The sequence below is a fragment of the Bolinopsis microptera genome, chromosome 8 (assembly GCF_026151205.1).
Source record: "Bolinopsis microptera isolate Bmic1 chromosome 8, MBARI_Bmic_1.0, whole genome shotgun sequence".
NCBI classification, from domain to species: domain Eukaryota; kingdom Metazoa; phylum Ctenophora; class Tentaculata; order Lobata; family Bolinopsidae; genus Bolinopsis; species Bolinopsis microptera.
The window spans coordinates 1,683,369-1,812,978 of NC_087079.1; the positions used below are offsets into that span (position 1 = coordinate 1,683,369).

The window sequence follows — 129,610 nt, forward strand, 5'->3', positions numbered from 1 at the left end:
CGAGGTATGATCGTCATCTTCTTAGAGCGTTTGATGTCTGTGTGAAGGTAAAATGGTGACATCCCATAACTTTAGTATTGCTATACAACTACTACAGATTTATTAAATTGATTAAATGTAAACCATGCAGGCTCTCAACTAGGTGGTTGGTCAGGAAGTCAGGAATTTGATTTAAAATATTGATCAACCAAAACTAATATATAATATGGTCAGTGCACAGTTGGTGCATAATATCGAGCGAGTGTACTTAATGTTGAACCTTGAATGTTATTGGCTAGTTCCATGAAACTATCGACCACCAAAGGGAGGAAAACACCAGAAAACTCCTGTGACTGAGTGAAGCCCATGCAGCACTTAGCTAGGAGAGTGCAGAGTTTAGTAGCCGTGCTCCAGGGCACCCTCAACCCCTCAAAATCTTGTTTTATCACATCTGTCATGGTGCTGGGGTGATGGAGAGAGATGTAAGATTTATGTGCAATATCCTGCTTTTCATGGTATTGATAATATTGTTGAAACACTAATCACTATTTAATTACGGATATAAAACTTCTTGTCAGATTATGGTCTGACAAAACCACAATTATCAGTTACTTAATAACCCTGAAGGTATCATGTCTCAAACGTACCTCATGATCTCGTTCTCCCAGAGCAGTGATCTGATCTCCCTGTTATCATGCTGTTCCAGCAGCTGTTCTATCTGGTAGATTGGAACAGTAACAACTTCATTATCGATCATGATTTTAGGGGAGTTATTCACTTTACTTGTTAGTGATGTAGGATTCATCGCGGATATCATTGGATTTCAACAATATTCCCAGAACAAATAATAATTTATAACAAAATTGTAGATTTTAAGCTAATTGAAAATTATGTTAAAGCAAGCAATAAGTTAAACAAACCTGTAAAAGTAGAGTTGGTATGTTGCTATCTCCCGCTTTAGACAGCTTGTACAAGAGAACATCAACCTCTTGTTTCGCAGCCATTTTACAAACCGACTTCACAGGCTTTTTTTTCAGTTACAAACTTGCTTTGCTCTTGTCTTACACCTAAAGCTGTGCTTTTGTTAGTCAGTTGATTGTTTTTTTGATATTCACAAAATTTGAATGATGAAATTTTTCGAATAACTAGTGAACATATAATAATGCTTTTGGACAAGGCTTGAAAAAAAAAATCTTCGTAAAACTACATCATTAGAGCCTGGAAAAACATTTAACTTTAAGATTAAGCACTCTATCAAGTAAAATTCATATATAATCATCATAATTTATTAACTCAAACGTAAACTAGTGAACATAATTGGAAAAATCAAAACATACAATAAAACTTATAAAAAAATCACATAATCAAAACTTGCAATAAAATTTATATTATAAAAACTTGTATTATAAAAACTTACAATCAATAAGAATTTAATCATCGTTGAATTCTATACAATAGAAAATTAACAACTTAAAAAATGCAATCAAAAACATAAATACGTGATTTAAAAACCCAGAAGAATAATTTTGTTTGCATATGCATAGTTTACCCATAATTGGCATATTATTCATTTACTATTCATCTCCTCACAGTCTAGTTCCTCACACATTCTAACAAAATACATAGTATGACACAGCTCCTCCAGCGCCAGCAACTGCAAAAACCGGAGCTGCAGCAGTACCAAGAATTGAGGTGGCTCCCAGACTTTGTAAGAACGCGAAAGCAGAACCGGCAGCGACATTCCCAAAGTAAGCTTGTATTGCAGCAGCGATTGACCCACCGGCTATACCATTTGCAGTAAATCCTGCCATCCAGGGTATACTGAGGCTGGAGAAAAGGCCGGTAAGAGCGCCGACTCCTTCCGCCCCTATTTCACATAGATTGAAACTGAAAAGAAATGAAAAAGGTTACAGGATAGAACATATAATAATTATAATTAACCATATTCTATCTTTCTATCTAATCAATACTCAATAGTAAACATTTCTAGATCGTGATAGAGTTAGTTTTCAAAATAAAGGCATCCGGAAAAAGCAAAACGTTTTAATAATTACTCATTCGCAGATTCTCCTTCAAGTACATCTTCCATAATCCTATAATATTATCAAAATTCACTTGAAATTATTCGAATAGCTAAATGAGATAAAGAACCTCCCTAATGTAATGCTATTATCACAATAATGAATGATACTTAACAAACATTGCTTATATTCATTATCCCCATCTTGGGAAAACCAACGCAGAAAACGAAGTTTTACTCAATAACGAATCAATAACAAAGCGGAATTGAATGATCTACATTGTTTAATATCTCAAATACTCAAATAGCCTGAGTTATATCAATATAATAGTTTCTACTACTCTATATCAATAGTCATTAAATAAGTGAAACAATCGTTAGTTCTTTAATTCTATATAGCAACATGAAACTGTATCCTCTAAACTTATTAGTACAAAAATATAGCACTACGAAAATGAACAATACGAAATACTCTAGAGATAAAATAAAACATTATACTGTAATATATTCTCTGAAATGAAATGAAATACACAATTTGCAAAATTGAATGCAAAATCACACATTTTCTAAGGTAAAAAAGTGTAAAAAAAGGCATGATTCGGCTGCTGGCCAAACCAAGCGAATTATAATAAAGTATGGTTTTGTCTAAAAAGTCATACAGTTCTCTCTCTACAAGTACAAGTAATTTCCCTCACATCAGTAAAACAGCAGGATTCCTTTTAAAGCAACTTCTTGACGAGAACTGCTGCACCCCCTACGATGGCAACCCCTCCTACAATAGCAGCTGCAGGAGTTCCAAGTGCTGTTGTGGCAGCAACACTCTGCATGAAAGCGAACCAACCCCCTGCAGCCACGTTTCCAGCTGCAGCCTGTGCAGTTGCCGCTATTGATCCTGCTACGACTCCAACATAAGTAAAGCCCGTTACATATGTAGCGCTAGCCGCAACCCCTGTCAAAATGCTGGTAACAGCGCCCACTGTTGATTTGTCCCTGCGATAAAAAATACCCTTAGATAGTTGTTTTATTGCTCAAGCAGGGTTATTTGGTGAATTAAATGATGAAATTGTTATTGCACAAGCTTTTGGAATTGAGGTTACTTAACACGTTTGTTTATTTAACAAATAATGCATTCGTTTGGTTATGGTAGTTACAATTATAAAAAATTGAAAAAAAAAAAAATCAAAATCAAATACTCACGGCATATTTGAAATGTCTTATATTCCTACGAAAAGTATGAATTATTGATAATATACAGGGTGTTCACGATACATACACACTTTTAAAAACGGTTAAAATTTTATTACAACCATGACCAGTCCATGTCCCAAAAATTTAACTCAGTTCTCAAACAATTTTATTTTCATAGATTTAGTTTAAGCGTTGCATGGAGGATGAAATAAAACGAGGAGATTGATTTAAATCAACAACTTAACATTGTTATTACATAACCAATAATGTTGTTAAACAGCATTTAAAGATAACGTGAGGTTAATATTTTATCAAGATAGCAACACATGTTGATATAATAACAATAACATATTATTATTAACGAGTAAGATAACAAAACATCAATTAGGATACAAATTATACCAGCATTATTAAGGTTATTATAAATTTATAAGTTTATAAAAACGTGTTGTTTTATAAGTTTATAAGTTCAATGGCGTTCAACCCAAGAATAAGATCTAAATTTAAATTAAAGACTCGAAGGATTATTAAACAACTAATGATGATAATTTTAGGTATCGTTCGACTCGTCAAACCGATTTACGGTACCCTATACCTTCAAATTTTAGTTCAACATAATATTATAAGCATACCTACAGGTTATTCGACATTCTGCAAAATAAATTCAGAAGATTATTTCGTTTAAAATGTTGTCTTAACTATTCATCAGAATACAAAAAAAGAGATTCTATTGTTTAAAAACCAAGTAGATATATTCCATCATTAAGGCTTGATTATCACAAAAATTTCAAAAACGAATACTGCATGAACGGGGACAGCCCATAAACTGCATTTAAACAGGACATGCAAAAAAAAGATTAATAACAAATAATTCAGCAATTTCAAAGTATTAAAGCATTTAGTAAATTCCGTTATGCATCATGAGTTAACCAGGTGTTATCGAGTTTTCAAACTGAGTTTCTAACCAGCAAAATTTACAAAATTTTATAAACCCACAACAAATTAAACTTTATAACCAAACTAGCAACTGCATCAAACCAATTAAACACTAGCTATGATTTCATATCCAGATAAACCGATATAAATGTTGAATAATATTAATGCTATCAAAAATGATCAGAGTAGATATGATTAAGGATGTTGCTCTTATCTTGAAAGAAGTTTTATAATTATAAACCTATCAGTTACACCTACCAAAAGTTTAATTGCCATAATAATTATTATATGTTAATAAGAAAAATAATCGATACAAAACGCAAGTTAATTGAGCAATTTAAAAGTAAATTATTTTGAATTTCATAGCACGAGACCATGACACATATTACATAATATCCTGAAATTTCGGCTTGCTCAAAAAATTTCAGGAGAGAAGCTCCAAAAGATTTTATCCCAATGATTTAACGATTTTTGTCAAATTTTGCAAGGCCTTGCAGTGTTTATTTCTTAATCTTTTAACGAGTAAATGAAATGATCCAGATTCACGAATTTAGTACTGATTAATAACAATTCGACAATTATTACAGACAGCGAATTGTTGAACCAAAAATAAACGCGTGTTTAGTCCCGTATCTAGCTCCCGCACTAAATTCTGGTTAGAAAAAGTAGCAAAAAATTAAATACAGATTAGTTAACAGCAGTAGAGATTGTTAAAGCTAATCGGTGAGGGTTCATAGGAAATGAGTTCCGTTATTATCCCATCTCTCTTATCAGATAATGTGCTGTTTCTGCCAACAGATTCTTACGGAAGTGTAATGTGTATACTCTACTCACAGAAACGTTTCAACCTACCATTCTAGGTATTCTAGATCCTTATTAGGAGATAAGAAACTGAGCACTGTTTCTACTGCATGTACTTCATACAACAACACCAACAACAACAACAACACCAATAATACGGAACACTGTTTCTACTGCATGTACTTCATACAACAACAACAACACCAATAATACGGAACACTGTTACTACTGCATGTACTTCATACAACAACACCAATAATACGGAACACTGTTTCTACTGCATGTACTTCATACAACAACACCAACAACAACAACAACACCAATAATACGGAACACTGTTTCTACTGCATGTACTTCATACAACAACAACAACACCAATAATACGGAACACTGTTACTACTGCATGTACTTCATACAACAACAACAACAACAACACCAATAATACGGAACACTGTTTCTACTGCATGTACTTCATACAACAACACCAATAATACGGAACGCTGTTTGAAGCACCACGTGTTACGTCAGTTTTTTCATTTCATATTTCATAGATAAGACTTTAGACAGGCTAGGTGTTGCAATAAAGTTTGAATTTCTAGATTATATGAATTGAGCTAGTACAGTGAACTGAGATGCTAAGTGTATTATAATCTCACAAATAATGTGAAGCTGTGAGGACTGTAACAGCTGGTACAAGGAGTGGTTTGCTAGTTCATGTCAAAGACAAGGAGAGAAAGGAGAGAGAAGAAAGAAAAAGAGAGAAAGCTGTGTATTTAAAAATATAATGTAAGTTATGTCATTACTTATATAAATAAAGGCTAAAGAGTTAGGGACTTGAAGAAGAGGGAGTATATACATTGTCCACATATTATGAGACAGAGAAACGCTATCTTAGGCGAGAAGGAGTAGGACTCCTCGAACTACATTAAATCCTACTGTAAAGTCCTCAATAAATGTAAAGATTTGAAGTGTTGAAATAAGTTAAAAACATATATAACTGGACCAGACGTTTATAGCCATAAAACAATATACACTAATGACTTAGGTGGTACTACTTTGAATTTTAGTTATTTAACTCCTGTGGTGTCTGATGTTATCATCGTAAGTATTATTAATCAGTAATTTAAATCTAAGATGATCATGAATCTATGCACATTTTCATGTTTAAATTCGTTGAAACTTAGGTCAGGTTGCGGTGGATTGAATTTTTAAAACAGCTGAAGTTTTCTTCAACATATTAAGTGGAATTCAATTTATGGGTAACTTACGAAAAATGTTTTCTCTAGAGTGAAAAATTCCTTTCTAGTGACTTTATTGAGGCTTATTCAGCTCTTTAGTATTTGTATTGGTGTGGAGCTCCCATTTTATACCATAATTTAATAAACAGCACAAATCGCTGAACAGCAGCGTTTCAACATATTTCAAAAGTCTTGCAACCAGTTACAAACTCCCATTAACTCAGCAAAACATAATACGCCTAGAGTCTATTAATGAGCAAATAAAAAAGCGAAGATATATAAATTATATTTAACATTCAGAGCTGTGGTTGTTACTTCGAACACGCTTTAACAGGATGTCTAGCTTTAGGGTGAGCTCCTGGTTGGCCCGCCTCAACTCCGATATAGAGTGCTCCTGAAAATTCAGAGATGTAATTTGGACATAATTCGATCTCCGCAAGCAGTTAGCTAAGTCTGGTATCTAAGTGTAAAAGCAAATTTACAAGCAAGGTGGTAATGTGTTTCTTAGATTGTAACAAATTCTTACAGGTAGTCGACTTTAAATAATAATTAACAGTTCAAAATAAAATCGTGAATTATATTAAGTTAAGTAATATTAAGTTATATTAAGTTAAGAGTACTATATACCTGTTTTTCGAGGTTGCAAGACATCCTCTCCAGGGCGAGTGCTGGGTCCAGAAGACCAGTGGGGGACGAGGTCATGGACTGAGCGTCTTCTTCGTCTTTAGCTCCAGGGTTCTTCTGAAGCTCTGAACAAGCAAATTATATGTAAAATATGTAAAATATGTAATAATATGCAAATATGGAAGACAAAAACAACTTTCTACTTTTGTAAGATGTAAACGTACGGCAGTATCCAAGAAGCTCGACCCAGTCCGCGGACAACATATGATATGATTGTATTATTGTAAGCAGATCATATAATATGTCCGCATAGTAGTTGAATGATATGTATGAATGGTATGTACATATGAATGGTATCATGGTATCTTGGATGCAATTAGTTACGACTAACATTAATTGTAATTACGTAGTAAATTGCTCAATGAAATTAACGATTTTTATCAAAGTGTGGTGTATAAATCATTTGATTCCTATGGAGTATTATAAATTACCGTTATCATCAACAACAACTATTCCTCTGGAGTCTGGAGACGACTAGGGATTTACCGACTTGATTAGACTTGTCAAGAGAAGCGGTAGTTTTACAAATGGGATCACAGGATAGGAGTTAGGACCATGGAGAATTGATTAGGAAATTGTTGTGGAGGTAGGAGCCGGTGTTGTTGTAGGTGAAAATGAGTGATGTGGTCTGATAATATTGAGTGTTTATATATTGCATGATGTAAAGGCTAGGTAGTTTAAACGAGCCTATTGCCTAACAAGCTTGACACCATTGAAATTGGCGTGCGATGATGTGAACTATCGACTAACCCTACTTGCGATGATGTGAAACTTGCTTTAGTCACTAGTAAGTGGACGGCTATGTGTACATACATGTTTGTATGATCTGCTTATCATCATGTCATAAGTAGTCTGCGGACTGGATAGGGCTTCTTAGGTACTGCCAAACTTACAAATTCAAGCTATGGCATAATTATGGCGACAGAATATAGTCCGAAAAAAAAGACGGTGTTCTTAACTTCTTTCAATACTGCAGCCACTAAAACTAACAAATATTCGTAATATGAAACCCATCATCTAAAGTAGTAGTACTTACTATTAATAGAGATTCCGGGCCATGATTTGCGTGTGAGATGAGAAGTAGCAAGGGACTGGATGAGAGCTGTCTTTCCTCTTCACAATCAGGGTTAAGGATCACTTTGCTCTGAATGTAGTACACGAGGTGTGGCTCCACAACCTGAACACAATGTTAATGTCAACTCTATATTCAGCTTATATCATTATTTTATTTGGTGATTTCATAAATTATTCGTCAAACACATCGACTTTTTGGTTTTAATTCTCCTCAAGAAATCTCCGCAGTTTTGATATTGTACATTAGAAACGATTTGAATTTCTCATCTTACTATCTTGTCATGTATTATCGGCAATATTACCGTATTGCACGGATATCATGTACGGAAAACAAAAATAGGCCAATATAACAATACATTAATGAAGTCATGCATATCAAACTCAGTAGTATGCAAAATCATGTAAAAGTTAGAGTAACTGTGTAATATGTACACTGTGCATGGTAACAATTGTAAGATTTACCTGATCCTTGCCTCCAAACAAAGTTAGCTTGTTTGAGTCACCAAACATCCTGACCAGCGCCTGAGCAGTCAGGCTGATAGGCAGGGAGATCAGGTTGAAGGGTATGATGGAGGGGTGGAGAAGGGAGAACTCGTGGGTGAGCTTGACTGATAGAAACTTCCACTCTGTCTCGAACCTCTTCTTAGCTTTGGTGTACTGATAATTAATCATGGCAAAGAGCAGCATTGCCAGCAGCCCCGATGAGAGGATTATGTAGCAAGCTATCAGGAGCAGAGCCATTATATGGGCACTGTACTCCTCGAAATCATTGAGGTCAACCAAGGAGAAGCTAGCCCAGAATAGGGTGGTACTGATGGTGATGTAGTGGGAGAAGTTGGCGGTTAGGGAGGGGTTCGATGTTGTGTTATCATTTGCATACACATCATAAGCATTAAATATTTTAGTAATAGCAATACTGAATGAAATGTTCATGATCATCAGGATTGCAAGGAACCTGAGTAATTCCCAGAAGAAGTGTCTCATGGACACGAGGATGGGTCCCAAGAACTTGGTGACTTGCAGCACATAGACTATCTGGAGTATGTGCAGAATTGTTCCTACTGCATAAAGCACATCTGCCACAAACACTAGCAGAGATATATTTGAACTTTGAGCACTGCTTGCTGTATAAATTCTGATACCAAACAGCACTGCAAAGAAAAGTGTATAGAAACAGTCAAATACTCCCCTCAGTGCAGATACTTTGAACGAAGTCAACCTTATGACTTTATAATATTTGATACAGTCTGATAAAAGTTTTCCTAACAGCCAACAGTAGGCTATTTTTTCTGCATACGTCAAATGTTGTCGCGTTTTGTCTGTGCAAATAAACATGAGTATTACAAAGAAGATGATGTGTGAGGTAACAAAGGAGAAGAAGCAAAGGCAAGGTGATCCAATAAGTTGTATTAGCTTGTTAAGATGCTGCAGGTTTCCAGCGACCAGTCCATACAGCAACCAAGTAGGTACCAGGACAGGTGCCAGCAGCACTTTGATAATAGCACTGACACAGGACCACCAGCTATTCTGAACTCCATCAAGTTCACCAAACCACTGTTTCTCACACACAACTTGTATCCAGGGCTGGGTCAGGAACTCCTTCTCATTGTACATCAGAGCCCTCCCAAAGGTGTTGTCAGCATTCTTCATGGACAGCAGCAGCTCTGCATCACTCGGTACCTGACAACAAGCAAGGAAATCCTTAGCAAACGTCTGACATTGCTTAGCTAGCTGTTGATACATATCTGCATGTTCGGTACAGATACGTGCAGCAACAAGGCTAGCCTCTTCCAGATCTAGAGCCATGTCTATCGGACTGAGACACGAGCAAAACACTTCTGATTCAACAAGCTCCTGTAGTGCTTCAAAGTTTGGAGGTGTTTCTTGAAGCTCTAAGATGCTTATCTCGCTCAGCTCCATGTCAACTTTAACATTGAGTGTTTTGTACAGCTCAACATCATTGACATTAGAAAGAACAGCAAATGCTAACTTCATATCTGCTCCCTTGGAAACAATATGTTTGATCACATCTTGATTCCTGCTCTCCAAAGCACAAACTAAAGGATGTTTTCTTGCTTGTTTGTCCAAGTGTCTTGATGGGTTGAGCTCTGCTCCATACTCCAGCAAGAGGTCAATACAAGGAATGCTCCCATTTTTTACTGCACAACTGGGATATTGTTCATGTTAGTGATATATTATGCTAAGTCAAAATATATAAAGATACCACACATTTCTGTTTTTATCAGCACCATTTACCGAGCAAGTTCAATTGATATTAAACTACACACCTGAGTGGAGTCAAGGGATCTAATCCCTCCGTCCTGCACAGAGAGTTGACATCTACAGTTCCAGAATCCAAAATGGTTCTCAAACCTGATGGTAATTGATCAGTACAAATCTAAACTCAAAATATATGACATTATGTTCAAGCAGAGATTAAAACATAAAGTGAACCATCACAAAGTACAAATTTGTAAGATTACCACAGAAAATACATTATAATGTTTATTTAAACATATTGCGGAATTCCCATGAATTTGAAATCAGTACAATATTACCTTCTAGTTGACCATTCCTTGCTAGCTCATGCAATGATCTCGTATGCAAGTAAGCTTCAATGGCAATAGAGTCATCTTTAGTTATAGTTGAATCTTCGATCATCAGATCTAGGGAGGAAACAATTGTTTGAAGATCGAAAGTTGTATCAAAAGCTATAGTAGACATAATAAAGCATCGATAATGAACAACAATTAGTATTCATTCGCACAACTTCAAACAACTTTAAGAAAATTGTAATTCAAAAGGTAGCACTATGAATCGAGTTATAGAAGGTTAAAAATGGAATGAGAATCAAAATATAAAACATCTCACACCAAACCAGAGATAACTTTTAAAACGGAATTTCTGTTACAATTCAGAGTTGTCTTTCTGTTTTGAGTCTGTCCACTTGCAAATTGGGTGGGCAAAAATGAGAAGGTTGCTTAGTAACAAGTATGGAAATGCATATGCAAAACTTATTGAAGCAGCATTACGCTGGTTTGTTGTGATTGCTTTGTGCTTAGGGCACGTCACATTTAAATCGGTTGGGATGGATATTTTTCGTTGCCATAAATACTGTCTGTCACAAAGATTTCTATCCATTACCACGGGCATCCTAGTTATTATACTGCAAGGATGTGCCAAGACAAAGGGATACTTGTCATAAACTGCAACAGCCAGGCTACTTTAATGGCAACAAGCAGTACTGTAAACTCTAATAGTATCAGCATAACAATTTTTGAGCTAAACCAGCTCAGGATGGATAGCTAAGTTCACCTTACAACACAGCATGCTCACTGCTCAGGACTCTCTAGCCAAAAAATCTAAAACTTCATAATTTGTATTCCTTAAGAAGTATGGCTGGAAAAAGTTAGGTAAGTCTAACTTGGAAAAGAGAGCTCGAAATCAGCAGCAAATCTGTAAACTGGACATTGAGAAATCAAGCACTAGTCACTAGTCACTCAAGTACTAGTCCCTAACTTCAAGAAGCTCAAAAACATCAAACATATCCACATTTTCTCATAATTATAGGGGAGGAGACATTAAACCACGTCGGTGGATAGAGCCTCATTAAGTGAATTCCTCAATAAGGAAGCTTCTGTAACTCCTTTAAGTGTGTCGGATTGACTGGACGAATTTTCAAGATTCTCAGCCCTTCACACTTTGTTTCTGCCTGGTTCTAATGTACCGTCACAATAATGGAAAATTATTCAAACAATATACACATAATATAACAATAACCCTATATAAAAATTCTATATAAAAATTCAATACAAAATCTTAGAAAATTTCATAGAAACCCTTTGTTGTAGTAGTTAAAGTAGCCGTCACAAAAGTGACTTTAATATTAATCAAGAAAAGTTTAAAAACTGTTAAAAAAATATATAAATATTTAGATTAATATTTTCCGGCTATAAGGTTAGACAACCCAACAATGTACACACCAGTTAAATATAAAATAGAAATTTTTAAAAATTGGAGTATAAATTGTGAAAAACATATGTTGTGACTTGTGTAATCAGTAATATACCCAGCCAATCAAAAATAGATTTACATTTTTTTGATGCAGATTTACTGAGCTTATTTTAAATTTCCGCTGCAACGATCAGTTGAGACTTTTACTCAACAAAATTCCTTGTAAGAATTATGATGATCAATTGATCCTTAAATCAAATAACTTTTTGTATACTTTAACAAATAGTGATTTTAACTTTGAGATAAACTGCTAGATTATTATATTTTTGTACCAATGTTCACCTAACTTAACGTCTCTCACTGACACCATCACCCGGCAACCAATTTTAAAGTATAATTTATTAACGATCTGACTACAGACTGGCGGTCAACGTTCCCCGTATAGCAGCTCAACGGAGAGGGTAATCAGGGCACGTGTTAATGAAAAATGTACGTGTCCTTCCACAATCCCCTCTGTTGGGTCACACGTTATTGGGAACTGAGATCGCTATCGTGTAACTAGAAGCAGTATATGCAAAGTAACTTAGGTGATAGGTGATAGGCAATATGAAATAACACATCTTACTTTAACTTTATCCCGTCACCCATGGACTTATCAATTAACGGCTGGTGGTGGTGTCATCGTTTGTCGTACTCAAAACGTTTCGCGGTTGCGAATGCCGGCCCATCGAGGAAAATCTTTTTACTTTGTATTTTAACCATTATAAAGTGTGATTAGTCGGATTTGTATCACGTTGCGACCCCCACGGTCGTTTCACTATGTGGGTGTCAAGTAATTTGCGAGCCGCACGAGAAATCTCAGGTGCAACTGTACGAGAAGAACTCGCGTGCGCGAAGCGATAATCTCAGTGCTAAATAGTTACTGCGTGCACTGTAAAGTCACATTTAGAAAGTTCCAGACTATTTGATGTTGTGTGTTAACTTTTTTGATGATGTGATCGCTATGTTGACAAAAAGCTTATCTCTGGCTTTGGGCTCTGGCTTTTTAAATTTTTGACTTGCAACACATTCTTAATCAATTATTCTTACTTGCTTACATGGGGACCCTGGGCTTTACTGTATAAATACTTAAGTCTTGGTATTGAGACTATTAAATCAGTTAAAGCCATAATTTCAGTCACAATATTTACAGAATGGAGCTTCCAAACTAACCACATAATTCAAAATTGTATTATTGGTATCCTAAGAATAATACATAATATTTAACAGAACTAAAATTCATCTGTATAATAAACTATCAATATTACATACGTCAGTGCTTCAATGAACTATGTTTTTGAAGAAGTTTCAAAGTTAATATTCGGTTCCATATCGGGTAAAACTATTAAAGGGCATGATAACAGGAAAATAGACTGATATCATACTGTTTCCGGTCCAGTAGCCAAATCTCTAGACGGGTACTCTGTTACTTGTCGTTTGTGATAACATAAAAAGGTGGTATGTGGTAGAACTAGATATTTATATAGCATACTCTACAATCTAGATCTTTAAAACGAAGTAAGAGTTATCACGCCTATATTAGTCGTTTATCTCTCCGTTAAATCTACAATTCTAACATCATTGGGCAGCATGAGACAAGCAAAAAAAAAAGACATACGAATAGATTTCAAGCTCATAAAGGATCGTTGTTGGAGACCGGAGATTTCAAAACTAAAGTTTGATAGTCGAAGTTCTCTTGTAGAATTTGAGTCCAGGTAGAGCACTTTCGTTCGACAAAGTCCAACCTTAGGGTTTGTCGAACTACAGTTGTACGTGTCGAACTTGAGTATGTGTACCGAATTTACCGTGGTAAAAAACATCGTCACACCGTGAAATGTGCAAAAAACTACAAAAGGTTCGCCTTAAGATCGTGTATCAATAATTTAAGGAGGCTTTGCCGAGACAACCTATACGCCCGGTTAATTTTTACAGGACAGCCCAGAAGTAATAGGTTCTGAAACAATTCAAGATTTAAATCTAATCCCTTTAAAGTAGGCGGCTCAGTTACTTACACATTATTACCAAAACAATTAAAATATACCCAACTACCATCTATAGCCTATTTTCTAATAATAGAACAATCTTCAGCTAACATGGCAATTAGAACAGTTTGGGTTCTGCTGGAGGTTGAGGTTCAGACGAAGCGAAGGTTTAGGTTCTGCTGGAAGTTGAGGTTCTGCTGTAGGTTGAGGTTCTGCTGTAGGTTCGGATGGGGATATTTTTATGAAGTAAGGTCCAGGAAACGAGCTGCGGAGCAATATCTGTTCATCCAGCTCGGCCTTTTTCTGTTAAGGTTCATAAAATTGGTAATTGGTCCTCTGACTGTCTTTATTGGCTCTATCTTTGGATTTCTTCAGTCTCCTGAAATATATTAAGCCACATTAGATGATACGTAAAGATTTGTTTAAGCATACCCAAAAGGATTTCTTTTATATTTATAGCTTAATAAAAATCCAACATTAAGATGTATTTGAAAAGTAACTTAAAAGGACATGCAGAGCAACCAATATCGACTGAATCAATGCTTGGTAGCACAAACCGGAGGTTAGAAATGAATAGAAACCACATGGTTGTTGCATGGGTCACTTGCAACATATATCACATACCTTGGTTTTACATTTCCTTTTCAATAACTAAATTGGAGCGACCTCCAATCTCTATAGTTTTTCAAACGCATGGTCCAACCATATCGACGAGAATTTTCAAATGATTTCGGCATTACAATTCCGGCCGCGGTTGCTGAGTTTCTGAAAAATAAATCATTATAAAACATTATTGGGATTTAATATTGTCTGAAATATTCGAATTTTCGAATGTTGACGACGGACTTCTCGAATGAATAGTTACATAATAATGCCATCTGCAAAATTACAGGTCTCAAAATATTGAACACGTGTGTAACGGCGTTACGGCACTTTTGGCCCCCTCTATTACTCCTAGTATATCTATAATATTAGAGCTATTCTGGTGTATCTGAACAGTGAACAACGTTAGAGCTGCTAAAGTCTGGTGTATCGTAACAATATAAATACTAGTGAAGTATAGTGTATCTTAACAATATAAGAACTAGTGACGTCTACGTCTGGTGTAACTCAACAATAGTGTATCTGAATAGTGAACAACGTTACACTTACAGCTATTAAATTCTGGTGTATCGTACATAGAAAAGCACCAGCTATCGAGCATCTGCGTGACCAATCTAAGGTGCAGGAGTATTGCATCGCACTGCATAACCGATTCAGTGGTCTGCCGGTGGAAGAGAGTCTGGATGGAGAGTTGGAGTTGGTCAAGGAGGGCATCAGGGAGGTTTCTTTGGAGGTTTTGGGTCAACGCCCGCGCCGGAGGAAGAAGCAGCACTTGTCACAAGAGACAAAGGATCTTATCTCGGAGCGGAGTAAGGTCAAGCAGAAATGCCCAAGTGATGGATTCAATAGATCTGAGTATTCTCTTGCTAATAAGCGTGTTGAGAAGAGCTGCAAGAAGGACGATGAGAACTGGGCTTTACGGGTTGCAGCCGATCTGGAAACAGCTTCTTCACACGGTCAGCAGAGGGAGGTCTGGCAGATGATCAAGTCCTTGTCAGGCAAGAAGAGTCGGAAGTCAACTGCTGTCAGAGATAAAACCGAGAAGTTGATTTCTGACCCAGCTGCTCAACGAAAACGATGGGGTGAGCACTTTGCTGAACTACTAAACCCGCAGATAGGAGACGTGGACCTTTCAGACCTAGAGGTCGCACCATGTTTTCCGTATCTGAGTGATAGTGATTTACCCCCTAGCAGAACAGAGATCTCTGAGGCTTTAAAGAGTCTGAAGAATCACAAGAGCCCTGGAATTGATGAAATTTCCAACGAACAGCTGAAGTATGGGGCTCCTGGTCTTTTAGACAGGCTTGAGAAACTGTTTGCACGTGTTTGGGAGACGGAGAATGTGCCAGAGGATTGGGTTAAGGGTATCATTGTTATTGTCCCGAAAAAGGGTGATACATCATTCTGCTCGAACAACAGGGGCATAACCCTACTATAGTACTAATATAAACATGCATCTTAGGCACATTTTGGTTTATGTCTGAGGTCTGTATCTCAATCAGAAGCTGAGATAATCAATGGTGGGGGTCGCGATGTGGGCGCGGTCAGAAAGGGCGTGATTCCGGAAAATGCCCCACTCGTGAAAAAGTGTACCCGAGTCAATTGTGTTATTTAGGGTCATATAAGGCGGATTACATCGAGAAACTTAGCGCCAGTTCTTAGGTGAGCAGGACTTTTGCCTGGTACAGGATTATAATGCGCACTCAAATTTTATAACAAATGCTGAAGGAAGTGTGATTTATATGAAACTTTGCCACATTTTGGACTATAATTCGGTGTGTCTCTAATATGATATTTGCCAAATAATTGTGGCGTGTTCAGAGCCGCGCACACGTGCGAGTTAAGCGAGTATCTATCAACCAATGGAATGTACAAATGTGTGTCATGGTGTGTGCGAAGCAAATTTCAGCGTAGCCGATGTAATCTATCAAAACATATGCTATGATTCCGTTTTATTACAGGATCTGGCATCTGCCGTAAATATTACTGATTTTATCATTGACACACACTAACTGTGCAATGTTACCTGTTTCTCTGATAAACTGCTCGGACAAGTATACGGCTATAGGGACTGCGAGTCTATCAGCTAAACCAATATCAATAAGGAGTACTCCTCTTAACGGAATTAAATAATGAAAGTAGAAAGTGATCGATGGAGCGGATTTTTAGAAGAACAGGAGAGTAAAAACTCAACGGTTGCCATCGTGTCTTCCGAGACTAGTGATAAAGGCGCAGATCAGCTGGATACTGGAGAACAGAACCATCAATTAATGATCAAGAGAAACAGGAACCAGAACTTAACCACGATATGGGTTGAGTAACAGAGCAAGTTTGCGACCTCCGGACTATTACAGTGATAAGTGATAACCATGTCATCTACAATTAGACGGGTGACTGATTAACAATCACAAGCAATATTTCAGTAATGCCAGATAATCAAAAATGGGATTGGATGTTACTTAGGCCCAACCGAGCACAGTTCATCTATCAATTATAGTTGGCATAGTTCTAGCCACACTGCTAGATTACATCAGTATGAGTCAGGATGTTTATAGTATTTGTCTTTGCGAGGGGTGTCCAGGGTGGGGGGTCGTGAACTTGATTCTGACAGCAGCAGACCAACAAACTATGAAAAATCTGATATAAAGCTGATAAACTCAAGCAGGACTGGTACTGTCTTATTGGAAAGTCTTTGTGGCCGTGTAAACTGACTTGTTCTGATATTTGGACCTATGTGGGTATGGTGGTATCATTTCGAACCCGTTATATGTGCATAATAGGACCTCATAATAAAATTAAACCCTACAATTTTATTTCATTATTGCTAATTGCTTTGGTTGTACATTCCGCAGCTCTCTTATCTCTATTGATAAAACGGTATTACTGTGCTAACCTTGTGTACAACGTGTGTAACTGTACAAGAAGTGTACAATGTCAGGCGATAACTCTAATGAACTGGCTATTGGGAACCTGCTTCTCCGTACAGGAAGTAACGAAATTGTGAAACGTGTCATTTCATTTTTTGACCACTCTGCAAAGAGTTTAGCAAATGTCAAGTCAATATCTGCTTTTAATCTTGATATGTTGTGTGAGGGCCGCCTTTTATGCCTTGGGCTATCGGTTAGAGAAATACTATGATGGTCATTCACATTGATTGGGATATCTAGTTTGCTTAAAAACATTATCTAAGAGCTAATTAGACGTTGATTATAAAATAAAGAAAGGGTACATAACCTGATGTGAAGTTGAGTCGATGAGAAGGGAGAGGTCAGGATTGGATCATGATGAATCAGCACCAAGACGGTTAAAAGGTTCCAGCTAGGGATTGGCTGAGTTACCAAAACTGTAACGAGGAAGCGTTACAATAATCTTAAATTAAGTTGCACTATAATATTAGTAATGAAATATTTATAATAAGTAAATGAAAATGTTCATTAACTCCATGACTTTTTAATAAAGTTATCATCCTAGAATGTCATGACCATAATCAATCACGAGTTACAATGTATAACTTAGCTTTGTTGAGTGTTCAATCTTCAAATTTTCAACCGCTATAGAGTCCTCATGTTATAGGAGGGCACCGCTCTAGAGTCCTCATGTTATGGGATCTATAAGGGAGGGCCGCTCTACAGTCCTACTTCCGACCTTCACCGGCCTACAGTCCACCGCTCAACAGTCCACCGCTCAATAGTCCTACATGACAGCCGTTCTACGGCCATGGTGAGGTGAATAATCTCCTCTCAAACTAAAATTGTCCGGGAGGCTACCGAATCAAAAATCTCTTATCCCGTGGAGCTCAGGAATTCATTGATCCCAGACTTCCGAAGCCTTATAATTGTGTTGAAATCTTTTAGTGGATTTGTGCTCGGAAATGGCAACAGGGGCTCGCCCTGTTGTCCAGGAAATTTCTTTATAAAATCTTTTTAATCAAAATTTCTGTCAACGTGTTTTGTCGGTCAGTTTTACATTTCTAAGAGGGCTGTTAGCGTATCTGATTGGTTAGGATAAATTAGTATCGGGCTCGAGTCGGCTTCCCTAATACCGCTCGTAATTGGGGCTTGCACTGGGGATGATTTAAGAAGCTTCATGGCACTCCGCTGGACTGGTGCAATATGTAATATCATAGCGTACCGTGCGGGGTTGCCAAAACATTAATTGTATGAGAGTGGGGCTTAAATGTAACTTTAAGTTCCATCTGGATTATTGTGGCTTAATACTATAAAGTGACGTGATTTAATATAGATTTTCACTTGGCATAGCCGGGCCTGGGATACTTACATGTTGGAACCGTGTGCATAGTTTTTGAACATTGATTGAGCTGACTCAGACGGGAACAAACTGTATACAAAGGACAGTCTTATCAACAGAATTTAATTTGAGCTCCGTGCGTTGCTGCCATCAGAATGCTTGGAATGTAACGAAACGTACATTCCAAGCCGATCAGAAATCTGTTTTTCACTGTCATATGTGTTTTCGGGGATCACACAACTGTTCTGCTGTTACGAGTTTCCACGATGTTTTGACTAGTGCTACTGTTCTTTCTAGTTATGTTTGGTTGAGTAAACCATGCAAGGAATCAAGTATTCCTATTAAACCACGGAAATCGAAGGGCCGGCATGATAGTACTGTGAACAAATCAGATCCCGAATCTCAGCAACCCAAGGAGGACTTGGTTGCGTCACAGATGTCCTCATCCGAGGAAATCACGGACCACTCCACTTTTCAATCCTGGACCCCACACGTCAACAGGATAGCTGAACGTGCAGGAAATGTTGCTTCTTGGGTGCTAAGTGCGTTAAAAACGAGAGAAAAAGCCACCATGATGACTTTATACAAGTCTCTCGTTAGAAGTCATTTAGAGTATTGCTGTCCTCTGTAGAATTGCTCTAAGACCAAGGAAATCCAACAGCTAGAAGGGATTCATATGGCACCCAGCACCTCAACTACTGGCAGAGATTAAAGGCCCTAGATCTGATGTCATTGCAAAGAAGAAGAGAACGGTATTTAATCATCAACATGTGGAAAGTTCTGCATTGCAAGTGCCCTAATGATATTGGTATCCAGTTCTCGGTCACTCTCAGACATGGTCAAAAAGCAGTTGTGCCCAGTGTAGCTAAGTCCAGCAGTCAACGTAATCAAGCACTACATGACAACTTTGCAGTCACTGGACCTCGATTATGGAATGTAATCCCAACACATATGCACACCATCGAGGATCCTATGGAATTCAAAGCAACTTTAACGAACTTTCCCAACTTTGTCAAATCATTTCCGGACGAGCCTCCAGCTCCAGGATACTTACTGGATTGGAGTGGTGAACAAAACAGTTTCTATACTGTCCGGGGGGTCGACTTTTTCGATGGCCCGATAGACGATTCTATGAAGCCCAACAAAGTAACAAAGTAAGTACAAATTCGATATATTTAAAATTAATTCTCACCTCTTATTCAAAGATCAACAGATGTATCGATCAATATCGGCATATCCCAAGATATGATTTTTTCTCTGTTCGTCAACTGCAAAGTGGGCGTAATGTGTTAAGGGTTACAAGAATTTTTATTATAACTAATTATTGTAATCATGGTATTCACCAGGCAAACCATGTACAGTAACACCACGATTTACTGCACAGTTTGCTGTTTGAGGGAAAGACAACTTGTGCGAATAATCGTCGTGTATGATAAATCAGGGTTTTGATGTGGTTCACAAGCACTCAGCTCAAGTTGGGGGTAATTAGGGAAGCAGTGAGATATTACGAGAATATTAGAATAAGTCTACAACTCACCTTCGGGTTTCATGCTTTGAACATGTACAAATAGGTTCCAAGAGAGGTATTATACGTGTCGACCGTCATGGAGCTTCAGCAGAAAATATAAGGTCGAACAACAATCCAGCATTATTTTTGACTGCAAGACATCTAATATAGATACTGGTTTTTTCGTTTGAAAATTCAATTGATTAGTATATATAAATCAAGCGTTACATTTCAGCCATGCAAAATTAAAATGACATATTTTGATATACTAATTGATGAATGGTGCTGTAATACTAATATAAGTTGCTTATAATTGTGTGGCCGGATGACAACTAATTAAAAAAGAAAAATAAACTTATTATATACTAATTAACGTTGGGGCCGTCTACCAAATTAGAATGAGAAACAATAACAAGAAATGAAACATATCAAAGAAAATCATAATTATTTTGTTCATTACAATTCTGTCCCAACGAGCTGAGAACAAGAAAAAAGTTAAAAATTAGTAGAAATTAAAATAACAATTATCCTTCGTACCGTGGACGGTAGTTGTTTCAAATATGAAGAAGGCAAAATCTCAAGAACCGACAAAGTTATTAATATTAATACAATAGTCACGTTAACAGTTTTGACCGACACTCTATAATAAATAAATAATGATGTTTTTGTGGCAAAGAAAAGAAACGCCACGCAGGGATTTACAAAGTAATCGTGTGTTAAACGCTATTATAATGTGACTAATATTTGACAGTTTAAGCCAAAACGAGGATGAGAATGCCAGATTGAAGAAGGGCCGAAGTTGCAGAATTTATTAAAATTAAATGAAATGATGATGAGGGTCACGAATCACGACGCAAACAACAAGCAATGACAAGGCAGACGGGCATAAATGTTAACTTTATATAGCAATCTGACGTTCATTACGTAATATACTCTGCAAGCATTTTAAAATATATTGTATATCGATATGTCTCCAAATAATTTAATATTTAAAACGCTTAGCAACCCTCCGCAAATATTTCGTATAATAAGCAACACACAGATACTCACTACAAATACGGACGGCGCGGCGCTTTATTATGGAGGGAGAATTTTTTTCTCCCTCTGGTTTGTTATTGTTTGCAAATTGACTATGACCCCCTTTATCGTTCTGACGATACAGGGGGAGCCGCGCACTTCGTGCGCGGCGGGTCATACAACGTATGACAAAGTCGGATATAGTACTCAGTACTGAGTTCAAACAGTCCCCGAAACGAAAAAGCAGACATTTGATTTTTGTTTCGGCGACTGAATCGTTGATGGGCCGGCAAATATTTGTTGTCGAGAAGTGTTGAATACTCATATTAACATGATTATTGATTTAATTTAGGAATTGTATATAAATATCTTTGACCAAGTTTAATAGTTAATGAGAATGCACCCCAGCACTGGGCGCGCGCGGCGGCTTTGATGTTAGCGGCTACAATGTACAAGCTTGAAGCTAGGCAGCTGCAGAAAAAATGCCGCGCACGTTCAGCGTAGGGCTTTTCGTTTTTGATTTTACAAATGACAAAGCAACTTTTAATGATTATTAATGGAATTATCGGATATTTATAATTTCAATATGTATTGATTCTTCTGTGGAAAATAAAAGTTGTATTTTACTACTTAAATTGTATTTTACTACTTAAAACAGATAAAAAATAAAATAGGAGAATGTTCAATGATTTATACTTCGCTCCTACTAAATCACTCGCCCAAATTTTAAAAAAATTCTTGTGAAAAGGCCCTTTGGGTATAAAATTGATCTAAATCGGTGTATTTTTGGACGCTATACACAAAAAGGCACATACTTGGAGGACTTCGCGCGCCGCTTCGACGCGCCGCGCAAACTACTTGCATTCTTGCTTCGCAGAGCAACGATCTGGAATGATTGACACCTTCAATCAAAGTACATACCAACATTTAATGTTTTACACACTTAACATATCAATTTTTAACTGTCTAAAATTTTTTAACTGCATCTGAAAAGAAATAAAATTAATTTTATTGTTTATAAAAACATTAAATTTTTTAATGTACTAAAATGTGAAACAAAAAATAAATTTACATTTTTATTAAATTCGATCCATAGCGAGCTCAAACTGAATCAGTAATTTTATTGTTTATACTCACTTAAAATATTGTTTAAAATAAAACCTTATACCTTTTTATAGCAAAAATATTTTACCTATTATGTAACAGGCATATGGGTATTGATTGCAGCCGCGCGCTTTTGAAAGTGTGCGGGCTTTGGTAAGGGGGACAAAAAGGAAATAGCAAAAGTTGTTTATTTATTCACAATAAAATTGAAAATCGTTTGTAGCGCGATCAGCGATGCACTGTTGGGACAGTCGCGCCGCGAATCAAATATTACCTGGTATGGGGACCCAGGCTATTATGTTCATAAACATATAAAAAATAAAGATTCGGCGGAATGACAGGCTGAGCGCCGCTCAGTAAATCAATTAATATAATTTTTCTCGTAACCACACTTCAGTAAATCGGCAAAATGCTGCACGCCGAGCTGCGAAGGATTGACATCGTGAATCAGAAAAATCATACACTCCCTTTTTGATTGACATACGTTGCATGCCACTTTTCGCGCGCGATGAATAAACTCGAAGCTATGCTTCGTATCTCGGCCATCTGAGAAGCTACAATTCTAATTTGTTCAGGACAGACGGGGGACGAACGTAATTCGAATGGCCAAGCACGATACAATAAAATTTAGCTCGATCCGACTATCCAAACTATCAAATGAATACAAAAATTAACCTTCATTTGAAGAAAATGAACTCTAATATTTTCCGATTTGACAAATTTCTCGAACCAGTGGTGCCGGTGGTAAGTCGTACCAGAAAGAATCATTTCGATTGGTCACTCAGAGACTAATTAAGGCCAACGTATGTCCAGTGACGTTTGGCCCACCCTGTATCTTTATCATCTACGTGCAACTGATGCTAGAAACAATTATAAAATAGTTTATAAGGTTTTCGAAAAAAAAATTTGGTTACCTCGAGGAATTGTCTTCACACAACAAGCAAACTTTGTTAGACCTCGGCATTCCCGGTGAATAGATGCAAACAGTATAAATTCAAATTGGGATGATTTGATTGACGATGTCAATCCTTCGCATCTCGCCGAGAAGCATTATTTGATGCGCGCGCGACCCAGTAGTGCATCGCGCTACAATGGGATGATATAATCGGAAAACGAACAGAATATGTATGACAGAAAATGAAGACAATTTTAAGATAAGTGGCATGCATCGTAGTGATTCACTCCCGGCGCGAGAAAAAAGCGCCAGGACAACAAGACAATTTTTCGCGCGAACTTTAAAATTTACTGACGCCGCGCGTTAATTGGTTGACGCCGCGCAGAGATGGCCCTTCCTGGTGTATCCATATATATCTCTGATATTTGGGATACGTAACATGTATCAACTTTTTGATAGTATGTTTGAAGAATCAGACAAATGTTTAAAGAATCAGACAAATAAACAAAGTTACATTTTTATTTCTTATTATTGCAACACAAGTAATCTGAACTGCCTGTTTTACAAAATAACTGTATAACGAATGCTATCCGTACAATATTTGTTTGAATTATTCATCTCGTCAAGGAGTTGCAATGGTACTTGGCACATACGTTAGTAGGTTATAATACAAACTTACAATGTTAGTTATAGAATTTGTTTGTTTTTTAATGACGAAGGCTGTGAAATGTTCACAGTTCTGATAATGAGGAAATCAGAAAGAATATTTAAAACTGGTGATGATGTTTATGTCATTATTCTTAATCTAATCTAATCTAATCTAATCTAATCTATACTATCATCTTAACTTGATTTTGTGTGATAATCTGTAAAATCCTCTGGTGTTGAGATTACTCCATCAGATCCCGAATTTGGGTCCACTACTGTTAAGGAGACCCGTATCCAGTAGGGACTGACAGCGGTAAGCTTCAGTTTCTGCTGGTAACCGACTCGGCAACAGTAGTGGTACCTGTTTTTGGGTTGGAATGCCGGACACTAGAAAAATGGACACTAGGTCCAGAGTAGTAAAGCGAATTGAAAATATAGCTGATATCTGTGGATATTGTTCAAAGGAAGTCATGTACGACTGTATTTTATGTGAGGGGATGTGTGGTCGATGGTTCCATAGCGCTTGTAGTGGACTGTCGGAGTTGGAGTTTAAAGACCTATCGGAAAATGAAGATTCTGAGTGGTCATGTCAAAGATGTAGCAAAGAGAAGAAGAGCAACGAAGAGGAAGACGAAGACAATCCCATCACCGAAGCTATTCGAGTTCTGAGGAGACAGGTCGAAGAAAGGATACTGGTCGAAGAAAGTATACAACCATCTATTCCAACTCCAGCAACACCTACTAGTAACATCGAAAACTGTCGTTGGGGTAATTCGTTGAAGGGAGATGATATAATAAAGGCTGTAAATGATGCCTATTCGGAGACAATCAAGTGGAAAATAAATCTCTTTAAAATTCCATCTGGGAAGTCGGGAAAACGTTTAATTGAAGAGATGTCAAAGATTGTAGGATACTACATCAATGGTACAGGAATGGAAGAAGTTGCTATAAAGTTGCTCATGGTTATGCCCCCACTTCTATTGCAAAAGCCATCAAAGAAATCTAAAACAAAGAAGCATGTTGAGTACTTGGAGAAGAGGCTGAAATGGTGGACAGATGGGGACCTACAATCACTTCTTAGGGAAGGAATAGAAATTCAGAAGAGACTCACTAAGGGAAAGAAGACAGAAGAGAACAAAGAAAAAGTATTTGTCAGACTAATGCTTCAAGGGAAAGTATCAAATGCTATGAGATGGATAGGATCTCAGGCAACATCAGTCTTAGATGTGACCCCCGACGTAATGAAAACTCTTAAAGACAAACATCCACCTCCAACACCAGCGGGAAAGGGTTCCTTACTTCTTGGTGCGAAGCAAAATGTTGAGGATGTCATTTATGAAAACATCGATGGAGATCTGATTGAGTTGTGTGCCAGGAAAATGAGTGGTTCTGCTGGACCATCGGGTCTCGATGCAGATGGCTGGAAGCGTATTCTTTGCTCAAAACAGTTCTCCTCAAAATCAAAACAGTTGGCAGAGAACATTGCAGCTATGGCCAGGAAACTGTGCACCAAACATGTTATCCCAGAGCATTTGGAAGCTTACACAGCTTGCCGATTAATACCCCTTGATAAGAAACCTGGAGTGAGACCTGTGGGGATAGGGGAGGTGCTAAGACGCATTATTGGCAAAGCAATATCAAGAGTCCTTCAATCTGATATGGTTGGAGCAACGGCTCCCATCCAAGTATGCGCTGGGCTATCAGGTGGAGTAGAGGCTGCTGTTCATGGCCTAAGGAGAATATTCAATGATGATGAAACTGAAGCAATTATCTTAGTAGATGCAGATAATGCATTCAACAGACTTAACCGAACCGCAGCCCTACACAACATACAATTTATCTGCCCAGAGATTGCTACTTACCTCATAAACACATACAGGAATCCAGCAAGACTCTTTATCTCCAACTCAGACAAGGAACTGCTAAGTGAAGAAGGGGTAACCCAGGGAGATAATTGTGCAATGGGAAAATACTCTTGCTCCCTTATGCCTCTAGTTCAAACTGTTGCACAATCAACTTCTGATGCAAGCAAAGTGAAACAGGTATGGTATGCAGACGATGCAGCTGGAGGGGGAAAACTAGAAGAGGTTCTGAGATGGTGGGAAAAACTTAATGAAACCGGGCCACTGTTTGGCTATTATCCCAAGCCAGCCAAAACATGGCTCATTGTTAAACCACACTGTAAAGAAAAAGCAGAAAAAATGTTTCCAGATTTACAAATATCAGAGGTTGGACACAGATATCTTGGATCATTCATTGGAACTGAGGAGGGGACAAAAACGTTTTTAGATAGTAAAGTTGATGAATGGATTAACGATATCGAAGATCTGGCAGATATTGCCAAGAGGGAACCTCAGGCAGCTTATTCTGCGTTCAACTATGGGCTATCTAAAAGATGGAATTATGTATGTCGAACAACACCTGGTATCAGTCAACACCTCAGGAGACTAGAATACAAAATTCAAGAATCCTTTATACCAGCAATATTGGACAGGTCGTTTGGAACCGACCAAACCAGTAGAAAACTCTTTGCATTACCAGTCAAAGAAGGGGGTCTTGGTATATACGATCTCAGTTTGATGTCTGATCTAGAGTACGAGTATTCCTGCAAAGTAACATTAGATCTTACAGAAGCAATATACAACCAGCACCAAGATTTTTTTGATGATCAGGAAAAACTAGAAGAGATCAAGACTGAAATCCGAAAATCAAGGGAAGAGTTTTTCAAGGAGAGAAAAGAAGAGGTTACAAATGACCTGAATGAATCCCAGAAATTGCAATTAGATCTTACATCAGAGAAAGGGGCAAGTTCCTGGCTTTCGTCACTCCCGCTCAAATCATTCGGATTCTGTCTCAACAAGCAAGAATTCAATGATGCCCTAGCCCTAAGGTACAACTTTGGGATAAAAGATGCTGCAAGAAAATGTGTATGTGGAGGTGACAACTCAATTAACCACTCATTAATATGCAAAAGGGGTGGATATGTATCTCTTCGCCACAACTCATTGAGGGATGTGATAGCAGAGCTATTAGAAACTGCTGGCTGTAAAGATGTTACCACTGAACCTCTCCTCATTCCTGTCAACGGGAGAGAACTTCCTGCAGGGGCCAACAAAGCAGATGGAGCTAGATTAGATGTTAGTGCTAGGAGTGTATGGAACCCATTGGAAAGGGCATTTTTAGATGTAAGTGTTCTAACCAATCTTTCCCCTTTAGCAAGATCACCCTGAACTCTACTGTGGTGAGTAGAGTGTTACACTTTGTAACTGTGCTTAGCTTTTCCTAGTATAGTTTTCAGTTAATCTTTCTAGTAAGATAGGAACTGTTATTGATATTTCTAATTGCATTTATTCCATAATGTATTGCATTACAAATTATATACGTTTTCAGATAGATTGATAACAACCATCGTGATTTCATTGCATACATCAGAGCAATAAACAGTGGTAGCAGCAAGCGCAAGCTCAAACTACAACGACGTCAACTAAAACTCAAACTACATCAACTACAACTACGTCAACTACTGTGAGGATGTCAAAGGACACACCATCATTTGATGGGACTGGTTATAAACGGTACCGCCAGCTTGCTAAGATATGGGCAACTGTATCAACGGTGTCAGAGGAACACAAAGCAATGATACTGATCATGTTTCTCAAAGACAAAGCATTAAACATCGCTCTAACCATAGATGAAGAACTTCTTAAGACCAAGAAGGCTGATGCTGAGCCACCTGAGACTAAAGTCGGTGTTGAGCTACTTATAGCCCAGTTAGATGAGATTTACCTAGAGAGTGATGATACTCTTGGAAAATATGAAAGATTTGAAAATTTAAAAAGAAACTCAGAACAGAGAATGACTGAGTTTATCCTGATTTTCGAGAGTCTAGAACGAGAACTGAAGACAGAAGGAGTGACACTTCCTGAACTAGTGCTGGCCTATAAATTACTAAAAGCTGCCAATCTGTCCAATGCAGATGAGAAGTTAGCTAGAGCCACCTGCACAGCTATGACAATGGAAGATATGAAGAAATCACTCATGAGATTGGCTGATTCCCAACTCAATAAATCCAAAGTAGAAGAATCTGACAGTCTTCCTATTAAAGTGAAAGCAGAGCCATGCTATCTAGCTTTAGACAATAGAAAACTTCCAACAGAAGCTGGTAAAAAAGAGACAACAGACTCAAATACTCTCCCAGAAGAGCAAATAATGTTCAATAGGAACAGAACTGGAAACAATGTTAGAGGAAAACAGAGACCTTTTGGTCAGAGGAATGACAACAGACAGGTTTGCTACGGGTGCTACTCTCCAGGACACTGGATCAGAGACTGCCCTCTTAGAGCTCCTTTCAGACAGCCGATGAACTTCCAAAGGCCGCCTTACCAGCAACACACCATGCCTAATAACCAACACTCAGGCTACAGACAAGGACCGCCCAACCCAGCCAATTACAACCAGCAGATTCCTTATTATCTGTCAGACATGATTCCCAACAATAAGGAGTTTTACGGATACAACCAAGAATACTATGAAGAACCTATGCCTACAGTGAAACCCATATTCTTCCAATGGAACGTCCGTCAAGAAGAAGAAGCTGCTTTTCTAGCCGGAGAAACTGTCAATAAAGCTTTGTTAGACTCAGGAGCAAGTAGAACAGTAGCCGGGGAAAACTGGTATTCATGCTTTCTAGATTCTCTAGATGACGAGACAAGAAGCACTGTTAAAGAATTCCCAGCAGAAATCATCTTTAGATTTGGAGTAGGAACCCTAGAATCTTCTAAGAAAGTGATCATCCCAGTCACAATTTGTACCCACAAAATTCGGCTTGAAGTACACATCGTTAACAGTGACATACCTCTTCTATTATCTTTGAAGTCAATGAAGTGCATGGGAGTACAACTTAATTTCGAGACAGACACCATTACCATCCGTGGAGAAGATTACAAGCTAGAGTTGACTAAATCAGGTCACTATGCGATCCCAATCCAGGAAGAAAACGTGATGGTTCCAAAACAAGAAGCAGATAAGCAGATGAATAGTAAAGAGAGATCTCAAGCCAGAGCTCAAGAAACAAACTCTGATCATAATTCTACTCTAAGAGACTTCAACATTCCAAATCTTGATCCTGAAGAGATAAGTGCTCAAGTAAAACCTGAGATCCAAACCATTACTAGAACGACAGATCAAGAAGAACCACAGGAAACAACAAACAACCTACCTGGTGGAACTGCAGAGCCTACAATAGTTGAAGTTAAAGACACTCCAGAAACAACTATTGAGAGAACTACTGAAGAAGTGGAACAAACAAAGAAACCTCCAAAGGCAAGGAAACCTATGAAGAAAAATGAAGGCTTGATAACTGCAGTAATTGAAGGAGACACAGTGGTATTCCAAGAACCTGATTCGGATACATGGCACAAAGTTCAGCTTAAGTCTAGAGGATACACTGTCAACAGCATGAACAAGAACTACTGGAATGTCATTTCAGAAGACGGAAGTTTTTCCGGGGTCAATTTAGACAAAGTAGACTGGCTACTTGAGAAAGACCCTCCTGAACCTCCTCCCATAGCTGAACCCAATGGAAATGAAGAGAGTATCAAGTTTGCCGAGATGATGTCTGAAGAAGTTTTTGTCCTGAGAACAGTGCCAAGCACATACTACAACTAGACTGGTATTTCTGAATGTGTTAAGTTCTACCTATCTTGAGTGTTTCTCTATATTTTTGTCTGGGCAGTCTGTTTAGAGAGAAGTATAGGATTAAGGATGAAAGCATCCTTTGTGAGGACTGAGGATTGAGAAATTAGGCTACAGATATTAAAGGTTTGCAGTTTACTACAAACTGACCTGGACCCGACGGAGTAGGCTCTTGAGACTTGAGAACTCACCATACTTCAGAATGCCTTTTAACATTGTAATGAACAAAATTTTATAACATTTTAATGGACATTGTTAAATTATTAATTTATTCAATATTTAGCTTATTCTTCTAAGTTGTTTTTTTTAACAAGCCTTTTATACTTTTGAATCGATGTTGTTGTTGTTTTAGACTTTTGAATTGATTTATCTATCACAGTTAGTAGTTCCATACCTCTGGGGTTTTAACTTTTATATTTTAGACTTAGATAGGGTGGAGATTGTTCTAACCAATCTTTCCCCTTTAGCAAGATCACCCTGAACTCTACTGTGGTGAGTAGAGTGTTACACTTTGTAACTGTGCTTAGCTTTTCCTAGTATAGTTTTCAGTTAATCTTTCTAGTAAGATAGGAACTGTTATTGATATTTCTAATTGCATTTATTCCATAATGTATTGCATTACAAATTATATACGTTTTCAGATAGATTGATAACAACCATCGTGATTTCATTGCATACATCAGAGCAATAAACAGTAAGAGTATTTCATGCTCAAGCTCCTTCCAATAAGGCTCTAGGATCTCCAACCACTATGTACAATAGCCACGAGAGACAGAAAAAGAATTTATACAATAAAAGGATTGTAGAAGTGGAACATGGGACGTTTACACCGATAGTCCTATCAACCACTGGGGGTATGGGAAGGGAAGCTAATAAGTTCTTCAAGAAATTAGCGGAAAAACTTTCTAGGAAATCAGGCCAACGATATAGTGAGGCAATGACATTTATTAGGAAGAGAGTAAGATTTGACCTTTTGAGAACAACAGTCATAGCTCTTAGAGGAGAGAGAGGGTTAAAAAGTAGTAGTGCAGTAAAAATAGAAGAATTAGATATAAATTTGGAGCCAGTTCTTTAAACTGGCTTACTTAAAGGGTGTTTATAAATTTTATGTAGTTTTCTATTGCATTTATATTGAATTTTTATATAGGGTAATTGTTATATTATGTGTATATTGTTTGAATTTCTTCTTTCTCTAACTTACAACTTTCAAATTAACCAGTGGTCTGACAAATTATGAATCAGATATGTTTGAGCTGCAGATCCGGTCTCAATCTTGTTTCAAGCTACAAAATATGTAGTTAGACTGTAATTCAGATTAAAAATCTTTAGAAGTAGTTTCTTCCAGAGCGAGTTATTCCTCACTGGAACAAACTTCCTTCTAAGGTCGCGAATTCAGAAAATGTTGCGAGTTCTAAAATTAAGCTGGAGGAGTTTATGAAAACATTTATTGTTGATTTGTTAAACAACAATAATTATTCCTGGAAAGTATGATCAGGAGAAGTTAATCCTAAAAGGAAGTGATGGCCTTAAAAATGAAAATAAACAACAATTATCTTGTGTTTTATTTTTTGCACATAGCGTGATGATACTTTGTAGAGATGTGTAATGATGTGATGTCACAATTTTCACTTTAATTTACTTCACCTGAATCATTGAATGTGTGTTGATGGACCAACGTAGGACTGGACTCAAAACTGCATCTGTAGTCCTTTGTCATATTTCATTTCTAAATATCGATACCCCTGATTAATCTTGGTCACACCCATCTTTCCAAGGCCTTAGTTGCAAAGCTAAATTAGCTCCTTTCTCCAGGCACAGTTATTTCTACCTCGATGTAAAACATTCTTAATGGTTATGGAGTTCAACACCACTTGAAGCATAAAAATAGAGAAGTAGAACTAAAATTCAATTCAATTCATCCAATTAATTAATTCAATTAATCTTGGGGGGGGGGGGGGGGGGGTCCAACTACATTTTTGTAATGGCCACCAGATTTTTTGCCAAATGTACATGTACTAAAATGTACAAAATATGTTTTTTTCCTGTTTGGCCACCAGATTTTTGCCAAATGTACATGTACAAAAATGTACAAAATATGTTTTTTCCTGTTTTTCCTGTTCTGTTTCCAGGGATTTTTTGTACATTTTTTATGACCAAAAATGTACTTGGACCCCCCCCCCCTAATCTTATGAGTCTAAACTGAAACGATCTGGAACTCAGTGGTGTAACAGTGCATGTTAACGCCCCCAACTTCTCCCCTCCATTCCGCTTCAGCATCCCACTCTTAAAGTGCAAAATTTAAATTGGACAAATTAGGAGATTTTAGAGGATAAAATGTCTGTACTAGAAAAATGTGTTTCTAGTGCAAAGCGTGAAATTTTGCTAGTACTTTAGTTAAGTTTTTGTAAATTGTCCCACATTCAAACAACGATTTGGCGCCCCTGGCCCCCAAGGTGGCACCTAGTCTAGGGAATAGCTATGGATCCATTGGATCTATGCGATCTCCTCGACTCAGCCGAATGATAGGAAGCTTGATTGAGGGTTAAATGAGGAGGGGTACCTGTTAAAAGTTCAGGAGGCCACCCTTTGTTGGCCACTGGCGCCACTGCTAGAACTACTGGAGAAAAATGAAGGAAAGAATATTTAGATTGAAAGGAACAAAAGCAATCCATATCTGCTGATCATTGATCTTGCTTTGTTTATCTTTTTTTTAATTACGGGCACAAAGAAGCATTAGTAGCAATTGTGTCCTTTACCCTCCTACACAATTTGAACATTTTCGTGGCTGATTCGTGTGATAATTGAACCACGTCAGACTTAATATGTATTTAGTACAACAATTCAGTAAGTTATCTTTTCCATTTTCGTGTACACTGTACAGTGTATTAAATTTTGTTTTATTAAATTCAAACAATTTTTAATAGGTTGTCAAGTTTTCAATGTGAGCTGCTTAAAGAAGATAACTTCAATAAGACACGACGGTGCAACTGAATTATATCTAAAGATAACATGGGAGTTTCTTTGTAAGTGAATTATACGATGTTGTTAGAATTTTATCTTAAAAGTATTCACTGTACTGGGACAAGGACCAGAGTGCAATTAACTTTGAACATGATGTGTAAAATTTAGTTTTCTATTTTAACTCTGTATACATGTTTAATGTTATAAGTTATGTTTGGTCCTAAACAGTATTTAAAGTGCAGTATCCAAGAAACTGTTCAATTTAATAGTCCCCTCTTTATATTGTGTTAATCAGATCATGTTAAGAAGGCTGTGCTCTTGTCTCAGACTAGACCTTTCATCCTGAATAATTTCTATCATGATACGAAATTATAGTTCATTATTAGGTATGCCTGACAAGATTGCTCAGTTAAGATAATAAATTATGATCGTTTTAATAATTACACCTCTTGTCTTCAGTGTGTTACATTGGTATCCTCCCTCGACTCAGACATCAAGCCAAGCAGAGGAGGCCCTTCAAAACCATCTAACAAACATTGGAGCCAGCGCCAAACCACTCTTACCATGGAGAATGGACTGTGAACAGTACACTGCTTTGCCAAACCTGTCAGGTAGCTCTCAACACTACATATTACTGCTTTGTGTCACTTTATCTTGTCTACCTTTTAAATACAGACTGTTACAGGAATTACTAGAGTTGCAAACTTAGATGGTAGAATAACGCAGAGCACAATAGATGTTGTAATGACTAACTGTTACTCTAATTTCATAGAGTGTAAAGTACTTGATGATAGAATAGGAGATCACCAAGCTCTCAAATGTGTTCTCGACTTTAAAGTAAATAAAGCTAGTAAATTCCAGAAGGTCCTTATCAGAGACCACTCCTTAAACAATCTAAAAGCCTTAAGCTATTTTCTGGGATCCTGCAGTAACTACAGTAATATTCTAAGCTGTACTAATGTAGACCATGCGCTAGATGGACTTAATCATCACATCCAGGAATCGTATGATAATTACTGTCCACCTAAACAGATTAAATGTAATAGTAACTTTCTTTGTAATCCCTCTAAAGTACTGTTGGCAGAAATACGGAAGAAGAAGATGCTTTTCAGAAAGTATAAAAAGCGTTTAGGACAATTAAACAAATTCAAGTGTAAGTGTATTAATGGAATATGTAACTGCAGAAAAAGTGAACTACATAAGAAATGCTCTACTTCGTGGGATAACTATCGTCCCCAAAGAAACTATGTGACAAAATTATCCAAAGAAAACAGACGTACAAATATTGTTCAGGACCTTACTGTGAAAAGTGCAAAAAACGATTTGAAAGGTATTTGGAAAACTATCAAACATGCTTCAAACTTACCTGGAAAAATAAGTAGTTCTTCCCCAAGCAACTTAAATGTTAACGGAGTTAACCTGCATTTTGCCACAGTTGGTACAATATTACAAGAATCAATTAAGGAAAAGGATTCAGACGACTTTCTAGAATATATGCCGCCTCCACCAGAGTGTAAACTCTCTGTATTCGAAGAGGTGACTGTTGAACAAGTAAAAGAATATATACTCAGTATACCATCAGATAAATCTATTAACGATATCATGCCTATTAAAGTATATAAGTATATTATTCCCCAAATCATCGATCCAGTAGCTCATATTATAAACCTTAGTATGAAAAGTGGAACAATGCCGTTGGCATGTAAAATTGCATCAGTCACTCCAATTCTTAAAACTGGTGACCCTAATGATCCAAATAACTACCGGCCAATATCCATACTCCCCCTACTTGGAAAATGCATAGAATATTTTGTTAACCAACAGCTCACAGAGTATGTTGAAACAAATAAACTGCTTACCAACAATCAGTATGGATTTAGAAAAGATCATTCCACCACTTTTCTAATGCTTAATCTATTTGATAAAATATTTACGTCTAAGGAATCACAGAAGAAACCTGCAATTGTATTCTTAGATATTAAAAAGGCCTTTGACACAGTAAGCCATAATATTTTATTGAAAAAACTTAAGTATTATGGAGTTGATGGCTTTTTCATAAAGTGGTTCCAAAGCTACCTTGGGGACAGAAAGCAGCACACCAAAATACGTGGTAATGTAAGCACATCACTCCCTGTTAAAACAGGTGTGCCACAGGGTAGCATATTAGGACCAATTCTATTTAGTTTATTCATAAATGATCTCAGTAGAAATTGCACACAATCTACTGTTTACTTATTTGCAGATGACAGTGCACTATATTTTGATAACATTTCCCGAAGCATATATATGAAAATGTAATCAGGGATATGAAAATTGTGTATGAATGGCTTAGAATCAACAAGCTGAGACTAAATGCTGCAAAATCTTCATTCATTGTATTTGATAGATATCCTAATCTGGACACGTTGTCAATCCCTCTGGATTTGGAAAAAGAATGCCTTTTTATAGAAGAAACTAAATCTCAAAAATATTTAGGTCTCATGATAGACAATTTATTGAACTTTCAAGACCATATTGATTATGTGAAATCAAAAATTGCTAAAAGAATAGGGGCATTATACAGGTCGAAAAATCTTCTTCCACTGAAATATAGAAAAATGTTTGTAAATGCTCTTATGCTCCCCCAATTTGACTACCTGGATATAATATGGTCTAGGGCTGCCAAAACCAAACTTAATTCTCTTGATATATTATACAAGAAAGTAGCAAAAATTGCACTGGATGTTCATTGGCAGGAACCATCAGTAAATGTATATCGAAATATGAAGTGGTTACCCTTACACTTAAGACGACAACTCCATCTATCAACGTATATGTATAAAATTCTTAATGAGGCTGCACCATCATCATTCACCGGTAAATTTTCTTATGTATCCGGAGGATCACGTGATGCTGAGAGGTGCAACCTTTATATTCACAAATCCAGGACACACAAAACCTTTACATATTTAGGTGCAAAATGTTGGAATACAATTCCAGAGAACATAAGGACTATAGAATGTAGTGTAAATTTCTCACAATGTATGAAATCTAAATTTATGTCAGATGTAATTCAAGGAGTCTCATCCTATGAAATAAACAATAGTTTCGACTATTTCTACACTCTAGCTATGTGACAACTGAAACAATTTTTAAGGTGCTGGAGTTTTTGTCGGGTGGAAAGGCCCCCTGCGTTATATGACCTATTTTCAGAAGTATAGAACTTTAAACATCTCCTTTATTCGTTCCCATTTGTTATCATTGCCATTCTAATGTTGTTCTATACTTCTCTGTGTATAACTGTAAATAATATTACTTACGAAATTCCAAAGTGGGCATCTATGTAATTTTCAACATTAGTTGTTACCTTCATGCCCACAGTTCACTGTTAAATCATATCTTATTTTACCACTCATTAATTTATTACTTATTTTGTTTTACAATTTACATGCTATATCCTTATGTCCCTAGAAGGGTGTTCTGCTAACAGTTTTTGACTGACTTGAATGTCCTGCACAGCAGATTGAAGCTTCTTAAATTATTTTTTATTCTTATTGTATTGCTGTGTAAATTTGATTATAATTCTAATTCTAATTCTAATTCTAATTCTATCGTAGTGTCGCTTTAATATTTACTAAATGCCTTACATAGGCATATATTTGCTTTGGTTCAACCTGTGATTTATTTAAGATGCTTGACTTGAAGCCAGTTTTATGATAATTATTAAGTGTGTGTAATTCTACACCAAATATTTCAGCACTGTCAGGAAGAAGCTTCCAGGTAATACACACATCAGAGAACGAATCACTAAGTTTCACAATTACTGAACAAATGAATGTGCTAGTCTCAGAGAGGTCTTTTGACACAATCCTCACGAAAATGAGCGATTGTTATCAGCCAAACAAGCTCACTAGAATCGAGGCTAAGGGAAAGAAATATGAAATAGGAGATTTTGCAATCAAAGTTGGGAGTGTTTTCCTAGGACCTAACTTCAAATGCCTCGTTATAGAGGTAAATAATATATCTTATGTGCGTTCTCATATTATGAACAGTGAAACTGACAATAGACTAAATATATATTGTACACTGTAGCTGTACAAGGTGTGTTATCGAAAAGTCTCGTAACTTCATCTCCTGACTCTAAACAATATTGAGAACATATTTTAAACTCAAACTTTGTTTTCAGGTTGAATATAAACCGAGCAGTTACACTAAAGACACATTACCTCTTCTTCACGAGTTCCTATCAATAGTGTGCAGCAACCTAATACCCATACCAGAGAACTTGAATCAGATCACAACCCCTATAAACACAACTTTCTACCAACTTTCAGATACCATTATTCAGTATAAGCGTGTTTTTGATGAATGTAGAAGGGTTAACCCTAACCTTGCTATGTCGTGAGATTTCATATTCATTTATCAGCTATTCCTTGACCTGTTTTGCTTATCAATAACTTATTTTTATGTATTTATTTTATTATTTCTATTACAGGAAACACTTTTCATAGCGAGTTTATTATAAAATTAAAGATTCTGAAAAAACATACGTGTAAAAAATCCAAAATGATCCCTACTTGATGAAAGTCCTTGTACTAGTTGCAGAGATCCTATTAACAATACCCTCGTCCCAAAGGTAGGATGTTTGGAAGCATTCTAAGGCAGGTGACGAGGGTGAACCCCTCTAATCTGTTGATGAAACGAAGTATCATCACTCAGACTGGAGCTATAGAGAAGATGCCCAGTGGTGTTGGCAAGATATCCCCTCTCATGGTGAGATTTTAATAGTCTGCAGGGTTTTTAGGAGAGGGTGTAGAATGTGCTTAGTACTAATTATATAAGTTGTATGAAACGTAAGACTAATTGATTCATAACAAACTAAATCATAATTGTGGACCCTGAGGGGCCGGGGGTGCCAAGTGTGAGAAGATGATTTTGGGGAAGGTAGTAAACAAACTATTAATAGGGAATAATACAATACAATATGATTTCATTATCACATTATCACAATCACATGGAGAAATCATTGTGGCAACATGTACACTGTATAATCTATTTCCTGTCAGGTACCTGTTGTTGTTGCTGTTGGCTGCTACTGTGGTGCTAAAGCTAGCGAGTACGGTGCTTGGCTCCTCAAAGAGTTCTCCCTCTTCGAGTATGACGATGACGATGATGATGATGACTAAGTTAAGAAGTGCACTTGTTTGGGAGGAGGGTGACAAGAACTAGTGGAAGAGGCGTGATATTGTGCATTGTGGTGTGTACTTGGTACTGTGTAAGTGTTGTCGTGTGTACTATACATGCGATGATACTGTACAATATGTAGTACTAAGTTACATAATATCATTGTGCACGTGATACACATATAATCTCGGCGGTTTTGTCGATCTAAGTTCAGTAAGGCTGGTCTGAACGACACCTGATAATTTTAGATACTGTTTACTGAACGTATCGTGTTTAAGACGTTTAGCTGTAGCTGTATTATACGGGAATACGGATATTGTATAAGGTAGTTCAGGACATGTATAGTTGTACATTGTACACTGCACTGTACAGGAATATTGTATTGTACACTGTACAGGGATATTGTATAGTACATTGTACACTGTACAGGGATATTGTATAGTACATTGTACACTGTACAGGGATATTGTATAGTACATTGTACACTGTACAGGGATATTGTATAGTACATTGTACACTGTACAGGGATATTGTATTGTACATACACCTTGAACATTTCAAGTGAATTACGCTTAAAAACTTAGTGTGTATTTAACGCATGGAACATTAACTACTTTATGGGCGCTTCTTTTGCTTTATATTTACCCATTATCATATTATTTAATGTTTTCATTTAAGAACGATACTTTACTTTAGGAACGCAGTTTGAAAAGAATATCGGTTATTGTGAGAAGACATTGCAGGATTACAAATATGATTACTCGGCATGGAATGCGCTAGAAAGTATTTATATAATGATTATGTTTATGACAGGTCAAGTATTTCTGAATCTACTCAGCTCTGACTAGTAATGTGGTGATTATTATAACGTTAACAGTACAGGAAGCAAGGCTGTGTGCGAATAGTTATGTCTGGTGTTAAAATGTACAAATTTCTAATGTTGAAATGTACATTTTCCAAACCATTCAGCTGAATTGAAAAACAAGTATTGTATTGCGCATTGCACAACACTCCACTATTTGAAGTGTAGAATGTGGTAATTTCTGAACCTGATTTAAGGTTAATGTATATTGGAGTATCCTCCATGGTTAAATATATACTGACTCTGATTAAATTATCAATGACTGGAATTACACATCTTGCAGAGTTGCAGCTGAAGACGAAATTTGTATCACTCTTAAGCTTCTTGAAATTATTTTAATCATTTCATGCCTCAAGACCATCATAACATAACATGACGTTTCGATATTATAGTTATTTGTAAGATATCCTATAGAAATGTTTGTGATAAAGCACGTTATATGTCATCTGTTTCTGTAATCTGTATATAATATCATAATTAGATATCGTAATTTGTGGAAAGTTTACGAGTTTCATTCTTAACTTCAGTGAGAATTTAAAATTTGTAAATTAGGTGGAATAAAGTATAAACTAAGCGAAATTTATTACATTAGATCCACCAGTTATATTGGCGATAAGAACAGGAAGTCGGTATCCTGGTTTTCGGAATTCGTTCATCCATTTATAGTCAACTTCCAATCGTACTGTCATTTGCCGCACAGAACCATATTGAAACGTTAATATTTGGTTCAAGGTAACATGTAACATGTTTTCAGCTGAGGCTGACCAGTCACTGTTTAAACCAGTGACCACTGGTTGCGAAAATATCTAAAGGATCTAAAATACTAAGATAAGACCTCTAACTATTACCTAAAATTCTAGTTTTAGAACTGATGTCAATCCTAATCTGGATAACACTCTCAAAGTACTCTCTTCTCCACCTCACCACAAAGTACACAATGTACAGGAAAGGGCTTGCAGCGCTGCCCAATGTAGAGGTTCTATCACCGCTTGTCACCAGGGTACTGGGTCAGAATCCTGGTCCTAAAACCCTGCAAGGGACTAATACGTACCTGGTGGGGAAGTACCCTAATGTTGTGCTTATTGATACTGGTAAGAATATCTCAGTAAAAGAATTATTTGCTGGTTTCTTCTTTTAAAATATTATGCTGGTATGATTGATTTGAGGCAGTTATTTGGGCTTTAAAACTGAAACCGAGTTTGTAACTCAAATATTATTATTTCTGTGGAGTAATGACTTGCAGAGCACACAGCTACAGTGCCGAAATAAGCTGTCGTGAGGCAAGTCTCACACGTACCTAACTCAGGACACTACTATTATATATAGATTTTATTCTATACTTTTTTATCGTTTAATTAAATTGTATTTATTTGAGTAAACATTGTCTTGTCTCGTGGATGAACCAAAATAAGATAACCACCCAAATTGTCGTGACATGACTTTGAAGCCTCCCATTTCATGACAAGTTCCTCTTGCTAAACCCTGGATGTTATCAGGGGAGCCGGACAAGAAGAGCTACACTGATCTACTCCGGGACACAGTGAGATCCTCCAACCTCACTGTCAAAGGAATCATCATCACACACTGGCATCCCGACCATTTAGGAGGGTGTGGTACTGTGAGGACACTTCTAGATGAGATGTGGACTTCAGGAAATAAAACCATGTGTTCTAACCATGGAGGAGATTGCGCGATACTTGGAGATAGCAAGGTACCTGAACAGTGTAATGTTCCTGTGTTTAAGATGCCTCATGCGTTTGATTCAGAGATTGCACCTGGTCAGAACATGCACCATCTTCATGATAAACAGGTAGGTCCAAGTATAATGTAAAATCCGGATTGGAGTATTGTTTATGAGTCGCATTGTTGTAATGTATTCTGTGTAAAATTATCTTTATCCCGGTTACTGCGACAAGTAAAAATGCTCTTATTAGAGTATTAGGGAAAGGAGTTTATTTTAAAAAATACTTTCAACACTACTCTATAACAAATAATTTGAGATCATGAATACGATGTAGTTACATTGAAACGTCGAGTAAACTCCTTTCCCTAATAAGAGCATTTTTACTTGTCGCAGTAACCGGGATAAAGATAATTTTACACAGAATACATCCAAGTATAATGTTGTACATATAATACCTAAATAAGACCTTAGACTAGAAATAAACCGATATCTTCTTGATTTTAAACTTCTTACGCTATTACAATCTATATCTTTAGGAAACAATAAATAATATCATGGGCAATTATGTGGTTATACATATTTCTGATCACTAACAGACCATTCTCATCCCCAGCTAGTAGAAGTATCGGAAGGCTGCACACTACGTGTCCTCCACACCCCTGGACACACAGATGACAGTATCTGTCTCCACCTCCTCCAGGAGAACTCCCTCTTCTCCGCTGACACCGTCCTAGGAGGTTCCAGCGGAGAGTTCTCCAACTACACACACTACATCAAGTCTCTGAACAGACTGAGAGAGCTAGCTCCGGTCAGGGTGTATCCTGGACATGGGCAGGTGGAGGATGGTGGGGTAGTTGACCGGTATCTCTCTCATAGACAGGACAGAGAGGGACAGGTGCTAGCAGCCCTCAGGGGTGAGGAGAGTCACGTGGGAGTGGGCAAGTTAACGGAGATTGTGTATCAGAATGAGAACTTACACCCAGGGTTAGTTGTTGCAGCACAAGGGATCGTGGGGCTGATGTTGGAGAAGTTGAGGGCTGATGGGACAGCTAGGGAGGTGGAGGATGGTTTTTGGGTTGCCACTTGAAGTGGTTAAATCTTTAAACAAAATAAACATCGACTTTAAGTTTATTGATTTTGATAACTTTTCTGATCTGTTGCTGTTCTGATTTTCGTATATTTTAATACAGTGGCTAAAAATTTTAGATAATTTATTCAAACATTTTTATGTTCAGAGAGGGTTTTTCGATATTTTTAAAACTAAATAGTTTTCAAATTTTACAGAGTACATCAATAAAGGATCATATTGTTAATGTAATGTTAATTGCTATGAATTATGAAAGTTAAGTTTCTATTATTACGGTACATGTACTTTCTTTGTTGAGCAGAGAATTAGTCTCGACTAAATTGAACAATTCCTTTTCAAATCCCCAAGTTAGTGTCAATACAATGAACTAACGAACTTGTACGTGTCAACACTGTTCTTATTGTCTCTACATTCCATCTTAATCAAAGAGTTCTCAAAAACTAAAACACATACATGCCTTCTATTTGTTCAATACGTTTACAATCACACTGCTCTGTAGCTCAGTCTCCAGCCATGTGTGTCAGACTAGCACCCCTACTCCTCCTCTCCATCCTACATCCTACACCGTCCTACACGGAGGAAGCCTCGTCCCACCCCACCGTCCTGCTGGCTATACTCGCACGGTCACGTGCCCACATCCTGCCCACGTGGTTGGGATTCATTGAGAACCTGAACTACCCTAAATCTTCTCTAGCAGTTTACATTCAGACAGGTTATATTATTTAAATACTTCGTGTTTACTCTTGTAATAGGTTATAAGGTTATTTGGTAGGTACAGAAGCAACTTTCTACACTGATAAGCTTAAGTGCTTGAGTAATATTATCTACGGCCTATCATATAATGGTTATAGTAAGCTTTATATTATGATATATTAACCCCCCGTTAATGCTTTAATTAATTAAATTTATAGCCGCTCTGCTAACCCCTTTAGTAATAACCTACATGACAATAACTCAGTGTTTCCCAGATCACAACCAAGACAACACTCCTCTAATGTTATCAGAGTGGAGCGACAGTGCGCGCAGTGTGTACCACGACATTACACTCAACACACTAGCTCAGATAGCTTACACACAGTCCCTGGGTCCTACTTCCTGGGACGATGAGAGGTTTGTGTGTTTCTGATTCGTTCCTGGTCCCTACTTTGGTGCTGCTCTTAAATTGAAACATAATTAGATCTAATCACGATCAGGATACTTAACTTTATTAATAAATTTAAAGGTTAAAATCTCGCCTTAATTTACAGTTAATTCTCACAGCGACCCCTCCACGCCCAGGTATATTCACATGATGAAGATCCGGCAGAATGTTCTAGATCACGCCAGAAAGAACTCTCTACGATACGTGTTCTTCGTGGACACGGACAACTTCATCACAAACCCGGAAACTCTGAACGTGCTGCTGAGTAGGGAGAAGACTATTGTGGGGCCTATGTTGAGGGTTACCAACGAGGTGGCTTATTCTAACTACTGGGCTGGTGGGTGGTGATTGTGTTCTTTTTCTGATAAGTGCTGTGTATTTGTTATGTATTAAATCAGTTTCACTTTGAAGATGGGCTGGAACACATGTAACCGGGAATGTTATAATTTTGTTATGATTCTTTTTAGAGCTGTTAAATTTTCTACAACTCTTAAATATAATTATAACTCTCCCAGGAATGACAATGGGAGGATATTACAAGAGCATTCCTGAATACAAAGAAATACTAAGACAAACTAAACTTGGCGCCCACCCTGTTCCCATGGTACACTCTACTCTTCTAATCGATCTACACGGAGAAAACGCAGACAAACTCAAATACTACCCCATAGACAAATCCTACTCCGGTCCAATAGACGACATCATCCACTTCGCTCTAAACGCTAAAGCAGCGGGAGTACCCATGTTTATAGATAACGAGCACACGTACGGGTACATGCTAACGCGCGGGGAATACAACACAGTGAGCGAGGAGATAGTGGGGTGGCAGGAGTACTACGCAGACACGCTCCTCCTGCGCATGGGCGTGGAACACTTTCCTAAATCAGTGCACTTACAGAATAAGAGACCTGCTCCTTCTAAGTTAGGGTTTGATGAGGTGTACATGATTAACTTGGAGAGGAGACCGGAGAGGAGGAAGAGGATGTTGGCTCTGTTTGATATGATGGGGATTGATGCGAGAGTGTTCAATGCTGTAGATGGGAAAAAACTGGACGATGAGAAGCTTAAGGAAATGAAAGTGGGTGGATTTAGTTAAGGAGCTGGTTTTTATCGTGGGAAAATTTTAAAAAGGAAATCGGAGAAGGTCAATTGATGAATTCTCTATAACATTGTAAATTATCAGCTTATATTAAAATTTAAAATTTGTTACAATTAATGTTTGATTACTATTATAATTTCAGGTTAAGCAACTAGACGGTTACCAAGACCCCTACCTAATGCGTCCACTCAAGCTAGGAGAAATCGGCTGCTTCCTCAGCCACTACTACATCTGGGAGGAAGTGGTCGCTAAAAACTACAAACAAGTGGTCGTGCTAGAAGACGATGTCCGATTTAAACCCAACTTCAAATCTAACTTAGCTGCTATGATGAGGGAGGTAGATGATCTGGGACTGGACTGGGATCTCATATATCTGGCTAGGAAGATCCTGTACCACTCAAAAGAGAAGTGGGTACCGTTGTCCTCGAGGCTGGTGCTGCCTGATTACAGTTACTGGACAGCGGGGTATCTGGTGTCGCAGAGCGGCGCTAAGAAACTGTTGAGGCAGGAGCCTCTGACTAAGATGATGGCTGTTGATGAGTATCTTCCTCTTATGTTTAATAAGCATCCAAAGTAAGTTGAATAATCCAAATTTTGCTTTTTTCACGCTTCTGTTTTTGTACAGTTACAGTATCTTAACATTCGATTTTTCCAATTATAATCGTCAAAAGTTAGATCAACGCCCTAGTTTCATTAAAAAGCAGCTGACAGAAGCGACCTGACTGTATTAATCTCTTAACCTCAACATGTTTCAGTAAAGAGTGGTCCTCAAACTTTGTACCACGTGACCTGAAGGCCTACTCCGCCTCCCCTCTGCTAGCGGAACCTCAATTCTACATCGGACAGACGGGCTATCTTAGTGATACCGAAACCAGTGAGATCATCGACCCTGAAGTGCTGGCACAACAGGAGAAAGATGCGGCTGCAGCTAAGCAGGAACTATAATGTAGATTAAAATACATCTGGAATGTATGGCACAATAGGTAGAATACTGAGATTTGTTATTAGCCATTAGGTTTTAATTAACTTTTGACATTATTGTTAACATGACAGGCTTGGTAGCGATGTAATCCATAATTGCGATATCAAGTTTCAACAAGCAGTGTTGCTGGGTAATTTAAAACCTTTTAATAATTTTTATTTTTAACGGGGATTAAGTTTTTATCGAAAAAATGCTTCTTCTTTTATGCTTTCTTAAAGCATATCGTCGAAAAAGCAATTGTTTCTAATTGGAAAATAATCTAAATTTAAAGTTTAAACCTTATAATTATAATTGTCAGAACTGTGAAGTAAGGTTCTACTGCGATGGTATAACAGCAACATATAGTGCTAAATGGGCGACACTGTAATATAAGCGATAGGTGGCTGACATTATCGCTGTTTAGCGACATATATCGACACACGACCGACTTCGTCATTCACGCCTGGGCGCGCCCGCTAGCGTGTGTTATTGAGGCAGCGGGTATGTCAATTAGCTACACAATTTTAGCATACATTTTACTTTGATTCACTAGCATTCGCTAGATTTTGCTTACGCTTGTGCCGCCATCTAGCGCTAGCTATATGGCGTGAATGACAAAGTCGGTCATATGTCGATATTTGTCTCTAAACTGCGATAATTTCGGCTACCTACCGCCACCTATGGCTATTACAGTGGCGCTATTTGGGCGACAATGCCGGCTACCTAGCCGACATTGTCGCCCATATTGCGCTATATGTTGCTGTTACACTATCGCAGTAGAACCAGTAATATTAACCATGCATGTGACTGTTCCTAAGTTGATTGTTTCAGTTATTTTATCTGTTATCTTTTATTGGTATTAAGTTTTCTACCATGTTCTACAATTTGTATCAAAACAACAAAAATGTTTCACATTATCTTATCTTTATATACAAATGTAATTTAACATTATACTATGGGGTATTTAATCAATGCGTTTTATAATTTTATGAGTAATAAAAATATCATTTTACGTTTAATTCCTGGTTTGAACTTTTCTTAGTCTTTACTAGTTGCACAGTTTATTTTTTAAGTAAGTATTACACTTGGATTGTGAATATGTACTTGTTTTATAATCCGCTGTATCAATTTTTACCTTTTTATGGAAAAAGCTAGTAAATGATTATTCGGTCGTATGAAAGGAGACTGATGTCCCCTGTGCATTCCTAAAATGTGCACATCAATATTAAAATGGGTCTCAGTTAACATTTTAGATATGACTACAAAAGATTCCAATCTCTTTAAAAACAGTGAACCACTTTTACAATAATAGCACAATTCACTATTGTAAGAATCCTCAAAATGTCCAATTTTCTATACAAAGTGTCATAATAGCATTCTATTAAATTTAATTAAAATGTGCCCTAGCAAAAATGGAAGAAGATATCGAACTGTTGAGGTCGATGTACATTGAAGGAAAAGAACTAACAATCAATCATCAGAGTCATATTACTCGGATAACTTTCTGCCTCTCAAATCTTATTTCTATTCAACAAGAAGAAGAATTGTATCTCATTATTGATATCTTATCTGATCACGAGGTGGTCAGTGATGTAAAGTTGAAATCTGGAGATAAGTCTGCTTCTTTGTTAAACTCAGATTTACCTGATATCAACTTATCAGATACCGTGCCATCTGACATTTTAACTCAGGTCTCTGAAAATATTGAAACAATGAAAGAGATCATGTTTAAAAATTACCCTGAACAAACATCCAATGTAGATTCGGATCTGAATTTGCGGAGAATTATCTATAAACTGGATCACATGAGAAATGAAAACAAGTACAAGAAATGTTTGGCCAAGTTTGCTAAACAAACTGGTTGTAATTGTTTGCTCTATTCTGGTAAACATGGTATAAGGATTGTTGTGGAGGGAGAACATTCGTCAGCAAAAGAGTTTGTTAAGCTCAATAAAACTACTTCTGTTGATGTGGATAGTACAGGTGAGTGTGACATGATAATAACGTGTTAGATTACGTCTTGTGTATTAACCTCGCTCCTGGCATTTAATTCAATTGTAATATTATCATAGTAATATTATAATAATATTATTGTAATATAGTTTTAGATGACGGATTTGAAGTAAGCCTCGCTCTAAAATTGATTTGGTTCACTTGTTAAGCCAGCAGCCTAGAGGGTTAGGAATTTCTTATACTAGTGTAAGTTCTACATAATAGCTAGTGTTAGTTCTACATAATAGCTATTAGCTATGTGTAAAAGTGATTAGGGGGGGGGGGGGAGGGGTCTACAATAACCTGCCTCTACAGACTCTTCAGCGCACTTTTACATCCCAAATGTAAGCTGTAAATGGGTTTACAAATCACTGTACATATTTTATAAGACAACTCGAATATTTGAATAATTTAATTACGTAATTGTTTGTAACTTCAGGCAGACCCTGCAAAGAGAGGCTGATCGAGATAATATCCGAAACACCGATAAAAGAAATGTGCTTGGAAGATCAGTTCACCTCAATAACAGACCCAAACGAGATTCATTCCATATTCCTCCGGCAGCAGCTCTCTCTGTGAAACTTAAGACGAATGTTCATTGTTCACGTGTGAAATGAAGATTTAGCTTTGGATTGAACCCTCGACTGTTGACAAGGTATTTATCGTAGTTAAACCGCGATCAAGTATCACTGTTTTTGTGACTGTTGAAAAAGTGGCTTAAACTCGAAATCGTAATCGATACATTCAGATTATTAATAGATCCTTTCTGAGCTTTTCCCGCGTATCGCATCACAAAATTGCGCGCGTTCTGTCACACAAATTCATGTCAGGAAGACGCTTAAACAATTTGCTATGGTAGTTGAATTGTGGTATTTTGATAATCACGTACATTTACACTTATAAACTTATAGATTTCAACATTTCAGAGTGATTTGACTGGCTAAGAAAGGCGGATGCGTGACACGATTTTGACCACGTGTACATAATATGAATCACCCTTTCTTGCGTCTGCTGCTGCAGAGGCTGTGCATGCTATTATGCTACGGAATCGTACATTTGAATGTTATGATTACAGCAGACACAGTTGACAGTATTAACATTCGAATCTGTAATGATAGCGTTAGCTGACGTTGAGTATAAAAACGACAAGTCTGTAATAATGGCATTAAGCTGCAGTCGCCCCAATATAATCCAGTGTAGAATCTTAATATATATGGTCATCATGAAGACATGAAGACGACGCAACGTCTCTCAATATTACTGACTTGTCGTTTTCATACTACACGTCATCTAACACTCATCATTACAGATTCGAATGTTAATACTGTGCCTGTTTCAATATCTAACGGCATTTCGGTTACAAACCTATATTATTCTACACACTCTGCTGTGAATCAATTTTATATCACATTGAACTGATTCGTTCCATAATCGTTCTCTGTTCTTCCGAACATTACACCCGATCTCTGTGTTCGGAGAACGAACCATATTTCATGTTTTCGTATTGTTTCTCCCTAATTAAGTGATCAAATAGGTTGCCAAACGTATTGTTTCTCCCTAATTAAGTGACCAAATATGTTGCCAAACGTGTTGTTTCTCCCTAATTAAGTGACCAAATAGGTTGCCAAACGTATTGTTTCTCCCTAATTAAGTGACCAAATAGGTTGCCAAACGTATTTTTCTCCCTAATTAAGTGACCAAATGCCTCTATTAGTCATGACAACAGTTGAAAGTAAAGACTCGAGCAGCAGCGGCAGCAGTGGGAGCGAGTACAGCAGCAGTGGAAGTAGTGGCAGTGAATACTCTGGAGACTCTTCTGCTGATGACACTGACTCTGAGGTGAGATTAAAAGTTTGGTATTGGCGGCATCTCAGGAATTTGTCATGTTTTTGTTGGTCTATTAGCTGGTGTGTGAGGTTGCAATTGTTGGTAGATTTGTGTAAGACTGCTGTTCCTCAAGTTTGAAGTCTCCTCTGTTCTGCAATAATTCAACAAGGGCAAGCAGAAACAATAGCGGTTGCCATTAAATTTGCAGTTTATTAATGTTCTCTCATGGTCCATTGAGACTTAATAAGTAACGATTGAGCTTCTCAAACAAAAAGGGACAGCAATTAAATTTTGAAGCTTTCCCGGAAAGTGCTGAACAAAAAGCTCTGCTTAGCCGAGCTACTCAAGCGAATATTGCATACCTTACGAGACATAGACAATATTTATGGTATTAGCGAGAGCTTCAGTAAGACTGAACTGTAGCCCAAAATAGACAATAAATGAATCAATACATTTACACTTAACAAAAAGGTCTGTAATTTTATACAAACTAACCGATTGTTTACCAAACGTGCAACTGCAATCAATGCGAGCGCAATTATCGCTGTCTTTAAAAAATACATTGAACCTGTTTGAATAGTGTTATTTTAATTATATCGAATTGTCTGCAAAATGGTACATTCAATAGGATATTCTGGCAAAGATGCAAACAAGATGATTTTATCTAATTTTAAAATACATGGCTGTTATTCTAACATTTTTTGTGTTATAATAATCATATTATGATAATAGTATAGTACACATCAGACGAAATATAAGACGAAATAAATAATCCTCAGAAAATGTTTTCAAATCAACATAATAAATATCGCTTCAGTAAGAGTGAATTGTAGCCCAAAATAGACAGTAAAAGAATCAATACATACATGAATTCAAATAACATGAATTCAAATAACTTGTATTCTATAGAATTTTCTACCCAAAAATGATAACAATGTCAAAATTCCAAACACTGTAGCTCCTGACTTCCTGTTTCTCGATTACTGTGGATTATTCTCATACCATTCTGGAGTCCTACACTTTCTCTTGAGCCAACTCCATTGTTTATAACTTGGACATTTGCCAGGCCTCGATACCATGACAAACGAGTTGTCTCCACAGCACCTACCCTGATTGAACAAGTCTCCTCCTGCCGGAGCACATGGCGTCTTCTGACCTGAAGAGGAAAAGAGAGTGAGCACGTGACCCACACTTTTTGTCACGTGGTATTAACTCAAACATCTGATCACCTTTTATTGGCTCCAAGACACATTCGAAAAACCTAGGTCCAGTCCTTGAATATGTAATAAATGTAAGGTGACTTAAACCGAGTGCAAAAAGTAAAAATACTCATTAAATAAAGGAAAAAGTGCAAAATTTAAACATATTTACAATTAATAAAAAGGTCTGTAATTTTATACAGACTAACCGATTGTATACCAGACGTATTTGTCATTTATCTCTTGGTAACACAACTTTGACATTTCAGCCAAGTTCTTCTTGTCTTCTTCTGTCGCTTCAATGGTGGACGCAACTGCAATCAATGCGAGCACAATTATCGCTGTCTTTAAAAAACACATTGAACCTGTTTGAATAGTGTTATTTTAATTATATCGAATTGTCTGCAAAATTGTTTAATATAAAACAGACGAAATATAAGACGAAATAAATAATCATCAGAAAATGTTTTCAAATCAACATGATAAATATCGCTTCAGTAAGAGTGAACTGTAGCCCAAAATAGACAATAAAAGAATCAATACATACATGAATACACAGTACACACAATATCAATAATAAATAAATCAGTGGAAGCTTGAGAAGGTCTCAAGTGCTGAAAGCCACTGCTTAATGCTTATCTTTGGATTTGAGAGTGACATGTGCTACGTTAATATACTTCTATTAAATTGTCTACCCAGAAATGATAATAATGTCTAACTTCCAAACACTACAGCTTCAGTCTTCTTGTTTCTTGATTACACTGGATTATTCTGGATTTTTCTCATACCACTCTGGAGGTCTACACGTTCTCTTGAGCATCTGCCAATCAGCGTAGCATGGACATCTTTTGATCGTTGCTATTATCCAAAACTCCCTGTTTCCACAGCACCTGCCCTGCTGGCACATGTCGCCATCACGAATCATTGGCGTCTTCTCACCTGAAGTCCGAGAAAGGAGAGTGAGCACGTGATCCACACTTTGTGTCGCGTGGTATTAACTCAAACACATTTTTTAAAACTAGGTCCAGTCCTTGGTATGTAATAAATGTAAGGTGACTTAATCCGAGTGTAAAAAGTAAAAATACTCATTAAATAAAGGAAAAAGTGCAAAATTTAAACATGTTTACACTTAATAAAAAGGTCTGTAATTTTATACAAACTAACCGATTGTAAACCAAAGGTATTTTTTATTATGCTCGTCCTCGATGTAACACCACTTTTCGATCTCAGCAAACTTCTTCTTGTCTTGTCTTGTCTTTTTAAAAGTGGACGCAACTGCAATCAATGCGAGCACAATTATCGCAGTCATTTCTCTCTTCGAAAATACAGGCCTTCTTTCCAGCAGGCGGAAAAGTCACCTGAACGAGAAAAAATCAACACAAAACTTATCTCAAAAATTAGTAAGCCTTAACTACATCATGATACAGAGAATTGGTATTCCATGAAGTCAATTTTACCTTTTTTAAACCAGTCGAATTTATTTTCATCGCGATCGACGTCATAAATTGGGCACCAATTTTCCAGTTCGGGATATTTAAATCTTAAGCTTTCCTCGGGAGTTATGATGAACCCGTGTCTCTTCATATCAGTCCTTTCCTCTCTCCTCTGTTTCTTTTTTGCCTTTCTTTGTTCATCATCCTTCTTATCTATGGTTAAGACGTCGCCCACTAGAAGTACGATTATCAGTAGAATCAACAATGACAGTCTCCAACCGCCTTCAGCCATTTTAGCTTCATAATTAATTTTATTATACATCCATTATTGGGGCGTTTTCGCTAGAATATAAATTAGTTTGCAATTGCACTACTACTTTTTCAGTTTTGAGATAATGTTTAATGACATAAAATCTACACTAATTAAACCATATAATATATTATATGACCGCTCAAGATACTGCCGTTGGCAATAACAGATAACCGAGTCAACGTATTAATCAGTTTAAGACTGTGAAAGATCTATAATAACAAACTCAGCGTGACAATATTTACAAAACACGAAGAGAAATGTATTCATTATTAATACTCTGCCTTTTTAAAGCCCCGTGTCATTTCAAAGCATTCTAAACAATAAAGTGGTTCAGTACAACAGAGAAATAGTAAAACTTATTTTTAACTATTCGGCTGATGAGTTGCTATGAGGCTACGGAGCTTTTCCACAAGCTTTGATCGTTTCATTTGTAATAATACAATTAATATTGAAATGTTTTCGACTTGTTGGCGCTGCCCTATTGAAAAACCAAAGTCTTTTATTCAAATTTCTGATTGTTTCTGAATAGACTCAGTGAAGACAGATTCTAATGGAAATAAATAGCTGAATAACGTATCGACATTTCTACGTCATACTCATATTCTGAAATAGTATTAATTCAATTATAACGATCAATATTCACATTAAAAATTTGACGACGAAATTTATTTCAAACAAAATATATAACTGTAAAATAGTTATCAACCGTAAATAGTTTTTAACGAAATCGGAGCAAATATGAACATAAAACTGACAACATTTATCAAATAGGGCTCATCTGAAAATTAACGAATAGCGTGACTTTATACAGGAGATAAAAGATTAAAAGAGTAAAAGAGATAAAAGAATTAAACGAGAATATTACTATTTACACGTCACTCAACTAAAAACTGTGTTAGATTGTTCAACTCTGTTTTATCGTTGAGTGTTGGTTTATTTTCAACTAAAAATCGGGCTTCTTTAATCTTTCTGTTGATGAGTGATGTTCCTCTATCTACGATTTGAAGTTTAAGTTTTGGGGGGCCTTTGTGCTGAGGGTGACTTTCCCTGTAGTGCTTTGCTAGTGGCTTATCTTCGTAAGATTTTGCTGTTGGATTTGCCGCACTACGGTAATGCTCGTCGAACCTGCACTTGATCGGTCTGTATGTTTCCCCACCATAGTTCTCGGTACAATTGTCTACTTCGCAAGTGATGTGGTAGACGGTATTAGTTGTGGTGCATTCTCCATCGGTTAAAGCTGCGCATGTTCTGCAGTTTGATGTTGTACAGGATTTCTTGTCAAGGGGTCTGGAGTCTGTAAGGAGATCCTTCAGTTTCCGTCCAGGTTTCTCGACAATTTTGATGGGGAGTCCACTATGTCTGACAGCATCTCTGTATTTGCGACTAGTAGCTTCGTTGACATAGGGTAGTTTGAGAATCGCTCCGTCTTGGTCTTTGTTCTGTACGTTCTGATTAATTCTCTTTCTACGTTTTCTCTTGTTCTTTATGGTTTCTAAGACTCTATCAGTGTAGCCGTTGTTGATGAGAAGTTTATCTATCATCTTTTCTGAGTACTTCTCGTTTTCTCTGTTGTTAGAGACTGCCTCTGCGGTGTTGTACATACTCTCAACAGTAGCATTCTTTGTACGTGTTGTATGATGAGAGTTGTAGTGGAGGGTGAGTGGCTTTTTCTGTGGTTTTCTGTAGAGTCTAGAATGTACTATTCCATCTGAGTCGATCTTTATTTCCGTGTTGAGGAAGGGAACAAAGTCGTTCTGATTGTCAGGGTAGTCTACAGTTAGTTTGATAAGTTTGTCAGGATCTTGTTGTTCGATGAGGTTGCACAGTTGCTGAGCTTTTCGTCTGTTGGTGGTGGCTCCGTTTAGATCGTCGTAAAACCTGCTGTACAACATCAAACTGCAGAACATGCGCAGCTTTAACCGATGGAGAATGCACCACAACTAATACCGTCTACCACATCACTTGCGAAGTAGACAATTGTACCGAGAACTATGGTGGGGAAACATACAGACCGATCAAGTGCAGGTTCGACGAGCATTACCGTAGTGCGGCAAATCCAACAGCAAAATCTTACGAAGATAAGCCACTAGCAAAGCACTACAGGGAAAGTCACCCTCAGCACAAAGGCCCCCCAAAACTTAAACTTCAAATCGTAGATAGAGGAACATCACTCATCAACAGAAAGATTAAAGAAGCCCGATTTTTAGTTGAAAATAAACCAACACTCAACGATAAAACAGAGTTGAACAATCTAACACAGTTTTTAGTTGAGTGACGTGTAAATAGTAATATTCTCGTTTAATTCTTTTATCTCTTTTACTCTTTTAATCTTTTATCTCCTGTATAAAGTCACGCTATTCGTTAATTTTCAGATGAGCCCTATTTGATAAATGTTGTCAGTTTTATGTTCATATTTGCTCCGATTTCGTTAAAAACTATTTACGGTTGATAACTATTTTACAGTTATATATTTTGTTTGAAATAAATTTCGTCGTCAAATTTTTAATGTGAATATTGATCGTTATAATTGAATTAATACTATTTCAGAATATGAGTATGACGTAGAAATGTCGATACGTTATTCAGCTATTTATTTCCATTAGAATCTGTCTTCACTGAGTCTATTCAGAAACAATCAGAAATTTGAATAAAAGAACTATCAAATCATGAGACTCAAAAACACTACACGAATCCACCAGATTAAACCAAAGTCTGTATTAAAAGATTCATCAGGACTCAATAGATGAAAATATAAAAAGTTTCTGTAACGTTTTATACGGTTATATTACCGGAGCATTGTCTTTAATGTGCCTTATGGTTATTGGTTACATTTACTATGTTTTTACTAGTTCTTGATCGACTGTCCGGCGCGCTTCGTTTAGCTATAATTTTGTTCAGTAAGTTACAATATTGGCAAGTTTATTTGTTTCTTGTCCTACCTGTTCACCATAATATAATATATAATGGAAATATTCGTGCTGTCCGCATTTACAATAAACTTAACACCTTTCAGGAGTCTGATTCAGAAAGCCTATCTGATGACAATGTAAAGGAGAAGACGTGTCTATCTGTAAAACTCGCAACGAACGGAGATAACCTAGTTCCTCCTTGGCAGATTAACTGTGAACCTACCCAATCTTCTGAAATAGATAAAAATAGTCAAGGCGGCAAGAAGATTCTGATCCAAGCAACCCGAGATCAGACGATGGTTAAATCAAGCTTACAGAAGTCAGTCACATTTCAAGGTTTGTCTCTACCTTTGTGGAAAAATTTTAGGACAAAATTAATACAAAAATGTAACTTTTATCTAGCTTCCTGTTGCATGCCTGAATAAACATTCCAGATTTTCCCCATTAATTTAGATTACTTTGATGATAATTATTATTTGTGAATCACTTACAGATCGTGATAAAATCACAGAAACACGCAAAGAGTGTTTGGTTGGTGTTAACAAAAATATTGTGGCTTCCACCAACAAGTCCAACAAGACCAAGAGAGCACCTGTTGTTGCAACCACAATCTTGTCACCTGATGTAGATAACTGTAGCTCTGATGTTTCAATGGAAGTTGATAAAGGAAAGGTTTGTGTACTATTCTTTTTATTTTCTTATTCCTGTCATCAAGTTTTGTTTTTCTTGAGATGAATCACAAATGGACTGTTCTGTTATGTGCTAAATTTAACGTGGACAAATTAATTGATTTCCTATACTATCTGATAAAGTTTTACAAATGCTTCAGCTTAAAAACAGAAGTTTGGCAAAAGATTTTGATGACTTTGTTGAAACGAATACAAAATTCTCCGAGACTCCAGACACGATAAAAAAGCAGACCAATAAACCAACTTCCATCACAAAACACCCATCCTTGTCTGAAGACTTACTTGCGAAAGCATCTTCTGATATTCCAGACCACCCTATGGACCATCCTAGCAACAAGGAAGTTACTGATCTTTCGACTAAAACTACAGATAAATCGTCACGTAAAACGAGAGATGTCACTCGCACTAAAACGAAGGTTGCTGTAACATCTTCAGGAATTTCAAAGGATGTCTCGGAGGATGTCTCGGAGGATGTCTCGGGTGTGGGAACATCTGGTGCTGCTGAAGATGCTGCTGAAGATACTGCGGAAGAGTTTTGTTCCTGTAGAGGAGAGGAGTATGGACTGATGGTTCAGTGCGAGAAATGCTCTGAGTGGTAAGATCCACTTTTTAATTGACAGCAGTGCTAATTAGCTATATTTTAGGGAACCTTCCCAACGTTTGGGAATTTTTCCCAACTTTCTCAACGTTTGGTTGTACCATTTAAAACCGATCGAGATTTGGACGAAGTGTCTCAACTTCCCATTTTTAGAGCACTTAATTTTGTCCTCACAGGTATCACAACGGGTGTTTGGATCTGACTAAGCTTCAGATTGAAAATATTGAGGTTTTCTACTGCACAACTTGTCATTCTGTTGACTATCAGCTCGTTACTATTACCAAAACAAATATACAGCCTGCAAATATACTCGAGGTTTGTATTTTTGATTCGATATTAAATTAATATCTAAGAATACTGTCCACTTTTTGTAAAACGTCATTTTGAAAGATATCGGTTGTGTTATGAGATTTAATTTTTAAATTTTGTATTAACTAATACACAACTAATGTTAATAATTTTCAGCGTTCGAACGAATTTCCATTAACAAAGATTGATCAGATGGTGAAGAATGCCATCTCATCACAAAATGAAGATATTCAACCGGCTACGTCACCTGAGTTGTTTCCGGAACTCCCTTCCGATAATATCCAGGTGCAACCATTTCCTACGGAAACTAAAATACATCAATCAGAAACAAGTGTCTCTGAAGGCAAAGTTGCTGAGGGTGATGACAAGGGGTCCTCTGACGAAGAATGGGTAGATATTGCAGTGGAAAACGATTCTGACTTAAAGTCCTCTTCGACAGAACCTTCTGTTAATTTCATTGCTCGAACGAAGGAGATGCTAGCCAAGAAACCACTTGCATCGGAGGGGAATACTGTAGTTCTTCCGGTTACCAGTCCCATGGATTTGAAAAGAAACGAATTTTGGGATGAAAACTTTTACAAGCCCCACATAAACGAAGATCTCTCAAGTTGTTTTAGTCAGATGTCCATTGACTGGGAAAGTGCAAGAAAGATTTTCTGTCAGTCTACAATTTCGCCTTTGAAAGATGGAAAAACCGATGGAAAATCCTATAGTCAAGCCCCCAAAACTCCTCTCAGAGGCTCTGCACAAAACACTAGAAGAGAGCTGCTGAATGATCCAACAACTCCAACACGTGCACAGTTTGTACCCACTCCTGCAGATCCTGAGGTAATGAAGATATTTGAGAGGAGTCTACTCGTGAGCCCATGCAAAAAGATGGTCCGGCCAATAGACCATCCCTCCCGCCGGTTAAGTCTTATCAAAATAGACGACCAAGTCACCATGAACTTCGGGAAAAGTCCCTCTCCTGTTACCGCGAGAGAAATGGGGAGGAAACTTTTCTCTGGAAAACTTGATTGGAATTCTCATAACACGAATGAAAAAGAGAATTCCACTCCAAAAACACCCACGAAAGTACAAAAAACAAAGGCAGCAAGAAACCCTTTGTTTTCTGACAAACCTCTCGATAAAGCTTGGGCAAAAGGGTTGGATGAAATAAAGGGTGACTATCCTTTTTACTCTTTAAAGAAGAATCAACAAACTGAAGTAGAAACGAACAAGAACACAGCAAAAGTTGACCATACCAAAAATATCAGAGAAAGTTCACCAGAAATAGATGCAGCAAAACAAAGTACACCAGAGCTTTCGACGACTCCTAAGAAAAGCAAAGTGGATGACTCACATCTTTTCAAAACTCCCACCAAGTCAGTTAGGAGAATGAGGAAGAAATCCGTGTCTAGTGACCGTCAGAGTGGAGGTTGGTCCCCTGGTGCCAGGTTGCTAGAGCACAGCTGTCCCTACGATCCTACTGAATCTGGTTGCTATTCACAAACCATCGACTCTCAGACCCCTATTAAAGTTCCTTTAGCGCCAACGTTGGATTCAATTACCAAATATTCGCCTGGAGCTAAGAAAACTCCAAACAGTCAAAATAGCTCAATAAACTTTTGTGATTCACGGTCATTTGAAATCGAATTTGAAGATTTAGAGCCCAGTATCAAGTCAAATAAATCCCCACCCATATCAAGTGAATCCAATGTGACCGTTAAAACAATTCTACCAAAGCTCTTTGGCCATCTCGAAAAAACGTCACATTTCACGAGCAGGAAATGGTCTGGTAATAACGAAAAGTCTTCTGTAGAAATTGCGAAGGATCCTGAAATGGATGAGTCAGCTGAACCATGTTTGTTACAGAAATATCCTGAGACTGACAAATCTGCTAGTGTTCACTTGAGCGAAAAGAAATCTCCGTCGAAAAGCATGAAAGATGTGCCGAGCTTTATTGAGGGACCTGTCGAGGATACTTTAGATTTTGAAGAAAACGAAACTTCGCCAGACACTTCCGCTAAGAATGTTCTGATTGGATATGGAAGTGAGTTTTGTGATGAAGGAGAGGTTTTTTCATCTGACGATGACGAAAATATGTTTAGTGACTTAAGAGCAGCTCAAAGGAATGCTCTGCGTGACAGCCCCGAGACTTCTAAAACTCACAAAACTAACTCTTCGTCCTATCAGAAGGCAAAAGAATTGAGAAACGCTCATTTGAATCAAATAGGCAGTGATCTTTCAAAAAATAATACCTCAAATAAAACTAAAAGCAACAGTCAAACGGATGATACCAAGTTGTTGGCTGACAAAGAATTTTTGGAAAGAAACAAGGTTAAGTACACCTCTGAAAATTCTGTAATGACGACTAAACCAGATGAACCAAAAGGACAAGAGTCTTCTAGCAGCGATTTTAAAAAGTCCTTACCATTTACATTCCAACCAATAGCTGTTCATTCCTTGCCAACAGCTCCAAATGCAGAGGCCTCCACTACTGTTAAAAAACCTTTTGCTTCGACTCCGAGAAAATCTTTAGAGGAAAGATGTGATACACCCTTGTCAGCTTTGCATGAGCAAGACAATGAAGACCTGCCTATGAATCCAGTTTCTCCTGATTCTTACGCCCATAGCCCAGCATCCGACAGTAATCCGATAACTGAGAACTCTGTTTCTAATAATAAAAATCCCGGAAAATCCACTTTAAATGTAATTCTGAAAAAGTCTCAGACTTTTCAGAACGATTCTTCCGATCTGAAATCAGGACTGGTTGACCATGAAACAAAAACGCAGGATTGCACAACTGATATTAATCAGATTCTGATAAGCTGTGAGACTCTATCCAACCCCTCGGTTACCCGACCCTTGCCCATAACACCAGACGAGGATGAGGACGCTACTTTAAGAAAAGAAGAACCGTCATTATCAGTCAATTATAATAGCAAAGCTGAAACTCCTCAGATGAGCAAATTCTTATCGAGTGATGAAATACTACCTTATACCCCCAAAGGACCGATTCAGTCCATCCAACAAACAGAAACTCCACTCTCTGCTGCTTTTGTTTATAAGCATGTCGCGAAAACAAACGTCGGAAAGATACAATCTGACGTTGAACCGCTATCTCATTCCCATCATGAAGAAGTCAGACCACAAGAAAGCACTCCCACTGTAAACTTTTTGTTGAGCTCTGAAGAAACCATGTCCAATTGGACTCCCGAGCCCAGTCCTACAGATTCTCCTTCGTCTGACCCCATGGATTCCATGCCAGCTAGAAGGAGAATCTCCTTACACGATTATGTTATCCGAAAAGAAACTGTCTGTAACACTCCTGCTTTGCCGGACTGCTCATTTTCCACCCCCGAATTTGCTAAAAGTAATGATCTTGTTGCCGAATCCCCCTTGGCTGTCGAGCACGACTCTCGTGATCTTGAATGCACTCAATCTCCTATCTCAATGGAACATGAACTGATATCTCAAACTCCGGAAACTTCTTCAAAACGTGGAGAGCTGGTGGCGAAGTTAAAGTACCATCATCTCATACCTATATATATACCACCTCGGGAGTTTCTGTACTGTAGAAGAGTGAAGATGATCCAAAACATGCTGATCAATGAGCTGATTGGTGGAGCTGAGTTTAAGAGTTGCCAGCCAATAACACAACCTCTGTATGGTACCCGAGCTGAGTCCGGGGAGCAACCCGACAGACCAGCAGCTAGATCAGAGATAGTGCAGATGATCCAACCTTCTGATACCAACCAAAGTGACCAGATAGTCTCCCAACCTCCCACTATTCTCCAGCAACAGTTCGCTCCTGTTAGCACCAGAACACCTGAATCCTCTATTTTATCCTCTAGTGTATCTAAACATGCTGCTCCTGCTGAACAAACTGCTCCCGCTAAACCTGTGCTCAGTTCAAAACCAATGCTGCCCAGTGTTGTGCAACCTGGTGATCCTCGTACTTCAAAAACAAAAGATGTTACTGATAATTCAGGTATGGGTAATGCTAAGCTTCACGATGATGAATCTCACGATTACTTCAAGAATGTCAAGATTCCCAAAGTCAAGCGAGTAACCGATACGTTCATGTCAGATTCTAGCGTTCTGAACAGCTATGATTGCGGTCCTGATACTATTGCGGTTGGGAATATGATTCAACAGTCAATGGCTAATGATGCCTCCTCAGTGAGTCTAGATTCCATTGATAGACCATCGACATCTCTCAACAGTTCCACTGCTCCAAGTAGTGGAGTTGTTAGCAGGATTACCTCTAACTTGGGAACCTCAGATCAAGCCGTCATACCGTCTGTTGTTCCATACTCTACTCAAAATACAACGTCTAGAAGTTCAAATGATTTAGAAATGATCAGTAGTTACGTGAAGCAATGTCTATTTTCTGATGAAGGAATTTCGAAAAGCCCGATCATGCCCAGTTCAAGCCAACAGAGTGGGGAAGAATGTGGTTCCAGCTTTCCTGCAAGTGACAGCCCATACAATACTACCTCCAATCAAAGCCGGGGGAAATCTTCATTTATTATCACTCACCCGTCAGGTTCTGCTGCTAAAGATTTAAACGTATCCCATAGCTCCCCAACATCTCTTGATAGGAACCCTCAATCAGTTCTTGAGGAACCTTACATCGCAGCACTGAGTCCGTCTTCCGAGGTTCACTCAGATAATCTTACGTCTGGTTTAGTTGATCCTTTTCCAGTGATGCACAAGGAAGAGGATGTCGTGGATGAAAATGCACGAGGTGAAACGACTGAGATATATGTTGAACCTGTTTTAAAAGTTCTTGTCAAAAAACCTCCCAAATTCAAAATACCAAAAAAGAAAACCCCTGCACCCTGCACCTCCCCTTCTCCAGACCCTCTCCTTACATCACCCAGGAAGATCAAACAGTTCATTTCTTCATCCACCTCAGCCGAACAACCATCAGCATCTACATTGTTCACACAAAGAAAGAAGAAGCAGCTCGATGTGATCATAACAAAGGAGCGTGCTCAACGTGAACAAGTTTTACAGGAATACTTGGGAAATGAGCAAGGAAATAAACCTGCTGAACTCCTAGACGAATCACTTAATTCTTCCCAGACACGCAAGAGAAGGAAGACAGATTCTCCAGAGCCACCGCACAAATTTGATTTAAGACACGTTCTCTCTTCTTCGAAAGTCTCCGCAAAGCCAGAGTGTAAGAGGACCAAACATAGGAGTACCGAGAGGAACAAAAGTAATGACTCCGAGATCGAGAAACGAAAATCTGAAAGAACCTCGAGAGAGTCCGATGAAAATACCAAGAAAAAATCCAAAGAAAAACGAGAGAAGGATCCTCAACTTGGCTTCAAAAGCAAGTTGTTTGACGCCCTTGCGGTTCTGAACACGAAAGAGCGAGCACTTAGAATTCCGGATAAAATGGCAGGGAGGCACGCCTCGTTAACTCACTGGTTGGACAGTTGGAAAGATGACGAGGTAAGATTGAAGGAGTTGAGAACAACTCGACTTAAAATCAGAGACCCGAACTATCAACCCAGAGATTTGAGCAGGTTAAAGTTGAGCAACGTTCCCAAGACAGTCAAATTAAAACCCCAACCTGCCAAAAAGAAGGAGAGACGGGAGTTAACTTTGAATAAGGAGGATCCAGAGATTGTGTTCGGATGGAAGAATGCCAAACCAGACTCATGTCATATAAACATGTTTCCAGATCAGCAATCAGATACCACAAATACCCCAAATACCAGCAAACCAGCCTCCATGAACCCTCTTCTTAATAAAGCTAATCCACGGATCAAAAAGAGCAATCCTCTCCTAAAAAAGAAGTCAGGAGGTGGTTACGGATCTAAGATACAAGCTCCGAAGATATGGATAGAGTGTATAAAGAGAGCGGACGAGGCTCACTGTAATCCTAAACAGATCAGAAAGAAAACTGTGATAGACATCATGACAAGTTAGTTTTTATCTGAACCAGTTTCACTGTCGGGTTTAAATTTAATTTTCTAATAAATCATTTTTATGAATTCTCTTTTTCGTAATAACCATTGTCTATTTGTTATCTCAACTATATCCGTTATATTTTGTCGCTGAATAAAGCGAATAATTTGACACCAATCTTCTCTTTTCAGCCAAAACCTCTGGTCCCCTGAGCACCCTACAAAGAGCACTGACTGCGAACGTTAAAGTTACAGTCATTACTAGGACCTTCAAAGGAATAAGGGGGGAATGTACCGGTTATCTTGTTGCTTATGACAGATTCATGAACCTGGTAAGCAGAACCAACTCCTGAAACTCACTTTATCCACTTTATCCACTTCACCTTTCTTTTATAGCCTTAGCAATGATGACTGTACACATTTTCGTTTGAAATTCTCTTCAGCAACGTCACGATTTGAAATATTTTAATTTGAAACAACAATTATTTTAACTTAACCACCATCTCCAGGCGTTGTCGGATGTAACAGAGCACTATAGAAGCTTGTACCACAACATGCCCGATGAAGACAAGGAGAAACAGCAATCTACCTCCCCAACCTTCTCCTCTGACGAGAAGTTCCAGTCTGATCCAACCTTTGTGGACTTCAAACGTTCCGTCACAGTTTCATTTGACCGGGATATGTTACAGGAGATCAAATCACCCTCCCAGTCTCCGGAGAGGACTGACACTAGCAAACAGGAGACAGTACTTGATAGAGGAGGTGTTAGGTCACCTGGTGATGTCGAGATGTCACCCGGTGCTAGCATAAGATCACCCTCATTGTCTCCACCTTCATCAGAAAACAATTCACCTGGTGAGCACTCTCAGTATTTTTTAATTAAGCCTGGCTGTGAGTGTTTGTTGTACTATTAGCCTGGCATTTACATATTATGTATATAATTATTATTTTTTACTTTTGTTATCTTGACGCCACGTTTTTCGTACCAAGAGCATTGAAACCACATATTATTGCCTTTTAGTAATTTTTCTCCGATTTCAGCGAAACAACATATCACTAAAAAGAAGGGCAGGACTTTGCCTGGACTACTTGGATGGTCACGTATGACTCCCGAGCACAGAAAATTCAAGTGAGTATTTGGAACTTTAAGTTTATCCTTAATTTTATGGACTGTTTAGGACTTCATTTTGTGGCGACTGCATAAATAACACCAGCAGTCCCTTGGTTTTATTTAGATCTTACTCTTTAAAGTTTCGTTCAACTTCAAGTAACTTCAATATTTTAGAAACATCTTGATGTGCGACTATTACAAACCATCTGATATAACTCTTAATTTGCAGGTACACGAAGAACTGTATAACGACCCGATACTGTAAACAAGTCTTCCTTCGCGGAGACAACATCGTCCTAGTCAGATTAGTCGAATAGGAGGAGCTTCTTAAATTGGAAACTCTAAAACTAAAACCCCCTGGAACAGTTATAGTGTGTACTGTGTTGGGATAGACTGAAAGAAGAGTCGTATTTATTACATCCCAAGTCTGAAGTCAATGATTCGCTGCTCAGAAGTTGAACCTAAATTCAAAGAGTTCTATTAGTCTCCCAGTTTGTACAATTCGTCAGGATCTAGTATTGGTGATGTGTACAAGATACTGTTCGTTTTAAAATTAAACATCATCAACGCATTATATTATTAGTCTATTCACAGATGCTCAAGGAGTTGATAGACGTAAAGTTTTAGAGTTTAAAAATGAAATCTTTTTTGCTATTATCAGACAAACATAATGATTTGTTTTTCAAGTAAATGGCTCTGAATTGCTTTGAGCAATGAGCATAATCAGATTTAACAATGAACCAACCTTAGCCTATTTAATTATAATATCAATTTATTTGTTATGCTAATATTCTATTCATAATGATTACTGTTTTTGTAGAGGCGACTAATTTTGACGACGAATTAAAGATAAAAAGTTGATATTTCTCAATAATTCAATGGAAAAGTAATGTTATGCGTTTGATAATGACTGCTGAAACATAATTGCAATTCAGTCGTCGTAATTAGTCGCTGTTTCATATTTCTACCATCTAAGCTTTTTAAGTTTATATTTCACGTAATTTGTATTTCTTTAACTTCTTATCAAACAATAATACTCTTCATGTTATTTAAAACTATTTTTGCTTAGATGATGGAAATAAAAATGTGTACATAGAACATTCTGCAAAACCTCATTTACAATATAATTCATGCTGTGCCAGCATGGCTTCAAGTACAAACTCTAATAACTTCAAATCAAGCAGCTGGAAAATAGTTTTACTCCTTAACTGGACATTAGAAAGTCTTCATAAATAAACCTTTTGCTTGAAACATTTTCGCAATTCTTACAATCTTTTTTAAATGAATTTTATTGAAAGGCGGGTCTATTTAGTTCAAACATTTCATGCTCGCTTTGATGCAAATGGATGCTGAAAATGATTTATGTATAATCTATGAAACATAAAAGATCGAAGTTAATTTCAAGGATCATTTCCTGATCACAGAGCTTGGTTAAGTGTTAGGTTTATATAAAATAGTTGATTGCTCTCCATTGTGCTGACAAGCAATAATAGAGGATAAAAACGTGAAATAAAAAGACATCTAACATATTATGTACTCAGTCAAAATTATTTAAAATCTAAAACAAATGTTACAACTTCCAAAATTTCTATCCAAGATTAAGAATTTGTTTATTAAAAACGCATAATATAACGGGTTCTCTTTAATAGCATCTGAATAATAAAATTGGTTTAGAACTATCAGTTCATCACACTAGTAGATTTCATTTAGATGTATGCTGCCTATATAATACAAAATCAGTCCTTTGAGTTTCACTGATTCCCTCCGTTCCACAATGTTTCTTTTCTTTACTCCAGCTCCCTGTAATGATTAGTTTAACATATCAGTAATTTTGTCATGAACTGTGATATTCCCTACCCCCTATACTGTGTAGGGAAGTAAGATACGATCACACTAACCAACTCTATGTTCGCCTTCTACATTTTATTGAAATGTAACATTATAAAACATTATATAATATTATATAACATAACATTATATAACATAACATTATACAACATTATAATGGAATGTGAAAATGGAAATAAGTACGTACACAACGTTAGCTTCATCCTCAGTGAATATCTTGATAAGGAAGTCTCCTTCCACATCCTGTTCGAAGGTTGAGGGTATCACCACGTACGTTCCAATTTCTAACTTGAACTTACCATAGATCTGAAACAAAGGTCATCAAATTAGAACACTTAAATTTGATATTCATTAAAATAGCACACGACGATTTATATCTGTCAGGATTCCCGAAATAACTAATGGGAAGCTTTATGTGATATTAGCCAGTGTCAATCACTACCAAATACAAAAGTCTTTTTACCACGTTCTAGTAACCAATAGTAACCACTAGTAATCACTATAATCACTAAAAAAGTCTAGTAACCAATAGTAACCACTAGTAATCACTAGTAACCACTACAAAAGTCTAGTAACCACTAGTAAAATCCCGTACCTGTCGGGTGTTTGTGTATTTTGTTTTCCCTGCAGTACTACTTCCTCTCTTAGATGCAAGTTTTCCTGTGTTCCCGTCTGGTACCTGAAGTGGTTTCAAATCTATTTTCAAAATTGACTTGAGACTTATTTATTATTGGAATTGGTAAATCCTAGAAACTTCATTTCAAGGTTTCTGAATCTATGATTTGGGTCTGTTGCACACCTTAAAGATTCTGTATCCAATAGTGAGGTTCTCCCTGTCCTCAATCCTCAGATCCCTCTGTTCCAGAACAATCTGTACAGTCTCATCGTCCTCCTCCAGGATCACGAACTGCACTTGAGGGTTGGTGAAGTAGGATTGGGGGTTGTTGGCGCACCCTCCTGCAGTCTCTCCTGCTACCCACGCTCCTCGTATCTCCTTCATGTGCCACTGTGGGGATAATGAGAGGATTAAAATATTTATAACAGAAACAAGTCCTTCCATTAGAACGGCCCTCCTTGTAAAATCGAATTTTGAATATTAAGAAGTATAATCTTAGAAATGTGCGTTAAAGCTAACAATCTACGGGTATTGGTTTACAAATGACACACTAACCTTCTTCCTTAAAAGACTGACATCAGTGTTTATTATTCTACAGAGGGTCACATTATCAAAGTTAGCGACCACATCATTGTACTCCATCCAGAACTCTCCATCATCCTCATTTGAGAAGTCCAGCTCTTTCTTTTGCGAGTCTGATATCTCACCCCATTTTGGATCACTAGAAATGTCAGAGTTTAGTAACTTTTTTTAGTAGTGCAATATGTAAACTTCTGTGTGATTTAACAGCCAAACAAAAATAATATGGTTAACTTGGATAAATTTTAGAAGACATACTCGTCGCTCCATTTGCCCTTCCATTCAGTGTCTCCCCAGGGGTTCCTGATCTTCACCAGTTTGTGTTTGCCATCCATACCAAGGAACCCTAACGATAACTGAAAACAATGGACACGGTGATCATTTCAGTAGTTAGTTTTACTTGTCATATTCAAAGCTATCATGTAGTGAATCCCCCCACCCCTCTCATGTAGTGAGGCCCCACAACATCTCTCAAACGTACCTCGTAACATCTAATAATAGTGTAAGCGTGTCCTACAATAAGACCATTATCCCTCTTAGATTCACTCCCCTCTCCAGCCTGTATCACCATACTAGCATTGACCAGAGAATCTCGGGACAGGGCTTTGTGGAGATCTTTGAACAGTTCAGCTCGAGCTTCCTCGTCGTCATGGATATTAGCTTTTTTGAAGTCTACGTACTGACTGAAAGTCGACATTTAGAAGGGCCAATAAGCTAGATTATTTGGGTAATATCTGCATGACAATTAAATTTTTGTCATCCGGTAAAGGCAGTGGTAGTAACTCCATTAAAGCAGAATCTATAAAGCAGTATTACGAGTAGAAATTATTCAATTTCATCGTTTGATTTTATAGATATAAAACCATTAGACCCCTGATGGCAGTCTGATAAATTCCCTACCTAACTCCGCCAGTAAGATCGGACAGAGCATCAGCTGAGGACCCTGAATCTAGAGCTTCGTAACTTCCTGCCAACCTAGAAACAGAACAATAATAATTAGAGACAGAACAAAAATTAGTTTATAAAGTTGTAGTGGTATTAAACTCCGAAAGTTTTTGTCACATCGGGCATCGCTGTCGAATTTAAATTTTAGTGATTTTCTCCGTGCATTTCTCGATATGATTGCAGCTGTTGATGTGACAGAGTAACCGTGACGGTAACCATAGGTAACCGTGACGGTAACCATAGGTAACCGTGACGGTAACCATGACGGTAACCATGACAGTAACTCACTTAGCATAAGCCTTCTCCAGGAAAGCACACCAGAACTCGTTAGGGTCCGCACTGTGCATGAAGGCGAGTCTTCCGTTCTTAGTTGGTAGGTAGTCGTCCACAACCACCTCTACCCACTCTCCAAACCGGTAGAATCTAAAGAGCAGGATTCCAGCGTGGTCCTCAGAGTTCAGTTCCTGTTTCTCTTGGTGGGGTATCACCTGTAATAATACCCGGGTAATTATCACTCAGTCAACCAAGTCATGAGATGATTTTAGGTACAGCTTTTAACTTGAGTGTAACTGTAAACATGATATTGGAAATGTGTACCTCTTTGACGAGTTCGTCGTGAAGAGCGAAGCATGCGACAGAGGCCACGAACCAGCAGTTCCCAATACCGCCCTGTTTCACGTCATCTTCACAGTGACCTCCCACGAACAACATTGCTTCCGGGCTGATCTCCTGGAAGGTGATAAGTCGAGTCAGTGATATTTTGTTGTAAAATAGTATCGGGTAGGTTATAATACGTTGAAATTCTTTAGATGGCAGTCCAACTTCTTTCGCGGGCAGATATTGAACACTGATGGTTCATGTAATTCAGCGATCATTATCTACCCACGATCGCTGAATTCCATGATCTTGAGAACTACCCGTTTTACTGACATGGACTCTTTTCCACTCAATTTCCTTTTTGGGGTTCCCTTCCCATAGCGAAGTGTCGTTTGGTCCGAACTCAGGGTCAGTCCAGCCTTCACCTGCTTTCAAACACTGCTTCTTAATCTGAAGAGATGTTTTGTTTGCCGATGTAAATACACAACATGTGATAATTTCCACTACTTTGAGAAACTGTGGGGTGCTGTACTCGGGTCTCAGTATTTAATTAATTTTCATTAAAACCCGCCATTGCATTGTATAATATTGTCTTATCAACCTTACCTTATCATAGTTTTGGTCCTTGTATTTTGGCAAACTAGAGTCGGACAGCTTGCCCGATAGAGCGTCTATTAAACCCATCCTAATAATATTGATGTTATCATACAATTATTATCTAATCAAGCTTTGAAAACAAATAACTGCAGCGATTAGAATTAAGCAAGTAAAGGAATTATCATCAGTCAGATATTGGTCAACATTCTATAAGTATGAACTGTGTGAGGCAGGAATGAGCAATGAACAACAGTGAAAGTCGATACATTCAAGCTAGAGAATAGCCACATTATAAGAACAACAACAAAAGACACAAGGTGCCGACTCAGAGACAAGACAATTCACATCCTCATGACACAATTATCAGTTTATGTTGACTTAATGAAGTAAAGATAGCAATAACTCAATCTTTACTATAAAACTGCAGAATTCACACTGAGGAATTTCCGGAATGGAAATAAAATTATCCCTGATCGATTTATCAATATCTGTGTAATGTGAGGCTGCAAATGAGTACAAAAGTAGAGGCCTATAATGTTAGAAATGAAATTAAACAGCTAATGATCCAATTCGTACTCTATTCTCATGATAATGAAACACATGAAATTGAGGGTAGTAATTGTATATACCAGACGTTATAGTCTTGTCGCTGTACATGTAATTGTAGTGTGTACTGTATAATAATAGCATGTTGTTGGACTCACGCCAGCAATCTCTTGAACAGGACGAGGAACCACAAGAAATAACAATAGTTACAAGAACAAAGAAACAAAGATAGAATTTTAGCACCTCAAGGTGACAAGGTCGCTGTGTACACACAGCTTTAAGTGCCACCTGGGTTTGTATCAAAACAAGTCACAACTCATTATTCATCGGAAACGGCCACCTGGAATCTGGATCAATAGGTGTCGTTCACATATTACGTAATCAAAGTTTACAAGTTATAAGAAAGAAAGTAAGACAACAACAAAACAAGACCGTTCCCAGCTGACGAAAACAACTATATAACCTGAAAATCACTGCCACAAACAGCCTGGCATTTAAAACTCACTCCATACTAACTAACTATAACACATAACACCTGAACAACAACATGAGGCGATGTGAACTCTTTACTGTTTAGCTCCGCGGCATTACCAGCTCGAAACTGAACAGCTTGTAATTCAACTCGCAGAGACGTCGAGACTTGCTAAAATTGCGCTATGTAGTGTTGATAGTTGAATTGTAGTCCTGCACGCGCTTTTTATAACGGTCCTTAATAGATGTGTATGTAGATGTAATTACATGTATCGTGATGTGTACTTACTACTTATGACCCGTACATTAGTGTACATTGTACATGCATACAAGGCCCTGTGAGCATGTACAATGTACGGTTAGTTCTAAATAACTCTGTGCTATGAAAATTAGATATTCTCTTGCACTTTTAAGCATGTGAAAATACTGCAACTGGGTGATGTAGAATTAGTGCTAGCATGCACTCTGGTAACTGTAAACAGTGCACTCTGGTAACTGTAAACAGTGTACTCTGGTAACTGTAAACAGTGTACTCTGGTAACTGTAAACAGTGCACTCTGGTAACTGTAAACAGTGTACTGTAAAGTGTAAACAGTGTACTAGTGTAAAGTGTAAACAGTGTACTAGTGTAAAGTGTAAACAGTGTACTGTAAAGTGTAAACAGTGTACTAGTGTAAAGTGTAAACAGTGTACTCTGGTAACTGTAAACAGTGTACTCTGGTAACTGTAAACAGTGCACTCTGGTAACTGTAAACAGTGTACTGTAAAGTGTAAATAGTGTACTGTAAGCATAGACCATAGTACTACTATTATACTATACTGTAGAAACTAACTATAAAAGGGGAATGTTACACATAAAGCTCACAGATTATACATTTGCACAGGAACGACTGTGCATGGACCTATTTAAGGTGTGTAGAAGTAGATAGAATTTCAGCACATAAAGGCCGCTGTGTTATAGTGTGTAGGTACACTTTACTGCAGCAAGCCACCTGGCTTTCTATCTGCTCATTATCTTCCAGAAACTACTACCTGGGCCTAGTGATTAAACGTGCAATGCCCGGCAGAGATCCTAGAAAATCAAATCTATGTGAAGATATGTATTCAATAAACATATAAAGTCAGTTATATGAACGTTCATTCGATCAGTTTCATTGACAGCAATAAACAGGAACGCACTACGATAAGAAAACTAGCGTACGATCAGGAAATAGTTCAGTGAACAATAAACACGGGAATGTCCCGCAAGCTATGAGGAATTGTTGTAACTTTAACTAATAACTTTAAGTGTGCTGTTGTGTAACAATGTTGTGGAACTATAACGCATTCCATTTCTACACAACTGAGAGCTAATTGAAAGAGTAGAGGGTATAGTCTATTAGAGTTATAATCAATAATAGTAGCGTGTATTAAAAAGCAACACGTTAAATAATGTATCAATATCGTTATTATCACCTTGTTACATAGCTGTGACCTGCAGAATACCAGATATGTCACATTATTATGTCACATTATTGCTCACACACGCAGGATCTGAGCTCACTATGTCAGCCCTCAACAAGAACACGTATTGTATGTTAAACTTCTACATAAAACATATTTAGCATATTATTCCTTGTCCTAGTAACCATAACACATTGTCTGCGTAACAATGTTCGGTTTTCGAGGCGGGTTCTCAGAAGCAGAGTATAACAGTGTCATCCATGTGTAACATGTTACAAAGAAAATGACAATGATCAACTAAAAACTGCGTGCAGATTCTAGCCACAATCTCAATTCAAACAGCAATTAAGTAACAACTAGTTTGTATCAACCGCAAGCCATTAATTTACAAGTAAAATTGAAATAACAGCAAACTTTGTTACCTACTGCAATGTTTGTTTAGCCGGTACCTATTTAGTTAAGACAAACTACACTAATTTCAAGAAATGTTCAATGGTAGTTTTGACTAATGTTTTACTAAGGATTAGTAACGGAAACCAGTAATCATACGCTGTTCAGTGTTCATATTATCTTATTATATAATACTAGCCCGTTGTCACAGCGAGGAAGCTAATAGTAGTCAGTTTTTATCGCATCAAAAAAAATCCGTCACAACCGAAGATACAACCGAATAAAATGTAGCTCGCAGTGAAAACAACGTAGGTCATAGAATTACTACAAAGTCGATCAAAATATCGCTCGCAAATCTTTGTACGTGCATGTGCGCGTTCAACACCGTTACCATGGTAACTATGCAACTTCTTATTTTTCATCTAATTTGCACGTGGACGGTCGTACAGACGACAAACAACAAACAAACATAATCCTTCGAATTAATCAACAAGTGACAAATTGCCGGTACAGGTCTCTCCAAAACTTTAAAACTAACGTTTTATGTAAAGATAATATTACAAGATAATGTGGGTAGATAACGAGCGGTGTTGGGGATTATATTAAATTTAAACGCAGTATCACGTTGTCTCACGTCGTGATCCTCATCGTACCGCGGCCCACAACCGGCCCACAACGTGAAGCATCACGAACGCCACACACATTCAGTTACACTGCACACCTATTATAAACAAAAGGCACCGGATAAGATAATAGAAAAATATCAGATCCTAAATTATGCAGTTGGCAGTACAAGTTCAACTACAAAGTAGGAAGTGGAAATGCTGGTCACGACTGTCGACTCAGGAGTTAACGAGTAATACTCGTATATAAACCTACGACTCAGGAGTTATTTTATGTGCATTATTAATTTGTGAAAATTTTAATCGAAGTCAAATTTTAGTACACAAAATGAAATTTCGTGTATCGTACTTTTTTTATTTCAACTTCTTAATCTGATTCTTACTTAAATTTTGTTGAACAAACATTTTTGAACAACGGTTTACTAGGCGTATAGTAAGGATGTTGGCCTGAAGTTCTGGGGTCAGAAAAATTACTTACTCGATTTGTGGTTTCCGGACGATTCAATAATTAAATAAAGGGCATTTAAATTTAATATAGCGGGAGCACTCATTGGAGGACTTCGCCGCTTCGACGCGCCGCGCAAACTAGCATTCTTGCTTCCCATCGATTGTTGCTCTGCTTCGCAGAGCAACGATCTCGACGGATTGACATCGTCAATCAAGAGCACTCAACACTGCGCATGATAACACCAATAAAATAAAACGCTGCAACGTTTGAAAACATACCCTGTGGCTGTACAGTGTTAGTGTTACTGTTAGTTAAGTGGCCGATGTTGTTCGTCATCATGCATATTGTAATGTATAATATTAATTGCATATTTGCTTTTTGAGTTTAAGAATGTTAGTGTTACTTGACCGGCCATGATTTGTCCACATGACATCCAGACATCGCGTCGCGAGCCCACAACAAGGGCCAAGGTCGCTAGATTTATTTCATTCCTTGAGGTTGAACTGGATCAGATTTTTGACATGATTTGAAAATTGAAAGGATGTAATTTAATTTTATTAATACTAACCGCTGCTCTGGCTCTGGCCCAGTTTTATCTCAGTTTTCTCATATGCTGTAATAAATGCTAATCTACTTCTAGCGAGGATTTAATTTTATCCGTAAATTATGTAATTAGAAATAAACTTAATATGCTTCTGAGATAAAGAAACAAACGTGCTAAATTACTTTACACTAAAAGAGTAAAACTAAAACTAAAAGTATTCAAGTAGAACTTCAAAATTTTTCAAAAGAGCTTCCGACATTCGAAAAAAACCTGAATCGATCACGATGTATTTTTGAACGCTGATTCCGAATTGCCCCACATGTAGGGGGTGCACGAAAAAAATAAAGTCGCTTGGATTTTTAAAAAATTTTGTACCACTGTTTTCTAGAGACTGTGAGAATTTTCACAATACCAAATTTGTTATACCTTTTTGGAAAAATCAGTGAGTTTCGCCTAGGTGCCATATTTGATGGTGCGCGGCTTTTGGAGCAAAAGTAGCTGTAAAAGTCGCGTAATTTGACCAAATTCGTCCAAATTTGACCATTTTTGTCGTATTATTCGGATTTATCTTCAGTTCCTTAAATGAGATCATTCTGGAAATTGGCGACGACCTTCCAATTGGGCTTTCACAACTGTCCGAAAAATTTGGTGGATATCGGAGTTGATATAGTAATAAAAATGGGGCAAAATACGCTGCTTTTAGCTGTAACATAATGTCTGATGGTTGGATATGCTTTAAATTTTTCGGACACTTTCCTTGTAAGTTTATGAGTAAGCTTACCAATTTTTGTTGCAATTGGAGGTCGGGAAGGATACTCTATATCTATTTGTTTGAAGAAAATTGTGCTGGCCGAAATTAGCGCTAAAAAACCATCCTTCAGTCGGCACGCGCGGCTCACTGTCGATGGCGCACTACCTACCACATGACATAGTGTGCGAAATACTGTCTCGGTCACGTGATATGACTTGCTACACGTTGTATACCTTTCTAGTCTCTCGTGCTTACTGGGCCGCGCTCAGCCTGTCATTCCGCCGAATCTTTATGTTTATGAACATATATGATGATAGCCTGAGGTCCCCAGGTAATCTCGTGCATGCGCGCGGAGGCCGAAGCGTGCACTCCAGCAAGCCGGCCGGCCGCTGCGGCGAAAAGGGGTTGCGGCGTGTGTCAATATATGACTACATACTTATAGCCATAGAAGTAAGTTGGGCGGATTTCTCGTTAGGGTTCCGGTTATGGTTTCAGCATATGCTTCAGTTAGGGATTGTGCTGGGTACCCGTACGGTAAGTGGTAAGGGTTGGAATCAGATTAGATTTAGAGTGTTAGGGTTTTGATATGAATAGTTATTCAGGGCTGCACCTAGAGAACGTGTTTTAAAAGTCAAAGTGACAGTCGAGTGTAGATCAAATGATTAATCATCAATCATCATCCTAATAACATAATATTAATAAAGATTTATCGAAATGAAAGGCTGAGCGCCGCGCCCAGTAAAATATAATATATGCATTTTATTTATATGCATTTTATTTATACAAATCACTTGGAATAATTTTGAAAGTAAAAAGCTCAAAAAGTCAAAATCGCTACTGGCTAGTTTTATTTCTTTGCAAAAAGCACAATCAACAATAGCGTAAATAGCTTTTTGAAAGTGCCTCAAAAGTTGAATTTTGGTCGAAACCTTTTTTACCTGGGGACCACTGCGCCGGATAAAGATTCGGCGGAATGACAGGCTGAGCGCCGCCCAGTATATGCAGTATAGTATGATTATGAATAAAGCACCGGCCAGTAAAGTAAAACTAAACAAAGAATTTAAATTACTCCAATTGGGAGTCTTTTAAAGGATTTTAGGATCAGACCTTCTTTACTTGGGAACCCCATGCAGGCGCGCCATACCAATACATTTACAACATATAATGTTCATAAACATAAATAAAGATTCGGCGGAATTGGAATGACTAGCTGAGGCGCTGAGCGCGTCCCAGTAAACCTTTTTAAAGAAGTAAGCTTTATTTCCTCAGTACTAGTAGAAATAGTTTAATTTATCCGACATTAACTTCAAGTTCAACTTGCACTTGTAGCGCGATGCACTACTGGGTCGCGCGCGCATCAAATAATGCTTCTCGCAACCACAGATCGGTTTGATTCACGATGTCAATCCTTCGCAGCTCGGTGAGGCACAGTGGTGCATCTCGCCGATCTACCGGTTGCGAGAAGCATTATTTGATGCGCGCGCGACCCAGTAGTGCATCGCGCTACAACAGATCGGTATGCAGATCGGCGAGATGCGAAGGATTGACATCGTGAACAGTGAATCAAAACTTGCACGTGCATCTTACGATGAAATACGCGCGTGCAAATTTGCGCGCGTAACTACCTTGGTAACGCACAGTGTTCACTTCGGTCTTATCACAACTATCATTGCTTTGTGCTTTTACTGAATTGGAAAAATCGCTTTTTAAAGCATTTTACTACTCTCAGCGTTCTCGACACTTAAAGATGATCCTTGAGGAAGTTATATTGTTGGTGACCGTCGTGTTACTATTTGTAGTCGTCGTCATCGGGACTGCTGTCATATTCTGGATCAGAAAAGGACAGAATTACTCGATGATCGAAGACCTGGAAAAGAAGGTACAGAGCTACCTGGAATCAAGCGAATACGTCAGCCTGGACTTCTCTGACTATTTGGAAAAGAAAATCAGAGAAGTAGAGAGGGCTGCGCATGTGAAGATGAACCCTCGAAGAATTGTCATCGCAGATGCCTCCACAGAATTGGATTGCAATGAACAAGCAGATGCCGGTACCCAGACAGAATTGGCTAGCACTCAAAGTTTGCCACAAATCATCACAGTCATACCTTTGACAGATACGGTGATTCAGATGAAGTAGAATTGAAAATGGATTGGAACGGACTCGATATCGGAAAACCACAATACGACTTTAGCAACCATCACCATGATTTTATTCTTTACTCCATTTTAACGATTTTAATCGGCCAAGCAACACGTCGTGCTTCGGTCACAGTGGGGGAGCAAGTTATTAAATACTTGCTCTTCTTGCCAGCCCAGTAGTTCTGCCAGATTTTCGAGTTTACGTTAAACTCGAATTTAGCAGAACTATGGGCCCCACTGCCGCGGATCTGATTTGGCTGATGGTCCTGGAGTGCGGTCAACTCCTGTTTTGTTTTATTCAAGTGTACGTAGCACTAGCAGATAATATGAAAGTAATTAGAGCATCCAAAATATTTTTCTTTAAATTCATATTTTCATTTACAGTCACTAAAATTTACACAATGTAGGACGAACTTTGAATAATATACAACTAATAACAAGTAAGACTCGCTGTTAACAATTCTTGTAAAACATTTGAAGATATTTTGTATTTACATGGGATGATTACAAATCTTTGTACAATTTAACATCTGAGTATGAATCTACAAAACCTGGTTTGTACACACTGAGCGGAAAATAAATGCCCGAGTAAAACTGAAAACAACGTAATATCTGTTAGTTTATGATCAATGGACGTTTAAAGCCAGGGAGTCATAACTTTTATTATCTAGATATTAGTGAAGAGTGAAGATTCTAGTTCTACTGTGGATTAAAATATGGAAATAAATTACATGCGAGCATCTAAATATTTGGGGGATTCACAAAACATTTTTCTTCTGATCCCCATTTAAATGCATGAATGACACTCATCTTGCAACCATGAAACTATAACTTGGTTCTAATAAATTACCACTGTTCTTTCATCAGAAGTCTGAACAATTCCTCTAGTCTCTGAAGGGTCCATAAACAGTTCGATTTCACTACCTGAACTGGTGACTGTTGTTGCAGCTCACTGGCTGAGCTGACAAAGCAGAGCAGTACCCTTTCCTATCCAGTGTTCCTGTGGCTTGTCAGAGGGTATCAAACACTTGATGACGAAGTTGGTGGAGTGACCCGTCGTGGACAGTGTTCCTGCTCTCTCAGCAGTTTTGTAGAGCGGACACTCGTACCTGTCTTCCTCCACCTCGTACTCTGGGTCTGGTAAGAGGTGCATCATCGGCATTGGTGGGTTCATCACTCCGTCTCTCGCGTCAGCAAGAACCATGTTGTCGTCGTCCCAGCTTGCAGAGTCGATGTAAAGACCATGAATGAGAACTCCGTCATCAGGGGAGGAGTAAGTATTGTCGTCGTACTTCTCATCTGCCATTTCAGCTGTTGCAACGTCTATTTGAGCTCGGTAATGTGGCGTGACTTCGAACCTGAACTTCAAAGCATCGATAGGTACATCGTATGTTCGGGCGAAGTTCTGGAGGGCACCGGTGATAAAACCTTGAGGGAAGAAGAAACCTGAGATCCAGAATGATTTGGGTTGTCCAATGTCCATCCATCTGGATATGAACTGTAATCTCAGTTCCAAATCTTTTACCCAAGACCCGAGAGGTTTCAACGAGGGATAAGCAGCATCAGCCCACATATCTGGAACCTGGTTGATCACAATAGAATCAAATATAGCCTCCAACTGGTCCGACATGACTGCTAAACCTTTTATAGCTTTCTGAATGTTGAGGAGTGAGCCTAATAGAACACCAAGCAGCTTGTTGAACCTGACTATCTCCTGAGAGAGGACAGTGGACAGAGAGTTTATCCTTCCCTTGCTGTCCGGCTCAAACATTTCAGGTAGAGCATCATCAATGTCCAGTTTCTCTGGCAACTTGCTCAGGATTAGGGCCGCCATTTCGTCTACGATCTCATCGCTACTCTTTCCTGCACCTCCGCTGATAAGTCTAGGCTGGACATCCAATATTGTGGTGATAATGGTCAAGGATTCCTTCTTCTGATATGAAATATTAGCATTATTGGACATGTCGAATATTGTAGGTGGGTCTATGATGGGGAGTTGTTCGATATACTCCTTGTAGGCGTCAAGAGAAGTTGATTCCAGTGGGTGGTACTTATCAGACGAACTGTAACAGTATCCCGCTTCTATTGTAGCAGGGCGGAAGAAACGGTTCAAAACAACTTTCAGAACCCTCTGATCCCATTCATCGGTAACCCTGCCTCCGTACGTGATCTCAGCAGTGATGAACTCCAGTGCATCCCAAGGCATCACTCCTTCGGCTGTGAACAGCTTGAAGTTGTCAATCGCACATTCACGGTCCGAGTCAGCAAACTCGTAGGGAATGTTGAAGGCCAGGGGACCGAACTTTCGTCGCTCCAACACCACAGCATGGAAGAAACAAATTCCGAAGATGATCTTGCACCAGTCAGTCTTGAGGATATGGTCCTCGAAGTCAGATTTAGTTAATTCACCAAACGCTCGTCTCATGTTTGACCTGAGACCCTTTGGAGGTTCGCTTGTAACTTTAATACCGTTTTGTAGAACAGAAACAGGGAAGAAGGGAGCGGGCATAGAACTCAGGAAGAGTCGGAAGTCGTCATGAATTTCGGCGTCAGGCGAAGAAAATTCTTTGATAATTTCTTCCATTGACAACATCCAAGATTTAGCAAGATGGCAATTTTGTAAGAAAATCCAGTCGCCGGTTTTCATTGCGGCAAAAATAAGTGTCTCCGCTACTGGACCCTGTCCTTGACCAAGCGATATGGCCTTGACCCGCTCATCGTAGTCTTGTTCTTTAGCAAATCGCATGAAAGCAGCCATTGGATCAGAGCCACTGGACAAAATAAATATAAGTGGTGCGAACTTTGACATATCCTGATAAAGTGCGGGTAGATTTGTTGGAGGAGTCTCCACAAATGCTGCTCCTAAATTCTCAACCACAAATGTACTGAGGCACTCAATCAATGCCTCGGGTTTGAAGTACTTCACAAGGGTCAGTCTCTGGAATCCGTTGAGACGTTGTTTCCAGTGACCTTTAGGAGCCCCAGGCGGGATCTCTTCAGTGGACAGGTCCTCAGGAGGTGGTGGAACGTTCGGGACGTATCCTTGGAAGCTGAGCGGGTTCAGTTTCAGTTCGTACGATCCAACATTTACATGTACAGGAGTGAGTCTTATGTCATTTGTGATGCCCGCATATGTTGGCATTGCCTCTTCGATGTCAACAAGAAGGTTCCATGTTATTTCATCAAGGAAAGTGCACTGTTGTGGCTTTTTAGGTCTATCTTTTTCCAGTGGAGGTAGACCTCGGATGAAGAAGTTCCACTCTTCTGGAGTAATATTACCAGCTTGCTTCATGATCTCGACACATAACATGAAGCTGAAACAAACTTTGTGCCTTTCAAACAGACCACGACCAATGTTGTTGTACATGGTCAAGGTGATGCCGTCAAGCAGAATTTGTAGCCGTTTCCCTAAATCGGAGCACTTTTCTGAGGTCTCGATAACTTTGACGAACAGAGAAGTGAAGTATTTCAGAGAGTACTGGTACATGGGGTCTATGACAGAGAGATCAGCAGTAACAAAGTAGATAACAGACCCACGAGTTGCTACTGGAAGATATTTGGCTCGGGCTAGCGATATCTTTTCTTCGGTCTCCTCAGCTTCCTTCAGTCGGATGTTGATCTCCTTAGACATAACCTTGGAATCATTCAAAGTCTCTATGAGTTCCTCATCGTCCAGGATGTTTCCTTCTGAATGGAACAACATCTTCAAAATCTTATCCTCAATATCCTTTAACTTCTGTTTATCAGCATTGATCTTCATAATAAGAGCATTTCTCTGCTCTTCCAGATCGGGGCGTTCAAGTCTTGTGACATCAGCAAGCAACTGATCCTCGAGACCCAGACGGGTTACAGTAAAGTTGATGATTGTGACCTTGATGAAAATCTCAGGCATGTAGTGAGGGTTGGAAAGCTTGCTGGTCATGTAGAATCTGAAATTCTTGTCATAGTCGACATCAGAATCTCCAAGACGGATCAGAAGTCTGCCTCCTTGTACAAAGGTTTGCTTCAGCAGTATCGGCTCAAGAGCGGGATCCAGAGATTCTCCAACTTCTTCAATCAGCACTGGTAGTCCAATTCTTATAGCATTTTCCAAAGTTCTCAGCAAGTTTTTATCGGTAAGTTTGACAATTTTGAGGCCGTTTTTCCTCTCTCGTCCAACGATCCACCTGTTGGCCTGATCCTGGGGATCTATCATAAGGGGCCATCTGCGTCCCTTCGTCACAAGAACAGCATTCTCAGTTGAAACAGCATCTCTTGGTAGTCCTTCCAAATTCCACTGACGAATCTCAAACGGATCCGCCAGGGTAGTGACAAGAGAGAAGTCATCTGACACTGGAATGCCCAGTTCCTGACCCTTTACAATCCACTCTTTGACAAGCATTTCACGGTATTGAGCAGTGAAAGGTCCGTAGTAAGCCACACAGGCACTTGCTATAAATACGTTACCCGCAACGTTATCAATCTCTTTCTGGAATATCTTGACAGTTTCATCCCATCGAACTTGTTCATCGCCCAAAGCTGTGACGAGTTTTCCTGCGCGTTTCAATCGGGCAGCGGTCAGAGCAATGTTTTTCTGAAGGCTCTCTTTTGCTGCAACACTAGCATCAAATGAATCCTGAAGTTCTTTAATCTTGTCCTCCACCTCTTGAAGCGAAGCTTGCTTGAGGGCAAGCTCGGACTGTACCTCTGCCAGCTCAGCTTGGGCATTCACCAGCTTCTCTCGCTTAGGCTCAACAGTTCTGAAGACATGAGCGTAAGAATCTATAGCTCGCACCCACAGACAAAGAGATTTACAAGCTCTGGAAGTCTTCTCCACAATTTCGGGTACAAACTTCGGGTTGTCGATGTACTTTTTCAAGTTTCGTAGGATCTTATCAGGAATGTTATCCTTATCGTAGTTCACTAATCTGGACAAGAACTGAGTGTCACCAAGAAGCCCTTTAGCACTGGCCCAATCTGTTTTGTTGCCCATCAAGATGCACACAGCTTCCATTACTGTCAATACCATCTCGGGTGGGTTGGCAAACACTCTAACCTCAGCGATGTCAGATTTGTCCAGGGAGTCTAGGGCCTTGTTCGCAGCGTGCAGAAGAGGCAATGCTTCATCGAGATCTCTTTGGGCATCTTCTGCAATGGCTTCTGTTTCATCGGCCTTTTCTTTGGCGATGGCTTCCTCCTCTGAGACAACAGCTCTGACTTTATCGGCTTCGATTTGATCTTTTTCAAGCTTCACCATCAAAATATCAGTGTCCTCGCTCTTTTTCTTCAACTCCGGACCGAGTGCTGTGAGTTCAACCTCCATTTTAGCGACCAGATCATTTGTCTCCAGCAGCTTCTGCAGACCGTTAGCCACTCTGTCTCTTGAAGCCATAAGTTGTTTTCTTTTGTCGTTCAACATAGAAAGGTACAAGTTGATGAGTTCAAGGTAACTTGTCGGCGTGGTGTAAACATTTCTCCTCAACTCAGCAAAGAACCTATCAGACATAGCGGAGACTGAAGTGTGGATAACTTCACAGAATACTGATAGAGCTGCCTTCACTTCGTCAGTTACACCAATATCCACGTCAGCGAAGAATTCATTGGAAACAGAAAGGAGAGCTTCTTTGGGCCACTGAGTGAACCAATCAATTGTACAACAATTCACGATAGACGGGAACATACGACAACGGGCTCTGAAGGCATCACCGACAGGACTCATACACAGGACAATATGTAGATTATCTCGGACACGGCTAATGAAAAAATCGTAGATACCATCTCTGTCAGACTCGGAAACACCTGCTTCTTTAGCTCTAGGTCTGACTGCGTTGATGACAGCCTCAAACTCCTCTGCAGGGAAAAGGTTGGAGATCTCACCAGAGTTCAAAATGTTGTTTATGTCTTCGAGGAATTCTTCAACAACAATCTGCGTGTCAGTGAAAAGGAATACGGTGTTCTTTCCTTCAACTCCAGCGCTTTGGTAGAGTAGTTTGAGATCCTCGTGGAAGCTGTCGTAGTTGTACCCTCTGGTCAGCTCGATCTGAATACAAACGTAACCTGCCATGTGACAAGCTAATCTTGTCAGACTCTGCTTGCCAGTACCACCGACTCCCACTAGAAGGGCGTTTCCACGAGGCTGCCGGACCATCCTGGCAATCCTGGACACATGTTGGATGGCGTCCAGGAAGAAGACAAGTTTCATCTCCTTAGGACACGACATGTTGTAGTCATCTAGATAGTCATTCAGCACTTTTATCAATTTTGTAGTGTCTTTGATGTCTTCGTATACTCTGTCTTTGGGATCTCCTCCAACTTTCATGAAGTCACCAAAAATGATGGGCTTCTTCTCGAAGGTTTCAGCAGCGTAGTCTTGGTTGAAATGCTTGCTTGCCATCTGTGATAGAATGTCGCAGAAATACTTTTTGTCAGTGTTGTCGATCAACCTGTCGTGGAAAACCCTCAAAGATTCGTGACAGAAAAGTCTGAACATTGATACAGGTTCCCTGATATATCCTACATCTGCCTGTAGAACTCCTTGGACCAGCTTACTCAAATCCCTGAGATTGAAGATGTAGTGAGCTTTGGCAGGAGTGGGTAGAAGATCTGTGCTCATGCGGCTGTATATTTCGACAGCAGCCGATACGATCGCTCCGGCCATTTCTTTTACCGTCGGAGGGAAATCTGCTAGGAAACCTGAAGAAAATCAAATTATTGTATAAGGTACGATCAGATTTTTAAAGAATATAGAATATACATGACGTATGCTTAATTTGGTTTTAAAGTCTAAACATCCAACAAATCAAAATGATCAGAAGTTTAGCACACCTTTGCAAATGGCAGTGAAGATAGTTTTGAGTGTGAAGTCAGCTGCGGAAGGAATAGCAAACATGGAGAAGTGCCGGACAAAACGAGGTGAGACGGCGTTCCTGCCACCGCCGGGGGGAGCGCACGCTGCTGACAGGGTCACATCCTGGGGAGATATATATAGGGTAAAGCACATAATTTTGTCATTTTTTGGCAATTTTCCGACTGCCTGATATAAACCATGGGTTTTAACCTCGTCTGAAATTCCGATTTAGATGAAACCTCCACCATGTTATAGTAGACAGTCTAGGCAAGTTCTAACACAAAAATGATCGAAATTGCTGGGGTTGAAGATGTTCAAAAAAATTATTTTGAAAAAATGGCAAAATTAGGTGACTTTACTTAATTTTGTCACCCCGAACCTAATTTTGTCACTTGAAGATTGTGCAAAAAGTAACCGTTTCTCGGTATTTTAGACTACCTGGATGCATCATTCGAGCGCTTTTTTACCAACATTGACCTCAAAAATCCCAAAGATATGATGTTTTCATAGTTTTGTAGCTTGATGAAAAGATGACACTTTTTGGGTATCTAATCTTAGAAAATAGCCCCAAATGCCCCTGAAACCACTGGCATCTTGAAAAACGATTGGTTCTAGGCCTAGGTTGAAATTTTCATGTCTGTAGATAGATCACTTGCTTAGTAATTTCATCAAATATTTTTTTAGTCATTTTAGATTGAAAAAATCAGATTATCCACCTAATATTTCTCGGCGAAAATATGCTATTATAAGTGTTATGCTATTATTTAAGTGCCTTATACATATCCTATGGGCAAAAAAACTTCAGAATAGTTGTATAAGGCCATTTTCAACACAATCTGTGATTTACAAGAAATTTGAGAAAGGTCGATTTTTTTGACAAAATTAGGTACTTCTGGCAAAATCGAACCTAATTTTGTCACCCTCTGTAACTTGAACAATAATTGCGCTAGAGACTTGAAAATTTGTACGTATACTTCTGCTGTAGAAGATATTTGAAATATGCAATGGCATGAAGCTAGCTCAATTACTTTTGAAATAGCAATAAATCAAAATTTTGAAAATTCCTTAAGAAAACCTTAAGGATCTTATTTATTTTTCGGGTTAACAGTTTCGCCTTCATTTTTGACACAGATGCAAAAGAGCTAGAAACTTAAACTTTGTACGAGCAGTTTCAGCAAAGTCTAAGCTTTCTTTTTATACACAATCCTTTTCTTTCAAGCTGAAATTCCGAGCCGAGGCAGTTTTTCAGAGCAAAATGACAAAATTAGGTACCCTGACAAAATTATGTGCCTTACCCTAGCAATATTTTATAACATGATAAATCTCACAAAATAAAATCAGCTTCGTTACTAATAATAATATAATACTCTAATACTATTTAAGATTTTACCAGTAATACTATGCAGTTAGGGGAAGTGTTAAGATTTTGCTATCATATTTTTAAAATCTCAAACTATATTGAGCTATTATAAGATGGGAGCATAGTATTAGCTAATCTGTTTAAAGTCACGTGAGCGCTAAATTGCACTAACCTGAACTTCTTTCCAGAAGAGCTTGTCCCTGTCGTAGAACCCTCTGAAGTCCTGGAGCTGTCTGAGCAGCTCAATTGGAGGCTGGGCGCCGTATGTTTCTTGTTTAGGCATGTTCAAGTCATCCACCAGGATCACTATTCTCTTCCCTTTTGGTGCACCTGAGAAAAGCAATAACTTTAACTTATCTTTCTGTCAAGTAGTAGGCGGGACTCACTACTTGTGTCTTGTTCAATTACTACAATTTGTTGCCGAACAAAAAGTTAACGACACTCGAGACTGCTGAGGACGAGAAGAAAAAAAGGAAAAATTAAGAAATAAAATGTACCGAGAATAGTCTTTCGCTTCTTCTCTAGCTTATTCTCAATCATCTCTTGAGTTCGGAAGCTGTTTGTTTGAGCAGAAAAGTTGACAAAGGCAGGGATGACATTTTTCTCTGCCAGATCGTACAGCCTCTGCTTGGCTATCACTGACTGTAAAATGATGAAATTATTTTTAAAGCATGTAACAAAAAGCAAGGTGAGTTTGTTAAGTTATTTCATTATCCGAATTTCTGAAGAAAATAATAATTTTTCTGCATCGCACGTTACCTATTCGAACGAGTTTCGTGTCTGTATCACTTATCTTATGCAAGACAGCGATAAGCTCCACAACAATTAACATAGGCATGATTTAATATGGAATTTTAATCTAATGTATTAATGTGTTGGGACCACAACCAAGTATTTTCTGGACGCTTTATCATTTCGTGCAGTCACAACTTTACATTTTTCTGATTACTGTGGAAATATTCCACGATACGAGGGTTCCGCATAAAATTGTACCTTTCCGACACCAGTTGGTCCAGTGAAGAGAACAGGTCTGTTCAGATCCAGCATCTTCTCCATCAAATAACCGAACCTTGTCGTATCTATTGTGGGCACCATCAAGTCGAAGTAAGGAATCTGAAGATTTATATATTTTAGTGCATTGTTATCCCGCCGCGCAGTCCATGGCAAATCAGTGAGGTATGAGAATGACACTGTCAGTGACGATTAATTTCATAAATTATGATATGTGTTACTTTTTGATAGCTATTTAGCTATTTTGTAACAAGTCGAAATGATATTTTATTACTATTACAGGTAACAATATTCATTAAATTACAGGTTACGTTATTCATTTTGTATCGGTTTATTCCTGACTACAAATAGTACCTCAGGTTCGTATTTGAAGCTAGGTGTGATTTTCTCCCAGCTCTCCATCATCTTCCTGCTCATATCAATGTAACAGCTGTACACATCGCCAGTCATCGACAACTGTGGGTTGGGAAACTTGGGTTTCAGGTTAGTCCTGATTTAGAAATTATCTAGAACCGGTTTCTAAATTGAATTTAGGAGCCTAGAGATTTCATAAAAGTTGTCATATGTCAAACCAATTTCCAGAAAACTGATAAGATAAAGACGGTTTAGAACCTAAACGCAGCACGTTACAACCATGACTGAGTTGGAACATTGCAAACTTGTCCACTTACCAAAATATAAATTATTTTACCTTGACATCTGGACAGTCGCTGAGGAGATCTTTGACAAAACTGTCAAATTTATCGTTGTAACTCTCCTCGAGATTACCCCCGAGACCCCAGACCAAGCACCAAGCGAAGATGGTTGCTAGGAGGCAGTGAAGACGGAGTGGATCAGACTGGAGGTCGGGTCCGCCGGTAGTGAAGACAAGGGATTGGAATAAGAGTGCCACTGTTTGGACCTTGCCTACATGTACCTGGATAAAGTGTATATATAATGTAGAGTACAAAAAGGATAACACAGAGGGTATTCCAGTTTATTTTCAGATATATTTTTTCCCAGTACCATGAAACTAACTACAAACTGCCCATGCCAAGATGTAAAATTACCTGGGGCATCACTTCAACCAGATTCTTGCCCACGTATTTGAGGGCAGGATCAATGTAAGTGTTGAACAGGTTCCAGACGTACTCCTTGGTTTCCTGCTTCCACTTGAATTCCTCGTTACTAATCCATGTTTCCAGCATGGGTCTCCATCCCAGTTCTTTCTCGTCAATGTACACCATACCGCACCTGGTGTATGTGGGTTCTTATTCACGCAACCGGCCACCGAAATTACAAAATATGATAAAAGGTAAATATAATTATAAGCGGGCAGCTGCGTTTTGCTATTTTCAACTTTACAAGAATTTCTGGCCTTTTATCGTTAAATCATTTATCGTAGAACATGCACCTCGTACATTGCATCTCGTACTTCTTACAATACTTACAATTTGGTGATAATACAGACTGCAGATTCCACTGGACATTAATATCAAAATTGTGTCAAATTAAAAGTTAAATTGGGCTTAAATCCAACCTGCTGACAGTGGCTGGAGAAGCTACCGAGAGATCCTGCACCTCGAACACCATGTGGATAGTATTGTTGAGCTTAATACGCTCCGAGTTAGCCAGACACAACATCTTGTTGTCATCCAGGACTGTGTTCATGTTCTCGATCCACAGAGCATCGACTGGTCCGTCGTTTATTATCCACTTATGATCTTCTGTGGTGTCCTGGAAAGGTGAAGGTGAGATAAGAAATAGCCGTTACCAAGTTTTAAAAGTTAATCACTATTTACACAATATAATAAAACATTTAATTGACTTAAAACCGAGAATACTGACCTTTACAGCCTCTCTAACAGCGGTAGCGAGTAAACCATCCTTCCATTCCATGGTGAGGAGATTGAACTCACCATACAGCTCACCCATTGTTACTGCCTTGGGGTTCAACACTTTTGTTCGTACTGTTCGATAATCAGCTACCTTTCTACCGTACCCATCATTGTATAGTTTAGTAAGGGTATCAGCAAGTATCTGGTAACAAGAGGTCTTGCCACCACCAGTCGGTCCCACCAACATCACGCCGTGTCTCACTTGCATCGTCTCAAAGAACTGAATTACCTTATTAGACACACAATCCTTGGGCTGCAAATTCTTGGCCACGGTACAGTGGTCAATGGTGGTTTTAAACACACCATAGTCGTGTTCAGGGATCTCAAGACCCGGGAACAGATCCTGGAGAATGGCCTGGAACAGGACGGTGTCGTCTAGAAGGAATTTGGGCAGGTTACTGTCCCTCAGGGCTCTAAGGAGTACCACGTCCTCTCTTTTATCAGGATTCTCACGCTTCAGGGACCCGGCCATGACCAGGACTGATTTGACGGCTCGCATACCGAAATCGTAGTGATCTTGTTGGGATAGCTGTTCTGAGCAGAGGGCGTACATCCGGGTCATCTTGTGAGCCAGTGTCAGCGAGTCCTCAAAACCTAGTGGATTACAATTTTATTAGAACTAGGATAGTTGGAAACGACAATATATTCAAGCCATATTCCCATCAATTCATCAATCTTTGGACATGTGAAATACGAATGGCCCCCGCGGAAAATATGTCATAGTTATTGATGTTTTATCAATAAAGTGATGTTTACTGCACTGTTCTAGATATATAACTAACCTTCAGAATAAAGGATGACCTCAGCAATGAGAGTATAATCAGGAACCATCATAGCAAACGGTCTGAACAACGCCTTCAAGTTGTCAGGCAGCTCAGTCCTGCCCGCATAACCTGGGTTCATGGTGATGAACGCGGCACAGTTAGGGTTCAACTTCAACTCCCTACCCTCAAACATGAACTTAGGGAGTTTCTGAGCTTTGGCGTTACGAATAGTGAGGAGCTGCTGAGCGATGACGGACAACACCTCGATGTCGATACGGTTGAACTCGTCGAAGCAGCACCAAGCACCGGTAGAGGAGAGACCGGAGAAGAATTTTCCCATCATCCTGTAGTCCAGACTCTCTGAGCAGTTGAACACCACGCACTGTTTTGCCAGAGCTTTTGCCAGATCCTGGGATTATTGCTTCTATAGAGTCTTGATGATCATATCAATTATCATACAACCACCATTATATAACATGTTTGAGAGTGCAGTCTATGACAATTTAAAATAGTTTTGTCTCTGCGAGCGGATGTCTTATTGAGTTTCATAGAAGAACATTTTAATATAAAAAAGAATTTTTCAGTGCGTGTTGAACTACAGTCCAAGTAGCGTACTAACGTTCGACAGAGTCGAAATTTCGAATTTGTCGAACTTTAGTGCGTGTCAAACTTCTGTGCGAGTCGAACGTGCCCCGAATTATTAGAAAGGGATGTATCTTTCCAAGAAAAAAAAATGACAACTATAATAATTATGACGTTTCGAGAAATATTATCTTCTGAGGAATATTATCATCTGAGAAATATCAAGTTCAACACTTCTTTCACATCCGACAATTACCTTTGTAGTCTCAGTCTTGCCAGTCCCGGCAGGACCAGCTGGTGCACCTCCCAGATCCAGCTGTAGAGCTCCCATGAGACACAAATAACATTTGTCAGTTAGCGGGGTAATGACCAACCTCATGCTCGCTCCCAAGTACTCGTATCCGTAGATGTAGTAACTGTTACTCATCCTGAACACAGTGTAATTGTTCTCCATCCCATTGTAATTAAAATTCATTTTGATTTTTTAAAATGATCAATAATTATCTGAACTATCAATAATTGATTTGTCTGAAATTCATAAAAGTTAAGGATCTAGATGCCAAAATCTTTCAGAGTCGGGAACGGCAGTTCTTATGCCGGGGAATAATAAATTTGAATAGTAGAGTTGATTCAGTAAGGACTAAGGAGCAAGTCACCTGATTACACAGTTGTCAAGTTCCGTGTCCCAGTAATAACGCAGTTGCTTTAACCATTCGAACTCATTTACAGTTTCAACCTAACAAATGTTCGGGCTAAAAAGTCACCTAGTCATTATCATATCCATATAATATTTGTATTACAATTCAGTAATATTATTATTAGGGAGAATTCAGTAGGAATCGGTGAAATATTCGACGTTTACGATTGAACTTATGCAGCTGTAAAGTGGAAGTACCACTACAAAATGCAGCTTATGCCACGTGTGGTTTCAGTCACCTGTTTCTTCACCAACTCTGAGCAGATATCCCTCAAGTGCACATCAATTGTAATTTTAGCTCCAAGGATGTTTCTGATCAGCTTTGGTATCTCTTGACGGACGAGAGCCGCTAAATTCGTCAAATTCTGAATAAAATGAATGGTGAAGGGACATTGTAACGAAATTAGGGTGCACGGGTGAGAACACTCCAGTAACTTCATATGAAACATCTTGTGAACCTCAGCTCATGATAAGGGAAAGGTGTGTGTTTACTGTTTGTTAGTCCACAAATTGAATTCACATGTTGTTTACCAGTTCAAACACTTCCGTGAAAACAGCGTACATATTTAATCTGGTCACAAAATTTCTATTTCAGAAATATTCCAGATTTACGTCAGAGCAGGACCGTTTGGCGCTATGCAGTAAAGATAGTATTAACTTATCAGTGGTCCTCAGTTTCGTGGGAAGGGAAATAAAATTAATTACTCACGTCAATGGCCCTCTGAAGAGCACCCCTCATGTTGGCGACCTTGTCCGTACCAGTGGTCAGACACTCCGTGCAGTCCCGACACCACATAATCTGGCTTACAGCTAGGATTATTTGACTCGCGTGGCTGAAATCGCTTAGGTTTCAGACATTAGTTCCGATATATGCATGTGGGTTGGAAATTTGAGAATTGGAATTGAGAGTTGCGGACAGCAAACGAATATTGATCCTATTATCAATAGTGCTTTACAGAGATAATTATTGATTATACATGGTTTAAATACTAACCTCACTACCCAATCATTCTTATCAGATACTTCAAAGTCCTGAATAGACGCCTTCAACAGTCTCCTCAGAGTCACCATCATATTCTCCTCAACCAAGCCCAGCCAGTTCTCCACATTTCCTCGCGCTTTGAGTCCCTTTGCCAGCGCCACCCTCTCGCCATCAGGACTCAACATAGCTATGATATCGTTACTATGTTGAACCTGTGAAGGTGTCTTGGCACGGTCCCCACTGCCCGGCCGAGTGTCTTGTATTGTGCCGAATTCAAGCCTAAGGGGGGATTTGCTTGTGAGTTTTGCTTTTGGCGGGAGCAAAATTACCTTACGTACGTGACGACGGAGGACCGGGTACTTAGAGAGGGAATTTGACAATTTAGCTAAACTAACAGTTGATTGGTTTTACAGCGCACAATCGTGAAGATTCGCTTAACCATCAGCATTTAAATAGGAATGCTTGAGACGGTCATTATTATTCAGCAGTGGCTACAGTTTCAGTCAGAGGATGTCTATTAAAAGATCTCTCCTCTGCACATGACCGGAGATGTCACTCTCTATTGGTCCCGTAGAGTTACGAGGTATCTGACCCTTTCTCAGAAGTTTTCAAGGGGCGGCGAGGAGGTAATTGTAAAACCAGCGGTCCACCTTCATGTTTTCCTAATCTTAATAAATTTGCATGATGTCTCCAGGAATATCCCCGATCCTCAGGACATGGTCACGTTTCACACGATAACAGAAAGTCCTACCCTCTGAGCGATTACAACGGCTGGCCGCGGTTCTTATTTTATGGTGAACAGTGGCGTCGTAGCGAGCTAAAGAAAGTGAGTTGGAAAATAATTTCGCAAGGGTTCCACAATGTAAAGTTTCACGACCGGTGGTGATTTGACGGAAGCTTAGAAAATAAACTTTACGATCTTATCTTTACAGGAGGAGTGAGGTCTATCTAATCTTTCTTATAATCTAATCTAGAATAATGTACAAGCCTTCAAGGCCATTGCAGTTTAAATATCAGCGCTTGCCGTTTCTCAGTGTTGTACAGCTGTTGATCAGTGTAGATAATGTAGATAATGTACGCATCGTCATCATTCCTCTTTTTAGCACCGACCAGATTAGGTACCGGCCGCGCGGCTACTGATAAACCTGTCACACTACTTCCATAATTTGGTTACAGAGGGACAACGACCGGGCGGACTAATTTGACCCTTATAATTCCGATATCTTCACTTCTTAGTTTCGTAGTATTGATAACGTATTTAAACGATATTTAATTTCGTGCTGTTATTATTTCAATGTTTTGTTTTTATTTCGTGTTTTAACCGTTATAGAGACAAATCCAAATAGCTCTGTACTGTATCTAAAATACAAGGCTTGAATAACAAACTTGTCATCTTTTTTGTTACCCTAATAAAAATATCGGCCCTAATTTCCCCCAGCCCTAATTTGGCAGCCTACTATAAGAGCCCAGATTTTCACTCAAATACTGGCCAATGCATTAATGTTATAGGATCTCAAAATAAGTATTATAAAACATTTCTATTTTATCCCTACACATTTGTAAATAACTAGAATTGTGTAACCTTAAATTATTTCAGAATTATAACTATTGTGAATTCAATAAAATAATTATCACTTTTGTATCCTTGTATCCTTGTATCCTTGTATCCTTGTATCCTTTGGCAAAATTCGGATCCTGTGGCCAAACTAAGACCCCAGCTAGACGGCACGTGTCATGTTATCGATTATAAAATGTGCAGTCTCCGCTCTAGCTCTAGCTAGAGGGCTGCCCAGGGCCGGTCAGACTTCTTGGCCGACCAAATTAAGGCTGATAAGGTGTATTGTATATTAGGCTAGATCAAAGGTTTGAAATAAGAAAGGTTTCACGTACGGCCATGCCCGGCTGAATCATCTTTAACTCAAGCACCATGGAAACTAATAAAAAACCTTCAGGAAGATTCAAGTTAAACAGTTTCCGTGGTACTCCAGCTAAGATTCAATATGGTTTTTAAAATCCTTGAACTTACGCTTTGATAGCGTCGAAGCACTTGCTGAGATGAGGTTGTACTGCCTGAGGGTTCCTGGTCTGGGCGAGGATCTGAAGGAGCTCATCGTTGGAAAGGAAATAGAATCGGGGGAAGATGAGTCGCTTGGATTCTAGATAGTCCTCCAGGCACTTGTTGATCTGATCCAACAGACTGTTGTTGTTTTGGAACGTCTCCAGTAGTCCTGATTTTGGGGGAAAATTGGGTTAATTCTAGGAGGTGAACATAAGAAATAGGTTGGGTGTTGGGCGACAAACGAGTTGCTTTAGCTTATCGAGGAATTTTAAGCCGTGCGTTTAATTAGATTTTATAAAGTCAGTTATTTTCCTCTTCTCGTGTGATTCAGATTGTCATTAGTCAAGTTATTTTATGCATTTAAAATATGCTGCTGCAGTGTGAATCCAAAAACGTAATTTGACGTGGCTTACGAATATCTCGATCATTAAAAGAACGATTTCGATCACCACGACTATAGAGTGTTAATACCGACCATAAACACGTTCACAGCTTACAAAATATTCAAGTTGAAGTAAGGACATGGCAAGGGAGGGAGTATTTGAAAGCCAGGGACTTGTAAAATACGTGGAGTCTGTGACCGTCTCCCCAGAAATCCTCGGTCTGAAAGATTACGCAATCCCTAATTCCGACCCAGGGCCGGGCTCAAGGGATCACTCAACTGACATAATACGAAGATTCGTATGAATGAAAATGGTTCAATCTGTTGATTGCAACAACATCTAACATTCATTTATTTTCCCGGGTTCGATACGATTTTCAATCAGATACGGTATACAATGTTGAGTGTTATTCATAACCAATAGATTTTTAACAGAGATCAGACCTTCGATGGTATAACGCTTCTAGTCGTTCCTGAATGACAAGAGGAAAATTCAGATAAGGACATCAAATTGGAAATTAACACCTGGCATGGTACGAGGCATTATAGATAAATCGTCAATTTGTTCACGACTGGATCTCCAGAGAAACTCCTGCTATGTCCACGCAAGAAACCCCAAAATACAGCATGGACCACAATCCCAGTGATTATGACATAGTTGTATTACAGGTAGAAATACTGAATGGTAGATATTTAAAAAAATATTTTATAAATTTTATGAATTTATATTGACTATTTCCATTTATTAATTTTAAAAGTTTAAATTTGGTATTTTAATTAATTGGTTCACAATTTAAGAGTAATTCTGTGAACAGATAGTAGATTTATAAGTTTTAATTGATATTTAATAAACTATTAGATGATGAAAGGAAACTGATTCATAAATCGTAATATTGTAGCCTTTAAATCACAAATTTACCATTATATTCACTTAAAAACAATTCTGACTTTGTAGTAGGCTGTCACTCTATCAATGCCGCACACCGCTAGTTATACTCCTTAAATACAATTACAATCCCAATACTGCCGTATCTAGACCACGACAGGTGTCCATATAAAGTATAAACCTTATACTAGGCTGCCGTTTGGCGCGTAGCTCGCTCACTCCTTTGCCGGCGCTCCCTCATTAACTAACTTAGATGTATATTTACTCAACAAGTTAATGAGCGAAAACCATCCTACACATTGCATGAGGCTTCATTTAAGTATTAAATTGATTTGTTTTTAATTTAGTTTTGTCAGTAATAAACTGATTAGATAAATGATACATTTTAAGTGCGTCTGGATCTCCAGAGAAACTCCTGCTATGTCAACTCAAGAAATCCCAGATGGAATGTGAATACTTGAACGGTAATTATCATATCATATTATGACCTGATTATGACCTGATATTATTATGACCTGCTCATGATCAGCTGTATCCTGAAATCACACTGATAAAATTACATTTTTTGGCATAGGCATTTGATTTTTGATTTCTTCTCCGTCAAGATATTGATTTTATCTGCGTGATATGATAATGACAAGCGCGTGCGTCAGTGTTTAAAGTAAATTTTCAAGCATCTGCTTATTTCGGGACAGCATTTTTGGAATAAAAATTGAAACAGACAAATATACGATTTGTACGAAATAAAATAAGAATAAAGTACACATTGTGAGATTTTTTTCAATGGATAGAATAAAATTGATTAAATCGTCCTATCATTAAATTAATCATTTTTTTGAATTATACAATAATCCAAGCTTCCCTTTATATAATGTACTGTGACTTGCTGAATTAATAAAATAGTAATCAAGTTTAATCGTTTGATAAAAGGTGATACCATCTAATTGCATTACAACTGTATCTCTAAATTTAAATCTCTACGTCTCATGTCAATTTAACTTGGGCTCTGGCTACAGAATCATATCTCGGGTGTACTTAAACAATCATTAAACCTGCACACGATGATCAGCGCTATTTTGTGTTTTGGTGTTTGGTATTCAAACAAACATTAATATAACACAAATAAATACATACGTTTACTGCATTCAAGGGTATGGACTTGTCCCAAACATAGACCTTGAAGAAACCCAGAGGCAGTAAAATAATAATAATACGGCTATATAATATACTTTCTTTGATAATGATATTCGATGTCTATACCTCGCAAAGAAAGGAGCCGCGCATGCTAACAATCAACAACATCATTAAATAAGATATTACGTAGGACTATCCTAATACTAGGTGATAAGTCTTCTGCATGTACTAAATAACATCTTAATTGAGTCTGATAGTGTGCAAAATCCAGATGCAGCACAAGCAGTAACTAGTGTCTAAAGTAAATGTTCATTGTTCATCGCCAACATTCTGCAGGAGCACGTCCAAGATGAGCCACTGTTTTTGTAGCTGAGCGTAGAGGGAAGTTGCATTCTTTGTATCCACTGCCTGACAGTCAGTCATGAAGTTATCAAAGACACAAACTTTTGGGTTCCTGTTTATTTCCGTCAAACTCAGCGCAATGTCGTTGATTTTCTGGATTTCTCGCGTCGAGAAGAAGTTGTTGACCATCATGGCGAAGCAGCGAACCCAAGCGAATGTGTCCATGAGCTCCTTAGCAAGATCAGGGTTAGGCTTGTCCACGAACTCGTCCCTGGACAGATCGATAGGGGACGGATAACCATCAAGCTTGGTCACGATCTCTGACTCCATTTCGGAGACCGTGCCCATGCACTGTTTGATGGAATTAGACAGTGGTTTCGGGCAGAAGTAGCAGCGTCGACCGAATTTCCGGCTCCGGTATCTGGACCAGGTTATGACGTTGGTTGAGAGAAAGATAACGATGAAGAGCGCATATCTGATAGCCATGATTTGTATACAACTGAGTAGGTTCAGACGTGAGGATTAAAATATCAAGAATATAATTATATCAGAAATGTTGATAAATTTTAATCTTTTATCAAACAAACTATAGAAATCAAGCAAGGCAAAGGTTTATGTGTTCTCATCGGTCGATTGAAAAGTTGGTCGAAAGATTTAACTAACAATATTATACCAAGTGTTGAGTATTTTCCTCGCTAAGGTTTATATTGAGTTGTTATCATAGCGGGAGAGATAATCCACAAACAATGACCAAATATGGTATTGAAGTATTTACTTTCAACCGATATGTCTATCTTTGCTTTGAGACCACATTATAAGAGTGAAGAGACGTACATGCGCATTGAGAGGAGTAGCGATATAAAAAGCTTTTTAAAACAGCTGACGTGAGTCTATCATCATGATCAATTGGGTGAATCTGAAGTTTTCAAAAGTCTAACTTAATCGTTACCTACGAGGAATTAGAGTGAATTTACCATAAACTTGTACTGCACTTAGTGCACAGAATGTCGATACATCAAAGTATTCAAGGTATGCATTACAGCCTTTTTCGGGAGAACGATAAAATTTCGGGGAAATGTTTAATGCATTATATTAGTTAACAATGCATTATGTCATAATGATGAATCACTCTACACTCGACTATCACGTGACTTACTTGAACAGTTATCATGTCATGTGGGGTGATTCGAGATACGCGTTTAAAAATGCATTGAATTTTAAACTGTCTGGGGCCTTTTAGTAAAATCTCGAAGTTAGAGTGTAGAGTGATTTAGCACGCTCGGTTCGCAATATCAACCCAAGTAGGAAATAAACTGAAGATAAGTGTAACTGCAAACCGTTTTGTAGGATTTATATAATATGGGGTAATGTATACTGGGTAGCCGTTATCTTCAATTTTATCAAGTGTCGAGAACAATTTGGAGTTTTGAATTTTGATAATCAGAAATGTGATTAGGTACGAGAGTGACGGACGTTAAAATTTCATTCAAAGAAAAATTTCAATCCCTCCAATTCCAAATGATGATATAACTTGTTTGCAAAACGAACAAATGTTATCATTGGTAACTAACCAAGCTTGCAGGTAATTTGTCAAAGTGTCTTTATCATAAAATCAATATTTTTACATCTGAATTCATACGGTATATCTCGCTTGGAGCAAATATTTTTCAACTTGAGCTTCACTGAATGAACAATAGATAAAATGACAGTACATTTTATCAATAATACGGGCTTGATTTGCTGAGAGCAGAACTCCAGATTCTGCAGAAAAATCCCAGAAAACGGATATGCAAATAAAGCTAAAATTGGTCAATAAAAAAGTAAAACTGCAAGAAAAAAAACATGAATCGAGAATATAAAAGAGTACTGAAGAAGAATGCGACGATATATTGATAGCGGGAGACGCGGCAAGGTTAATATAGAGTCATGAAAGAGCGCGTTATCCGACACATCACGGGAAAGATATCATACCACGTGACCACAAATAAAAGCTTTTACTTTTAAGTTTCTATGCGGTATGGCAGCAGGTGTTCAATTTGCCATGTGAGATACTTAGCCTTCTCAGAAATTATGAATCTTTGCTGTGGTGTTAATTCTGGGTATTTTCGATTGTCTTAGCTAGTTTGCCGAAATAATGAGACATACTTATGTGATTGGCGCTAATGAGGAATGACTAGAAAATCCATTCTAGTCACGAATGCTGAACTTGAAACACATTGGGTGTCAGATAAATGGATGTTATACGATATACTGATATGATTCTGGCGCACGCCTGACAATATGAATAAATACGTCTACCCTTCGTGACGTTTTACCCATTACCCGATTCAAGTTATAGTTCTATATATTAGTATTTCTTGGAAATTTAGTCTTACATTGGCGAGCATGACCGTAAAATAAATGGTGGCCCAATTTGAATCGTAGGCATAATCGGACTGCTTTCTAATTCTAGCTGTCTCTAACATCTCACCTAACCAACTCTTTCTATTGTACTAATTTCAAATTCAAAATGTTTCCTCACCAATATTACCCCTCCTGTTCATACATCAATGAGATATTAATATGTACTGTGGAAGTAACATTATAGCAGTTAAGTAATAGCGATTTTACACATGAGAATTTCTTTATTCTGCAGAGCTGTGTTGCATAATATCTTTACAATTCAACTACAGTTAGCCCAGCGTGCAGGATGTTGATTGTGCTGTAGAGAAAAAAGCTAGTTATCTCTGAGATCTCTGGGGAAGGTCCGGGTATCAAATGTCATCTGAAATTTAACTTTGAGCTGCTAAAACTCAGAACCCAGAATCTTCAATGGAGCATTATAAAAGGCGATCAATATGAATACAATAAAATGTCCCAATAGCATTTATTGGTGCTGTGTTTCGCTGTTAGTTTATCTGATATGGCTGAGTTTGTGTATTTCCGTTACATCCTGGCAGTGATAGGATTTTATTGTATGGTGGTTGTAAATCTGACAAGATCGGACTTTAACGTGACCATCCTTCAAATGATCAACAATAGTGATAGCTGTACTGCCGAGAATTCTACTAATGGAACCATTTGTTGGAGCAAAGGTAAGTGTCAATACCACGAGTGATTAAGTTTCTTGTAAGGCAGGAATTCATATAAAACCTTTAACTTGACTAAACCTCGTTACAGTACGTGTTTCTACTGTTCGCAAGAGGCTGCTCTATCATTTAGCATGTTTTGTATTTCAGAGATAGAAGAATTACTGGTGTCGAGCTACTTCATAGGCTACATGTTCCAACTGCCGGGAGGACTGCTGGCCAACATATACGGAGCCTACTACGTGTGCGGCCTGGGAATGTTGGTGACCATTGTCCTGACATTTGTCACGCCCATAGCAGTCGCTGACTGGAGGATTTTGTTTGCTGTGAGACTGGTCCAGGGATTAGGAGCTGCATCCACCCTCCCCGCCATGACTGCGTTGTGGACCAAGTGGGCTCCCAAAAACGAGAAGAGTACCTTGTTCTCGATAACAGGTAGCGGGCCACTTCATCGGGGCAGCTGTAGGAGATGTGCTGTCTGGGGCGCTTTGTGACCAGGATAGCTTGTTTGGTGGCTACTGGCCCTCCGTCTTCAGAATCTTCGGCATTATTGGCATTCTGTGGATTGTGTTATGGGTGACCTTTGCATCCAGTGACCCAGAGCATAGCATCTGGGCAAGCCTTGACGAGAAAGACTACATAAACATGAACCGTGATCCGCTCAGAAGAAACAGCAGCATTCCTTGGCTCTGGATTCTTACCTCCACCAAGTGCTGGGCCATCTATTTTTGTCACATTTGCAGCTACTTTGGGTACCTAACCATGCTAGTGGGATATCCCCAATATTTCAAGGATGTCCACAACCTTAGCATCAAAGAACTGGGCTTCTATTCTGCTATTCCTATAATGGCCATGTTCGTGGCGTCCATCTTGGCAGGAATAGTTACGGACATGATCCTGGAACGGAACTTAGTCAGTGTCACTGCTATGAGGAAGATTAACACTGCCATCGGAATGTATATTCCAGCAGTACTGAACTTCGTGCTGGCCTTCTTCCCTGATCTGTCTGTGTGGGCTGTGATCGTGGTCATGTCTGTCCAGAATGCAGCTAATGGGTTCGTGTTGTCAGGGTTTCAGGTTAACTACATAGATATTAATCCTGACCACGCGGGTATGACTACTGGTGTGGGGAATAGTCTCGCTTCTACTGCTGGTGTTGTTATCCCCATTCTACTGTACCGGTAAGTTAGTTAGGGTGGAAGCTAGGGGGAGGGGAGTGGGTTTCAATCACAATATTTTCACTTTTGTTTTGGGCTATTTCGTTACTCAGGGTCCAACTTGAAATTTCCAAGACTAATTCTTTAATCTAAGTGTAATGATGGGATTATTTACAGGTACAATATGCAGCCTAAACATTTAGACGCGCTTGATGATGGGAGCGTAGAATGGAAGAACATGTTCATGAGTGTTGGAGCAGTGATGAGTATTGGTGCTACTGTTTACTGCATTGTCGGTAGGTCCAGTTATGATTAATTAGATCTTCAAAATTAAGTTTAATCGAGTATAAGTTGGAGCGAGTGTAATTAGCAAGTAATTCATCCTGGGTAATAATCTAGATAGTGATAGATGAATTACCCATCACTTCAAATCTAGGAACAGGTAAAAGACAGCTGGAAGGGATGGAGGGATATGTGGAGATAGCAGGGACAGACAGTGGTGCTGAACAGACCACCCACAGACCCTCCACTGCTCAGTATAGCTCCTCTGTCCTGGTAAGTGTTCCAGATGAGATGATATCCGCTCAAGAAGCACCTTGCCGGGCAAGTATTGATTGGTGTGAAGAGGACGCTGTGCAGACTGAACATATCTCTTCTGTGCAAGATTTTGTGTCTTGTCTGAAGATAGATGAGGAGAGTGTCGAAGCAGCAAGGGATCTGATCAAGTTTGATGACCCTATTTGTACCGTTGATGCTCAAGACACCGCTGAGAAAATGGGAGGGGTTGAAGAGGAGGGAGGCGACACACCAGAAGCAAACGATCAGGAGGAACTGAAAGACGGTCATGAGATGAACACGACAAAGAAAACTTGCAAGGTGTCGGAGCTAGTAAAAGCGTACGAAGTGAACGAGGTAAATCAGAGCACAGTCGCGGAGAGAAGGGGAATAGAAATCACTCCCGTGCCACTTGTATCTGCAGAGGAATCAAGAGACCCACCAGAAGAAGAACATACTCTTGACAAATCACCTGAGATCAAACCAGCTGAAGAGATTGAGAAAACTCAACAGATCTCCACTTCCGGACAGGCGAGCAAAGCGACTGGATCTCCTGGTCAGGTTTTAGTTCACAGAGAGATAGCAGGTGAGGGCCCAACAGAGGGTAAGGTCCCAACAGAGGGTGAGGTTTTAAGAGATGAGATCAGATTTGCTCCTCCTGCACGTCACTATCCACTCCACACCGACACAAGGAAAAAGAGTGGAGAGATGGCAGAGGGATCGGGAAAGCAGATATCTCAGATTTCGCCCTATGACAAGCCACACAAAGTGCTGCCCGTTCCGGATTTTCATAATTCGGATCAAGATATAGATAAAAGTGAGGCAGAAACAGAAGTTTGTTCGGAAGAGATGGAAAGCAGTGAAGTCGGATCATATGATGAAGATGCACGAAGCAGCGAAACTAAAACAAACAGTCCAGCAGCAGAAACTGGGGATTGTGAAAATGATACGGCTAAGTTTGTTGAAATAGATCTCACAGAAGGAAATAAAAATGACGCGGTGGACGAGGAAGAATTAAAGGAGTCAAGAAGTTTCAGTATCAACTCGATGTTGGCCAATATGTAGTAAAGCAATGACAAATTAAGAGCGGAGTAGTGGTTGTCAAGCCAACAAATTTTTAATTGCAATGAACCGTTTGATTAACTGTCGCTTTTAGTGGACATGCAAAGACAAATGAGACCCTGAAGTGACAAGCACATATAATAGAATTGAGTCATGACTAATTTTGATCGACAATAGATGGAAGGTCGGCAATTTAAGTTAGGAAGGGTGAGTATTAAATTCCGTTGTGAATTGTACATTCACCCAAAATGGGTTCCTGAGTGTCATTTTGAGAGCATAAACTCTTGAACTGGCATCAAGAGTATTTCAACTTGATCGTTTTTTTGCAACTGATTGTTATGTTAAGAATGTGTATAAACTGTATAATGTTAAATGTCTTATCGGACACTAACCTGGCTGAGTTGCTGCCCGCATAGCATTGGGAATTCTCTGAACCTTTCTCATTATCTCCTTCCACGTTTTATCAACTTGAAGGAACATCTTAGCCTCGTTTGGCAGCTGTCTCTGGATGTCTGGAGCCGAGAAGATGCTCTCAAGGTACAGCCAGTTTCTCTGACATGTCTGCCATTCGTCCTGTAATTAGAAGTCATGTTTTATAGGTGGTCAACTTTAGCTGGTTATACGCATCCATCATAACTATAAGCTATGAAGTCTAAGCAGGCTCTACTATAACTACATACTATGCTATCCATGATCATAATAAGTTATCAAAATGGTGCTTATATAGCTATAGGTAGATTGTAGAATCAAATAATAATAAAAAGACAGCATGAACACTGAACAGGAAGGAATGATACAGACGTAAAACTTTCAACACATTTTCAGTCATTATTACTATTAGCTTGTTTAGTATTTTTTTGTTTTTGTTTTTGTGCTAGTTTGAGTTTGAAATTTGAATGTAGATTTGATAAAAAATATTGTGGACTGGTTTAGTAAATTATTGAAAACTATTTGATTTAAACTTAATTTGAGCTATTACATTATTTTGTTTTGAGAAGCGTTTTTTAATGATATACACTAATAACAGAACAAACTGACACGATTCGGTATAGTAGTATATCGATATACATTTCATAAACATACCAGAGTATCAGCGAATAGAGCAAGTTGTTTCTGCCAATCCTCGACCCTTGGTTTTATAGGGCCCACATGTCGACTTCCTGCTATGGTCGATATATTGACCACACTGTCGTCAAGTAGGGCCATGATTTCATCAAGACCTCCGAGAATGTACACGTCTTTGCCGTGTGGGATGGCAGTGAATTCAGTTAGCTTCCAATCCTCCTCGACCTAGAGAGGTGGTGGAGTTGTTTTAAGTTTTCGAGTACACTCCTTAGTCCTTAGTTCTTAACGGGGAGTGAAAACATAAAATAAAGAGGGTGTATTATTTTACACGTCCTATAATAAACGCCTAACTAACCTTTCTCAACATAGTTTCCAAGTTGGCCTCACTGGACGCCTTGCCTGAAATCTCCTCTAGATCCTCCGCAAACTGGAAAGCATCCAGATCCTGGAGAGTCTTCAGGGTGTCTGCAGCCGGGTCAAACTTGCAGCTCAACGTCGTCTCTATTTCCTGCAGACGAGGGCGTGTTATCTCAATATTAAGGCTAGACAAACAAATTTAACAGAGATAATGCCAGGGTTGGTTGTAATAAACGTAATGCGGACTGTTCCAGTTTCTCTTATTTGCATGCTCACATCTTAAATAATGTGGCAGCGGCCTATCTCGTATATTAACATATATATTATATATATTATATATTATGTTAGATTAAAACAACCATGTTACCTTATTTGTCGCCCATCCTAAAACATTTCCAAGAAATGTTACTAAGTGGTCGATAGCAGACAAAACGGTATCCATTAGCAGATTTACGCAAAAGTTACTAAGAAATACTACCGATTTGTATAAATAAGGTCGGTCACGGTTTCAGCCGCTATTTGGCTACAAAAGATGGGTCTGATTGATATTAGATGGGTGTGACATACTACGTTAGAGTTCTACACCAGTCATAATAGTTATACTTATAGGTCATGTATTGCAGTCATGTATTATTATTGCAGTCAGAAGCAGTAATGTGAGCATCATGTGATCTAAGATGTGTTTTGTAATTAATAAGTTTTGAAATTAAACCGTTTAATAGCAATTCTTCCGTTGAATTTGTAGGTTATGGATATTGTAGACGTCAATGGACATAATATTTTCATCAACTGAATCGCACTTTCAATCAAGCTGTTCAGTCTTAGAGAGATCTCTTGGATCAACACTTTGATAATCTCTGCAGCTTGGGCAAAAAATAAATTATATTTTAATTTTAATCGCTAGATTCTAAAAATAAAGATCGGTTTCATCCACAATCTGGTCCTAAGATCTATTAATGCACTATAAACCGAATTATAATTTGAAGACTTGAGATGGCAAGAACAAGTTTCATTATTAGCTATTGAAGTAATAAGTAAAGAAACGATGGCTATCATCTTCAGTCTTCACCACATCTTCAAAAACTGGTCTCTTAATTTCGAGCTTTTATTAAGCAGCTGTGTCACAGTTCTCAACAGCTTGAGCAGCTTATACTCACAGCTCCTAATAAACCAAGGATCATTTCGCTACAAATTAATGTATCTGCCTATTTGCAGATTGAGGCAATTCTGATGTATTCTCAAAATATATACGTTAGCCATTTATTTATCCAATTCTATGAACCAAATTAAATGCTTGGTTAATTGATAATCAACATTATTTCTTTAGCTTTCTATTAATCAAAAGCTCGTGAAATGTATTTAATTACAAAGTTCTGTTAAAAGTTCTAAGTACATAAAATGTAACGTACCTCCCAATGTCTGGCTTTGAGACTCTGGTTTCTGAGGTTAGTAATAACGGGCACCTTGCTCTTCATATCGTCCACCTTCTCTTTGAGAAGAGGCACCACCCCATTGGGGGGCAAACCCCTCTCCATCTGGAACACTGACTTGGCGTATTTTGCCACTTTCTGAAAAAAAAGTAGGTTAGAATTAAATAATCGAGTTAATTTCTCAGTAAACATTTAGCTTGCAAAAAGGCGGTTAATAATAATTAGCTCTGAAATCTAACAAATCGGCTGATAATATTATGACGTCAATGTGAAATAACCTGTGTAATATCCTCTGGATTGAGCTCCTCGAATTTCTTCTCAAACCACTCCCCAGTGACGACATCCCAGCTTTTGAGGGATTCCCAAAGCTGTTGTTTCATCCTCACTTCCGCGTGAGTTTCTTCCAACTCGTCAAACCTTGTCACGTCCACCTGACGCGTGTTCAATATTAGTAGAATGAAAAACAAAATCGTACAATAATAATATGTCCATTTAATAATCTGATTTCTATGAATTCAACGATTGAACACCATCACAGACTATCGTTTAATCTAAATAACCAAACTCGAAACAGTCACAGAACTCCAAAACCGTACCTTGAACTGTTTCTGGTAACTCTTGTACTCGGTTGCTTTCTCCTGCAGTTCGTTCATAATGGTGTGTAGCTCCTCCAAACTCTCCAGCACCTCGTCCATGTCACTTTGTGGGTCCAGGATAGCTGCTCCTTGTGCCTTCAGTTTCACTTCTTTCACCTGTTATTGAGTCCAACAAGTTATATCTCATTGTGTCCATCTATATTGGGTGCCAAGGCAAATGTCTTCTCGTAAAACTAAGCGTTTGGACCAAGTCTAAAAATATTAGACTATTTAAAGCGCTATTCACAGATTTATAGATTTGACTGTAAGACGTTTTGAATACCTTCTTGCTCAAAGTGGCGATATCCTTATCAAGGTGAGTACAGAATTTCTCGATATTAGCGTCCCTATCAGCGAGGGATCTATCAATAGCTTGTAACATATTGTTAACGGAGGGAGTGAGAGTCTGGTACACTGCAACATCCTCAGGAGGAGCGGGCACGTTGTACTTCTCTATCAGATCATACAAGGCTCTGATTACATTCGCCTCTTCCTCGATTTCCTGAAGTATATACGGGTTAATTTAGTGATTTTAATTCTGGATTTTAAACGTTTTTAGTCTATTGCGAAGGATGTTAAACATTTTTTACGCGGCACTTACTTATCATAGCATAACCTGCACTTAGGGGACAGGGGAAATTCCCATGGAAATTTAACTGAGATTAGATCAAATGATTTTAATGGATATTAACCTAGTGGGGAATGGGGAGGTATTTGACACGTGACAGCGATAAACCGATAAGCACGTAGAATCAAATTCAAGTATCGCTGCGATGAAAAAAAGAAAATTTCAACACCTTCCTGTCATGAACATCTATGATTGTATTGTTACTAAAAAACTGCCACCTAAAAAATGTTTAAAAATTACGATGTACATTTTATCACGGATAATCTAGAATCGATTAATACACAGTTCAGGTCCCAGTACGCTCGTACCTGAGTTTTCTCTTGGATCTCGTCCAAGAAAGTGAGACTCTCCACAAATTCAATAGTCGAGGACGGTATGACGTCTAACTTGCTGGTCGCCCCTTGGGTCGTTTCAATGAGTGCGTCGTTCTTTTGTCGGGCCAGTTTCGGTAACCGGTCATTAATTGCCTAATAAGTAACGTACGTCAGAGAAATTATATAACAGTCTTTCTAAGAAAGCCATACAAGGACGAATAACGTTATTCATCGACTCAAGATAAAATTTCTTATCAAAGAAATGACTTGAAGTTGAATAAAAATTTGATAATTCCAGGAAAGTCTTGTTGAGTAAATAAGCTTAAAATTTCCGTGACCTTGTCAGTTATCACGTACCACATTTAAAATTTATACAAGAATCGACGAACCTCTAAACACTTTTGAGGAGAAGGAAGCATCTTGGTCTTGAGTTTGGAAGCATCACAGAGAAGCATACCCACACTCATGTTTCCGACTATCTTGGTAGTTTCTTCGTGCTGTCGCTTGTATTCAGCCAGTGACTCCGCGAAGAACTTCACATCTGATTCGGTAACTACTCGGTTAGCACATGTTAGAGTTTAGTTTGTCACATTTAATAAACGTAATGATTTTATGAGTTGTGGATGACTGAATGACGGTTCGGAATTAAGATAATTGTCAGTCATAATCCGGATTTCTATATGTATATACAGCATTAGTGCGTGTCTTAGTTGTAAACATCACACCCACACGTCTACATTGAGTTGAACCCACCCAATATTAGAGTGAAAATGGATGAGAGAATGTCTTAAATTTGATAATTCGGATGAGAAAATGTCCAAAATAATACCGGAACAATGAAAATGCTTTACCGTCCAAACGAGCTGAAATTAATGAAATGTTTGAGCATGATTCAACATGACGTGACGTTCTAAAGTGCAGTTGTGAATGTGACATTAAGATTAAATTATCACGAAAGTTCAAGATGAAATATCAAATTTTCTGACCGTGTTCTCCCTTTCCAACAGCCTCCACGTCCAGGTTTTCATTATCACGGTAATACTGTCTGAACGGCTCAAACGATTCAGCGTACTTCCACGCCAGTTCAAACGCCTTTTCTATGGTCTCCTAAAATTGAATCAGTCAATATTAGATTAAACTTATGTATTCGGCTAGTATTGGACTGTTCATTTTGATAAGAACGTTTAGCAATATAGGTTCAACAACATTTAGCCGACCAAAAGCTCACGTTTGTATTGTTGATAAGAGTGTGTAAGTGTTTGTCGTCCTCAAATATTGCAGCTAATGAGGGTCCTTCTCCAACAGCATGCTCTTCCAATTTATCATTGATTTTGGGCCTGAAAGAAGGAAAATTCCTCAAAAATATTATATATATATAATCTATTATAGATCGAATATACTTCCCTCTTTAGGTGCTCTTTTGTTTATAAACAAAGAGCACCTAAAGAGGGAAGTATATATTCCGAATTTTTTATTGTTTTCTGTCATTTTCTCTGATTATTTTCCAGCTTCAGGCAACCGTCTAACAAAAAAAACATGATGTTTTAAGTGCTCCTTCGAATTTGAAGAAATCTTTATATTATAAAAACTGGATTTTAGTTCTGGAAATTGGTTATGAAACTAAGTCTATAAAATATTAAAATTAATACATACTTTGTGAAAGAATGGAAATAGTCATCAGTGACGAGGTTTTTGACTGAAAGTGTGGAATCTTGTATTCGTCTGATGATCTCTTCGCTTCCCATCAAATAATGATTTGCATTGGGTGTAAAGTACAGACCATTGATCTCCATTAGCAGTTCGGTGACGAACAGAGGTGGCAATTGTTGTTCTTCTTGTTGCTAATAAAGGAAATATGTGTTATTTCATTAACTGTAGGGGGTCCTTACATAGTTCATGACTCATGAGTCAATCGCCATTTACCACTCGCCAGGTCGAATAAGTTGTAATTTTGTTATGGAGAATTTGATCGCGCGCGGTACTAATTTGCCACACTAGCTGTTCACAAAATACTGTCTTCTTAGTAAAACTTTACCGCGCCCGCCGTATATGAAAACTGCGCCGAGTTGTGCTTGCCGTTTAAAAGTCTGCTTTGGAGATGCTAAATGATTACAAATCCGACAAAACAATTTTAGTATTAATTTATGTCATTAAAAACATAAAGATCGACAGTGAAAACCCTGTCAAGTGCAATCTCACCTCGTTCAAATGTGGTTTCATAGCGTCTGGAATGAAGTTACATTTGCTGTGTGTAACAAGGTAACTTAGCAACATTGATACAGAGTTGACTGCGAGTGTGTGCATTGTGTGCACTATCAAGTAATCTGCTAATCTGAAATTAAATAGTTAGTCAAATTATTTTACAACTTTTATTATTAGCTACTTAGGTCTTATATGTGTTAATATATAACTTAATAGTGAAAGGTGAAGTTGGATTGCCTTACTAATACCCTACTATACTTTCAGAAATTCAGAAATAACCACAATTAAGTTGTTTAGCTATGTCTAAACATATGAAATTTGGAAAAACCACTACTCCTTTATCTTTTTTACCAAATTACCGAATAAAAGAGGTGAGTCTGCGACAATGAGCACGTTTGCTAGCTTGTTCTGTGTAAGTTGCCTTCTCCTGCTGTTCCACATACATCTGCATCTCGAACTGGTTCAGCATGAGAACTGAGGTTCCGTCTCGCTGGAACTCATCATCTGAGGAATGTAACATGTGAGATTTGAATCACTGGTATGTGAAAGAGGGGTGGGTTCAATAGATTATTATGGATACTCGATAAGCTTATTTTGATAGAGGAGGGGACGGACGTAGAGGGCTATAGAAACTTTACAAGTGTCATCCAAAATGAAGCTATATTTCAATCTACCACCAAATCATCATGAAATGTAAATATGTACCTGGATCAGGACTACCAAACCCACTGCCACTCTCCTCCAGAGGGAAGCCAGCTTCGAACAGCGCATTAGCGCACGCACGGCGCACAACTTCCTTTACCAACTCTCTGAACTCAGCCAATCTGTCTGTTACCTGGGACAAAGAAGAGTTATTATGCTGAGAAGAGATGATGGGAAATATTATTTGCAATTCAAGTATCTCCATTTATTATACAGGAAAATGTATCTTGTTTAATGTATAAGCTGGAGATGATAAATATAATCTTAATCTGAAGAGATTTCAACGACATAGATGCAAATAAAATTTGTTGTTGAGATATGGCTCCAAAACCCTAAAAAGTGAAGAAAAATGAGGAGTAAAAAGAGACCTCGTTAAGTTGAGACATCTGAGCATCTTGGAACTGCTTCAGATGGTAAGTATGATCCTTGTCAAATCGGCAGAGATTCATGTCTCCGATACGATAACACATATCACGTACTGATATCAGTGCTGGTCGCAACGACTGAAGTCAAGGTAGGGTAAATAATACATATCATTACATTTAAAAGGTAGGGTAAATAATACATATCATTGAATTTTTTGTGAAGAAATCGTCGAATAAAATTGAGGCACCGATATCTTTTGATAATTGTTCATATTATTTGATATTGCATTTAGTCAGATCCTACATTTGTTACTACGGTAATGTACGGTAATGTGAAGTGTTCTTGACAATGGTAAAGGTTTATATTTGAAAAGCTCAGATTGCATACTCAGTACTCACGTCGTTAACAATAAAGAGATTCTCACTAAGATCAGTTTTACACTGGGAGATCTTCTTAGACCTAACATTCTTCCGCCACACAGCAAAAGCTTTCCACATCCTGAAGTTGCTGAAGGTCTTGATCTTGATCAGGATCTGGTAGTCCCGGTATTCCTTCTCCCAACTACCGAGTGCGGTGTACTCGGTCTCGTGGTCGCGCAGCCGCGTCACACCCGTCGCGCTTATCGTGTAGTAGTCATTCGGGTCTATGTTCTCGTGCACCACCACCTGTATAATATTTATTGTATTATGGGTCATTATTTGCTGAAATTATTGCATTATACAACATCATTATAGCGGGAGCTGGGTAATATTCAATTAGGAGCTTGGCAATGTGATGACCAGAATCTGTAAATTTAATGTACTGTCTCCAGATTGCTGATAAGGAAATACATGTTGAACATGGTAGGTAATGTAAGTCACCATCGAATTGCTGTCACATTTCATTAAAATAGATGAAACTGTTCTGAAGATACTGGCACTTTTGTTGAAATTAATCAGTCTAGCTTTAATATTTTGTTCCCTTTGTTAATATTATTTTTGCCATCACCCACTTGTCCCAAATTTTGTAGTAAGAATACCAAATTAATGGAGCTTTGTATCTAAAGCAACATTATTGCAGAAAAGGTGAATATTACCTGGAGATTGTAAGCTTTGTATCTAAAGCAACATTATTGTAGAAAAGGTTATTATTACCTGGAGATTGTAAGCTTTGTATCTAAAGCAACATTATTGTAGAAAAGGTTATTATTACCTGGAGATTGTAAGCTTTGTATCTAAAGCAACATTATTGCAGAAAAGGTAATTATTACCTGGAGATTGTAAGCTTTGTATCTAAAGCAACATTATTGTAGAAAAGGTGATTATTACCTGGAGATTGTAAGCTTTGTATCTAAAGCAACATTATTGTAGAAAAGGTGATTATTACCTGGAGATTGTAAGCTTTGTATCTAAAGCAACATTATTGTAGAAAAGGTGATTATTACCTGGAGATTGTAAGCTTTGTATCTAAAGCAACATTATTGTAGAAAAGGTGATTATTACCTGGAGATTGTAAGCTTTGTATCTAAAGCAACATTATTGCAGAAAAGGTGATTATTACCTGGAGATTGTAAGCTTTGTATCTAAAGCAACATTATTGTAGAAAAGGTGATTATTACCTGGAGATTGTAAGCTTTGTATCTAAAGCAACATTATTGTAGAAAAGGTGATTATTACCTGGAGATTGTAAGCTTTGTATCTAAAGCAACATTATTGTAGAAAAGGTGATTATTACCTGGAGATTGTAAGCTTTGTATCTAAAGCAACATTATTGCAGAAAAGGTGATTATTACCTGGAGATTGTAAGCTTTGTATCTAAAGCAACATTATTGTAGAAAAGGTGATTATTACCTGGAGATTGTAAGCTTTGTATCTAAAGCAACATTATTGTAGAAAAGGTGATTATTACCTGGAGATTGTAAGCTTTGTATCTAAAGCAACATTATTGCAGAAAAGGTGATTATTACCTGGAGATTGTAAGCTTTGTATCTAAAGCAACATTATTGCAGAAAAGGTGATTATTACCTGGAGATTGTAAGCTTTGTATCTAAAGCAACATTATTGCAGAAAAGGTGATTATTACCTGGAGATTGTAAGGATGATAGTCGATGGAGCAGTGAGGAACAGCAGCCGTCATGTACCTGAATCCCACCTGATCCTTTATCTTAGTAACCAGTTCCAGGGGGTCCGTCAACCCTATCAGGGGGTCGTCCTGTTCAACAGAGTGTTACATACTTATTACTTGTGATAGGCTGCTATTTTAGTGATACTTTAGGGTTCCAACAGTCGATGATTCCAACAATTAAAGAATTCAAATTAAACTGCTATTGTACAGTAACACAGTACAGTAACTAACTAAATTAAAAACTGCTTTAGCTGCATCTTCAGAAACTACTGCAACTATTAAAACAGGAACATAATCATATGAATTTACATGAATCTTATCAGCGAAATCCTTGGCATCTCGGAGCTTGCCAGCTGCTTTTCTCTTCTTAAACAAGTTTCTGGAAGATTGTCCGACTGTTGCGGCACCCTGAATTGTAAGGAACATTTTAAAAAATTTAACTGGCAAGCACAAATTCATTTTAGCGTGTATAATATTAAACATTTATTACCAGTACCACAAATAGTAGCTTGGCACCTTCTTTCTTGAATTAGCAAATACCATGAAAATTTATTATAATCGTTTTGAGTGTTTTATCATGACAACTAAATCCAACTTCTGATCACCAATATAATATGTACTAATATAACAACAGTGGACACAAATAAGTTAATACTCAGGTGACCGCACAGTGACTTACCCTAGATTCTGCAGGTTGTTCAGGGGCCCTCTTTTTAACTGAGGTCGAGCTGGCAGCTGTAGAGAGAACTCTTGCTTTGGGCTGGTTCTTCTCTTGGTACACACGCAATTGTGGCAGAGGGTCTAATTTAGCCTGGAAATAGTTATATTTGAACATTTCCTTGTTGCTCTCTTTTTCTACCAGTTTTGCAGAATATCTTGATGTTATTGACAACACCATCAATTATCACAAGAAATTCTATTGGAGAGACAGACATGAGATATGGCTACTTAAAAGATATTAACCAAGGATATAACTTGAACCAGTAAACTCACCAACTCTTTGCGTTCAGCATGTCTCATGGGTCTGATAACTCTGATAGCATCTGGATTGGTTAGGATCTCTGGCCTAGCAATGAGTCTGGCTCTGAGAGCAGCAGCGCTGGTTGCATGTTTGTTTGTGGAGATGGGGTCGCTGAGGTTAGGGAACGTTACACGGCTGCTGCCTGGTTTAGACTCCTGTCTAGCAATACCACTCATACAAAAGTTTGGTTACCATTAACTCTTTAATGTCTTAGCTAGAGGGGGAGATTGGGAGTCATTAATTATGGTATCTTTAAAATTAAGTTTTATTCATATATGTAATTAGTAAATTTTTAGTAATCGGACAATATATGAGATCTTACGTACAAGATTGCGGTTTTGCAGATTGTGTTGCTAAACTAAAATCATGTAGCATGTGATTGAATGTATTGCAAGCAAGCTTGACATGCAATAAGGCAATAAAACTTGAATTCGTGATAAATAAGAATTTTACTACATCATGTCTTCCAACATCATTTAAACTTTGTTCAACAAAAAACGTCAAAAGCCTTCCTTGTTCACCGGCAAATGACGAATCGTCCAAATCAACGAGCAAAAGTTCCCAAAAATATGAGGAAGTGAGCTTATTGTGTTATATATGTGTGCCACTTGTTATAAAAAGAAGGAGAGTTTTTAAGTCGATCAGTTCCACGAACAACAAGGGATAAAATGTTGGTCTTGGGTTTAGGAAGGTGCAACTAAATATAAACATCACGTGACATCATAGCACGTGATGGGGTAATGCTGAAGTGTTTGTTCATGATTCAGTGGGGTTCTGGATAACGATCAGGAGGTATTCTTTGTCGGGAGCCACCATGATCTCGTGCTTCTTGGATCGGATCCTCAGAAATGTAAGATCGTTCTGGGGGTCAATATCTCGAACTACAGACCTAAAAAACAGATTATAGTTAAACAAGAATCTTGTTAGACAAAAATCTGTCATGGATATCAAGAGAAAAGTAAGTTATCATCGACATTCGACATGCATCATCGCCAAATGTATATTAAAATTCGCTTACAAACAAAAACTCCAGTTTACCTAGCCTCAATTCCAATTTACTTAGCTTTACTTTATCTAGCTGTAATTTACCTAGCTTTAGCTGTCAGTTGATGGTAGAGACCGGAATACTGTACGGTTGTTGAGTTGTCAAGGTTCGATCTTATTGGGATACCTGAGAAATAAAAATGTAGATTTTATGAAAATTAAGTTCTCCACAATTGCAACATTCATTTGAACATGTCAAAATGGAAAATCCGTAAATAATTAGATAATACATTATGATAAATTGAAGTTTAATAACACCGCAACTTTTACTCAGCAGTGTTCAATCTAAACATCCCAGAAATTTGCTACTAATAATTAAAGATCCTACACCAAACATAACCAAAATAGTTTATCGATAAAGTTTCTCAAGTCCGTGAAGGGACATTTTAAAGAGATAAGTTTTTAGATAAGCTTAAAAGAAATCCAGGGATTGAGTTGATGAGATGGTAACAGGCAGACGATTGTACATCTTTGGAGCAATCACAGAGAAGCTAACAGATAACTAAAACAACTTCTCTTAATAAGGAGAATTCATGTAGCCAACAAAGTGCTCGAAGAAAATGGATTTGAATCTGTGTACTATCAAGTAAGTAATCGACAAATTGAAACGAAAGATTTCCAATCTTCAGATATATTATTCGGGTTAAAATAGTCAGTCACGTGACATTGAAAGTTTAAAAACTAGCTCGACCGTGCATCGACAGATATTATCGACAGATATTATCGACAGATATTATCGATAGATATTATCGACAGATGTTATTGTAAATCAGATTACGAAACCCAAAGAATGGGTCAGTAGTTATAACTAAATATAGACCATGTTCAATTACATTGTCTTATAAATCGAATGCTATTTTATAATCATTTCAACTATTTATAAGCTTTGTTTAAGCTTTGCCGGAGGGGTGTCTACCCAAAGCAGCCAACTGGCTCTAATACGACTAAGTAGACTCAATAACTGATATAGATATGTAATATTGAGTTGATATAATTTGGATGACCATATTAAGTAGGTCATGGTAAGTTTTGGATGCATGTCACATCTAGCTAATTGGAGAAGGACAAATATGCAACGTGGCACAAAGTATACACTAATGTGATCCAGCTAAGTCCAACGGGAAAAACGATATTCAGTATTTAATTTCTATTCATATCCGATTTTTAAAATATCTTGACTACTTCGACTAGATCCTTATTATTCACTCTACTTCAATAAGTATGTGTTTTGTTTTGCTGTGTAAATTTGAGTCCAATTCTAATTCTAATGAGGTAGTTACATGCAACTTAGGATACCTTCTTGATTGACGACGATAACTCCTGTAACACCCTTGTGAGCCTGGATACGTTTCAGAGTTTCTTCTACTTCAGACATGGTGGCACCGATCTAAGAGATATTAAATCATACATACAGGTGAATATCAACAATATATTAAGGTGAATTATACGCGATATAAAAGTGAATTTTCTCTTTTATCAATTCTAGAAACTACAATTGGGATAAAATTTTCGTAGTTCAAAAAAATCACTTCGGTATACCTACTCGGAAAGCCAGTGATGAAACAAATTAGTTTTTTTAAAAGTTACGCATCAACATTAGTAACACCACAATTGCATCATCTTTCTGGTGAATGGAAACTGGAATCGTATCACCTCAGTAAATAAGGCATATCTAACAGAATAAGAGAAGCACAATAATGGATAAGGAGTTAAATTATTTATCACTCGATCGATTTCAAAATTGTTTTACTCCCTCTTCATGATCACTGTTAGACCAGTTGGATCACTGTTTTGGGTTAAAGCGATATGGTAAGGGTGGTTGGGTGGGCAATCAAAACTAATGAAGTTTACACAGTGATATGGAACAAATTATTTTATATAAATAAGTTTTCCTGTCAGTCTGAAAAGAGGCGATACGGTTCGCCTACCTAATCTGAGCGTAGCAAATAGCAGTTCACAACAAAATAGTCAATAACAATCAACAAGGATATGAAACCCACAAGCCCTATTAATGGGTTAAACAAATCAATGTGGCTCACTCAAAGAGTGTCTCAGAGAGATACATCTATCAAGACAAAAGGCTGAACAGAAAATTGCGCGCAATACTATGATAACATGAGTGTTGCTGCGGCAACGGCGTAGGTAGGTAAGTAAAATTTTGAAACGTATGCGGAGGCAAAAAACAAATCTCCGGAAGCGCCGCGCACGCATAAACCATAAAATTTTGTAGGTTTACAACCTACCAGGACGCGCGCCGAGTTGGACCCGTCGCCGGTCCAATATATGGAACAGATATTTTACGAGTATCACCCGTTAAGTCATACAACGTATGACAAGTAATATTATTATAATAGTCATAGTTGTATCACGTCGTAATACAAAACATTTGTATCACGTGGTGACCCCCACGGTCGCTTCACTATAGTATCGTCTTCGACGATACAGGGGGAGCCGCGCACTTCGTGCGCAGCGGGTCATACAACGTATGACAACAAAACATTAACGGGTAATACTGAATATAACTCGTTAAATATTTGTTTCGAATATTTTACGAAACTGTCCAATGTTACAATTTCAAAATCAAAAATTAAAATTAAATGATTTAGTATTATTTAAATATATTACAATAATATAAATTTTAAATATCATAAATTTACCGGAAAACACATTTTGTTCAAAAAATATTTAAACATTTTTTTGAACATTTTTTGAACATTTAAAATATAATTTGGAACATTACAGTAACGTTATTCAAATCTCAAACAGAAAAAAGTATATTTCAAAGCTTAACTTTAGGAAAGAAAAATTTTTGAAAAATTTAGGAAAGAAAAATTTTTATTTACCACAAATAATCAATACATAATGTTATATTCATAAATAAATTCAAATTTCAATTTCAAACACATATACAGTACGCCGCGCACACAGCCACAATTTAAAATTGTTCAGAAATTCGTAGGTCAGCTGTAGGCGCCGCGCACAGGATCTATTTAATTGTTAACTTACAATTACATGTCACATTTCTTAATTACTAGAGCCAAAATTTCAGAAGCAAAATAATTTAAAAGATATTTCTGTCGTTTACTCAGTACAGGCCGTGAGCACTGCGATCTAATTAATATAATAATGGAGAGATTCCAAAAAACCGCGCGCTCGTTATTTATTGTGATTAAATTGAGTGCGCGCCACTGTGAACAGCAGTACCGCTCAAGCATGAATTAGTACTGAGCGGTACGCAGTTCTGCGTGAGGCGTAGACATTTGTAGCACACGTTTCATTAAACTAATCCATTAATCCATGTGACATGTACAATGTAATTACATTAAAGCAAAAAGAATATTAATTTTAGTAATAATTGACGTAAACATATGTGTTTAAATAACATCTATAATCTAGCGAGTTACTAATACCTTGTGTTTTGATCATATGATTATGGGTGTATAGTGATTTTGATTGCATAAATTTGATTGGGCAGTGATGGTGAGTGAGAAGATGATGGGAGTGCCAGCCAGTAACTCTGTCAAATGAACAGCCCACTGAGGAGTGGGTGAGCGCAAGCGCGAGAACGGCAGAGAGGGTGGCATAAAACGGAATACACGGCCACAGAAAAGACACATAAACTAAACCGTGCGCGGTAAGTTAGCCAGTGTCTGAGAGCTGGTGTTGCCCGGTAGGAGGCATCCAAAAGAGGTGCCGTGGTGAACTGTGGAGGCAAAGTTCGAATGCAAGGCGAAGCAACTGAAACTGATGATGAAGAGGTAGACTGAACGAGAAGTAAAGAAAAAGGAAAAGGAAGGATCCAGCTGAGGTCTGGCTCATGTCAGGAAGTGATGAAAAGCTCACAGACAAAATCATCCGTGGCTGTCTACCCCGTACGTAGGCAGATAAAAAACACTGTACTCAAACATTTTTGTATTTTATTTGGCAAAACTGACAATTGAATTGGCTTACTGACATGAGCCGCGCTCAGCCTGTCATTCCGCCTAATCTCTATTCACTATTCCGCCAAATCTCTATTCTGTATTTAACGGGTGATACTCGTAAAATATCTGTTCCATACTCGGCGCGCGTCCTGGTAGGTTGTAAACCTACAATTCTGTATTCATATATGATTAATTTGACTTTTCTTGACTTGTGAAACAAGCGCGCCCGAAGTGGCGCGAAAGCACATGGTTAGGTTGATTAACGATGTCAATCCGTCGAGATCGTTGCTCTGCGAAGCAGAGCAACGATCGTCGACGTTCGATGCGTTCGATGCGAAGCAAGAATGCTAGTTTGCGCGGCGCGTCGAAGCGGCGAAGTCCTCCAAATGGTTAGGTGGAATACATTGCACACACTTTATATTTAATATATTATTAATATAACGTAACTGTTGGGCCGGGTTCACTTAACTTACAAATGCATTGCTTGGTGTTATATATTGCATTAATTTGATTAATTCTTGATTGACGATCTCAATCCGTCGAGATCGTTGCTTTGCGAAGAAAAGCAACGATCGACGACGAATGCGAAGCAAGAATGCTAGTTCGCGCGGCACGTCGAAGCAGTGAAGTCCTCCAAGATTAATTCACGTTGATTGACGATTGTCAATCCGTCGAGATCGTTGCTCTGCAAAGCAGAGCAACGATCGACGACGAAGCAAGAATGCTAGTTCGCGCGGCGTGTCGAAGCGACGAAGTCCTCCAAAATTCACGATGTCAATCCTTCGCATCTCGCCGATGTGCATACGAGAAAATGCGCGGCGTGGCCTAGTAGTGCATCGCGCTACAATAATTAGTTAGATATGTTTAATGTTGACAGTTTAGTTGGAATACTTCGCTGCTTCGCGACGCCAGACGCGCCGCGCGAACTTTCATTTTTGTTTCGCATCGAAGATCGTTCACACATCGTTCGAAAATTGATCGTAGATCGTTCGCAGATCGTTGCTCAATCAAAATAGACAAAAATGTGATCGACTAATAAGTGGTGCACAAAGGAAGGACGCACGTTATATTATATATCTCCGCCAAAAGCACATCCAATTTGAAATGTATGAAATGAAATATTTTATGCAGTAAGATGCCGTTCTTGAACCAAAATTGAACGGGAAATCGTTTAAAATCACTTTTGAGGCACATCGACAAAAGCTTCTTACGCTATTGTGCTTTTTATGAAGAAATACTTCAGTAGCGTGTTTGAGCTTGTTATTCTCTATCAAAAGTATTCCAAGTAATTTGTATAAGTGCACATATTGACTCTGAATACATGCAAAATAATTTACCTTGATTAATGAAGGTTGAAAGAAGTTAAAGCAATGCGCGCAATTTGGGGAGTGTGCTTTTGGCGGAGATATAAACTGAGTCCAAAGGGAATGGCGTATTCAAGGATACAAGGATACAAGGATATATACAAAAGTGATTACTCAATAACTTGATTGAGTACACAATATAATAGTTGTACTTCTCTTTATTAAATAAAGTTACACAAATTTAATTATTTATAAATGTGTAGGGATGATTTAAAAATGTTATATAATACTAGTTTGTATGGTTCAATTTTATTTAAGGTCCTATAACATTGAGTGAAATCTGGGCTCTTATAATAGGCTGTATATTGTTCGTTCAAATAGAGAATTGAATGAATTGCTCTTGCATGCTGTGACAGTAAAGTTGGTAGGATCTATTAATACGTGATTTTCGTCCTCAATAAAATTTAAATTTTGTTTTACTTAAATTTTGTTTAACTTAATAGGCTTTTGGGTTTTTAGAATCTAATAACCTTACCAGAAAGTGTCTGAATTAACTTGAAGAGTTCAATAAAACATAATGTTTTAAATGTGAAAATAAAAGTAAAAATATTTTAATAACAATTAAAAAAACCTGAAAAATCTTTAAAATTAGCTGATTTTAGCGTAAAATTGCCCTAAAATTAATTTTTGGGATTTTTTCTTGGGGGGGGGGGGGGGGGGGGGGGGGGGGGGGGGGCGTGTGCACCCCCCGCATGCCCCTCCTGTAGAGCCATGCCTGAGAGTAACGAGCAATATACTGGCATTGCTTTAACCAGACTCCTGCAGCAGCACGTGTCGAAACTTCTACTGAAACTTTTTAATGCTAAATAAAAACGCTTTTAAGCCAACTCTTCTGCAAAAGCATTGTTTCTTGAACATGTAATGTGATTTCATCAATGGGATATGGATGTTGGTCATGATCACGAAATTAATATCCTTATTTAGTTAGAGTACTCAGGGATTCGTTGAATAAGAGTGGTGTACCCTTTCACTTCCCACAAACCAGTAAACGACCGAGGGTAGGATTTGGCCGGGGCCGGGGCCGGGAATGTCCAAATTTTGCCGGGGCCGGGAATTGGCCGTTCTGGAATTTGGCCGGGGCCGGGGCCGTGAATTTAATAAATCCACGGCCAAGTTAGAACTTTTCAGGACTTAGGATCTGAACTTATTTTTACATGACAATATAATGTTCGTATCAATTGAACAGTTTAGAAGGTAATTAGATTTCATATATATTTTGGTAAAATAATTTTGTTCAGCTGAAACAGTAAATAAAAGTTGGCACTCTGGACATCATCCTTTCAAAATTGAAAATCCATTTTAAGATTTATATGAAAGTTTTAGGCCGATTTCGATCAAAAATTCCCGGCCAAATTCCCGGCAAAAATTGAAAATCGGCCGGGGCCGGGGCCGGGAAGAAATAGCTCCCCCGGCGCCGGGATTTCACGGCGCCGGGAATCCCGGTCGATTACTGCCACAAACTCTATTGTTATGAAGTAGACCGGCTATCTAAACAGTTAATGAGTTTCAGCAATATTTTTGTTGTTGTTGTCGATGGTATCTGTTTGGTATTGCAGTATGTTTTGTCGAAGAGTTAGACCATCTAAATATTTTAGACTACCAACTAGTAAAGAAGAAACATATAATGTAGTTTATTAAAGTTAGTTATGCAGATATTAGCTCTAAGAATAGGACTTAAATTCTACCATGAAAAAATTCCTTTTATGGTTTAAGATATTCTCAGATAAACTTTCTTAATATTTCCACTACATGTGTCAAACTGCATATAATTATAAAGAGCTCAAATATTAGCATATTTTTTCAAAGAAATTTTCAATAAACAACGAGACATTTAAGGTTTATTGAAGAATTTAACTTTTCGGTTGAACTACAATTTTAAAACATTATCAGTTTTCCCCAGTTCATGCCAAAGGTAAATGAAGAAAATGAAAAGGAAGCAGTCAAGAAGAAGGAACTGGGAAATGAAGCTTTTAAAAGACAAATGTTCATTGACGCTTTGGGTCTGTACAAGGAAGCTATAGAGCTTGATCCTACAAAAATTTCCTTCTACAACAATGTGGCAGGTGCTTCGATTTTTTATTATTTTTATCAATACTGGCCACCTAGCCTTTGGAACTGGTAAACTGAACTCGTTTGGTGAGCTGATGCCGGGTCAACGGTTCTGGGCCGCTACAATGGAGGACATCAAGCCTGAGTGGTGCTGTGGCTACAACAACATCGTAGTATCTTGTGGTATCAACAATCTGAAAAAGAATGATGTGAGAAGTCAGGAGGACATTGATCGACTGTTCCTGCAGTATAAGTTGAAAATTAACGAAATTAGACAGTTCAATAGTAGTACTAATATTTTCATTGTTCCTATACTGCCTACTAAGTCTAACGAGCTTAATAAGAAAGCTTTGTATTTTAACTCACGTATATTCCGTGATTTGGATCAGCCTGGTTTGGGTGTATCACATGTCCGCGGTCTCGATGACTTCTTAGATCGCAACATGTTGCTGTCTGAGAGGCTGTCGAAGAAACTTGATAACCGCGGTAGACTTGATTTGTTGCACTTAAATGAGGTTGGTGTTAAACGATTTGCAGCTATTATTAAGAAAGCTATATTCAACAGGTTAAATAGAGGAGCTGAAAAGAGAAGGAGGACCCGAACCCCTAGCAGAACACAGAACGTGCTAACATCATCGCAAGTTGCAAGCTTACCTAGTCCTGATGGTCGTCAGGTATGATCAACAAAATTTTGAGAGAAAACTGTAACCATTGCCTGAAAAACGTTTACATAGGTCAGCCGATGTTTGAGTGCAGTAGATGTAATTGTATTGCCCACTCAAAGTGTTTTTCGCAATCAAAAGCACAAATTATTAATGACAACTTCTACTGCTTTTCGTGCAAAGATAAAATAGTACACAAGTATAATCCCTTCAAACACTTTGTAGATGACACAACCTCACCAGATGCACATGACGAAACATATAAAATATCCTCAATCTTAGACAAATGCCAAGCTTATTCTGCTAATGAAATCAACTCATCGCATGGAGAAAATCTTAAAAAGTTTTCCAGCTCCTACTTTCTTAACATTGATGGCAATAAAAGCAATTTTGATAGTCTATTAACTGAACTGCACCGCATTAACCAAAACTTCACCGTAATAGGTTTATCAGAAACTAACATAGGTCCTGATGAAAGCACCGTGTATTCAATTCCTAACTACAATAGTTTTTACCAGAATACTGTAGGTAATAAATCCAAAGGAACTGGTGTAGCATTATATGTTCAAGATAGACTTAGCAGTATTGTGAACGAACTTGCGTCAGACGTTACCGAGAATTTAGAATCACTATTCGTAACTAGTCGTAAAAACTCAGAAGAAGTAACTTTTGGGGTTATTTACCGACCACCCAGCGGTAATTTTGCAAGCTTCCTGACAGAACTATCTAGAATACTCCAGATATTGCCTAAAAAATCTGCGTATATAATGGGAGATTTTAACGTCAACCTCCATGTTAATAGTAAAGAAGTTAGCAATCTCGAGGAGATAATGTTTAGTGCCGGTTTCTCGCCTCTTATATCAACACACACGCACGAGAAACCGGGATGTAATCAAACGTGTATTGACAACATTTACACAAATGATATAAACAAGGTTGTTGCCTCAGGTACAGTATCTGACAGAATCTCGCATCATCTGCCAGTTTTTCATATTTTTGAAGACCTAGCTGTAACTAACTCTGAACCTCAAGTTAAACATACCCAATATTATGATTACAGTGAATCCAACGTTCGAGTCCTTGTTTCATCCTTAAACCAACATTTCTCTGAGCACCCACCAAAAAACTTTATTGAATTTCACGACACATTCAAAACGAATCTAGACAAATCATGTAAACTCAGTAAACCTAAAGTCTCCAAAAGAACGCCAATGACAAATCCGTGGATAACAGGAGGATTAATCGCGTCTATAAATAAAAAACATGAGCTGCACGACCACTGGCATAAAGCGAAGAGAGAAAAATGTTTGCATAATCCAGGTAAACTTTGTCGTGAGATCAAGGAAGCCTGTCACTGCAATCCTTGTAATGATGCCAGGGAAAAGCATGCTAATTTTACTGACAAACGTAGGAGAGTTAAACACGTAATAAGACTAGCTCAACGCCTCTACACGTGCAACAAAATTGAGGAGTGTCAGGGTGACAGTAAAAAAACCTGGCAGTTAATTAATAAAGTGCGAGGAAAGCTAAATAAGCAAATGAAACCGTCATTCATGATAAACAATGAGCGTGTCATTTGTCGACGAGTTATTGCTCATGAATTTAACAAGTACTTTGTGTCAATCGCCTCCAATCTGAACGAGGTCTATGAGAGGAGGATTGATGAAGATCCTATAATTGCTAAATCATTCACTGACTACTTGCCACAGTCCTGTCCGTCAAGTATTTATCTTGCTGAATGTACAAGCTCTGAAATAATACAAATTATAAGTGAATTTAATAACGGTAAAGCTAGCGACATACCGGCACATGTAATGAAGCAGTGTAGTCAAACTATATCAGAACATCTTGCCAGAATTTATAACAACTGCATGAATGAAGGTGTCTTCCCTGATCAACTGAAAACGGGTAAGATAACCCCGATATATAAAAAAGAAGATGAGGAATTACTAGAGAATTACAGGCCAGTATCAACATTACCAGTATTTGGTAAAATATTTGAAAAAATTATTTACAGTAGATTATACAACTTTTTCTTATCTCGAGGAATAATATTCGAAAATCAGTTCGGCTTTAGAAAAAACCACTCGACAAGTCATGCTCTTAACTACTCCGTAAATCACGTCGAAGAAAAACGGAATAATAAAAACCACGTATTAGGAATATTTATCGATCTCTCTAAAGCATTTGATACCTTACCATTTGATATGCTACTTAAGAAACTTAGTAATTACGGAGTTAGAGGAAACGCACTAAAGCTGCTCTCCAGCTATCTAAATAATAGATACCAGTATGTTAGTGTACTTGGTGAAGAATCAGAGCCTCTCCCAGTTAAACTAGGCGTACCTCAAGGATCCGTTTTGGGCCCCTTGCTTTTTCTTATCTATATAAATGACATCTATAGATGTAGTACATTAGGAAAATTTGTACTATTTGCAGATGACACAAACATCTTTGTAGCTGCTGAAACTAAGGAACAAGCATACAAAATAGCGAATGAAATTCTCGACTCTGTGTGCCAATATATGCGCCATAACCTACTGCACATTAATGTTAAAAAATCTTGTTACATGTACTTCTCGCCTACTAAACGTAAGACCATTGATAATACTGAAAATGACTTGAATCTAGAAATTGATGGGATCCCGATCAAACAGGTTACTGAAACGAAATTTCTAGGTGTAATTATTGATGACAAACTGAGTTGGACACCTCATATCGAGAAACTAACTAAGAAATTAAACAGCATATGTGGCCGTATTTATCGAATAAAAAACTCCCTCCCCAGCCAGCTGTACAAACAGATATACCACACTCTTTTTGAATCTCATCTAGGATACGGTATAACTGTATGGGGTGGTGTATCAATTAATAAGCTTTCACCACTATTCCTTGCACAGAAGAAATGTGTCCGAATCTTATTTGGGGACTCGGAAGCATTTAGCGACAAGTTTAAAACTTGTTCTCGTAGCAGGCCAATCCAGTGCAGTATAAACAAGAAAGGTCAAATATCCAATGAATCAACTATACCTCACATTAAACCGTGTTCTATATGTATCAGCTTGAGGAAGACTGGTGATAGACAAGTAAGGCCACATCGCTGCCAAATACTTGGGGCAGAATTCCACTCTAGAGAATCAACAAAACCTATTTTCCAATCTAAGGAGCTAATGACAGTACATAACATATATAGATACAGATGCATTACTGAAACAATGAAGATAGTGAAGAGTCATCAGCCCATATCCATGTATTCTCTCTTTAAGAAGTCTGAGCTCAGAGATGACAGATTTGTGACACCACACTCATCTCACAATTTCGCATATAAAGGGGCAAATTTATGGAATAGGTTTCTTGAGCAGTCAAATGCACGTGGTAAAATAGGTTCACTAGGTTCAATTAAATCCCGATTGAAGCTTTCTATCATGAAGGCTCAACACCAACCTGACAATATTAACTGGCAGGACTTAAACTTCAACACTTTCCTATGAAAAGACCCCCATTTATATTTATATATTTTAGATTTTACACCTGTCACTCACATCATATATGCACCACAAAAGAAAAAAGATTCATTCAATCATTACATCATACACTCACTCCACCACACATGCACACAAAACATTAAAGCAGGTTACACGCGGGTGTAACGTTCACTTAATCCGAAGGGAAAAATAATACTTTACGTAACGCGCGATTTACGTCTTGGTAGCTAAATTATTCAAGTGCTATTTGTCAGAGCGACACAAATGCGCGAGCGCTTGCGCGGCTCACCTATCCAACACTCTTGTTTACATCGTATCAGGCAATGGTTCAGTTTAATTATGGTAAGGGCACAGCCTGTCAAAAACCCTTTTCGCATGATCCGTCGACACCGCCTGAAGGTGAATGCATAATAACGGATCATGAACGTACGGAATCAAACGTTAATAAGCTTGCAGCTTCCGATGAAAATGTATTCAACTTTGTGTCATGCTTGAATTGGTTTTGGACCTCTTCAATGCTTTTAATTTATTTACTATTGTTATTTGGTATTATGAGCTGATATGTATATATACATACGGTATCTAAAATTAAGCGTATAGCGAGCATATTTAACAATTTTTAAGCAATAATGTATTGCGAGCAGCTGTAACTTAAATATCGCATAAAAATCATATAATTATAACACAAAACTAAAATTTTATTGGAATCTAGGTTAAACTAAGATAAAATTAATATCAGCCCCTTCGCCACTCTCAGCAGTCAACCAGGGCTCATAAAAGCTTAACAGCGCCTGGGTCCGTTCACCAACTGTGCTAATTTGAGTGGCGGTGTGGTAAAACCCATTTTACATTTTAACAGCGTGAATATTTCTCAAATATAAGCGCGCTAGCTGCTAGCATACTTGTATCACTTAATTTTTAATCAAATTTATTCGGATATATATTTATTGATTATGTATTGAATTGGTGATAAATAATAAAATTGTCTTTTCTCAAAAAAATTGTCTTTTCTCAATAAACTGATCTCGAAGTTATTGTAACCAAGAATCCACCATTTAAATCTGCACAGAAAATATAAACAGGGCTTTAATATTGTATTAGTGCTTTTCATTCAAACAAGTAAAATTATTATTATTAAATCTAAAATAGCTAATAATTTAATAAATTATTAACAGGCCCCTTAACGTGGGCAATAATATACGCTTTTTAAATTATATAAACAAATTGCAGTCTATTTTTCCAATGTTGTTAAGTGTCTCTTTAGATCTGTTTTGGTGTTTTGTGGGAGTTCCCACATTTGTTGGTTGAGAATGCTCAACATAACATACATGATGCTTGACTGCTTTATTGACCCGGACAGGCACCGGGGGCAGACATCCCAACACCAGTGCGTTGGGACATAGTGTTGGTCTGCTTCAGGACGTGTTAGATCCTAGAGAAGCCGCCATCCCCTCTACTGCTTTAGCTCAGCGGCAGCATGAGCCCTGGTTTCCTGCCACATTGGTACCTCTGAAAGTACAGAAAAGTGGTGGATTTCGGGGTCCAGGATCCTCCCTCTTTAATCTTTACGGTGGTGTTATTTCTCTGAGATGTTTGCAGAGTCTTTATTTTATGATCTTTCTAGTTTAGTTGGATAAATCCTGGAGAGCATCATTTTGTCCCCAAAGAAATTCGACTCTTCTAATGAATGCTTTTTGTGTGCTGCTTTTTGTTAACACTTCATCTAGATAGGAATGTGAGTCAGCCCCACCCAGCTCTTCTTTTAGCTGCAGGTAACTGGTGTCTTGCACCTCCAGACACAATAGGAGCTGGTGTACCGGAGAATCATCGAAGCTGTTGCAGAAACGACAGGCCTCACCACTGTCACCACCCATGATCTTTTGGATATTCGCAAAGAGTGGTGAGCTGCCGTGAATGTAGTCCATTATTCGGCTGTCCAGATTTTTACTCGTGTTGTGCCCGAATAAGAAGTTGTTTTTGTCTAGGAGCAGCCCACTGTTTTTGATCTTTGTGATCACACCAAGTATCTTGGTCTCCTTGTTGTTACTGACAGTTCTGCATTGCAGATTTGTTTCGATGCTGTCAATCCAGATCTTATTTTTGTAGCTCATTATGTCTGCCTGAGTGTAATAGGCCAGATCCTTGAAATGTTGCTGCGTTAGGTCTATCATTCTGGTTCCGTGTGACTTATTTTCTTTCCAAAGGAAGTACTTTTTCAGTGACATTGTTAAGACATGAAAGCTTGGTATTCTGCTTTCGTCAACTTGGTAGAGTGTAGCTGAGAGATTGTCACCTTGTGTGAGTACTTTGCACATGAATTTAACCGAAAGAGCTTCGAGTTGCACATCCAGTGGTGGGAGGTGGAGAGCAAGTTCGGTTAATTCCCTTTGTGGATTCAGGACTGATCCAGATATTTTTAGAATGATTTTATTCCAGAAGCTTTTAAATTGATTGAGACACTTGTGAAGCCAAATAGGTGCTGCGTAGAACAGTTTAGTGAGGACCATTGTTTTAAGGAGGAGAGTGAGGCTGTAAACGTTTAGACCGTAGTTGCGGTTAGTTGATTTTGTTATTAATCCCCACTTTCTTTTGCATTCTTTAAGTTTTTGAGACGCATGTTTCTTGAAATTGAGGTCTTCATCTACTATTACCCCAAGGACCTTTGTGCTTTGGACGTAGTTGATGCTTTTCCCATTAATACATAATTCTGCAGGTTTCTGTTCTTCAGTATAAGCTGCAGTTTTCAAGATTATGGCCTCCGTTTTATTCGTATCACAGTTCACTACTAGCTTGTTCTTGATGCACCACTTGCTGAGGTGGTCACAAACCATCTGCATTTTTTCATGGCATCCGGAGATGTTCTCGAAGGAAATCATAAGTGTACCGTCATCAGCAAATTTGTAGCAGCTTAGATATCTTTTTACTTCTTCCGGGGTGTTGTGTGTCATGTCTGCTATGTATAGGATGAAGAGGAGAGGTGATAGTACAGCCCCCTGAGGTAATCCAAATATTGTACATTTTCTTTTTTCTCCTTTATAGTTGTTCACTTTTAGACATATCGTCCGGTTGAACAGGAAATTTCTCAGCACGTTAAGAATATTTCCTTGAATACCGAGAGTTGATAGTTTGACACATAGTGATGGGAGATGAACACTATCAAATGCCTTTTCGAAGTCCAGGAAAAGCACTATACATGCCAGCTTCTGTCTTTTAACTTCCTCAAGGTTAGCCAGCATTCTGAAAAGATATCGCGTTGTTGATCTCCCTCCAATGAAACCTTCTTGATCTTCATCAAGAGTTCCTTCAATGTCCAGGAAGAGTCTCAATCTTTTATCTAGCACTCTTTCACAAATCTTTCCAAAGTAGGATGATATGGAAATCGGTCTATAAGCACCAGGTAACATGTAGCTGGATTTTCCTTCTTTCCTTAGGAATGTTACATCTGAAGTTTTCCACAGCCATTTTCCTGTGCTCATACACCAGTTAAATATAATCTGCAAGACGTGAAGACAATTTGTTTTCATATGTTTGAGGATGGTAGGGTGAATATTGTCTGCATCACATGATTTGTCATTTGTTTCTTGCCTTTCTATAGCTGCTTTTATCTCGTCCATAGAAATAGGGTTGTTCAGCGGATCATCTTCATTGTAACTACTTGCAGATTTGCTGCTAACATTCTGTAATTTACTGAACTCGTTATTTACATGCATGTCGTGCTCTCGGTCATTGGGTTGGTTTTGAAGGTGTTTTCCTGTGAAGAAAGTATTAAATAACAATTCCTCCTTATCTTTTTCAGATGTGACCAGCAAGTCACAGTCTTTGAGGTTGCAGATAAAATTGTCAGTTTTGGCCCCAAAAACTCGTTTATATTTTCTCCAGAATTGAGTGCAGTCTTTGGTGTTAAGTGTTTCAACTCTGTCACGAATCCATTCATTCTTTTCTTTAATCAGCGCTTTCTTGAATGATTCAGTGCTTTCAGTGAGTGTGGCCTTGTTTCTGGGAGTTGATCTTTGCTTAAATCTTTCTTTCGCTTCTAGAGCTTCATTAGATAGAGTTGTAAGTGCAGGACACCAATATGGTTTTGAATGAATGGATACTGTCTTCTGAGGGATGAACATTCGGTTAGCCTCCTGTATTTTATGTAATAACTGCTGCCATAGCTGATCCCCTCGGTTTAATAACTCTGGGGCCGAACGAAGATGTTGACAGTTGGTCTCCATTGCATTTGTCCATATTTTCCAGTCTGCATTTTTCCAGTCCATACACACTCTGGGGACAGTGTCTGATTTTGGGATCCCTCTGCAGATTTCTTGAAGCACCGGATAGTGACCTCTTCTTGGGGCACCTGAAAATAATTCAACATCTTTATCCATCCACTGATTTCCCAACTTTGAGATGATGGGGCCTTCGGCTAACACTAAGTCAATAACACTTCCTCCATTTGTACAGACAAATGTGCAGTCGTATGGTGAGCAGAGAGTTAGGGTTTCCTTTTCAACGTAGTCTAGAAGCTTCTTTCCTCGCTGCGTGGTAACATGATCTCCCCAGTCATGATGTCTTGCATTAAAGTCTCCATATGTGAGAAGAGAGTTGAATTTATATTTAGCCTTATATTCTCTTGCTTTATCAATGTGGGCAAGAAGTCCTTCAAATTTTCTTATGGAATCATTAGAGTTATTGCAAGGTTTGCAATAAACTGATCCCACCAAATATCTCTTTCCTTCAACTTTTATTTGGCACCAAACCGCATCAACTTCGTCTACGTTAAGGTCATAGACCAACTCTGGATGTAGTGAAGGATCAATGACGAGTGCTACCCCAGCTGTCCCTTTATTTATGTCCCCAGCTTTATGAAATACCTTTTTATGAAGGAAACTTCCGTCTGATTGAGTCCAAGAGCTTGTTTCTTGAACCGCCATCAAGAGTATCTCATTTTCGTAGATAAACTTGTCAAGTGTCATCTCAGAGTTAGTTGACATCTTTGCTATATTTATTTGGCCAAAGATCATAATCTACTGTTGGGTTGTGTGGGTGATTTTGAACATTTGTTTGGTTGCATGTTGAGTTTCATGACAATATTTTGGTATGTTGGACAATCTCTGTTTGTAGCTACATGGCCAAAGACATCACAATTAATACAGTAGTCTCTTCGGTTACTCTTGCATTGATATGAGTGGTGATTGTCTCCACATTTGCTACATGTTGCATGGTTTTGGGTACAAAGTTTAGCAACATGGCCAAACCTGTAACAATTGTAGCATTGGATGATTCTCCTTCTCGGCTTATACTCTTCCGCAGTATAAATTACCTGTCCGAGCTTTAACCCATTTCCTAAGCATTTCTCATAGTCTTCCTTAGTCTGAAAGTTGATCTTAAGAGTTTTCAGAGAAATGTTGTCCCGTGTCACAAATCTTTTTGCCCTAGCTCCTGGATAACACCTTTCCACAGAAATTGTTAGATCACTATCCTGAATGTTTGTGGGTACTCCTTTGAGAATGACTGCCCAGCTTAGCTTTTCTAAGATCCTGCATTCTGTAGTCATGTTACTGTTTGCAAAGAAATCACCTTTCCATGATCCTTCTACTCTTATTGCATCCTCTTTAGATGTGAGCTCAATCATCAATGATCCACCTTTGGTGACAAATGTCGATTTTATGGCCATATCTTTAAAATATTTATTGAAGTTTTTCTTAATAGTTGCACTGTTTTTAAGATAATTTCTTGAGAGTCCTCTTGAGACTAGGACTGTCGTGGAGTCATTAACAGTGGTTTCTGATGGCTGGTGAATGTAGTATTGTTTGCCCTCATGTGTTTTATCTTCTGCTATGGTACTGAAAAGATCCAGGTTTGTGTGTCTTGTAGAAACACCTTGATGTCCAATTACAGTTCTCTTGAAGTCTACTCTGTTCATCTCTTTTAGGATGCTTTTATTTTCCTCCGTTATGTTATGCAGTGTGCGAAGTGCTTCATCCATGCCACTGTCAGCTTGTGGGTTTGAGGATACTTTGTTAATCAAGGGAACCCCCTTAGCTAATAAATTTCCCATATTCTCCGTTTCCCATATTCTCCGTTAAACAAGTAAAAACGAATCTTTTATGTCATGTTTCCAGGGTTTGGACTGGAA

General features: G+C 38.2%; 11 protein-coding genes and 3 long non-coding RNA genes across 19 annotated transcripts in view; 6 read left to right on the plus strand and 8 right to left on the minus strand.

Annotated features, from left to right (window-relative positions):
* The window catches only part of LOC134820019 (IQ calmodulin-binding motif-containing protein 1-like), a 24,628-nt gene extending 23,569 nt beyond the window's left edge, over positions 1–1,059 (minus strand). The window contains exons 1-3 of the mRNA XM_063830196.1: positions 900–1,059; positions 627–697; positions 260–441 (exon numbers count right to left, since the gene is read on the minus strand). Coding sequence (XP_063686266.1) covers positions 260–441; positions 627–697; positions 900–983 — 337 coding nt within the window. The 5' untranslated portion in view covers positions 984–1,059. The remainder of the gene's footprint in view (positions 1–259; positions 442–626; positions 698–899) is intronic.
* Positions 1–10,582, minus strand: part of LOC134819948 (short transient receptor potential channel 4-like) — a 219,816-nt gene extending 209,234 nt beyond the window's left edge. The window contains exons 1-6 of one of the 3 annotated variants that reach the window (XM_063830110.1): positions 10,479–10,582; positions 10,209–10,293; positions 8,383–10,087; positions 7,883–8,023; positions 6,790–6,911; positions 6,099–6,556 (exon numbers count right to left, since the gene is read on the minus strand). In XM_063830110.1, the coding sequence (XP_063686180.1) occupies positions 6,861–6,911; positions 7,883–8,023; positions 8,383–10,087; positions 10,209–10,293; positions 10,479–10,581 (2,085 nt within the window). In that variant the 5' untranslated portion in view covers position 10,582 and the 3' untranslated portion in view covers positions 6,099–6,556; positions 6,790–6,860. Of the gene's footprint in view, positions 1–6,098; positions 6,557–6,789; positions 6,912–7,356; positions 7,475–7,882; positions 8,024–8,382; positions 10,088–10,208; positions 10,294–10,478 lie in introns of those variants that run through there. The other 2 variants (XM_063830111.1, XM_063830108.1) reach the window with 2 other exon arrangements.
* Positions 10,583–17,736: 7,154 nt separating this feature from the next.
* On the minus strand, positions 17,737–20,417 carry LOC134819857 (uncharacterized). The gene is made up of 3 exons (XR_010160809.1): positions 20,284–20,417; positions 19,939–20,014; positions 17,737–17,841 (listed from the first exon to the last, which is right to left on the minus strand). It is a non-coding gene; the product is annotated as an uncharacterized LOC134819857 (long non-coding RNA).
* A 12,103-nt stretch (positions 20,418–32,520) lies between these two features.
* LOC134819914 (mediator of RNA polymerase II transcription subunit 20-like) lies at positions 32,521–37,059 on the plus strand. The gene is made up of 4 exons (XM_063830067.1): positions 32,521–32,634; positions 33,032–33,183; positions 36,309–36,562; positions 36,738–37,059. The coding sequence occupies exons 1-4, from the start codon at positions 32,621–32,623 to the stop codon at positions 36,954–36,956; spliced, it is 639 nt and encodes a 212-aa protein (XP_063686137.1). The 5' UTR covers positions 32,521–32,620; the 3' UTR covers positions 36,957–37,059.
* Positions 37,060–37,185: 126 nt separating this feature from the next.
* Positions 37,186–41,634, plus strand: LOC134819950 (endoribonuclease LACTB2-like). Its single transcript, XM_063830113.1, has 4 exons — positions 37,186–37,324; positions 37,618–39,688; positions 40,094–40,407; positions 40,895–41,634. Exons 2-4 carry the CDS (start codon positions 39,469–39,471, stop codon positions 41,366–41,368), a joined length of 1,008 nt encoding a protein of 335 aa, XP_063686183.1. The 5' UTR covers positions 37,186–37,324; positions 37,618–39,468; the 3' UTR covers positions 41,369–41,634.
* A 189-nt stretch (positions 41,635–41,823) lies between these two features.
* Positions 41,824–45,936, plus strand: LOC134819949 (procollagen galactosyltransferase 2-like). Its single transcript, XM_063830112.1, has 6 exons — positions 41,824–42,080; positions 42,337–42,478; positions 42,647–42,846; positions 43,025–43,587; positions 43,751–44,181; positions 44,364–45,936. The coding sequence occupies exons 1-6, from the start codon at positions 41,882–41,884 to the stop codon at positions 44,551–44,553; spliced, it is 1,725 nt and encodes a 574-aa protein (XP_063686182.1). The 5' UTR covers positions 41,824–41,881; the 3' UTR covers positions 44,554–45,936.
* A 6-nt stretch (positions 45,937–45,942) lies between these two features.
* LOC134819951 (RWD domain-containing protein 3-like) lies at positions 45,943–47,883 on the plus strand. The gene is made up of 3 exons (XM_063830114.1): positions 45,943–46,552; positions 47,001–47,216; positions 47,488–47,883. Exons 1-2 carry the CDS (start codon positions 45,982–45,984, stop codon positions 47,138–47,140), a joined length of 711 nt encoding a protein of 236 aa, XP_063686184.1. The 5' UTR covers positions 45,943–45,981; the 3' UTR covers positions 47,141–47,216; positions 47,488–47,883.
* A 339-nt stretch (positions 47,884–48,222) lies between these two features.
* LOC134819996 (uncharacterized) lies at positions 48,223–63,906 on the plus strand. Of its 2 annotated transcripts, XM_063830165.1 has the most exons (10): positions 48,223–48,400; positions 54,347–54,578; positions 54,736–54,914; positions 55,072–55,526; positions 55,706–55,844; positions 55,995–61,761; positions 61,937–62,076; positions 62,254–62,599; positions 62,786–62,873; positions 63,085–63,906. In XM_063830165.1, the coding sequence occupies exons 1-10, from the start codon at positions 48,263–48,265 to the stop codon at positions 63,170–63,172; spliced, it is 7,572 nt and encodes a 2,523-aa protein (XP_063686235.1). In that variant the 5' UTR covers positions 48,223–48,262; the 3' UTR covers positions 63,173–63,906. The 2 variants fall into 2 exon arrangements, with proteins under 2 accessions (XP_063686235.1, XP_063686234.1); XM_063830164.1 differs by lacking the exon at positions 48,223–48,400 and having other exon boundaries at positions 54,103–54,578.
* LOC134819852 (uncharacterized) lies at positions 49,158–49,951 on the minus strand. Its single transcript, XR_010160808.1, has 2 exons — positions 49,797–49,951; positions 49,158–49,544 (listed from the first exon to the last, which is right to left on the minus strand). It is a non-coding gene; the product is annotated as an uncharacterized LOC134819852 (long non-coding RNA).
* Positions 63,903–68,138, minus strand: LOC134819998 (calpain-5-like). The gene is made up of 12 exons (XM_063830167.1): positions 68,047–68,138; positions 67,774–67,890; positions 67,441–67,572; positions 67,132–67,331; positions 66,799–66,873; positions 66,380–66,581; positions 66,157–66,254; positions 65,875–66,040; positions 65,503–65,709; positions 65,299–65,382; positions 64,891–65,009; positions 63,903–64,655 (listed from the first exon to the last, which is right to left on the minus strand). The coding sequence occupies exons 1-12, from the start codon at positions 68,122–68,124 to the stop codon at positions 64,643–64,645; spliced, it is 1,491 nt and encodes a 496-aa protein (XP_063686237.1). The 5' UTR covers positions 68,125–68,138; the 3' UTR covers positions 63,903–64,642.
* Positions 68,139–75,845: 7,707 nt separating this feature from the next.
* On the minus strand, positions 75,846–111,175 carry LOC134819995 (dynein axonemal heavy chain 6-like). 3 transcript variants are annotated; one of them, XM_063830160.1, is made up of 39 exons: positions 110,932–111,175; positions 110,618–110,749; positions 110,248–110,346; positions 109,897–110,025; positions 108,234–108,500; positions 107,838–107,972; positions 107,473–107,602; positions 107,127–107,271; positions 106,765–106,897; positions 106,219–106,406; positions 105,794–105,902; positions 105,552–105,672; positions 105,417–105,428; positions 104,955–105,106; positions 104,560–104,718; positions 103,907–104,125; positions 103,585–103,740; positions 103,267–103,419; positions 102,968–103,126; positions 101,557–101,709; positions 101,220–101,426; positions 100,529–100,709; positions 91,518–91,719; positions 89,504–89,770; positions 89,219–89,342; positions 88,749–88,874; positions 88,469–88,548; positions 88,069–88,240; positions 87,249–87,639; positions 86,417–87,060; positions 86,109–86,305; positions 85,639–85,822; positions 85,281–85,505; positions 84,944–85,045; positions 84,572–84,691; positions 84,076–84,220; positions 83,751–83,908; positions 82,197–82,341; positions 75,846–82,064 (listed from the first exon to the last, which is right to left on the minus strand). In XM_063830160.1, exons 1-39 carry the CDS (start codon positions 111,133–111,135, stop codon positions 76,342–76,344), a joined length of 12,348 nt encoding a protein of 4,115 aa, XP_063686230.1. In that variant the 5' UTR covers positions 111,136–111,175; the 3' UTR covers positions 75,846–76,341. The 3 variants fall into 3 exon arrangements, with proteins under 3 accessions (XP_063686230.1, XP_063686233.1, XP_063686232.1); XM_063830163.1 differs by lacking the exon at positions 105,417–105,428; XM_063830162.1 differs by lacking the exon at positions 105,417–105,428 and having other exon boundaries at positions 104,955–105,118.
* LOC134819997 (sialin-like) lies at positions 97,173–100,208 on the plus strand. Its single transcript, XM_063830166.1, is given in 5 exon segments — positions 97,173–97,368; positions 97,513–97,808; positions 97,810–98,543; positions 98,697–98,815; positions 98,956–100,208. Coding segments are annotated over 5 exon segments (2,505 nt in total). The 5' UTR covers positions 97,173–97,196; the 3' UTR covers positions 100,140–100,208.
* A 214-nt stretch (positions 111,176–111,389) lies between the features above and the next one.
* LOC134819255 (dynein light chain roadblock-type 2) lies at positions 111,390–113,386 on the minus strand. Its single transcript, XM_063829081.1, has 3 exons — positions 113,300–113,386; positions 112,049–112,130; positions 111,390–111,848 (listed from the first exon to the last, which is right to left on the minus strand). Exons 1-3 carry the CDS (start codon positions 113,376–113,378, stop codon positions 111,716–111,718), a joined length of 294 nt encoding a protein of 97 aa, XP_063685151.1. The 5' UTR covers positions 113,379–113,386; the 3' UTR covers positions 111,390–111,715.
* A 6,049-nt stretch (positions 113,387–119,435) lies between these two features.
* LOC134819741 (uncharacterized) lies at positions 119,436–121,511 on the minus strand. The gene is made up of 3 exons (XR_010160794.1): positions 119,994–121,511; positions 119,706–119,844; positions 119,436–119,533 (listed from the first exon to the last, which is right to left on the minus strand). It is a non-coding gene; the product is annotated as an uncharacterized LOC134819741 (long non-coding RNA).
* Between the last annotated feature and the right edge of the window lie 8,099 nt (positions 121,512–129,610).

Coding starts and splice junctions, on each gene's coding strand:
- LOC134819914 (XM_063830067.1), top strand. Junction 33,184..36,308: donor TGCTTTGCCAAACCTGTCAG/GTAGCTCTCAAC, acceptor CAAATATTTCAG/CACTGTCAGGAAGAAGCTTC. Junction 36,563..36,737: donor TCAAATGCCTCGTTATAGAG/GTAAATAATATA, acceptor CTTTGTTTTCAG/GTTGAATATAAACCGAGCAG.
- LOC134819998 (XM_063830167.1), bottom strand. CDS start 68,124: ATGGGTTTAATAGACGCTCTATCGGGCAAGCTGTCCGACTCTAGTTTG. Junction 67,573..67,773: donor TTGAGTGGAAAAGAGTCCAT/GTCAGTAAAACG, acceptor ATCACCTTCCAG/GAGATCAGCCCGGAAGCAAT. Junction 66,255..66,379: donor CTATTATTAGATGTTACGAG/GTACGTTTGAGA, acceptor CATTGTTTTCAG/TTATCGTTAGGGTTCCTTGG.
- LOC134819255 (XM_063829081.1), bottom strand. CDS start 113,378: ATGTCTGAAGTAGAAGAAACTCTGAAACGTATCCAGGCTCACAAGGGT. Junction 112,131..113,299: donor TATCGTCGTCAATCAAGAAG/GTATCCTAAGTT, acceptor TTTATTTCTCAG/GTATCCCAATAAGATCGAAC. Junction 111,849..112,048: donor CAACTGACAGCTAAAGCTAG/GTAAATTACAGC, acceptor TCTGTTTTTTAG/GTCTGTAGTTCGAGATATTG.
- LOC134819950 (XM_063830113.1), top strand. CDS start 39,469: ATGTCAATCCTAATCTGGATAACACTCTCAAAGTACTCTCTTCTCCAC. Junction 39,689..40,093: donor TGTTGTGCTTATTGATACTG/GTAAGAATATCT, acceptor GGATGTTATCAG/GGGAGCCGGACAAGAAGAGC. Junction 40,408..40,894: donor ACCATCTTCATGATAAACAG/GTAGGTCCAAGT, acceptor TCTCATCCCCAG/CTAGTAGAAGTATCGGAAGG.
- LOC134819951 (XM_063830114.1), top strand. CDS start 45,982: ATGGAAGAAGATATCGAACTGTTGAGGTCGATGTACATTGAAGGAAAA. Junction 46,553..47,000: donor TGTTGATGTGGATAGTACAG/GTGAGTGTGACA, acceptor TTGTAACTTCAG/GCAGACCCTGCAAAGAGAGG.
- LOC134819996 (XM_063830164.1), top strand. CDS start 54,170: ATGTTTTTACTAGTTCTTGATCGACTGTCCGGCGCGCTTCGTTTAGCT. Junction 55,845..55,994: donor AGCCTGCAAATATACTCGAG/GTTTGTATTTTT, acceptor AATAATTTTCAG/CGTTCGAACGAATTTCCATT. Junction 62,077..62,253: donor ATGACAGATTCATGAACCTG/GTAAGCAGAACC, acceptor CACCATCTCCAG/GCGTTGTCGGATGTAACAGA.
- LOC134819949 (XM_063830112.1), top strand. CDS start 41,882: ATGTGTGTCAGACTAGCACCCCTACTCCTCCTCTCCATCCTACATCCT. Junction 42,847..43,024: donor TTATTCTAACTACTGGGCTG/GTGGGTGGTGAT, acceptor TAACTCTCCCAG/GAATGACAATGGGAGGATAT. Junction 43,588..43,750: donor AGAAGCTTAAGGAAATGAAA/GTGGGTGGATTT, acceptor TTATAATTTCAG/GTTAAGCAACTAGACGGTTA.
- LOC134819995 (XM_063830162.1), bottom strand. CDS start 111,135: ATGAGTGGTATTGCTAGACAGGAGTCTAAACCAGGCAGCAGCCGTGTA. Junction 106,898..107,126: donor AGACTCACCTCTTTTATTCG/GTAATTTGGTAA, acceptor ATTTAATTTCAG/ATTAGCAGATTACTTGATAG. Junction 104,126..104,559: donor AGATCCAAGAGAAAACTCAG/GTACGAGCGTAC, acceptor TATATACTTCAG/GAAATCGAGGAAGAGGCGAA.